The sequence below is a fragment of the Danio aesculapii genome, chromosome 6 (genome assembly GCF_903798145.1).
Source record: "Danio aesculapii chromosome 6, fDanAes4.1, whole genome shotgun sequence".
Lineage (NCBI taxonomy): Eukaryota > Metazoa > Chordata > Actinopteri > Cypriniformes > Danionidae > Danio > Danio aesculapii.
In genome coordinates, this window is record NC_079440.1 from 20,883,321 (window position 1) to 20,985,820 (window position 102,500).

At 35.8% G+C, this 102,500-nt stretch overlaps 5 protein-coding genes across 5 annotated transcripts in view; 3 read left to right on the forward strand and 2 right to left on the reverse strand.

Annotated features, from left to right (window-relative positions):
* LOC130230502 (plexin-B1-like) overlaps positions 1-11,695 on the reverse strand; it is a 110,320-nt gene extending 98,625 nt beyond the window's left edge. Inside the window, 1 exon segment of the mRNA XM_056459537.1 lies at positions 11,388-11,695. The gene's annotated coding sequence lies outside the window, so the exon portion shown is untranslated.
* Positions 11,696-16,062: 4,367 nt separating this feature from the next.
* Positions 16,063-40,227, forward strand: thumpd3 (THUMP domain containing 3). Its single transcript, XM_056459767.1, has 10 exons — positions 16,063-16,133; positions 16,354-16,533; positions 19,245-19,322; positions 19,744-20,196; positions 31,322-31,452; positions 33,810-33,879; positions 34,160-34,275; positions 35,565-35,669; positions 37,341-37,464; positions 39,878-40,227. The coding sequence occupies exons 2-10, from the start codon at positions 16,357-16,359 to the stop codon at positions 40,073-40,075; spliced, it is 1,452 nt and encodes a 483-aa protein (XP_056315742.1). The 5' UTR covers positions 16,063-16,133; positions 16,354-16,356; the 3' UTR covers positions 40,076-40,227.
* A 2,666-nt stretch (positions 40,228-42,893) lies between these two features.
* Positions 42,894-57,832, forward strand: si:dkey-156n14.3 (zinc finger protein ZXDC). The gene is made up of 9 exons (XM_056459768.1): positions 42,894-44,755; positions 44,839-44,991; positions 45,070-45,148; positions 46,341-46,471; positions 48,230-48,400; positions 50,250-51,127; positions 53,665-53,919; positions 53,999-54,100; positions 57,680-57,832. Exons 1-9 carry the CDS (start codon positions 42,925-42,927, stop codon positions 57,764-57,766), a joined length of 3,687 nt encoding a protein of 1,228 aa, XP_056315743.1. The 5' UTR covers positions 42,894-42,924; the 3' UTR covers positions 57,767-57,832.
* A 489-nt stretch (positions 57,833-58,321) lies between these two features.
* On the reverse strand, positions 58,322-79,524 carry cfap100 (cilia and flagella associated protein 100). The gene is made up of 14 exons (XM_056459026.1): positions 79,365-79,524; positions 78,462-78,550; positions 71,576-71,753; positions 71,413-71,480; positions 71,155-71,318; positions 70,306-70,386; positions 69,994-70,199; positions 69,741-69,837; positions 69,633-69,666; positions 66,909-67,063; positions 66,693-66,828; positions 62,883-63,085; positions 62,719-62,812; positions 58,322-58,678 (listed from the first exon to the last, which is right to left on the reverse strand). Exons 1-14 carry the CDS (start codon positions 79,390-79,392, stop codon positions 58,565-58,567), a joined length of 1,647 nt encoding a protein of 548 aa, XP_056315001.1. The 5' UTR covers positions 79,393-79,524; the 3' UTR covers positions 58,322-58,564.
* A 6,557-nt stretch (positions 79,525-86,081) lies between these two features.
* Positions 86,082-102,500, forward strand: part of aldh1l1 (aldehyde dehydrogenase 1 family, member L1) — a 34,258-nt gene continuing 17,839 nt past the window's right edge. Inside the window, exons 1-6 of the mRNA XM_056459769.1 lie at positions 86,082-86,190; positions 92,854-92,980; positions 95,320-95,554; positions 99,340-99,505; positions 99,633-99,734; positions 99,808-99,897. Of these exons, the coding sequence (XP_056315744.1) occupies positions 92,854-92,980; positions 95,320-95,554; positions 99,340-99,505; positions 99,633-99,734; positions 99,808-99,897 (720 nt within the window). The 5' untranslated portion in view covers positions 86,082-86,190. The remainder of the gene's footprint in view (positions 86,191-92,853; positions 92,981-95,319; positions 95,555-99,339; positions 99,506-99,632; positions 99,735-99,807; positions 99,898-102,500) is intronic.

Here is a 102,500-nt window from a genome sequence, read left to right on the forward strand (position 1 = left end):
TGGATACAGAAGCTTCCAGTGTACATAAAGTGACAAGTGACAACACAAAATAAATCTGAAAAAATAAAATAATAATAATAAAAAATGATGAACATTAAACAGATGCGGTTAGTGAAGAAACCTGGATGTTGAGTTGTATGTACAGATTGTTATAAATATACAGGTTATAAGGTGCTGTGTACAAGTGCGAATGTAGAGAGTATTGCATTGTATATTGATATAAGGTGCTGTGTACAAGTGCGTATGAGAAAGTATTGCACATATTTATTGCACAGCAGGGGAATATTTAACTGTTCATAAGGTAGACAGCCTGAGGAAAAAAAACTTTTCCTGTGTCTGGCTGTTTTTGTGCTTGGTGCTCTGAAGCGCCGACCAGACGGTAACAGTTCGAACAGGTAGTGTGCTGGGTGTGAGGCGTCCAGAGTGATTTTGCGAGCCCTTTTACTCACTCTGGAAGAGTACAGTTCTTGAAGAGTAGGAAGGGTTGTTCCAGTGATTCGTTCAGCAGTCCGGACTATTCGCTGTAGTCTACGGAGGTCGGTTTTGGCAGCTGAGCCGAACCAGACGGTGATTGAAGTGCAGAGGATGGATTGGATGACAGCTGAGTAGAACTGTACGAGTAGCTCCTGTGGCAGGTTGAACTTCCTCAGCTGACGAAGAAAGTACAGTCTCTGCTGGGCTTTCTTCACAATAGAGTCTATGTGAGTGTCCCACTTCAGATCCTGAGAGATGGTGGTGCCCAGGAACCTGAATGACTCTACTGCAGCCACAGTGCTGTTCATGATGGTGAGTGGGGGGAGTGCAGGGGGGTTTCTCCTGAAGTCCACTATCATCTCCACTGTTTTTAGCGTGTTCAGCTCCAGGTTGTTGTATCTGCACCATAATGCCAGCCGCTCCACCTCCTGTCTGTATGCAGACTCGTCACCGTTCTGGATGAGGCCGATAACAGTAGTGTCGTCTGCAAACTTAATGAGTTTGATGGAGGGGTCTTTTGCAGTGCAGTCGTTGGTGTACAGGGAGAAGAGCAGTGGAGAAAGAACACATCCCTGGGGGGCACCAGTGCTGATGGTGCGGCTGTCGGATGTGATTTTGCCCATTCTGACTAGCTGTTGTCTATCTGTCAGAAAGCTGGTGATCCATTGACAGACAGAGCTAGGGACAGAGAGCTGGGCCAGTTTGTACTCAAGCAGTGATGGGACGATGGTGTTAAAGGCAGAACTGAAGTCCACAAACAGAATCCTTGCGTAGTTCCCTGGTTTGTCCAGATGTTGTAGGGTATAATGCAGTCCCATGTTGACTGCATCATCCACAGACCGGTTTGCTCTATAGGCGAACTGCAGGGGGTCCAGCAGGGGTCCAGTGATGTCCTTCAGATATGCTAGCACCAGTCTTTCGAATGACTTCATGGCCACAGATGTTAAGGCCACAGGTCTGTAGTCATTGAGTCCTGTGATCTTTGGCTTCTTCGGGATTGGGATGATGGTGGAGCGCTTAAAGCAGGATGGAACTTTGCGCTGTTCCAGTGATCTACTGAAGATATGTGAGAAAATGGGAGCCAGCTGGTCAGCGCAGGTTCTCAGACAGGCTGGTGAGACACCATCTGGCCCTGGTGCTTTCCTTCTCTTCTGTTTACTGAAGATCTGACGCACATTATCCTCACTGATCTGAAGAGCAGGGGGGGAGAGGAAGATGGCTGGAGGTGTTGATGGCTGTGTAGGGCGATGGTCCGGCCTGTGTTGATGTGGTATTGATGGACGTGTAAGGAGATGGTCCGGGCTGTGTTGATGTGGTGTTGATGGCTGTGTAGGGAGATGGTCCGGGCTGTGTTGATGTGGTGTTGATGGCTGTGTAGGGAGATGGTCTGGGCTGTGTTGATGTGGTGTTGATGGCTGTGTAGGGAGATGGTCCGGGCGGGTGTGAGGTGTCTGGTCATAGGTGTCAAACCTACAGTAGAACATATTCAGCTCATTTGCAGTATGTTTATTGCTGTCGATACTGGGGGACGGTGTCTTGTAATTAGTGAAATCTTTTAAGCCTCTCCACACTGATGCAGGGTCGTTAGCTGAAAACTGGTTTTGCAGCTTTTTGGCATAGCTTTTCTTAGCCACACCAATCTCCTTTGTCAATGTGCTCCTGGCCTGATTGTACAGGATCCTGTCACCACTCCTGTAAGCATCCTCTTTGGCCTGACGAAGCTGTCTGAGTTTTGGTGTGAACCATGGTTTATCATTGTTAAATGACAAGTAGGTCCTGGTAGGGATGCATAACTCCTCACAGAAACTGATGTATGATGTTACAGTCTCTGTGAGCTCGTCCAGATCTGTGGCTGCAGCTTCAAAAACATTCCAGTCAGTGCATTCAAAACAGGCTTGTAAGACCTGCTCTGTGTCGGCTTAGTAAGTTTTTGCCTGTAAGTTGGTATAAGATGAACCAGGCAGTGATCGGAAAGTCCTAGAGCTGCTCTGGCGACGGTATGCTAGCATTGCAAGCTAGCATTTGACAAAGGACAGCTTCCAGAATCACTCCCAGTTCGATGCTGGATTCGGCTAAAAAAGGAGCAGCTCCAACCATGACAGCAGAAGCTGTGGATTGTGAGACACAACCTACAAGTATTTTTATTTGTTAAAATTAATCTATTACATGCATAGTTTCATAGTATGTTGCTGCAAGGACATGAAACAAGGACATAAACAATGGGAAATGCTGTTTAGCACTGTTAACAATTTAGCTACAAATTCATATTTATCCATCAAACCCATTTAAACACCCACAATCTTCACCAGCACTGCAGTGTCTCTCTAAGCGGCCGCTTTCCGTGGATTCTACATCTCAAATAACAAACTCGCAAAAGATATGTAAACGTTTCATATTACTTACAAATGCTTATTCTGAATATATGTGAAAGACTCTTGTCAGATGCTATTTTAGAGCAGGTGTGAGGTTCAGCTGTGTTCTCTGTGTCATTTTCTGTCTGATTCAGGCTAAAACTGCTAGGGCTAACAGCTACTCTGACTGACAGTGTTTACACAGCTGAGGCAAAGCGACTACTTGTAGGGGCGTGACACTTTTGGTGACGTGGAGCTGATCAGCGAATCACAGCACATTATGTTAGCTGACCAATCAGAGCCTCTTGAGGGCGGGTCTGTTGGAGGAACTAGGAAATCTGACAGTCGTTTTCATGTTAGCGGAGTAGCTTTATATAATTAAAGTAAAAAAAAGCGTTTATAAATGCATATTTAAAAAAAAAAATAGTGTGATTTTTTGCAAATTAAGCATGAGCACACATTACTTTGCATCTTATAAACACAACCAAGCCTTAAAATTACACTCTGGACCACCTCTTTAAAGCACCCCTTTTTTGAAATTTCAACAAATGTACAAAACGTGAGAATATTTCAAACTATCAATATTTGTGTCCCAAACATAATAGTTAACTTCCACAGACTGAAAACCAGCTAAACGACTGACAGACATAAGGCACATCACAAAACAAATAATCTGACAGTGGACTGTGGACACGTTTTATTTTACCTTTACCTTTATTTTAGAGCTTTGCCATTTACATTTACTTTACTCTTTCAAAAGAGTAGGATTATATCTGATTCAAGCAACTCTAACATTACTAGTAATTGAAAAAAAAACATCCTAGTAACCAGCAAGAACACCCTAATATTGCCTAGAAACCAGCAAGAACACCAAATGATAAAACACAGCAGCTATATTTCAGCAAAAATGACAAATAATATTTCAATAATAACCTCAACCAAAATCTTTCAAAGTTTTGCAAAAAAAAAAAATAACTTGCATTAAATTGGCTGGCAGTACTACTGAGGGTTCCTACAGTTTGGTTAACTTCAAATTCAACCACCTTTCACAAAATGTCCAATATCTACACTTTTGCATGAATTTCAATGAGAAGAGCTTAAGCTCATAAAACCAGAAGTATTAGGATATCTGAATGCTTTCTGATATATGATATGAAGTTTTTTTTACATTAATTTATAGGCCTGTCACAATATCTATTTTTTGTTGTACAATATATTAATAATATAATAATAATAATATATTTTATTTATAACGCGCTTTTCTAAAACCCAAAGCGCTTACAAGAAAGTGAAAACAACAAAGCACAGTAACAAGTCCTAAAAAGATGAGTTTTAAGTAGCTTCTTGCACCAAAATATATTGGAATAAACAATATTATTGTCATTTTATGTCACTCATTTTATATAATGCCAGAATGACAATATAATATCACAATGCAAGAGCACTCTTCCAAAGAACACATAATAATTTATTCTTAAGAACGTTTCATTTAATTATAGTCATTTTAACAATTTAATAGTTCAGAATGTGAAAACAAATAATAATAAATGTTAACAAAAATGTGCAAGGTAAAAAGTTAACAGAGGTTGTGACATCTGCTACCAGATCTATTTTGAGTTGTCAGATACCCACATGAAAATATACTATAGTAATTTATAGTAAATACTACAGTGTTTTTTAACCATACTGACACTAACACCTCCAATAGAGACTTTTTGCACAATCAGCTAAAATGTTGCTAGAATTGTTTTTTATGTATGGGCGATATATTTTGCATTACTAAAAATGATTGAGGTCATGTCCATGTGTTGTGTGAGAAGTCGATATATATTGATTATTGTGACAGTCCTATTGATTTATTTAGCTTACAGCAAGCAACATTTGGGCAAAAGATTATCACAATTTTTGTACACACGTGAACGTCATGTATGAATGTTTTCAAAGTTTATGTAGATTATGTAGCATGAATTTACTGTGCAGCTTTTCCACTATTGGGCCGAACAATACTGTTAGCTTGTGCTGATCCATTCCGTGCCAATCTGGTCCAGTCAGAATTGAAACAATTTCGGACAATACAAATGTCACCGGGGCCAACTACATTGCCATCATGGAAATTCTATAAAAAAAATTATACAATCTATAATACTCTTTTAGATTTTTAGGTTTGGAATTGTAGTATTATAAATGTGATTGTCTGGTGATGTAGTGTTATAATGTTGTCGATTCGGTGTGCATTTATGACTTCAGGAGGGGTGGCTTTGGACAGCAGTTTGCATGCAGGGAGGGATGTTCATTTCCAATGCGATCAGGCTAAAGCTAGCATTCTCCCAGATCTCCTACTGCACCTTTAAGAGTGTTTTTTTTTCTGAAATTTGGCCTGTGATGGAAGCATATAGCTGCAGAAACATGACTTGAAGGCTTGACTTCAGTGAGTGTACTGAGACTCCCGCAAGTTCATATCACATTTGCCTGTTAATGGAGACAGGATAGTATGACTGGCCAATTAGAAGTCCTAAAGGAGATTTTCATGTGCATATTTTCAGTACTGCCAGTTCTAGTAAATCCCATCACGTGCCTCAGATGGATAAGCATTTACTACACAGTCATAGTTCACTAATAATAGTCAGATTATAATTTATGTCAAGTTATGTATTTATTGTCCAACATCCCCTTTTATTTCTCTGAATTTAATTGAACATGTCTGTATTTATTTTATATTCAATTTGTTTGTCTGCATTAATGTATGTCTATATTAATCAGTGTTAATACAAAGAACTGCTTTCACTCTAAATTGGCAGAAGTGTAGGGAGCACCGCTACTGGGTGCTGCTCTTACAATGGAATGGTCTTTCGAGTTTCACTTATTTTCAGTGAAGCAGCTGAGTTAAATCTTCGGTTTATTCAGCAACTGCTGGGGATTTCCTAGGTTTCCTAGGAAAGCACCCTCTGGCCTGCAAAGGAAATTTACTATTGATCACAGATCATTGCTCCCTGACAAGATGTGCATGAAAATCATAACTTTGCTTAATCATGTTTGCGATATCATTCCGATTGATTACCCAGCCCTACAGGAATGGCCCATGAGTTTGAGGGCCCCAGGCCAGATCATGAGAACCAAAATTAAATGATATAACAACATCAAACATAACTATTCTGAAATAAAACAATTAATAATCTCACAGCAGGTTGTTTCCAAATAACCGTACATCCAAAACTATGTGTATGTATTAAGTGCAATGACAATTAATTAGGTATTTTTCTATTTGTAATAACCTTCCCCAGGGCTCTCAAGTCTCATGCATTCAATGCGAGACATACACATTTCAACCATTTCACACGCCAGTGTATTTCTCACTCTGAGAAACAATATATAAGTTGAGCTGCTGTACACACAAGACGTGCAGAAGGTAGAAACTGTAACTGATCTGATGTTAGAAATGTTGTTATTTCCAGTTAAACTGAAGGACCCAGCCACAAAACTGTTCATTACTAGGTACCGTAAATATCAACACAGTGTAACAAAACATGTTCAGTGCACCCACAACTATATAGAGATCTCCATGGCTCTGAGTGCACCATAGCGGATGCAGCAGACCGACACAAATAAAATCAATAAAACATAACCTACTAACCTAGTGGGAGCTATAAGTGTCAACTAATATAGCATAAAATAAAAATGAATAACCATGTGAATGTAGCCTTTGTCATGTTGAAATAAATCATCTTGAACAAATCCCTTTTTAACAATCATCGTGAGCCACTTTAGCTGAACTGTAATTTTATAAAAAGCTTTAAATATTATTATTATTATTATTATAAAAGTCTTGCATGCAATTGTTAATAAATCTTGTTAAATTGGATCTTTAGGGTAAATGACAGCTAGCAAGGATACTTGAAAAGTTTTTTTTCTCTTTAGCATTCTATAGTTATATAATTGGTTCATCTAAAAAGTGGTATGGGAAATAAAGAATTATAAAATAAATCAACGTGTGTTGTTTAATATAAATTTAAAATACATCATGTCAACTAAATAACTATAACGAAACACTTATTGGGAGAAAAAAAAATTATTAATGCTGCCATTTTAGCAATTCAAACATATTGTAAAAAAAGAAAGAAAAAAAAACGTAAAATGGATAACAAATACAATAAGAATTATTTGTGACTGATTTTATTCTTGATTGATTTTAGAACAACCTTGAGAAAGGTTTCAAATTGGTGGCTAATAAGACTGACAAATGATGTATTTGATTTACTGTGCCTGTTTACACTGCTACTGCCTTAATTGAAACCTGGTGATTGAAATTTGTGTCCGTTTGCTTTCCTGTTTGTCATTTAATGACTGAAAGCTTATGCTTGATGTTACTTTTGGGTGTCACTGTAACAGTGGTTTATGTGTTAAAAGATGACATCATTGCCAGTGTGCTGTGTGCAGATCACATTTTGTGAACAGAAATATGAATGTATATGCAGCAGTACAAACTACATTAAAATGATTACCCTGGCGTGGCAACAGACAACCTTTATATCATCCATAGGACAGCCAATCCAGCACTGTACTGACGGCTCATCTACAAAATAAAAAACTTCCCCAATTTTGATAATATATACCCTTCAATGTGGTGATGACATTGGCCCATGGACATTTCCTGCTTGTGGTAAAACTATTTCATGTCTGTAAAAAGAGGCGAATCAATCATAACTTGATGTTATAACAGATATCGTAACATTATTTATCAATATGGGGAACTTTTTGGACTCTCTATGGAAATTTAAAGTGTAAAACAGGAAATATGTCAGGATCATTGTTATTGTTTACATCCCTCAAAATGGTATTGAGAAGTGTGGATGGGCTCTTTTGGCTTGGGAAAGTGTGTTGAACCTCTAAGCGTGATCTATCAGGAAGCAAAGGGAAGAGACAGGACTAACTTTTGACTAGAGCCATATCTCACCATTATAATGTCAAATTAAAAGGCCTACATGAATTTTAAACAAGGTCTTCCCAAGCCAACATCAAAGTTTAACTGTAGCCAGTCATTAAACTGATTCAGGAACAGAACTCTGGTTATAAATGTTTAGCTGTAACAACACAATTATCAATTATCACAATACAACAATAAAAACAGAGATCTAAACTACCACACAGATCACAACAACCTTTAAAATCCATCTATTTTAATGTTACTGTGACGTAAACTTTTTTTGTTAGTGTTTGTATTGTCTTGATATCAATGGACTCATCAAAACACACTATAAATGTGTTCATGTCAGATTTCAGGTCTTCTGAAGACATTCTATTATGTTATTTAAACAGCATGTCCTGTCTACACTCAAAATATATTTGCTGTTTGTTCAAACTACTAATTTTAAATGAGCTGAAACATCACAATTCATGAGTTTTTCGTAGGACAAATTAATTGTTTTATGTTCAATCCACCTAAATTTGTAAAAGACTAATAAGTTAATTCCTTCATGTTGTCCCAACACAAATCTATTGTGTGGAACCCAGCATTTTTACAGTGTAGTTATGACAGTCAGTTCGGTTAAACGTTCTCCATGATGTTACAGTTGTGTTTCCATTATAATGAACAATCTGTTCATAAATGTTTGTTTAAAATGACTGCATTTTGCTGTTGTTTCATTCGTGCTTATGGTGTAAAACTCCCTATCCGGTGTCTGTTAGATGAGAGCACTGGATTGAATTTAAAACCCTGAAGGAAAAGACTGTGAACTGTAGAATGGATACGATGTGTTGTGTACACATAATCTCTTCTCATTGTGCTCTTAACTTTTCATTATGGAACGAGATTTACCTTTGACACACAAAAAGTGATAAACTGCATAAAACTATGCACTCAAAATACACTCAAAAGTACTTGAGAGGCTTTCTGATTAAAATATCAATGCGAAATGTATGTAAGCCTTCTGATAATGGGCCTTCAGTTAAGAAGGAGACTGGATTTTGAGTTGTGGGAATCAAAATGACTTTAAGCATGTAGGGCTGTTCAATATGATGATATATACGATATGGACAAAATAAAAAGTCTATCTTTCACAATGCTTTCACAAAATATATTGCTTATGAGCGCTACATTACGTGCCATTACAGGGATGCAGACCAAGACATGAATTACACCATCACAAGAAAGTAGCGATCTTGAAAGTACAACTTTACATTTTGCATTTTATTTAAAGATTTAAAAATTTTTAAAAAACATTAGTTTTTTTTAAGAGTTTTATATTTTATTAATAGTTATTTTATACTTCCACATTGTTATTCAAACATTTGACCTGAAGTTCTAATTTAAAGTGAGAAATATGATCACATATGAATAAGTACATTTCTGAATATACACTAAACTGTAAAAGAGAAATGCCCCTTTACATGTGGTTAAAACATATCAACTACTAATTGATTAAATTTAAAGAAATGGTACTACATTGTAATTTATATCGTTATCAGAATTTGTGATGACCAGCATCTTAAGAGTCTAAATTTTACTAAAAATCATGTACTGGCATTTCAATTAAACATTATGAGGGCAAAAGAACATTTTTAAAAAATTTGAACAACATTAAAATAACCCATGAGTAGGCCTACACAGATTCTGAGAGTGGAGAAATCCGCAGATTTTTAGCCTATTATTCTATTTATTTACTCATGTAAACGTGTGCAAATTTATATTTATTCAGTTTTTTTAACTAATTACAGCAATAATATTGACTTATATGAAAGTGTTCATTTGATTTGTTTACAATACAATTTGTAAAGTCATATTTTCTGTCTTTTAGTAGATATTTTAAATGAGAAACTTGCTTTGTTTACCAAATAAGTGGATCTAATTGGATTTGGATTGTAAATATCAAATAAAAAAGCTTAAAAGCTATTATTTTTTATTTCATATTTTAAGTTTAGTTATGATACACCCAAAATAATTCAGCATGAATCCGCAGATTTTTTACAAAATTCTCCGCAAAAATGGAAAAAAAATGTCTGCAGATTCTGTCTGGCCCTACCCATGAGTGAGTATATAATACCAGTGTGTCAAGTTGGGATGGGGACTATGCTTTCCTCTAGGAGAATTCACTTGATCAGAGAACTCCAGCTGAGAACATTTCTCACCCTTTATTTGGTATATTCCAATATTCCAATTCCAATATTTGGTATAAATAGTTAACCAATGCAAGAATGGAAGTTCTGTCATTATTTACTCATACTCCTATTGTTGTCCATTGAATATTATTCTTTCCTGTAAGTCTTGATAAGGACAAAATGAGGTTTTTAATTTTCTTATTTTTAATGCAAGAAAATGTATACGTTTACAATAGATCTCAGATAAGGCTCTCTTTAATAGGATTTGGCATGGAGCTATTCTTGAATACATGTCAGTAGATTATCTGACCTGTATTGTACATGATAAAAGTGGAGTTTTTAATAACTAAATTTTAAAATTAATTTAATAAATTTTGGGACCCTTTCCTGGCATGTGTTGATTTTGATATTGCTTCTATCCTGACAAAAGCATTTATTTAAGAATGTCATGGTTGGTTTTGTTGAATATTTTACACTAACTATTATTACTTCAATATTAAGTTGTTTCTGCCTAATTTTACAGACCTATTGAACTCCAATGTATGTATATGTGCACCTGTAAGCTCCATTTGTCTATCTGAGCTGAACTGTACCTTCATGTTTGTTTATTTTGTTTTTTGTTTAACTTTTATTGTCATTATATCATCATTTTGCAAGGATGTTTTTATAAAAGCAAAAACTTAATAAACATATATATACCAAAAATGAATATTATTCTTGTCCATATTGTTTGTTCCCTTTTTCATGGAAGTGAAAAGACAGCTCCGTCCAACAAGACAAATTAAAAGCCCAATAATAAATGTAGTTCATATGAATATGCCCTGCAGTTAACAGATTTGTATGAATTACATTTCAGTCAATATTCACTACTCACTGAATTTTCCCGTTATTGTCCAACCCTGCCTACCATTTCAGTCCAAATCTTTCAGTGAAAGATATAGTGCAATCTTGCTAACACCTGTAGAGCCATCCACAAATCTTAATGCGATATGTAAAAAGGGCACTGAAGAGCCCTGTGATTAGCAGAGGAGTAATGACATTGGACGGTGCAAAGCTCTCTAGCAGGACAACAACTATGCTTTTTCAATAAATAGATATAGATATGTTGAGATAGCAACCACAGAAAAGTCCAAACCGCATCGGTTTTGATAAACGGACCAAGACAAACACCAGAAAACAAATCACGCCCTCATTAAAAAAGTAGTAAAATAATATATTTCAATCTAAAATGTGCCGGATTTTAAAGTCCCCAAAGAGTCTCGTGGGTTTGGGGGTCCCGTGTAGTCCAAAGCTACTTTGTTTAAAGCTCGTTCACAACCGGAACGACTCATTCTAACGCAAATTACCTTCGCTTGAATATAAACAAAATGTTGAATTCTAAGCTTCTCTGCGTGTGAAACTGACAACATAAACACGTATGTGTGAATAAAACATTTATATAAGCATTATTACAACGCACGTTTAACTCACCTTCTGTCCACGGTACTCCGCTTCTGTGTTTTGATAAAAGTTTATCCAACTTCGAAACAACGCAAATTCGCACGCTGACCACTACAACGTCTACTGCGCGATCTACTCGGTTTACGGTAGAAAAAAATATATATTTATACAAATTAAAAGAATAAAATAGCAATATTGTTGATTTTTACATTACGCTTTTTATCACACGGGTCTGCTGCTTGGATTGTAGTTTAAAATGATATCCATTTAAAATGAATGCTTTGCTATTTACTGGCCGTTTTCACAGTCGGCATAAACGCGTTACAGCCGCTTTTCAAAGTGAAAAGGTTTCGTGTAGAAATGAATCACTAGAAGAGACACCAACGAAAGCCTTTGGTTCCAAGAGAGGCGACCCGGAAGTACTTTCTAATTGGTCAAATACGATGACGCCACTTTTTTACTAACTTTTTATTCTTTTTTGATAAACTTGGCCCAAGTGATCCTGTATACTTGCCTGCAAATTGTTTAGATTTTTCTAAAATACTTCTATCCCAAGCCAAAGTGCTTAAAATAATGTATTCTATAGTCTTTTCCGAAGATTCTACATCAGCCAAATGTTTGTTTGTTTGTTTGCTTGCTTGTTTGTTCTAATTTTCCAGTTAATGATTAACTACTTCATTACTATTTCTTGCTAAATGTTACATTCATAAATGTTGATTTTTTTAAAGTCAGAAGTAAATTGTTTTTACATTTATATAGAACATTAGTCAGGCTAATTATTCAGTTGCTTATGAATGCCTTTTGTGGGAAATCCTGTGTTTTAGTAACCCCTTTGTAGTTAAAGGGAAAAAACCCTTTTTTGTTCAAAGGTAGGAAGGCATCAAATCATCAGTCAGTGTTTGATCCAAGAAAAAATCATTTATTCATTCATTGTCCTTTCACTTAGTCTCTATTTCAGAGGTCGCCACAGCTGAATGAACCACCAACTATTCTGGCATATGTTTTATGCAGCTCACCCATACACACTCATTCAAACTACGGCCAATTTATTTATTCATTCATTCATTTTCTTTTTGGCTTAGTCCCTTTATTAATCTGGGTTCACCACAGAGGAATGAACCGTTGACTTATCTAGCATATGTTTTATACGCAACGAATGCCCTTCCAATCGCAACCCAGTACTGGGAAAAACCCACACACATTCATTCACACTACGGCCAATTTAGTTTATTCAATTCATCTATAGCGTATGTCTTTGGACTGTGGTGGAAACTGGAGCAACAGGATGAAACCCACGCAAACACAGGGTGCACAGGTAAGCCACAGTTCCGCCCTTCTAAGAAAAACTTAACATTTTCTTTTTAATTACTTTTATTTCTTGTTAATGAATATGATAAATACATTTACAAATAAAAATGGAAAATTTGGGAGCCTGAAAGTGCACGCTTTTAAAAACCATAACATTATCATCCCCATGTAAACAGTCCAAAGACATGTGCCATAGGTGAATTGTGTAAGCTAAGTTGTCTGTAGTGTATGTGTGTGAATGGGAGTGTATGGATGTTTCCCAGTGATGGGTTGCATCTGGAAGGGCATCCGCTGTGTATAATATATGCTGGATAAGTTGGTGGTTCATTCCGCAGTGGCGACCCAGATTAATAAAGGGACCAAGGTGAAAAGAAAATAAATGAATGATTGAATTTCCATGTAAAGTACAGTGATGTCATACATATTACATGTTCAGTTATATATGAACACAACTAAAACAAAGGCAGACTACAGAACTATGCATGAACATGCACATGATGTTTCTTCACAAAGTGATATCACCAGCTGATACAATAATAGTATTAGTCATTTCTGCTAATCTGTGTGAAGAGGGATCATTTTGACAACATTGTTGTTTACCCTTCAAAGGATTCAAATGCATTTTTAGTACGTTTGTATTGTGTAAAAATCCATTTAACATATATTATTATACATAGAACTAATACATAGAATTATTAGCCACCGTTTGAATATTTTTTCTTTTTTAAATAGTTCCCAAATGATGTTTAACAGAGCAAGAACATTTTCACAGTATGTCTAATAAAAATTTTTCTTCTGGAGAAAGTCTTATTTGTTTTATTTCGGCTAGAATAAAAGAAGTTTTTAATTTGTTAAAATCCATTTTAAGCTATATTTTTTCAATAGTCTACAGAACAAACCATCGTTATACAATAACTAGCCTTATTACCCTATCCTGCCTAGTTAACCTAATTAACCTATTTAAGCCTTTAAATGTCACTTTAAGCTGTATAGAAGTGTCTTGAAAAATATCTAGTCAAATATTATTTACCATACCATTTATCTTTGTCATCATGGCAAAGATAAAATAAATCAGTTATTTTAATCTCTGGACCATTGGATTGCTTTTGCTGCAGGAATGCCCACTACTGGTGGAGCTCACACAATGAGTCTTAAGGCCAGGGATACTCACTCATTTTCCTAAAGATTTTTACTTCAAAAAGTTTAGCTTCAACCACAAAAAACACACCTGGACCAGCCATTTTCAGAAACACTCGATCATACAGACATTTGGACTCAGTCTTAGAATCATTCGATCTCAGGTGCAGGACTGAGAAAACTTGTTCTATACTCTTGATAATTTTATTTTGATTATTCTTGATAATGTTTTTATAGTTATGAGCATTGTAAATCTAGCATTTTCAAGGTACTCGTTATTTTACTTGGCAGGAAATTCAACAACAACATCTTTGGCAATGAGTCATTTTCTTTTTCTTTTGGAAAGTCACAGAAGCCACTAAGTTTCATTCATTCATTCATTCATTCATTCATTCATTCATTCATTCATTCATTCAGTCCTTCATTTATTTGAATACTCTATTGAAATTAAGCCAACCATGTCACCTTTCACTCAAGACAAACATGTAAAGGCCCATCAGTAAAACGTTCTCTCAGCCATTTAATACATTTGAAAACATAATTATGCCCTTGATGGAAAATGCTTACAAAGTGTATAATTAATTACAGCCAAATTTGATGGCTAATTTGCTTTTGAACATTTGCGTTATATTATGTTATCTTCATAGGCTATTCAAATTATCTTTTTGTTTTAATTATCATTACATTTTAAGCATTTAATTGTTTTTGTAATCAAATCAAATAATATTGATTTCTTTATGTTCATTTTTCAGAATAAGCTGGATGTGTCATTTGAATGTCTTTTGGAAAAAACTCCCTTAGTTGGCTTCAAAGAGATCTGTGGATCTGAGGAACATTCAATTTGAAATATTTTTGCAAAACGGGTATTTTCTTTTGTTGGGGGCATTTGGTTTTTGTTGATGTGTAATTATAACATAACCAAAATTTCTGTTAAACTTTCAAATTTCCATCAGCAAGTACTTCTGGCCTGGACTTTAATTTACAATTTTACTCCTCACACATTTTTTATTTGGAATAACCAAAATAATTTATATAAAAATAAATCTTTGTTTTTCAGTGAATGGTTTAACAACGGTTTGCTTTTAGTCAGTTATTTAACAACAGAGTTTTTTTTAATGAACTTCTTTGAGTTTATTCTGCATATAACATACCAGTAAGTCCAAAAAATGTCGCCATTGTTATAGGAGATTTAACATCAGGAATTACTATGCTCTTTAAAAAATATATCAATCATCTCCCTCCTAAAAAAGCGTACCTTTCTGATCCGACAGAGACGTTTAGGTAAAATTTGTTTTTCTAATAAAAAAGATAGAAATTACAAAATTAGATCTCTTTTTATTAAAAACGTTGTTACATTGTCCCCTGTAATCTCTTATTGGAATAACATATTTAGAAATTTGAAATGAGAAAAAATATGGTCTTTGCAACAAAAAATATTTCCTCACCAACAAGGTCAAAGAAGTAGCTTTTAAATTAATCAACAAAATGTATCCTATTAAACCATTTTTGAAAAAGTTGCATTCTAATATTGATGTAAAATGTTCATTTTGTCGATTTCATACTGAAACAGGTTTTTCATTTATTTTGGGATTTAAATTATGCTGTACAATTTTGAAAACATTTTGGCTCCTAATTATTAATTAATAAATTATTAATGATAATATACAGCAAGATGTTTCTGTTACTTTTAAATAAATTATTTTTGGTTATTATGAATCTGCCTCTACTAAGAAAAATGCTTGGTTTGGTATTAATTTAATTTATTTTCTTTGTAAATTCCATATTCACAAATGTAAATTTACTAATACTAAACCATATTTTCCTATTTTATTAATTTTTTATTTTGCAAGAATTTAGTCATTATTTAGATTTAATTTTATTATCTAACAATAAGAAAGCAAACAGGACTATTTAATTTTGTAATGACTTTAATTTATGTACTGTAATTGATTCTTAAATGTCTTACCCTCAAGTTTATTTCATGTTCTTTATTTTTTTCTTCTCTTTCTTTCCTTCTTTCTTTCTTTCTTTCTTTCTTTCTTTCTTTCTTTCTTTTTTCATTGACATGTATGACATGTGACTTGTCAATTCTATTTCATTATTCTATTTATTGTCATGTTTTTTCATATTCTGTATTGTAAACAAATATTGCTACAAACTTGTCAAACTTGTCTTAAAAGAAAATAAATAAATAAATAAATAAATAAATAAATAAATAAATAAATAAATAAATAAAAATCCCTGAAGCCCGATAGCGTGTTAGCAGTAGGTGGCGGTAATGCAGTAATGTCAGTTGGTAAACCACTGTTAATGACACCAGAAGAAGATGAGGTAACTTCTGCTGCGTGTTTCTTTCTGGGGTTTTACATTTGATGTACTGTTACTGTAATTACTGTGTCAAGTCAACTAATAAGTCAACGGCTAAACTTATTTAAATGATCACATAAATTAGATAAGTAGCAAGTAGAGAAGTCTGAGTAAATCACATCATCACGAAGACTTAACCGATAGTAGTGCCAGTTGTAACTGTGATTAATGCGCTGTATTGCAGTGAATGCGGGTGTTGATAATGCAGGACACTGATCAGACTGTGACCATCGGAGCGACCGTCCCGACGGGGTTCGAGCTCACGGCAGCAGAAGAGGTTCAGGAGAAGCTCGGGGCCATTGCCAGAGTCAGCAAAAACAGAGGAAGAATCTATTTCGATATAACAACTGACAAGCTCATTGAGGTCAGTCGGCCTAAAGTTTCTTTCACATAATCTGTCAGTTTGCAACAACAACGAGGCTCTTAGGTTAGCATAAGTGTCTGTGCGCTATCATTCTGTGTCACATGTGTTGTTGGTACCACCATGTTCCCCTAAATTGTGGTATTTTGCATTGTAAGGGCATACATAAATGCTCATGTTTTTTTCAGCACCCTGCTAAAAAATCCAGCCTAGGCTGGTTGACTGGTTTTAGCTGGTTGACCAGCCTGGTTTTAGAGGGGTTTTGGCCATTTTCAGGTTGGTTTCCAGCCTGGTCTTAGTTGGTCAGGCTTGAAAATGACCAGCTAAATCCAGCTAAAATTAGCTTGACCAGCCTGGTTTAAGCTGGACATAGCTGGTTTTGGCTGGGCTCCCAGCCTGGCTAGGCTGGTCAAGCTGGTTTTAGCTGGTCATTTTCCAGCCTGACCAGCTAAGACCAGGCTGGAAATGGTCTTTGCTTCTTAGACTTTACTGCTCTTATAGTTGTGTAAATTGCTTCCTTGTCCTCATTTGTAAGTCGCTTTGGATAAAAGCGTCTGCTAAATGTAAATGTAAAACATAATGCTTTTTAAAAGAGGTTTCTAAAGAAGTTTTAAACCAAACAATAGAAATGAAAGGCCATTAAAAAAAAATATTTTACCCCAAATTAAAAATTCTGTCAGTAGTTGAGACCTTTGCTTATCTTTGGAGTTTATCATTATGGGGAGATTTTGTCCTGACTTGTCCAGATAGGTACTATAAATCCTCAAAACAGTCAACATGTGTTTTTAGTGGTTCATTGGGAATATTAAAATGCTACAAGAATACTTTAGTGAGCACATAAATGAAAGTCTTTGTTATTTTTTTCTGGACTTTGAATAAATATGGACCTTTTGCAGCACCCACATTTCAGCAATGTTGATTCTACAAATAAAATTTTGATGTTTTTTTATGTTGACATTTTATTTAGGATTTTTGAAAAATAGTTTACTTTACCCTTTGTATGCATTTCCCAAACAACGACATAACCCGCGGCTAAACTATCATAGTATGATGCATCGATTGGGAAAAGAACGATGTAGTGACGAGTGTTTCCCAAAACCCGTAGTTTCTCTGTCGCAGATCCATGGTTTGAACCACATTAGTTATAACGTAAAACGCCCATAATGACGCTCTAAACAGGGTGGTAACAACTTCTTTAGAGAAGAACCCTGTCATTTATTTGTGCAAGTTACATTGTTTTACACGCACACGCATAAAAAAAAATCCAATATTATTTTTGGTAAAAACATGCATTTGTGTTCCATATTAATTAAAATATATGTAAATGGAACATGTAGGGCCTATGTTTCCTTTACAAATATTATTGAGAACATTACATACTCTATTCTAAAACATAAAATCACTTACAAAAGCTAACACGTATTCTAATATCATATATAAATCAAATAAATAAATAAATAAATAATGGGGCTATTTATTAAGAAATACATTTAAATATAAATTTTTTTTAAATCCTACTTTAATAATAATAATAATTATTATTATTATTATTAAGTGGGATATTGTTTATTTATTTATTTTTAAGGTTACTTCAGAAGTGTTCTAACCAACAGGCCTATGGTATATACAGTACAGATACTTATTAAATAAGGTACTTTAAATTAAAAGTATTAACGTATGTTATGTTTTTGTTTTCACAAGCTTTGGAGACGTAACATAAATTCCGCTTTTAAATAATAGGTCTCCTATAGCTTTCGTCATGAGCCAAGGCGGTGTTCAAAATGACATCAATGTTTTCAAAGTGCACTGTGAAGGAAGCGCAATTGTAAACATGAAGAACTCTAAAACTGAACTTTAAAAATACTTTAAAAGCAAATTACACCTAAGAGAGATGACTTTAATGCTGTTTTAAAAATAATTCCAAGTTTAAATGTTAGAATGTTCTAAACGAATATGGCATAGGGGTGATAACTGGGAGTAGTACACAGCCAGGAACTATGTTTCTAACTACAGGTGTAGTTGCAAGCATACAAGTTTGCAACGCAGTTTGCGAATATTCGTTGGAACGATGGATTTGGGAAATGCCAAATCAACTGACTATATTTGTAATGACGCAACTTGCAACTTCAGTTGGCTAACAATGGTTTTCAGAAACGCACCCCTGAGCAGTTCAGTTCACTTGGCTACTTAAAAAAAAAAAAAAAAAAAACATTTGAGCACGCACACTAAAAGAGGAAGTCTGAAAAAAATTTTGCCCAACAATGGGCACCTATAATAATTGAATGGGAAATAATAAAATTCAAAGCATTTTTGTTATTTTTCCAACAGTTGTAATTAGGACAAGAATTTCAATCCCATAAAGCATTTTGAATTACACAGTCAAATAAAATTAACAGTAATTTACACCAGTGATTTAAGGTCAATCTTCATGTACTATTGGAATTAACATAAATACTACTTCATGTACAGCTTTGAGTAGTAAAGTCAAAATTGAGAAATCTTTCGTTTTTGAACTGCATTTTTTCAGAGCTTTCGTGTTTTTATAATACAATGATTTCTCATATAAAACTACTTTTATGCTGTTTTTGGCTTAAAGAAAATTCTCAAAAGCCCTAAACTCAAAATCTGTGTGTAATTACATGAAAGAAACCTCTACTGTCTAATTGCCTTTAATTTGTCCCATGGTTTTTATATTCATGTATTAATTTCTAAAGGTACATCACCTGAAGTCTCTAGACAATCTGTTTGTTGTGGTAAATGAATATGAAGATTACCAATTTAAAGCCACAAAGGTAAGTACCATGTTTTTGTAGTATTAGTGGTTTTTGTCGATAGCTAGTTTTTGAATTCTGAAATTTATATAATACCTATTTGCATGTTAATTTTTTTCAGTGTTTTAAAACTAGGGTACCACACTCATGTTATGTAGTTATTAAATCGCATTGTGATGTTAAGAACATGATACATTTCTCTGGCACTAATAGAAAACCAATAAATAAATGGATGTGAAAGACCAGATGAAATTCTTTGAGAAAAAAAAATAAACACTTTTTAATCTCTTCTTTAAAATCTTTAAAAAAATCACTAGTATGGATTTCGTTTTAATGTATGTACTAATCTGTGATTGTAATTCAGTGGACACTTGGAATAGTTTTCACTCTAATATTATCATTTTAGCACTGAAAGTCATTTATTCTGTAATATTTGTAATAGGAGGAAGTGCTACTGGATTGGCAAGAACTCGCCACCAAGCTACCTTGGACCAATGCCTTAGAAGTCTGGAAGTTGAACAATTCCATAAGAAAGAAGAAAGGACGTCGGAAAAGACCCAACCCCACAAAGTCAGATCAGTGCGACAATGTTATCGCTAAATGCCCTGATACTGTCCCGTCTGATCCAGAGGAGCTCTTGGAGGATTGTGAGACTCTAGAGGTGACGGAGAACCAAGCAGATGTTTCTCCTCATCTAGAAAACGACTCTGAGGAAGACAAATCCTCTGAACCCCAAGATCAGGAGTCAGAGCTGATGCCTCTTAAGTTTCGAGTGACCTGCAGCCGAGCCGGAGACAAACACTGCTTCACCTCAAACGATGCTGCGCGAGACTTTGGAGGAGCCGTGCAGGAGTTCTTTCAGTGGAAAGCTGATATGACTAAGTTTGATGTTGAGGTGAGATTCAGAAATTCTGCAAAGTTTTTTTTTTTACCAAAATAGTTAGGGGTGTAAAATGGATCACAACCCATGGTTCGTAACGCACTTGACTCGCGGATTAATACATTTTTTACTGGTAGATTGATCCTAAATTTGTAACGATTACAGAGAGATCGCCTCTCGCGTCATTCAAATTACATGTATGAAAGCATTTAGGCTTTCCTGTAAAATATAATGATGACGAAAGAAGTTGTGGTAGGTTTTTCGGGTTGTGGTGGGTTTCATTAAAGTGTTTTCTGTCACCACTTGTTTAGCCTGCATTAATGCATTCAGTGTAAGCTAAACGAATATTCGTTGGAACGATGGATTTGGGAAATGCCAAATCAACTAACTATGTTTGTAATAACGCAACTTGCAACTTCAGTTGTATAGCAGTTCTTTTTTAGAAACGCACCCCTGAGCAGTTCAGTTCACTTGGCTACTTTAAAAAAAAAAAAAAACATTTGAACACACACACACACACTAAAACAGCATTCAAATCTGAAAACGCAATTTTTCATTCAAATTATATTAATTTTTTAAAATTATTAAAGTATTAAATTATAATGTTAGATTTCTACATTTAGTGTTATCGGCAACAGTAGTAATAACATTGTATTTTTCATAGTACTGAATATTTAACAATTTATTTTTATTTATTTGATTATTTCCCCTGTGGGGACCCGGGGTAGAATATGTCCCTAACACCCCCTTGCTGATTGTAAAAGGCGACAAATAGGGCGACTTGTTTGCCGTGAGTTGCAACCTGTGTCTGGGGAGAAAGAGATCCTGGCATTTGAGGAACGTGGGTAACTGCAGTTTCCTCAACACCAACACAGTGCTTTGGCTCCAACTTTACATAGACGGGAGGTTGGATGGGCTCAATTCAATCAATCGGCTGGTTAAGACTTACTTTGTAAGACAGTGGCTTAAGGGTCAATCGAGGAACGTGAACTTTGTTCCGCTTACTCGAGTATATTACCTCTGTATCCTTGATGCATAACTGGAGGATATCCACAGCTCTATGCATCCCCTTTTTGGGCTCCGAGGTGGGTGAGGAGCAGAAGTAATGAAACAAATTTATACAAATATGGCAAACACAAAAAACCCCAAACGACTCAAATCAGATGACGACTCATAGAATGGATATATGACTCCTCAAAAAGGTGATACTTGGCAAAGATTCATAATTCTAGAATCAACCCAAACAGAAATGCCGCTGACAAAAAGGTTTTGCTATACAAAAAGGTATCTCTGGAATTGCAGGAACAGTTAAAGATATGAAAAAACTCAGATCTGGACAAATACTAGTTGAATGTTTGAAAAAAAACTCTTGATGCATGCAAATATGCTGGCCAATGTACCTATGAAGACTTTCTATCATCCCTCTCTTAACAGTAGTAAATGTGTAATACGTTCTAGAGAGCTGCAAGACATGGATGAGGCAGAGATCCAAATGGAATTAATGCAACAGGGTGTAAATCATGTAAAAAGAATTACAATCAGAAGAGAAGAGCAGATTATCAAAACTGGAACCTACATCATGATTTTCAATAAACCACATCTACCAGAAAAGATCCACTTGGGATACCAGAGTGTACCAGTCAACACATTAATCCCAAATCCATTAAGATGTTTCAATTGTCAAAAATTTGGACATGGTTCTGCAGGATGTAAAAATAAACCATTATGTACCAACTGTGGAGAAGAAGGACATGGACCAAGCTGTAATAAAACAGCAAAATGCAGCAACTGTAAAGCAGACCATCCATCTTCATCAAAAGAGTGCCCTGTATGGATAAAAGAAAAAGAAATTCAAAGAGTTAAATGTACGGAGAAAGTAAGCTATACAGAAGCAAGAAGAAAGATTGAAGAATCCCCAGTGTTTAAACTCAAACGATCATATGCATCTGTGGTAAAACCAATCTTGAACTATATAGAATGCCAAACAGATTTGACTTGGTTAAATAATGATAAACCTCTATGCCTAAACAAAAACCAAAACTTGAATAAAAAGAAAACCCAAAATGCTTCCAAACCAGACTCAAATGGATGAAGATCAACGCCAGATAATGGAACCAAACGTTTCATCAAGAGGAAGGAAAACACAAACAAACACTACAGCTCAGTCATCAAAGAATAGTTCAAGTAAAAAAAGCCACAAACCAGAAACTCCAAAAGATGTGGAAATGAAAGAGATCCTAACTTCCAGAAGCAGATGTTTATCCCCGAAATGTAACAACAAAGGAACTGTTCTTGTTTTACCTACCTAAATATGAAGGACTGCATAATCCAGAGGGTTGAAAGCAAATTTTGCTGAACTGCAACACCTATCAACAGTTTTTAACCCTATTGCGTTCTGCCCACAAGAGACTCACTTAGAACCAAATAACAAAATAACCTTTCAAAATGACAAAATATTTAATGCATTTGGTAGAAATGTATATAGACCTTCAGGAGGATCAGGTATAGTAGTTATTCAATTCAATTCACCTTTATTTGTATAGCGCTTATACAATGTAGATTGTGTCAAAGCAGCTTCACATAAAAGGTCATAGTAAATAGGAACAGTGTAGTTCAATTTGTAGTGTTTAAGTTCAGTTCAGTTTAGCTCAGTTCAGTTTGGTTTAATAATCACTACTGAGAGTCCAAATATTGAAGAGCAAATCCAGCGATGCGCAGCTCTATAGATCCTGAACCATGCAAGCCAGTGGCGACAGCGGAGAGGGAAAAAAAACTTCACTAATGGCGGAAGTGAAGAAAAAAAACCTTGAGAGAAACCAGGCTCAGTTGGGCACGATCATTTTAATTTCTCCGCTGGCCAAACGTCTTGTGCAGAGCTGCAGTCTCAGCGGCGGAGGCTGGAAGCTGGCCTCAGCGAATACTCGTCTGTCTCTGGAGCGTCACAGGAATCAGTCTCATGTTCTTCACTCTTCCATGACCATCACAGTAGCTGCTCAGGATACGGCCTGGTCCAGGATATGGAAACCTTGGGATCATCTCGTCGTTGGTCTTGGATCGAATCAGTGACTCTGCATAGTCTGAGGGCCTCGGGAAGAGTATCCCCAGGTGGAAATGGAGAATAAAGAAAATAATTAGCGTAGCTGCTGTTCATAATGTATATCAACAAGATGCAGAACCTGTGTGGAAGCCCGCTAAGTGGTGCACTGAGTGTTTGCTTTACTGAACAGATAGGTCTTTAATCTAGTTTTGAATTGGGAGAGTGTGTCTGAGCCTCGGACGTTATCAAGAAGGCTATTCCAGAGTTTAGGAGCTATAAATGAGAAGGCTCGACCTCCTTTACTCGACTTTGCTATTCTAGGTACTACCAGAAGCCCTAAGTTTTGAGACCTTAAAGAGCGAGTTGGATTGTAGCGAGACAGAAGATTGGTTAGATTAACAGGAGCTAGATTATTTAAAGCTTTATATGTAAGAAGCAATATTTTAAATTCAATACGAAACTTAACAGGCAGCCAGTGTAAGGAGGATAAAATTGGGGTGATGTGATCAAATTTTCTAGACCTGGTAAGAACTCTGGCAGCTGCATTTTGTACTAATTGAAGTTTGTTAATAGAGGATGCTGGGCAGCCAGCAAACAGTGCATTACAGTAGTCCAGCCTAGAAGTCATAAAAGCATGGACTAGCTTTTCTGCATCTGAGATGGATAGCATACTTCGTAACTTAGCGATATTTCTCAGATGAAAGAAAGCAGTTTTTGTGACATGGGATATATGATTTTTAAAAGTTAAATTGCTGTCTAATATGACACCCAGGTCTTTTGTAGTAGAGCTAACGCTAACTTTGTATCCCTCTAATTGTAGGTCGAGTTGTGAGATCTGCTGTGTACAGGATTTAGGCCCAACAAGTAATAATTCTGTTTTGTCTGAGTTTAAGAGAAGATAATTGTTGGTCATCCAGTCTTTAACATCTTTAATACACTCAGTTAGCTTGGACAATTTAGACGTCTCGTCAGGTTTAGTTGAAATATATAATTGAGTTTCATCTGCATAGCAGTGAAAGCTGATCCCATGTCTTCTAATAATGTCTCCCAGGGGTAGCATGTATATTGTAAACAGCAAAGGGCCTAAAACTGATCCTTGAGGCACCCCATATTTTACTGGGCTGATTTGTGAAGGCTGCCCATTAATATTCACAAACTGGTAACGGTCAGCTAAGTATGACTTAAACCATTGTAGGGCCTGTCCCTGGACACCTGTAGACTTTAAGCTATTAATAAGGATACCATGGTCAATGGTGTCAAATGCCGCACTATCGAGTAGAACTAATAGCGAGATGCACCCTTGGTCAGCAGCTAAGAGTAAATCGTTGGTTATTTTCACTAATGCAGTTTCTGTACTGTGATGAGCTCTGAAACCTGACTGAAACACTTCTATTTTATCACTGAAAAAATTCATGAAGTCATCACTACTAATTTGCGGTGGAACGTTTTGTTCCAAAGATGACCGATTATTTGTTAATTTAGCAATGGTGTTAAATAAGAATCTAGGATTGTTATGATTATTTTCTATCAGTTTGCGGAGGTGCTCAGCCCTGGCAGATTTTAAAGCCCTCCTATAGCTGGACATACTATCTTTGTATGCAATTCTAAAAGCTTCTAAATTAGTTTTTTTCCATTTATGTTCCAGGGCACGGGTTGCTGTTTTGAGAGCGCGGGTATGACTATTATACCATGGTGTAGTTTTATTCTCTCTAGCCTTTTTTAGTTTGATGGGTGCCACAGTATTTAGAGTGCTAGTAAAGATGGCATCCATACTGCTGGTTACTACATCAAGGTCATTTGTGTTTACGGGTGCGTTTCGAAGTAGAGAAAGATCAGCTAAGTTATTTATAAATTCCTCTTTAGTGGATGGAACAATAGTTCTACTAGGGCGATATATCGGAGCGGATCTGCTAATTTCAGGTAAACACAGCTTATATAGTAAGAGGTAGTGGTCTGTAATATCATCACTTTGTCGTATAATGTCTACATCAATGACCTCAATTCCATAAGACAGAATTAGATCTAGTGTATGCTTTAGGCGATGGGTTGGACCAATAACGTTTTGCTTTATCCCTAGTGAAAGTATTAAGTCCATAAACGCGAGCCCTAATGTGTCGTTAGCGTCATCTATGTGGATGTTAAAGTCCCCTACAATTAGTATTTTATCAGTTTTAACTAGTAAGTCAGAGATAAAATCAGAAAACTCTTTTAGAAAATTGACATAGGGTCCTGGGGGTCTATATATGGTGATTAGAGCGAGAGATAACATAGGTTTTTGCATAGTGTTTGGAAGGACAACATTAAGCGCTAGTACTTCAAAGGAGCTAAACATAAGTCCGTTTCTCTGATTAACATTAAGAATATCACTAAAGATTGACGCAACTCCACCACCACAACCAGTTTGACGAGCCTCATGTTTATATAGGAATCCTGGAGGAGTTGCTTCATTTAAACTAATATAGTCATTTTGTTTCAGCCAGGTTTCAGTGAGACAGAGTGCATTAAGATTGAAGTTAGAAGGGATATAATTCACAGTTATGTAACATTGAATACCAACTTGCAAGCTGTTGCATTATGCGTAACCCTCCACAAAGTTATTACCTTATGTTCCATTTATATCCACCCTGATGTTACTATAACCTTACAAGATATGGATAATCTACGACAGCAGATACCATCCCCAGCCATATTCATGGGAGACTTAAACAACCGTAATGCGATTATGGGGAGGAAGCTACAGGAACTCAAAGGGAAAAGTAATTGAAGACTTCATTTAAAAAAAATAACCTGTGCATATTAAATGATGGATCATATACATACCTGCACCCAGGACATGGAACCTACACTGCCATTGATCTAACACTCTGTCATCTTTTAATAGCTCCAGATTTTTCATGGAAAGTCTGGAATGACCTAAGTGGAAGTGATCATTTTCCATTAGTTATTACCTCATTAGGTACTCAAAGACAAAGAACCCCAAGATGGAACCTTACAAAAGCAAACTGGTGCAGTTTTGAAATACAGTGCAATGAGAAATACAGAGAAATGGATCAAGTAAACCATAATTTAATAGAAGTTTTTACAAATAAACTGATTGAAATTGCAGAAGAAGCCATTCCAAAAACATCAGGACACCCATATCGAAGAAATAATCCCTGGTTTGATGACAACTGCAAAAAGGCCATCAAAGAACGGAAAAAGGCAGAAAGAATATTTAACAAACATCCTACGAATGAAAACCTCATTAAATTGAAAATATTAAGATCAAAAGCAAGAAGGACTATTAATGAAACCAAGAAACAGAGCTGGAAACAATATATATCAAATTTAACATCACAGATGCCAACTAAGAAAATCTGGGATATGATCCGAAATTGATGAACAAAGAAGGTGGATCACAAATATGTCACATAAATAGTGGTAGCACCCAACTAACTACCGAACAAGAAATTGCCAACAACATTGCAAAAAGTTTTGAAAGAAACTCATCCATAGAAAATTGTCTTCCTCAATTCCAAAGAATACAAATGCAACAAGAACAAAACCACATTGACTTTTCCTCTGATAATGCCGAAATATACAACAAATCCTTTACAATGAAAGAACTACAAAAAGCTTTGAAAAATACAAGACACTGCAGTCGGTCGTGATAAAATCCATTATCAGTTTTTAAGCACTTAAACAGTTTTTAAGCACTTTTAAGCACTTACCCTATGATGTGTTGTATCTCCTTTTAAATATTTTTAACTATAGATGGACATCTGGAAAGGTACCATCTTGTTGGAAAGAATCTTTAATCATTCCTATACCTAAACCAGGTAAAGACCACTCAGATGCCAATAATAACCGCCCTATAGCCCTTACCAGCTGTCTGTGGAAAACAATGGAAAGAATGATAAATGATTGACTTGTATGGTCACTGGAGAAGGACCAAAATATTAGTAATTATCAGTGTGGATTCAGAAGAGGAAGAAGCACAATAGATCATCTTGTAAGACTAGAATCCTATGTGCAAAATGGTTTTATTAAAAGAGAAAACACTGTAGCAATATTCTTTGACTTGAAAAAAGCCTATGACACCACTTGGAGATATGGCATTTTAAAAGACTTGTATGAAATTGGTTTTAGAGGACATCTACCTGTTTTTATCTCTTTTTTTAACAAACAAGTGTTTTCGAGTTCAGATAAGAACAACTCTGTCAAATAAATATATTCAAGAACTTGGTGTGCCACAAGGAAGTATATTATCAGTTACATTATATAACATCAAAATCAATAATATTGTAAATGCTATTGGTTTAAATGTATTCTGTAGTCTTTATATGGATGATTTGTGCATCTGTTACAGAGGAAGAAACATGAATACTATTGAAAGACAATTGCAACTTTGTATTAACAAAATGGATTTAAGTTCTCTAGATCAAAAACTGTATGCATGCATTTTTGTCAATTACGTTCTCTTCACCCAGAACCAAGTCTCTTCTTGGAAGTAGAACCTATAAAAATTGTAAAGGAAACGAAATTTCTTGGACTCACCTTGGATAATAAGCTCTACTTTTATTCCACACATCAAACTACTAAAAACAAAAACCTTGAAAAAAATGGATATCCTTAAAATTCTGACCACAACAAAATGAGGGGCAAATTGTACTTCAATGCTGCGTCTTTATAGAACCATGATCAGATCCCAAATGGATTATTTAAGTATAGTGTATGGATCCGCTAGAAAATCCTACATTAAAATACTGGACACTGTACATCACACGGGACTACGAATCTCATTGGGAGCATTCAGAACATCGCCTGTTCAAAGTTTATATATTGAAGCAAAAGAACCATCCCTTAAAAGACGACGTTTAAAATTTGCAACTGCAATCAAAAAGAGGTAACCCAGCTTATCCTTCAGTTTTTCACCCTGAATATTTAGAATTGTATGGAGACAGACCCAATTATATCAGTCCTTTTGGAATACGTATGAAACCCCACCTGAAGAATATGGGTGTTAATATGGAAAAACTCTTATTACCTGATTTGAGCCATATTCCTCCTTGGTGCAACACGAAAATAAGAATCTTATGGAACTTAACCAAACAGAAGTCCTTGACTCACCCAAATGAATACAAACAAGAATTCAAACAAATAACAGACAGTCTCCCTCATCATGAACCCACATATACAGATAGATCAAAAACAGACAAAGGAGTAACAGCAGCAGAAGTGTTTAAAGATGATGCCTTTGGTACTTGGATTACAGGAGAAAGTTCAATTTACACAGCAGAAGCTTATGCAATAAATATGCCTTTAGATCGAATGGAAAGGACACAGCATCGTAACTTTTTAATCTGCACAGATTCCAAATCCTGTCTTCAAGCACTTGAAGCTTCTAAGTGTGATCACCCCATAATGTCCATGATTTTAAAGAAAATGACAACACTAGAAAATCAGAAGTTCAACATTATCTTCTGTTGGATTCCAGGTCATATGGGACTAGGTGGAAATGAACTGGCAGATGAAGCTGCAAAACAAGCTATCTCCTTGAATGTGACCGAATGTTTAATTCCTCCTGAGGACTTGAAACCCACCATCAATTTGTACATAAACGAAACATGGCAAAAAGAATGGGACAACTGCATCAACAACAAATTACATGAAATTAACCCGAAATAAATAAAAGACATTTAGCAAATTTTAATTTTGAGTCCAGGCATGATCATGTGGTCTATACCAGATGTTGAATAGGACATTCTAGGTTGACGCATTCATATTTATTAAATAACGAAGAATTACCTAAATGTAATTACTGCCAAACTGCTCTTACCATCAAACATATTTTGTTGGAATGTAGAAGTTTAAATTCTATTAGACAAACTTTTTATAAGGAGAGTACTTTGATGGACATTTTTAAAAAGGTACCACCAGGAAGAGTTTTACATTTTTTTAATCAAAAATAGAACTGAAAAATCATATTTAACTTTGAATAAATTTTTCTCTGAATTTTATCTATTTAAATTTTATATAATTGTCTAAGTAACTTTTTTAGTATAATACCAATTTGTTTTTATCATGTAATTTTTTAATGTATATCCATTTGGCCATGAAATAGCCATAAGTTGTTGATGTGGCAATAAATATGTAATAATAAATATTTGATTATTTCTTCATTTTATTTTTAATAAAATTACAGGTTCTAGGTACTGTTTGTTAAAACTAAAAGTGTCTTGCAGTGCTGTTTTTGTAATAAATAGAAAGCAAATTACATTTGTCTCCTCCCCTTTTTGACTGATTTGAAAAATGGTCCAATCTGTGACAAAAAAAAACATAATGTGATCCGACTGTGAGATTTGTGATCCATTACAGTACTAAAAATAGTTATTGTATCAAAAACATATGTTTTTCTCCTATTTACTGTGCTGTAAATAGTACACCTGAAATCAAAACTTACAGTATTGATTTTGTTAGCTCACGTTGCTAGTTTTGTGGTGAACAATTCATCTGTGCATGTCATTAAGACAAAAAAAGTTTAGCCTTCTAATCTTTAATTGAAATTTGAAAATGCACTTCTTGTTTATTTTCAATTAAATTCTTAGATTACGTCTGTCTGAGATATTGTTAACCATGCCCCTCCAACTGTCAGTTTTGACAACAAACAGAAATGGGGAAGAAGAGCAGTCTGTTAGGTTGTAATGATTTTCCCCAAACCCTTTTCTTGATCTTTCTGAATGAAATGCCTACTTTACTACATCCAATCAGCTTGCAGTAGAAAAACAAGCCATGCCCACTGTTTTCTCATTTAATATTCAGTTTCTTTAGTAACTGCATCACAATATGGGGAAAAAAATTGTCGCAGCTTCTGCCTCATGCAGACTTTAAATATCCATGATAATAAAGTTGTGATTAAAACATTGATATTAAAATTTGAACCACTGAATTTATGGAAGAAAATTTTTCAAAAACATTTGAATATTATACATTTTGGAAGTGCATTCTGGAAGGTGAATATGAAGTTTTGAATTTAAGCATGAAAATATTTGTGAAATATTTTTAGTTGAATTATTCACAACTTAAAAAAACAACTATGGTAAATTTCAGGACCTAAAAATACAAATGCCGGTAATAGTGATTTAAAATAGTGATTGCATCACTATAAGTCAAAATTATTAGCTCTCTTGTGATTTTTATTTTTTTCTTCCCAAATGATGTTTAATAATGCAAGGAATTTTTCTTATTTGTTTTATTTCAGCTAGCATAAAAGCAGTTTAATTTTTTTAAACCAATTTAAGGTCAATATTATTATTGCTCCTTAAGCAATATATATATTTTTTCGATTGTCTATAGAACAAACCACTGTTATACAATAGCTGTGTCTCATTTCAGAAAGGATGAAGACTTCAAAGGTGAGTCCTTCGAAGTCCACACAAGTCGAACAAAGTATTTTGAAATGAGACTATTTAGCCTACAGAGGACAGACCTCATCACCTAGCAAAAATACTAGCTGCCCTTAATTAGCAGTAATACAATTTGTAATGGCTTTTTTCTAAGTTTTTTAAAACATATTTTAAGCAATCTGAAGGCAAAGCAAGGTTTACAGAAGCTGGAAATATATTTCCTTTGATCCATTTTATGTACACATAAAAATGTAAACTGTCTATAAAATCACGTTTAGTAATTTCATAGACATTTCATACTCTTTTTCTTTTTTAACATGTGTTTAGATATCCAAGTAAACTAAACCTAATTCATCCGAAGTTTTCTTTTAAAAACGTCCTGCCGTTATCAGCGTGCAATTAATCTTGGGATGTTCGAGGCCACGAAGGATCCACTGGTTGTGTCCTTCATTATCTGGAAAACGGAGGACTCATTTTGTGGCTGCATTAGAAGAAGCCTTCAAATTTTTTGGAAATGAGACAGTCTTTCAATAACGCAGCGCCCTTCAAATGCATTCTTTGGGAAGGTGCAGCCTTTGAAATGAAACACAGCTAAAGACTTGCCTAATTACCATACCTTGCCTAGTTAGTTAACCTAATTAACCTAGTTATGCCTTTAAATTGTACTTTAAGATGAATACTAGTATCTTAAATAATATGTCAGTTTTTTCTCCTATAGGTGCTGTTAAATATCCACAATAATGAAGTTGTGGTTGGCATTGCTCTCACCGTGGAGAGTCTGCATAGGAGAAACATCACTCACTTTGGTCCCACAACTCTGCGCTCTACACTGGCTTATGGCATGCTTAGGTCAGTGATATTCCTGTAAAGCATCACACCACCAACAGCCAGCCAGAACATTTTATTGACACGTTTCATTCATTTACAATTGTTATATTGAGAGAATGTAAGAATATTAAGAGGGAACCATTACATTATTAAATTATTTGAACTCAACGGACAAAATTATTTATGAAAAATATGGGATTTATTTTATAATGTGAAATACATCATAGACAAACAAAAACACTCAGTAAAATTGATTGCCTGTTTTTGTATATGCTTAGCAGACAATCTCCTGCATATTTGGGAATAAGCAGATTTCTTTGTATTAGCACATATGCAATGTATGTATTAAAGTTTTACTCTCCAAGCACAACTGTGCAGTATGCTTTGAAAGTCTTTAACGACATGAACATAACATCTGTATGTTTGAAAATAAAAGTGTAAAGATACCAGTTTTCTTACTTTTAACCACTTCTGTTGGTATAATTTGCCTGTCTAAAGTCAATACTAAACACCATTTTATGAGCACAAGATATAGCAAAGCTCACTTACATCCCAAACTGGTATGTCCCTTTTGCATCTTGGCAATAATGAGAGGCACATTCATAGTTCACTCACAAGCAACAATTTCAGTTCATAACCAGTAACATTCCTTGCTATGCAAAAAAAGTTTATTGATAGAAATATTGCATAAACCTGAAGGTTTTTGAATTTGTGTTTTGTTTTACATTTACAATTAGTCATTTAGCAGATGCTTTTGTCCCAAACAACTTACAATTGAGGAGGCATTCAATTATTTAAAAGCTCTTAAAGGCTTAGTTTGCCCAAAAATGAAAATTCTTACTAACATCTCGGTTCAATCTTCCGAGACCTTCAAACAACTTTAGAACACAAATTAAAGGGCACCTAGGTTAGCCCTTTTTTCAGAAGTCTTTTGTGTCTCCAGAAAGTGTGTGTAAAGTTTCAGCTCAAAACACCCATCAGATTTTTTATTATACCTTTTATTAAATACCTATTTATACATTTTTTCACTGGGTGGCGGTTTTGGTGTACTGCTTCTTTAAGGCTAGTCCTCCCCGCCCACCGTTTCTACGTGCCTTTCTGCGTGCCTTAATCTCCTCTCTCGGCAGCGTCAGACAACAGGCAGACTTAAAGGAAGCAGATCTCACGTAGCGTTTGTGAGAAATACTACAGTAAGAACTCTACCAATTAGTATTTATTGTGCAGTTGCATGGCAGGGTCACACAAAGTTCACACGCGCACACACACACACACACACACACACACACACACACACACACACACACACACACACACACACACACACACACACAGACAGACAGACAGACAGACAGAGCGCCCATTTAGCTTTGCACTCTTTTTGCACGCAAATGTGACAGGATACAGGTTAATCTCCACTGCTGTATGGATATCTGTTATGTTAATGAACTAAATAAACCTGATTTAACGTCCACAAACCTGGGACTGAAGCGTCTTCCTTTATAATTGTTCTGACACGCGGCTGTGCTGATGAAGTGCAGCTGTCAATCAATTCGGTGGGTGTGGGGACCACACTCCTACGTAAAGTTGCGGTCGATCTGAAAACCGCTCCAATTGGTCCACCGTTTTTATGTTGCTAAATTGAAAAAAAAAAGGACTGGGTGTGTTTATATCACCCCAATATGACGGTCTATGCACCATACATGCACATATGTCTGTCCAAACAGCTTGAAAAGTAGATTTTTCACCATAGGTGCCCTTTAAGATGTTTTAGATCAAATCCGAGTGATCCTTCATCATCCATAGACAGGAACCGCCCCATAACATTTAAAGTTTAGAAAGGGAACCAAAAAAGTCAAAACATTCAATGTGACTTCTGTTGTGGCTCCAAGAACACTTTTGTGCGGCAAACAACAACAACAACAAAAAATAAAAATATGAGTTTGTTTGCCTCTATTTTTTTCTCCCACGACAGGTCCTGGGTGTGCATTTACGATTTATTGCCATTAGAGTCAGCAGCACAACACGCAAATGTCATATTTCCTATACTAAACCAGCACCCTGAAGTTATTTTGCTTTTTTTGCCACAAAGAATTGTTCTTGGAGCTTCACATGATTACAGTTGAACCACTGAAGACACATGGAATGTTTTGACAATGTTTTCGGTTCCTTTTAAGGACTTGGGACCATTGTTGTCTGGATAAGAGAACTCTTAATATCTTAATTTATGTTCTGAAGATGAATGAAGGTCTCAGGGGATTGGAACAAAATGAGGGTTCAAAATTCACAATTCAAAATTTTGGGAGAAGTAATCCTTTATGTAAAACTTTACAAACAATTATATCTATGACTATAATGATTGGTTTTTTTTTACTTTTCAGACTTTGCAAGCCACAGGTTTCAGATGTGATTGTAGATCCCATGTGTGGAACAGGAGCTATACCTTTGGAGGTTTGTAGAATTCTAACTAAACTGATCAACACCTTTGCAAACATACTTTTTATACATAAAAACATACTTTTTATCTTATGTATTATTATTTATGTATATTAGCTTATGTAATGCTGTTGACGTCTTTTTATCATTATAGTTTTTATTATAGAAAAGTGATATTTATAAAATGTTGTAAATTTGATTTGGTTTTTGCCATGAAATAGCCAGAGTGCTGATGTGCCAATAAACTCAAAACTCTCTCTCTTCTGTCTGAAATATTATTAAAAATCTCTTTTAGGGAGCTATGGAATGGCAGAATTCATTCTTTATAGCTGGAGACAACAATGGCACAGCAGTCAGCCGATCAGTCAATAATATCAAGCATATTCTGAAGAAAACACAGGATGGAGGAAGGTAAGGCTTTTGATCATGAACCTGTAAACTTTTTGGAACCATTCTGTAAGTGTTGCTTTAGTGTTATTATTCTTAACGCTAAATTTAAAGAATTTTTTATAATTTAATTTATAATTTGATTTCATTGAAATAGTTTGGAATTTTCATTAGCGTTTTTTGTATATGTCCTTAGCTTTTAGTAGATTTAGTAGATCTATGTCATTTTTGCCCCAGTTAAATGCAAAAAGCAACTATTTCTTAGCACTTATGCACTCTCACCGGTCACTTTATTAGGTACACATAACTAGTACTGGGTTGGACCCCCTTTTGCCTTTAGAACTGCCTTAATCGTTTGTGGCATAGATTTAACAAGGTACTGGAAATTTTGGAGATTTTCATCCATATTGACATGATAACATCACGCAGTTGCTGCAGATTTGTCGGCTGCACATCCATGATGCGAATCTCCCATTCCACCACATCCCAAAGGTGCTCTATTGGATTGAGCTCTGGTGACTGTGGAGGCCATTTGAGTACAGTGAACTCATTGTCATGTTCAAGAAACCAGTCTGAGGTGATTCACGCTTTATGAAATGGTGTGTTATGTTGCTGGAAGTAGCCATCAGAAGATGGGTACACTGTGGTCATTAAGGGATGGACATGGTCAGCAACAATACTCAGGTAGGCTGTGGCATTGACAAGATGCTCAATTGGTACTAATGGGCCCAAAGTGTGCAAAGAAAATACCCCCCACACCATTACACCACCCCTACCAGCCTTAACTGTTGATACAAGGCAGGATGGATCCATGCTTTTATGTTGTTGACGCCAAATTCTGACCCTACCATCCAAATGTAGCAGCAGAAATCGAGACTTATCAGACCAGGCAATGTTTTTCCAATCTTCTATTGTCCAATTTTGATGAGCCTATGTAAATTTTAGTCTCAGTTCTCCTCTGACCTCTGGCATCAACAAAGCATTTGCCAAATAAATGACATGAACATAACATTAGTACGATATACCTAGTGCACCTAATAAAGTGGCCGGTGGGTGTATATATTTCATTAGATACTTATATAAATGGGTAGGTATTCTGTAAAAATGAAAAAAATAGGGTTTCATAAAAAAAAATTAAAATAAATGTAAATACTGAAAGGACATCACCCTACTTTATTGCTTTTTCATTTAAAATCCTTTTATTTATTAACAATTAATCTGATGGACCCAACATGAAAATTTTATTGTGTCAGAACGCGATGAAAAAAAACTTTCAGTTGTAGTGCTTGCTATGTCTAATGTTCTATTTATAGCCCCTCGGGCTTGCCCTTAGACATTGTGCAGTGGGACTTGTGCAATCTGCCCATGAGAAGCAGTTCAGTGGACATCATCATCACTGACATGCCTTTTGGAAAGAGGTACTGACAGACTTCAGTAGCTGTAAAATCTTTACACTATAACTATTTTCATTCAATCATTTTCTTTTTGGCCTAGTCCCTTTATTAATCCATGGTCGCCACAGCGGAATGAACCGCCAACTCATCCAGCACATTTTTATGCGGCGCATGCCCTTCCAGCCGCAACCCATCACTGAGAAACACTATAATTATGTATAGTATAAAACATTGCATGTCATAGGGATGCTCATAATAACCGATTGACCATTAACTGAAAGGGTGCGTTTTCAACCATTTAATGGTATCAGTTAAGTAATTAATAAATATTATTTTAATTTTTTAAAATTGGCTGCATACAGTAAATGTGCAACACATTTGTTAACTCACAAGACGGTACCATGTGCAACCACACGTGCCTACAGACATATTTTGCCAAAGAAGCAAAATGAAAGAACAATATTGCTGGTCACAGTTTGACCCAGACGAGTTGATGCCAAACCAGCACTGATGCTGATTGCCTCTTTCCTGGTGTCATAAACACTTCTGTTTATTTGCACAATTGGAGAAAGAAGCAACAAAGCAAAACTTTCTGAAATGTGTTCTGCTTTGTAAACAAGCCGGCCACAAGTCAGAGAGTCTGGATTTTTTCTTCAGAGCACACTCTGGCATCGCTCATAAACACAACAAATAGGCTATAGCTGTGATGATTTAGTATACAACCAGCAAACCAACCTTTTTTCCATTTGGAAAATTACAGTTATTAAAAGTTCTTAAAAAACATCCATTTTTTAAAATAGCCTACATAATCTATGAATCAAACAAATCAAAAGATTTTCTTGATTTTTGTATAATGATAACCTGTCACCAAACCGAGGCTTTTATTTTATAGCTTATTAAACATGTATGCAAATTAATGCAATATCATGTAAACAACAAAATTGTTATATGCTATAATGGCCTATACTTTACAAAAAGTCAACATATGAGCCTTGTCATTGTCTTTCAGCACACGCAGCGTTCACACACGCAGTGAGTTAGGGAGGAAATAAAAGCACACAAGCTCTGAGGTAAAGTGATGCTCAAGACAATCTTTAAACTAAGGACTTGTATTAAAACTGTATTTTCTGTGGAACGATCGATTTGAGGTAGCCTGCTATTTTTATTTGACGGCAGAAAAAATAAGATGTGGATAAAAACAGCCTATGCTGGCTCTTAAAAAGGATTCATTCAGTGTTTTCGTTTTGTAATATAAATATGTAATTCTAGGGCAGGACTATTTATTTTATTCTTTTTATTTAGTTTATTCTTTTTTCAATGCTGTTGGAAACACTGCAGGTGTGTGAAGATGCTCTGTTGTTATGTTCTGATGTTAATATGTTCGCATGTTAAAATAATTCAGTATTTTAAAATGCAATATTTTATTTGTCAGACACAAAATAGACATGTCAATTTTTTTAAATTAAATTATCATTTAATATTAATCTGACTAGTTAACGGTTAATATTCGGTTAACGAGCGGTAGTTGTCGGTTGGCAAAATTAACCGAAATGAGCATCCCTATTATGTCATTGTAGTTTGCCTCAAGCATAAAAATGTAGAATTGTTTCGCTGCCATAAGTTATTCTATTTTTAAACATGCTATCCATAAACCGAGTTAACTGTCATGTGTGTTGTCTGTGTGCTTTAATTAAGAGTGGGGTCCAGGAAGAAGAACTGGGAGTTATACCCTTTATGTCTTCGAGAAATGGCTCGAGTTTGTAAACCAGGTACAGGAAAAGCTGCTTTGCTGACTCAAGATAAAAAGTGCTTCACAAAGGTATGGCTACTTTGACTCTTCAAAATGATCATTCTTGGATTGTAATGTAGTTATTTTATTTTGACATTTTTTAATGTTGTAATGAAAATGGGTCACAAAAACACAGAGATTAATTCCTGGTCTTTTCGTGAATTGCAGATTATTTTAGTCAGTTTCAATGAATTAGGAATCGTGTAACATAGAATTGCCTTATTTGCTAGAATTATTGTAATATATTAAACAATATACTGTAAACTAATAGTGAACATATATTTCTTTAAGTACCACTCCACTTTTTTGAGATTAGGCTCATATTATAATTCTCTTAAAGGTAAACTATTGAGTTTTACCATTTTTTAATCCGTTAAGCTTATCACTAGGTCTTGCTAGAGAACTTTTAGCTTAGCTTAGCATAGATCATTCAATCAACAAAGAATACAGTTTATTTAAAAACAATTATTGTTATTTAAATGATTGCTATTTATTTTTAGAGTATTTTTCTCTTTTATCAATTTCAATTTTGTTTGTTTTCACCAAAGATTTGTTCATTTTTTATTATTAAAATTAGTTGATTTGTTTGTACTAATATTTTCTTTAAGTCGACTTCTTAATCTTTAGCTTCAACAGCAGTGTTTATTTCTGCCTTGTAAATGTGTTTACATTCATTATATTTCTGAAAAAGATGTCTCATGAAATCAATAGAAGCGTTCAACATGAAGCATGGCTGCAACTAGAAATCAACGAGATTAGCCGAGCGCAGGCAGGGGCGGAGTTAAAAGTGAGGCGGTCATGCTTGGACGCTTCAGGGCTCATAGTTTGCTGCATGATGGTAGATCACATAGTATGATTTATTTATTTATTTATTGCAAAAGAGTTACAATTATTAATTACATTTAAGTACGCGATAACAAAAGTATAATCAGAAAAGTAAGGGGAGACCGGAAGAGGGTACATGAAAAGGAACTAGATGTCAATGAACAGGCCTATTAAACTAAGCAATAAGCAACAATTCTAGGAGTTTAAACCACTCTTTATGCTATTAAATGTTGTATGGTATGTTAATACTGTTCCAGTTTTTGTTTGAATATTCTACAAAGGGGTTTACATTTATGGATATAATATAAATAACAAGGTTTATACAGAAACTTGCATTATATAACATCATCTATAAATAATATAATTAATTAAAAATTATTTTGGATAATGAAAGCATTCACATTAATCCAAAAAGATTGAATAAAAAGCCATTTCCAAAAATAAGTGAGCTACACTTTTAGTAGAAATTTCACAGAAAGAGCAATATATATCAATGTATAAACGGCTTGAAAAGATAAAATTATTTTATAAATATATAAATTATTTTAGAAATTATTTTAAAATTTGGTTATTTACTAAAATAAATATAATTCAAATCATTTATGGAGCTGAATACAATAAATGGTCTGTATGGAAATTGTTAAAAAATAAATCTATGCAAAAAATCTAGCCTTTATAAACAAATTATTTAACAAAAAAAGACGATTGCTGCAGTAAAATATTTGTAGTCTTTTAATATACATGATGTATACAAATAAAAAGTATAAAAAGTAAATTGTTTCACTGGAAATGTGTCCAATAATAAACCTAAAACACACGTTGTTGTTGTCATGCGGTGAATCCAGCCAATTGCGTAATATCGGTGTCGTCATCGCAGTTCCTGCAGTCACTCTTCAGATGCTGCACCGTCTGAATAAGACGTCTAATCTCGGAGCACTGTCGCAGTACTTTGATTCCACATGTGACATGTGCAGCGTCAAACCGGACAAAATTTCTAGCCAGCATGCACCGCTTTAAGACACATTTCGTTCGGTCTGCGCAGCGCTGCATGAAGTCGAACGCACCTATTGCAAACACAGCTCACTACGAACATTTGTAATTGGCTTAAACCTTTTGTAGCTTTATTAATGCTTAGTTTAGGTTTAAAGGTGCTATCTAATAAAAAATTGGCTGTACCTAGTAGGAATAGCTGAATAATAAGAGTCCAGTACATGGAAAGACCATACTGTGAGTGTCAAACACCATTGTTTTCTTATTCTCATGTAAAGTGAAGATTGTCATCATCATTAAACCAGACAATGGTCAAATCTGATTTAATTCATTATGCTAGGCTAAGCTAAATGTGACCCCATCAGAACAAGGAATTGGCTGAATGGATTCAATCAAGTCAAATGTTTAACTTTAGGATACATTGATAATTTATCAATGTTTGTTGATGTTTAGTTCCAAGTGCACTACTGTTTACAGAATTTTGATTTTACAAAAGGACAATTGAAAGTAATAAACAATACTACAGTAACATCTCTATCTGTGAAGTCTTACTTAATGTTTTCTTCTATGTAATCAAGGCGAAGATCATAATAACCACATAATTACCTACTTGAACTGTCGTTTGTAGGCTCTGCTGCAGATGGGGGGACTGTGGAGGAAACTGCACACTGTTTGGGTGAATGTGGGAGGACTGCATGCTGGCGTTTTTGTGCTCAAAAGGACGGATGTCATTTTTGGCACACGTTCAGAAGATAAAGCGGAGCCTCATACAGCAACAGAAGCACAAAAGGAGAATCTGGGTGATGCGAGTCTGTCTGAAAACTGACAGGCAAATTCTCTTTTTTTTGGCAAGTTTTTCAAATTCCTGAGGTTTTGTTTTAGTTGTTGTTGTTGTTTTTTATGATTAACTTGACTTGAGATATATTTGGATGTCTAGAGTTTAAGATAATAAAAATGTTCTTCCAATGTTGGACTCTAGATTGTGCTTGTCATCTTTTTTTATTGTTCAGTAGTGAGGGGTTGTTGACAGGTGTTTTAGGATTATTAACACTATGACTGGTTCGTTTAGGACATCAGTTAGGGATGTTATTTTACATTAGAATTACGTATTTCCATATTATGTCAGTGTGTATTCAAAATAGCGATGCATAGTCTTATAACGAGAACACTGAAGAGCTGCTCTGATATGCAGGCTAATGAAATTCATTTTAAGTACGTAAAAGTAGTAAAGTGATGTCATTTGTTAATTATATGAGCATCAGCTTTACACACTGTTTAATGACAAATGATTTAGATGACTTTTAAACCTCCAAACATTTTAATTGAGAAAACAAAAACTGAATAATTAGAAGGGTTTTTATTTTATGTGGCCCACTGTTATTTTAAGAAGACAATTATTTTATAAATTATTTTGTAAAATGGAAATTCTTGGCTTCATCTTTCCCTAATTTTTGTCTTTGGCTAATCAAATGTCTGTAGTAATGGATGTGCACAGGCTTTGAGTAGATAGTTGAGGGTTTTACAGTATTGCCCTGGTTGCAGTCGTAAAAATACAACAGATGCACATGCATTTTAAAAAAAAAAGAGAAAAGAGTTCCATGAAGTTTAATGATGATTTATATCGATTCAACTACAGCCAATTACCATCTCATGAAACACATTATGACGAAAGGTAATATCTCGTAAACTTAACTTCAAAACAACAAATAGAGTTTAGGCCAATTCGCTTGCTCATAGTTCAGCTGAAATGGTGTTTTAATAATTAAAATGGATTGTAATTTTTACATCATTTCTTTTACATCATAAATTAAACTTTAAACTTATCACACATTGGGCTCTATTTTACGATCTAGGTGCAAAGTCGAAAGCGCATGGAGCAAAAGCATTAAGGGCATGTCCGAATCCACTTTAGCTATTTTAAGGACAGAAAATACGCTTTGCGCCCCGGCACATGGCCTAACATGGTTGTGCCTATTGTCTTAATGAGTTATGGGTGTGTTTTGAGCACAACGTGCATTAAACCAAACAGAGTCTCATCTCCCATTCCCTTGAAGAGTCAGTTGCATTGTGCCGTGGCGCATTTGCTATACAAGGTGAATTTTGTGAAAAACTGTAACGCTTCAGTAGCGAAAAAACAGTTTATCAAACCATCTGTAGCGCAAGGATAAAGAATGAGCCTCCTCCATTCGGCCTCTTTACTTTCTCTTAAATTACTTTTACTCTTTACTTTTCTCCTTTACTTTTGTGGATAAGGAAACAGCGTTGTATGCAATCTGCTGAAGACATCCATTAGCCTACATATTTAATTTAGTTTGTTAAACGCAAAAGTTTGTTTAAAAACTATTTCTAAATTAAGTTCTAATTTCCAGCAAACGAATAAATAATAACGCAGTGTGGACAAAAAGCTGAGTTAAATCCAAACACACGCCCTATTCTTATGCCCCATTTAGTCATGCATATGTCTTCAAAACCTGAGAGGTGGACAAATCTAAACTAGTTTTTTATTAAAACAAATATAAATATGCATTTAATAAATCACACTACTAATAATAATAACATTATATAAATGCAAATTGTCATGAATAAACTGAAAAAAGACCCTCAACATGAAGAAGGCATGGAGGTAGTGATTTTTGTAGAAAATAATTTTTGTTACGTTTTAATATTTTATTTAGTCAATGGCACGTAGTTTCCCAAAATAGCAATGTTCCTTAACACACCTTCTTTTTAGAATGGAACACCCATGAGTCCACAAATTGGCGCAAATGTATTTGCTATTTAAACAACGTGTAAACATGAAAATTACTGTTGCGCTGGACTGAAAATAGCAACAAATCGTGCCAAACACGTCTTGCACCTTATTGCACTGGGTGTATCATACACCCAGTGCAATAAGGCACAAGACGTGTTTGGCACGATTTGTTGCTATTTTTTTTTAGAATATTGCTTTTAGCATGAGATTCACAAAATAATGCACCTAAATAAACTTACGCCACTTGTAGAGAGTACGGTAACTTAAAAAGTATAATTCTGTTTTGCTCGTTTAATGTTTTCTCTCGAAATGTTTCACTGAAAGACTATGCGGAACATAACAATTATTGTATTGTTGTGACAGGTGATCCCTATGTGCAAAGTAGAGGAAACCTTATTCAATTGGAAACGAAAATGTCTTGCCAATGTTATGTCTTGCCAATGTTGAGTCCGATCTAAACATTTCCAAAAAAACTATAGAGAAAGGGAGTTTAGGAAACAAAACAAAATAAGATAAAATATTTGATAATATATAAATAATTTCGTAACTACACTTTTAATTAACAATGCAAAAAGACAAGTTAAATTAAAACGATATAGACTATATAGTATTAAAAATATTATACAAATTTAGCACAGGTGTTCCTCACATATACAATTAAATAAATTTTATTTATTGTTTACTGTACAGATCTAAATTACGTATAAATGTATTGCGTTAAAACAAAGAGGCAAATGTTTCTAGTTATGTAACTGGAAGATTCTGTTGGTGAGGTTTAGTACTGTCACATGCGCTTACTTCGATTTTGATTTTTTTGCTGAAAATGTGCTTAGTATGGCGTAATTCCAAGACCAGCCTATCAAAATCAAGCACTCATATGCGAAGGGCGGAGCTTTACGAGCAGCTGCTACAGGGACACCAAGATGGAAATCCAGGGGCTTGCTGATACCAAAAACACTCAGTACCAACATGGCGCCTCGTTCAACACGACATTCTCACAACAGACAACAGCTTCTGGTATTCTTGCGAGACCACGGCTGATTGGAAATGCTATCTCGGATCTCTCGGGATCGCTGGACAAAGAAAGTGACGACAACAACAACCGGGCCAGGTCGACACCGCTTCGAGTTGCAGAAAATGGCAGCGGCTGCCTTCTGTCTCTTCAAATCAGCCCTCATAAGGCGTATGAAGTTCAGTCCGGAGACGCAGAGCTCGGTGACGTGAACGTGTCCAAGCAAAAGGTGTTTAATGAATTGGAGCTACTGCCTTCAGAGTTTGAGAGGGCCGACGAACATGAGGACAACGATCTGCAAATGGTGCTTCCTCTCCTGGACGCAGAAAACTGCGAACAAAAGCAGGCAACAGAGAAGATTCTCGACGACACATCTGCATCTTCAAGCAGGAGCCCCGAGGAACTGTACGTGGTCTTTAATATAGTTCATAAAGACAAGGAAAGACAAACGAGCGTTCAGTACAAAGCGGAAGAGAACGGTTCGTTGTCAAAGACCATCAATTCATCAACAGACTCAGAAGGAAGCTTCAACAGAACGTCGTCAAAATCAGGACATTTGTCAAGCCATAACAATTTAAACTTGAGATCTGAGAGAACGGATCAAAATGCCAGGCAGGAGATCTGTCTAGTAGCAGAGAATAGAAACCCAGTATTATCAGAGGACTTCGCTGGGACCTGTCAAACGCCAAACACATCTACTGCGGAAATGCTCAGCAGTAGTTTAGCCGAACATTCAACAGAAGAATTGATGCATTGTGTGGTGAAACATAATAGGCTTTCCACTGATATGAATGAAATGAATATCATGGAATATGCAAATCAAGAGTCTAGTAGTAATGGGGATTGTGGCCCTGATGGGGGTGCAATACCTGTGCATGAAACGTTCTCTGGGACTATCATGATTAACAATCAGAACATCATAGTGACCATTGAAAACGGGATATTAACTCTAGCCACCCCACCAGACAGCTACACGTACAAGGATGATGGTGTGATGAGCTTAAAAGAACATTTGGGTATGAAGGACAATGAAGATCTCGTGCTGCTCAACTATGACGGTGGAAGTAAATCCATTGGGAAAATAAGCAATGTTACCTCAAGTCTACAGGATGAGCCTAAAGCTAGATTCGCCAACAGTGATTCAGAGTTGACTCTAGCTGATGACTGTTCGCTATCAGAAATGGGTGTAACTCTAGACTCCTGCCCACCAATAAAGCAAGAAGAAGGGAGTGTTTGTGCTGTAGAATATGATAGCAGTATTTGCCAAAATTCAAACTGCAAACCATTAACTTGTGAAGAACTACAGCCACTGAACCTTTTAACTGTGTCCGCCGGATTGACCAAGAAAGTTTCATTAGCGAAGTATAGGTGTCCCCAGCCAGGCTGTTCCAGTACCTTTGATACTCGTCAAAATCTCAAAATCCATCTGGTTGTACACACAGAGGACCAGCGTCCCTTTAAGTGCACAGTAGAGGGTTGTGATTGGTCTTTCACAACGTCATACAAATTGAAACGCCACCTTCAGTCTCATGACAAAGTGCGCCCTTATAAATGTGAATGGGAAAACTGTGGTCGCCGTTTCACCACTGTCTACAATCTAAAAGCTCATGTCCGAACTCATGACCAGGAAAATGCATTTGTCTGTGAAGTATGTAGTGAAAGGTTTCGCACCGCCACAAGACTCAGTAATCATCAAAGAACACACTTTGAACCCGAAAGACCACATAAGTGTGAGTTCCCAGGTAAGTTGACTCTTTGACCAATGTTTCACAGTAGGTGATGACCGTTTGGAGATACTAATGGTGGTGTTTCTGTGCTTCCTCAGGATGTGAGAAGACCTTCATCACTTTCAGTGCCCTGTTCTCACACAACAGAACCCACTTCAGAGAAATGGCTCAGTTCACCTGCACCTATCCCGGCTGTGATAAGCGATATGACAAGGCATGTCGGCTCAAAATACATCTCCGCAGCCACACAGGTGAACAAATGCACAGATGCTTCAGATTCCAACATTAATTCAGCTTTCTAACATGCCTCTCTTGCTTTTCATTCCCAGGTGAAAGACCTTTTGTTTGTGATTTTGATTCCTGCGGCTGGACTTTCACAAGCATGTCAAAATTACTGAGGCACAAACGGTGAGGAGCAGAGTCTCATTAGGCTTTCTCTCAGTATATAAATGATTAAATATGAAACTTTTTGTTACCTATATTGTATCGCTTTTGTTTCATTTTCACAGCTTTCTTGTAATTATGCTTAATTATTACATTTAACGACAAGAAGCACAGTGTTGGAAAAAAAAAACATTGTGGTATTTTGGACATTGTATATGAATGCAATTTCATCAGATTTCTTGAATAGCTTTATTTACAAAATTCAGAATTTTAGATCGATTGGCTTGATATTTTTAGTGCATCTGCATAAAATATTCATTTTCTTTTCGGCTAAGTCCCTTTATTAATCAGGGATTTCCACAGTGGAATTTGTGCAGCGGATGCCCTTCCAGCCGCAATCCAGCGCTAGGAAATGCATAAAGTATTACAAATCCTGATAAATACAAAATTCAACGGAGTAGCCAGTGTTTTGTGGTTTTCTAGGGTGTCTGACAGTATTCAGATGCTGAAATAGCAAAATCTAATGTAAAATAACGTTGTATAGTAAATGAGTAGTTGAGATAGTTTGCACAGAATAAAAATTTACTCGCCCTCAAGTGGTTCCAAACCTTTGAATTTCTTTTTTTCTGTTTTTTTTTTTAGAAAAAGGTTAGAAATCTGTAACAATTCACTACTGTAGTAGGAAAAATTATTCAAATTATTCAAAATCAATTTTTGTATTCAATAGAAGGAAAAAAGTTTATGACTTGACTCAAGTAAAAGATAACAGAATTTTCAGTTTTGTTTAATCTATCACTTTAAATACAACTAATTCCTTGTGCCCAAATGCTTACACTGTCACAGTGTTTTAAAAAAACATGCAAATGATAAACTTTCACACTGTTATGTTTCATCTTTCAAGTGAATCATGTGTTCTAAACTTTGTTGCCTGGTCAACTATAATTCCTGTTTGATATTGCACATATTCTGAAAACATATATTGTGCAGCTTTAATGACGAGATAATTTACAATGTTAAGTGAATTTGTATTAGTAAAGTTTCATTAGTGTCATTTAATAAAATGTAAATACTCTAAGAAATATTTCAAAATTGCTTTTTAGATTCTAAACGTAATGTACCTTGGCGCACCACTGTTAATACAGCAGTTTGGGTGTAATATTGTGCACTAAATAGATCTGTTAGCAGTTTGTAATTAGGTGTTGGTTTTCATCTTCAGGAAACACGATGATGACAGACGTTTTGCATGTCTAGAGGAAGGCTGTGGGAAATCCTTCACACGGGCCGAGCACTTGAAGGGCCATAGCATCACACACCTGGGTACAAAGCCTTTTGAATGCCCTGTTGAAGGTCAGCATCTTTGAAGTTCAGCAACCAATACATAATTGTGCAGGAAATAGATAAAAGTATATTGATGATCCTAAATGACAGAATAAAGGCTCTGTGTACAGTTTTGAAAGATGTTTTATCATAATCTGTATCATCAAAATGGACAGTTTTTGACACAAACCAAGATCACGCCGGAGCCTCTTAAGCAATGTAGTATGCTGTATATGAGTGATTAACAATAACAGCCAGTTCATTCCAAGAGTCATTTCATTTATAAATTTTTATAGCACATTAAAACAATGGAGTGTTGACAAAAGTGCTGTACGTTACTAAACATTAAAAAAAATTCCAAACAAACACAACGATATCAGGATACAAACAAAATTTGAAGGAAGAATTAGGACTGGGTGATACAGCAAAAAAAGTATTATCACGTTGTAATGTTTCATATCATTCGGTTATTATTGATTTTTAATTTTTTGTTTCAACTATCCATTTAAGAATATTAGGATTTTTTTATTTTACCACTTTAATTTACCAACATTACTTAGGCAAATAGTTTTAATTAAAAAAATGTAAAATATTAAGAAAAATGTATTGTCTTATAATAAAATAAACATAAGTGTTAAAGAAACTCCTTAAACTTGATAAAATGTTACAAAATTTGGGCAATGGTAAAGTGAAATTTCTGAACAATCAAAACAAACTTTGAGGTAGATCAACATCTGTAAGGTGTCAATAATAATAATACGGTAAGCCTCAAACTGGAAATAAAATTAATTAATAAATCTGAGTTTTCAAGTAAAGGACCCAGCCATAATTATTCAAGTACATATTGCAGCATTACAAATGGTGAAGTTGAATGACTACATTACCCCTATTCTAAAAAAAATGTGGCTGGGATGCACAAGAAAAGAAACCAAAAAGCCTTTCTGGTGACATCCCTTTTTATTTTATTCACTGCTTTTAGTCATGGCACTCATTTTCACATGTGTTATTCTGACCTGATGTGACAATGATGCAACCCAATATGCGAGTCCGTTCACATATTGCGGTAAAGCATGTGAAAAGTATAAGGTGTATCGTTTCCTTCATCATTTTCAGTGCGTTTTGCGCTTGTGCTCCCCTGGCTCCTTTGCGTGCACAAGTTGCGTGCCTCAGTTGGAAATAACCCCAAGCTTATTGACATTCCTTTCAAGGTGCATGCTCAGCAGCCAAATTTTAATAAAATTATAGTGCTTCATAATGAAACTTCATACCAAACTTTTTTTTATCGCTATTGACAATGGTGTTCGGTCAATAAATTCCAATACTGTTTTATCGCCCAGCCCTAGGAAGAATCAACAAATACCCCTAGATTCTTTACCACAGGTTTACAAGAGGGGGTCAGCTCAACTAAAGCAGACTGCCTAGGTCCTCCAAACAGTGTTGGGGGTAACGCATTACAAGTAATACAAGTTATGTAATAATATTACTTTTCTAAGTAATGAGTGAAGTTATGCATTACTTTAAAAAATAAAATAATAATATACAAGTTACTTTTGGAAAATGTAACGCAATCTTTAGATTATTTTTTTTTCCTGCTGAAGATACTGTTGTCCTAAAAAAAAACAACAAAAAATGTAAATTAAAAAAAATCTTACACTTACCTTGGAATGGTGTTACAGAAAATTTTGGTGGTTTTAAAACCTTGACTTTTCCAAACCGCGGTATACCTTGAAAGCCATAGTTTGTCAGATTGAGGTTTCTAATGTGTACTGTTTGTGTGTAAATGTATAGGTTGTAATGCCAAGTTTTCAGCTCGTAGTAGCCTCTACATCCATTCTAAGAAGCACAAGCAGGATGGAGTCAGTCTGAGAAGTCGCTGTCCGGTTGCAGGTTGCACCAAACACTTCTCATCACGAAGCAGCCTCAAGACACACATGCTAAAGCATCACAACCTCAGTCCAGGTACAGACACACACCATTCAGTGCATGCTAAAACCAAGACATCCCTACTAAAGCTGGACTGCATATCATATTATTGTTGGTATTTAGGTCTCATCAGGGTTCATTGTATGACTGCCCCTCACGATAAAAACTAGAGATGCAGTACATAACTGGACTCGCAGTCCAGATCATATTACAAATTTTGAGTCACAGGACCATTTATCAAATGAGCTAAAAGTCAAGGCATTGGGAGATAATTACTTTACTTTCTGTTTAGTGTTTGCCATTTAACACAAGTCAAAAACAACTTGCATAAATAATATAAACTTTTAGCACAATTCAATTGCACAATAGGTTTCTGTGATTTTTCTTGTTGTGACTTAATAGGGGAAATTTTTATCATGGTATACTGAATTATCCTGATATTGACCTACATTAAAAAAAATAGCTTTTCCAGGCATAACAACCAAAAAATACTTAGGCCCAATTCCAATTCTACCCCTTTGCCCTTCCCCTTACTCCTAGCCCTCGTTTTGCGCGTTCCCGTGAAGGGGTAGGGGTGTCCCAAATCTTTTAAACTTGAAGGCGTAGGGCTAAGGGGAGGGGTAAATGTCCCTTCAAATGAAGATTTTTCAGGACCACACTCAAAACCAAGGGGTAAGAAAAGTTCCCAGAATACTCCAGCTACAACGGTAGGATCGCTGCACCCGGAAGTAAGGAGGTCCACATAGTATTTTTTTGTCATTATTATGAATTTTGACAACAAACAAGCATATATTGTAATATATTTATAACCTGTTTGTGTTTTACTGACATACTTGAAAAAAAAAAAAAACGTTAAAATTAAAACCGTTAAATTTCGCGATCTATAACCCATAATCATAACTGCTGTATAGCAGTCCCACAACATTCTGACACTCGATGACACTGGAATACCTTGTCAGTAATGTCTAGTGGCTGGGAATGGGCTTTTTTCAAAAATAGAATTGGGATTGGGCCTTAGTGTATTGCTTGATTATATATACATGTTTAGAGTAAATGAATGCCAATTAAAGGGTTATAAAGTACAATAGTTAACACTAAAGTCTCATTAGTAAATTTTAATGCGTTACAATCAATAGTGAGCAATAGCCATGTTATAGAAATATATTGAAGTTAATTAAAAAAACTACAGAATTTTATTAGTTATTAATTCCATTTAATAAAATGATTGACTTTAATAAAATTGTTAGACTTTAAGAAATAAACATCTGCTAAGAGAAATAAATGCTTTTGTAGTTTTTCATTACAATGATTTTAGTTGAATAATCTGATGTGAACATGGAATCTTACTGTACAAGGTTAATCAACAAAAGGCCTATGAATAGTCACAGAATCTTCAATTTTGTGAATGTTAATCTTTGAAAATAAATAGCATATTTAGTCTTCAAGCATCTCAGAAAATTTGAATATTACTTATGGCCAATTTAAAAAATATATATTTTTTTAACATTAAAATGCTGGACTACTAAACAGTATAATCATGTAAAACACTCTATGCTGTGTTTTTGCATGAATTCAGCAATGTAACGTGATCAGTGTGTAGCACTGCTGAGGTGTTATGAAGTTCTGAAATGCGTCATTCAGCTCTTCTGTAGTGTTGTGTCTTGTGTGTCACCTCTTCCTCTTCACAATATCCCACAGATTCTCAATGTCTTTTAGATTGGGCAGGTTTGCTGGCCAATCGTGGGATTCCTGCAAAAACATAGCCCAGACCAAGCATTGAGGGCTTTACATGTTCATATTGTTCAGTATAGTACTGTCAGATATTTATCGGTGCGCTTGCTATTGTTCCTTTCAAGCTGATTATGTTGTAATGCTCCTCTTGCAGATGTGTTGAGTCAGTTGGATGACGCAGCCACTCTCACACCCAGCAGTGAGCTGACCAGCACTTCACAGGCCGTCAGTGCCCCCTCAGGACCTGCAGGAGCAGAACTCAGCAGTCTGGACCTGTCCTCCCTCTTCTCCAGCATCCCTGCATGTTCAGGCAGCGCTGCTGTTTCTGTCGGGAGTGACGGGAGCTCTGGGCCAGGATCCTTCTCCATGGACATACCTTTGGTTAACACCGGAATCCTCACAATAGATCCAGCATCAGTTGGATCGGCCCTAACTGGAACAAAAACTGTGGATCCTCTCATTTTAGCAGCTGGGCAAGATATGGGTGTGCATGTACTAGACACCGGATTGGGCACTGGAGGAGGTGGAGGGGTTTTGCCTCATGCCACATTGCATTTAGATGATGTGCAAACAGTCAACCCAGAAGAATTGGGAACGCTAACTGCTTTAAGCATTCAAAGAACTCCATCTTCAGAACAACTCCACACTATGAATTCCTGTAATCCCCTGACTGTTGAATCACCATCTACTCTTACCCCATCCCTCTCTTCATCGCTCACTCGGTCTCTTTCCTCACTGACATCGACTCTTCCTCCAGCACTCAGTTGCTCTCTTGTTCCATCTCTCGCCGCTCCTCTGACTTCCGCCATGACTCTGGCAGCAGCCCCTGTACAGGAGTTACTTTCTACGCAGGTCAAGGCTGACCTGGCAGGCAGTGAGACGTCGGTGGGACCCTTGCTAAGCAGGGTGGAGGTCATGCCTCAGTCAGATAGCAGTAAGGGGATGTGTCAGTTTGTGTTCCCCAGTCACAGTGGATCCTACAGTGGGCCGAAAATAACTGAAATACCCTCAGTCACCCCCTGCTCCGTGATGGTCAGTCAGAAAGAGCACATTTTTACTTTTTAAATGTCTTAAGTTGTTAGCCGTGAAGTATAATTTAAGATTATTTCAGTGGTGTCAAATCTACCGACCATAACACCTTTCAGTACTGTTCAATTTCAAAATATCAATTTCTCTCAGCGCCAATAGCCTAGTGGTCAGTTTGCTGATATATAGTCCAACTGTGCTGTGGCCATCCCAAGTTCAAGTCCCAGCTCTGGGACCTTTCCCGATTCCATTTCCCTCTTTCTCAATCCAACTTCACATATCTATTGTCCTGTCATAATGAAGGCAAAAATGTCTGAAATAAATCTCTAAAAAAATGTAAATTTCCTGCTGATATTTGAGAGCTGTTTAAGACATGTGTGTCTGTCTGCGGACTGCAAGGCGGGACGTAAGATGAAGGGGTGTAACTTGTAGTAAGTTAGTGCTGTAACTTGCAGTTATCGAGATCCTATTGAACCAACGAGATGTTGTTGGCAAGATAGTGGAAATACTTACCAGAGAACATTTTCACAAAGTTTTCATGAGTTTTCTCCAAATTTATCCACAACCAAGTCATTTGATATATTATTTTATTAATTCATTTTGCAACTCCACTCGTTGACTACTTAATCTGTTTTGTCATCACAGTTAGCCTACTCGGCATTGCCCCCTGATGTTGCAAATAACAATACAATGGCAAGCGTGTCAAGTATGAAAACCTCCGCAACTCGCGGCTGTACATTTATAACTATGATGGTTGAGTTTAGGTTTAGGGAAGGTGTAGACCAGGGATGTCAAACTATTTTTGGAGAGCCGTAGCCCTGCACAGTTTAGTTCCAGCCCTGCTTCAACACAATAATCTGTATAGGTTTCAAACAAGACTGAAAGACTTAATTAGTTTGATCAGCTGTTTAATTAGGGTTGGAACTAAACTGTGCAGGGCTGCGGCCCTCCAGGAATTGAGATTGACATTCCTGGTGTAGACGTTAATAACTGTGATGGTTGGGTTTAGGGAAGGTGTAGACTATAATAACTATGATGATTGGGTTTAGGGAATGTGTAGACGTTAATAATTGATGATTGGGTAGATGTTAATAACTGATGGACAGCGCCATCTTGCCGACAACATAGTTTTAACGTAGCTCCGTAACTTCAAGTTACACCTCTAACGTACTACAAGTTACGCCTCTAAGGCACCTTCATGTTACGCCCAACTTGCAGTCCGCAGACAGACCCTACTCATTTAAGAGGGTTCTTAAACACTGCTGATTGGCTTTTGTGTGACAGTACACATTTTTTTGCTGCTGCATGTTTCACCATTTTTAATCAAACAAAAAGATGAGGACAAAATAACTGTAATAAGAAACAAGTCAAGTTTATTTTTACAGTGAAGATTATTAGTGTTTCATTAGTATATTTTTATTCTATTAAAATGGTGAATGGTGAAAAATAAAATGTCAATTTCCGGATAATATTTGAGCACTGTTTAAAAGGTTTCTTAAACACTGGTGATTGGCTTCAATGATCATCGCTTGATGCTCTTCATCCTGACACTGTAGCAATTGAAAGCTGTGTCTATCAGAGGATCTATCCGTGTGCAGATATATGAGCAATTTGCTGATTTACCTAGCTTTCAAATGCTCACATGTTCGTTTAACTGTGTAAAGCCTGGAAAACACCAAGTAGGAGGCAAAGAACTAGTGCAGATAAAAACCAACTGTGTTGTCACTTTGTGTCAGCCGAGTCTGGTCTTTTCCCCAAAATTTCCCCGTGAATGCACTAAATGGATGAAAGCTGACAGAAGTGAACATGCACATTCTGAACCTGTGTGAGAGGATGTCTTTACACAACCACAGGGGCAGTATTCTGTTTTTTTTTTTTTTTTGTTTTTTTTTCCACAAAGAAAACCGAAACAGAAATACGCACAGACAGACTTTAAACAAAGCATTGTTTAGTACCATTTTCACAGTTCTTATCACTCACCACATTGGGATTCTCTCGTGCAATTATGTCTGGTAATCTAATAGTCCATTTCGTTTGCAAATATTTGAGAAATGCAGCAAAATAACAGCTGACTTCTGTGTGTTCCGCTCTACTTGAATTATTTTTCACATTAGTATTTGTATTCATGCTTTGATTCCCTGATGAATAACCAGTTGTTAACCCAACGAGAGTTGACGTGTGGAACACACCAAACAAACTAGCCTGAGTGACACTCACAGACGGTCTGACAATGGCCGACCATGATCTTGGTGTGTCTCGGACTTAAGTGCTTAGTGAAGAGATGATCATTGGAGTCGATCACAATCATACCTGTTGAGCATGTGATCACAATGGCCAATCTTGTGTTTAAGAACCCTCTCTAAAGCACGCAAAGAAGAAGCAGGCGGGAAATGCTGGCATTGTCACATAGGTTTTTTTTTTCAGTACTGATTGGTGTCAAATTGGGTCCTGCGCTAGATTGTATTCAGTTGAATAGTCCTTTCTTCAACAACTTCATGGAGAGGCAAACCAAAATCTTAAATGTATCGTTGTTCTGTCTTTAGGAAAGCAGTGGATCAGCGCGCACCGATTACAGGGCCATTCAGCTTGCCAAAAGGAGGAAACAGAAAGGCTCGAACACTTCTACATGTGCCTCAGAGACGCCCCAAAGAAAGACTAAAGTATCAAAGAGCACCAGCTCTGCTCTGCCGACTAATTCAAGTGCTCATTTTGGAGAAGGAGCTGCTGCAGGAAATGGTGAGCTGCCCATCCGGGATCCAGTGACAGGCACACAGTTTGTACAGATTCAGCTGCTGCAGGTGAGATGATGGGACAGTATTGGGAAACGTTCTCTGTCTTCTTTTTTTTGTTTAGCATTGATTTGAGTGTTTGTTGTAGGATGACCCTGCTGCTGATGGAGACTTGGCTTTCCAGTTGAGTTCACAGACCTCATGTTCACACTCTCAGCTTACTGTGGATCTGCCTGTACACATCCTACAGGTTTGTAAAACTACCAGGGGTGTAACGGCTTACCAGTATCTCCAGGATTTTGTTATCACTGAATTTATCGCAAACTCCATCAAATTTTGCAGATCTCCCATTTTTCTGAAATGCTGCAGATTTTGCGGCAAATTTAGAGAATAGATGTTTTCTATGATGTCATCACGACACTGATTCACCAAAAACAAAGGTCATGTGGACACAAACAACCCTCGCTAAGCCATGATTTTACAACCATAATAATTGTAGGTGGCAGTAGATACCTTTACACTGGAGTGTAACTCGGCATTTAACCAGACGAAGAAGACGCGCATAGTAAATATGAGTAAACATACAAAGTCGCATTTAGGACTTGTTGCGGGCCCAGCACATAACACAGGCATGGTGTCACGGTTATTTCAGAAAGCAGTGTGTGTGTAGCGCATGAGCAGAATCAGCCAGTAGGCTTTCACATCATCGGCATCTACAGTGTACAAGCTTAAAGTGACATTCAAAGGCTTAACTAGATTAATTAGGCAAGTCATTGTATAAAAATGGTTATACAAGAATGGGCTATAAAAAATGTATATTGCTTGAGGGGGGCTAATAATATTGACCTTAAAATGGTTAAAACTAAACTGCTTTTATTCCAGCCGAAATGAAACATAAGTTTCATATAAGCTTTCTCCAAAGGAAAACATATTATAGGAAATACTGCGAAAATAATTTTTTTAAAACATACAGTATTTTTGATCATTTAAGTGTGATTTTTATAAGTTACAGAACCCAATGTCTGAGTCTAGGAAAATATATATATAATTTTTGTCTGTGGTATATTTTTTTTACAGCAAATCAACACAAAATAATGCTACAAAAATTGCCGTAAGTAAAGATAATTGCAGGCTGCAAAATTCAGAAAAAAGTCCTGTGAAATCCTGGAGGGACTGGTTTACACTGCTTCAGTATGACACAGTTTCATGATTTTTCATATTGCAAAAAGAGAAATTGCCTTGACTTTTACACATTTTTATTTATTCAAGTATAAGTATAAAACAGGATCTTTTCTTTACTTTGAACAATTATACTTGACTATATACTCAAGCTATACTTGACTCATCTCCTAAGGGGTCAGCTTAGTGTTAAAAAATAAATGTATTACAGTAGTTCTAAACAAATGTAAAGAGAATAACTTTTTTTTTTATGAAATTCTGTGAGATTTTACAGCGAGATTTTATGAGTCCAGCACAGATCTCTGCTCAATGTGACAATAGCTTTGTTTCCATCCAAAGGTGCGAATGTGCTATATGCACAGCCAGTGTTTTTCAGCCAATGACTATCTTCCAGTAAAAGGTTTATGTGACTATTTTTAATTTCACAAGGTTCCTTTTACAGCATCGACATTTTAATGTAATTCAAATAAAATCTGTTAAATGGACTTCAGCATCCATTTGGTTATTAAAGCGGAAAAAAGAGATGAAAGACCATTTAAATACAGGCGCCGTCATTAGCAGCAGGCTAGGCTAATACTGGGGTAAAATTAATTTCCATATTTTAAAGCAGGGGTAGGGAACCTACGCTCTTTGACCAAAAATATCTGGCTCCCCAGCTGTCTCTCTTCAATAATATTTAAAATTTTTAAAAACTATAACTGTCACTATCAGTGCCAAACTGCTAAAATCAGTTTCCTGTTAAATGCAATTATAAATCTCTTTTTAATGTATTTTTACAGCAAAATTAATAAGAACTAAGTTTACAATAAAAGCGGTGCTGTGGATTAACTTAAATCGTGACACCAATAAAGAGCAAGCAACTTAAATTTTTACGATCACCTTGTGATCATAAATTCAAACAACATTTATGAGTGGTGATGGCAAAAAAGAAAATTTCTATAAATTGTCCTTCATTTATGGACTTGCTCAACGTGATGCTTCATATTTGTTTATTTTTTTAGTTGTGCAGGGACATAAATGAAGAAAAGACATAATATACACCCCAATGGCTCTTTAAAAAAATAATTTGCCAAAAAAATCAGAAATGGCTCTTTGCTGAAAAAAGGTTCCTGACCCCTGTTTTAAAGACATGATGCGGAAAAATATAATTTAATGCAGTGCTTGTTTGGTCTGATACACACTTTATATCGTATCTCAGCCAGGCTGTTTTTTTTTTTTTTTTTTTTTTTTTTTTTTTTTTTTTTTTTTTTAAATAAATCAGATCTTAAACATGGCGAATATTATTTTTTTTTTTTTTTTTTTTCTCTCTCTGTGTCTGTGTCCATATACCCTATTAAATAAATGCATAAATATATATGTCAAACAAAATGTTCAGTGTGGGATTTAAAAAAGGCCTGGGCCAGAGCTCTAAACTTTGGTTATCAGAGCAACAAACGTGTTAGCATCAAAGGCCCCGTTCACACTATCTGTAACTTTCAAGGTTGGTTATGTGGTACACTGCTGGTTGACTAGAATAGTTTGTAAGTGATGTGGATGTCAATCCATGTAGTTGACAAGTTCATGTCATTTTAAGACAAAAAGTGAGAACAGAAAACAATGTATTGAGCAGTAGAATTTGTTTCTACACGGATACCTTTTTTGTATAACAATCAGGACTGGTAAGAGAACAGGACTGGTAAGGTAGTTTTGTTCTATTAGAAACGTAATTTATTATTTCAAAAGTTAAAACCTCATCTGAATGCATCTTTAAAATATTTACCATTTTGGTTCATATGCTTAGAGTAGGCATCTTTTATGGTGAAACTGGCCTTTTATGGTTTGACTAGCTCAAACCTTTTAGACCCCATTTGCACCTCTATTTGGAGTCTAGGAGTATCCCTAATTCTACATGTTTTGTATGTCTTAAAAGTGCTGTAGGTGAGCTGCCAAAATGCCAACCGGTTGGCATAATATATTTGAAACACAGTCCCACCCCTGCTGTCCAAAACCACGCCTCCTGAAATCATGAGCACGCACAATAAAGATGACAGAGACCCACTAGATCATATATAACTTTCACCAGTTATAAAACTTCATAGTACTTTATAATATTACAATTCCCAACGAAAAACTGTATTAAATCTAGCACGTTTTCAGTTGTGTAGCAAGCAAAAGTTGTTATGTGCAATATTTCATGCATGCAAGGATGGCTGGTCTCTTTCTCACGCGCTTTGTCCTAAAGTGACTACTGTATGCTTAGTGGTTGGCCAGCGGCGTGCAGGAATTACACTTCATGTATTGCTAAACCATACTTGCGTGCTACAGACACTTTGGGCTACTTATCAGAGTTATGGAAAATGTCGGCCCGACAAATTTTAATTGGATGCACATTTTTTATTCCTGTGCCTTACCCAGAATATAAAAATACATATAAACACATTTAGATAATTTACTTTAATCATTACTTATAGAATGTGAAGAGACTTTCAACCAGCACAACAAAAACTGTTTCTGAAGACAATCACCTACTGCACCTTTAAGGACTGGAGTTATTATAGAGTTATGAGTTAATTTATGTAAAATATTCAGTTTTGTTTTGCTGGGGGCTTTTGTTTGTTGTTTTGTTGTGCAGTAACTTGTGAACTTTAAATATATATATTCTCACTTGTAGGAACCCACAGTTTTGGCTGAAGATGAAAGTGGATCTGACAACTCTCAATTTACTGGTAGCACCATTAACCTTCAAGACTTGGAGTGATGGGAGAAACATGAGGTGCTACATGAGGACTTTTTATGATGGGCTGTTTCTGTCATTCTTTCTTTATATATATATATATATATATATATATATATATATATATATATATATATATATATATATATATATATATATATGATCTTGTACATTTTCTCAGTGCCTCCACTGGTTTTCTATATCTCTAGTTTAAGGGGTGTCATTATAGTACTGTGTTCAATAAAAAAAGCTAATTTGACCAAATACAAAGCACATTTAGTTTTTGTTTAATTCTAATCACGTGACGTGCTTTATTTGTCCAGAATCAATGTTTAGTTTCTAGATGTGGGAGCACACAAAAGACAGTGAACATCATTGATTTGTGTCTTAACTAGAATAAATATTTGTCTATGAATTCTGCTCATGTCATTAATCTAGACAGGCCATTTGTCCGTCATTCATATGCCTGATTGAGCGCTATGGAAAAGAAATGATGCCTATTTTTGTATGGCTTTGTAAAGTGCAGATGTTTCCTGTTTGTGAAAAACAAAAACAAGTCTACATTTTATAAAGTGATGTATTTATTAGGTTTGGTTTACTTCAACACGTTAATAAAAATTTTACATTTGAATCAAAATCTAATTGTTGTCACACGTTTTTCTTTATTTGCATGATCATGGTTTTTACAATCTTATCAAAGTTTCAAAAAATTAAACAACAAATCCAATGAATAACATTTTTGCTTAATGTTTCCTACTATACACTTGGGTATAAATGAAATGAGGATAGTCATTTGAGTATCAACATACTTGAAAACGTAATTTAACTGAAGAAATATAGGAACTCTTCATTCTCCCGGTCTGTAGCTTCATTGTTTTTGTTTGAGTGTCGTTTGCGGACAGGAGGTTGAGAGCGTGGCATCAACTTCTTGACAGACTAAAATACAGAAGACATATTGTCAGTTTCATTTGTTGGAATAGCCGTGTGAGTCATTTAAAAGGCGAACAATGTCTGTTCTGTTTAGGATTCTTAGTCCCAGTTATGTACCAAAGAAAGAAGTCTGCACTCCATGATTTATTAAATGAATCACTTTCTCCTGTGATCCATTTACAATTTTTTCAGTCGCTAACAAGCGTTTGTCCAACCATTCGTCACATTTTCAAAACTCTAAACACAATTAGCAGAGCATCAGTCTTTTGCGGCCATACCATTCACACATTTTATGTCGTTTTCACCATATATGCAGTCAGTGAACACATTTCCACAATGCTTACATTTTCCTAACAGACAAGCTATACCTCCTAACAAAATTATGGATTGTATTTGTAGTATTTACGAATGTTAACACACGACATCACACAATAGCCAAAACAACATTTCAAACCTTAGATACAGTATAAAAACCTCTGCTTCTGCAATGATATCAGTTCAAAAACAATATCAATATTAAAAAATATATCTCCGCTGATAATAAACAAACAACTGAATAATTGACAAAGCTGATTTTTGTTGGGTAAATTGGGCCAAGCATAGCAGATTCCAGTCTGGTTTAGACACAGTGGCAGGGGTTATTTTTAATAGGGTTAAAGCAAAACTATGTAGAGCTGCGCCTGCCAGAATTGAGTTTGAGACCTATGCAGTAAAAGGAGGATTTTGAGGAGTGATGTTGATGAAAACATGTGGCCTAACCCCATGGCTTCATTTGTCCCGGAACACACCGGATCCGGCACCTGGTTTTACTGATCCCCCTCCTCAACCGCCCCCCGCCCCGTCCGCTGTTCACTTTCACTTTCTTTCGCGACTCCCAAACCCCCTTGACTTTCGTACGTGACAGCCCCCCCTCTTCACTTTCGTGCTGTCTGCAACACCCCCCTATCCCGCTATCCACTTTTGTGCACGACACCTCTCCATCCTTGGGTAACATGGATGTGTTTCATGAATATTTAGTTAATTGTAAGCAATACTGTAAAACTTTTTCTGTTCTATCATACCGTGTTTCTACTGTACCTCCTGTAGCAAACAGTAAAGGAAAAAACTTATTTGCTTTTTACTGGAATGCTATTGAATGTGAACATTACAGTACATGTACAGGTGGACACACAGTTCCCAACCAATAAATTTAGTGTCAAAACAACGGATTGCATTTTTTGCATGCAAATACCTGCAAAAATGAAAAAAAAAAAAAAAAAAAAAAAAAAAATATATATATATATATATATATATATATATATATATATATATATATATATATATATATATAGATTTCCAGTGTTTTGGTAAAGTTAGTGTGTGCAGAGAAAGAGGTGCTCTATTTTGAAATGAAGAGTTAGTATATATTTAACAAAATATATTTTTGAGAAGAAAATTATCTATTTGGACAATTGTGTTTTGTAGGTGAGTGTGTTAATAATTTAGAAAAAGTATCAGAAGTATGGGTAAGCACTTGTTAGCGATTTAAAAAAAAAAAACTAATAAATTGTTGACTTTGGTACATTTGAAGAAGTTTGGTCACAGCACCAAATTTATCTGGTAAAGCTTGATTTAGAACCCAGTTAAGAAATTCATTGAAGTGGCTATAACAAATTCCATGGGCTTTGTCAGTTATATCTATTAATTGATCATTATTCTGCCTCACGTTATCCCAGTGAGGTAATGAGGGGAAAGCAAGATGGATTCTATTATTCCTGAATCTTTTAGAAGGTTTAATGAATACATTTTAAGGGTGGAGAAATTACAAATTTGGACCTGAATGTAAGCCTGCAGCTTCAGTAATTCAAAAAAGGGGATTTTCTCATAGCACTGAGGTCAATACTCACTTAATTGAGGAGCCGTAATTAATAGAAGATTCAAATCATTGATGTGCAGCCAAGCAGCAATGAGAATGTACTGTAATGTATTTTCAAATAAAATACCAAATACCTCAGTTTTACATGTATCAAAATAAACTACAAAATTCAGTAGCCACAAATGTATCAAAATTAAATACTGTGTTTTGTATATTGAAAATACTACAAAATACTTTTAGCATGAAATTTCTTCACAGACCTTCCATCAGTTTACCATTCCCTTGACCATTAAACTGACTTAAGTAAACAGTGTTTGACAGCAACAGCGTTTCTCTAAGTTTAAGTCCGCTTCTCTGCCACCTCATCCACCTCTCCTCCAGTACATGAGGATGTATCAATACACCTTTGTTTCTCTTGATTTTAGTATAAATTTTGTACAAATTTCCTATTCCTGAGTTGTATCATAGAACTACAGTATATCTTTTAATTGTGTTTCCATCACGTGGCCAGTAAAATTGACACCATCTCTTAACAGTCTTACATGTTTTAAAAGGGGGGATATATGAAGAGGTTATTTAAAATTTTTGCTAACATATTTTTAAAAATAAAGTTTTACTGTTTTTTGCAGTTGAAATCTTTAAAAACATGATTTCTAAAATCTTCCATAAATCATGTTTTTTGCTATTGTACTCTTCACTGCACAACATAAAACATGATGTCTAAACATAATGTTATAAGTTTTTGCAAACAAATTCTTCATGCATCTTGCTGCTGCCATGTAACGGGACTCTGGACTTTTTGACCAGTCTGTATAGCATACCTGCCAACACTCCTGTTTTTCCCAGGGTTTTTCTTCTGGAAAACTCCCGTAATTTCACCCCTCCCCCCCTTTTTGGTACAGTCTGTAAACACCCCCGGGTGGCCAACTTTGGTACTTAGCAATCCATCCAAAACTACTATAATTTGTGCAGTATACTCATTCTCTCAAGATTTTTTTAGTTCTTCTTTAACTGGAAGTGTCTTAATTTACCCCCTTAGTGAACACCAGTATGCCATCTTTAAGTATTTTTTATTTCTAAACGTCCTCTGCATTTCCACCTGCAGCACTGAGACTGAGAATGATTATGTGCTGTAGGCTCCATATTCCTGTTTTTGGACTGATATTTTATTTCAACTAATTTCTTAAGCAAATATGCTGATGCCAAAATGTACACTATACTGTCATTAAATAGCATTATGCCACATTTTTATGATGTCATAATGAAGACTTTGTACAAAGTATTTTAGAGTATTTAAAAAATACTAAATACAAGACACGAAAGTATTTTGATACAAATCATTAACCCATTTTCATAAACCCTATCAAATACAAATCACAAAGTACTATTTTGTATTTGAAATAGGCATTTGAAATACTTATGTCATGAATACTGCCCATCCCTGCAGCCAAGTCAGCACAATTGTGATATACTAACATGTCAATGTGAAGCTAAAACCTCAGTAATGATTCCTGCACCTTGGTGAATCTATGCAAAGTCCCATTAACGCAAGTCATTTTACTTGGTGGTTACATTTTACTTAAAACGTATCTCAGGGACTGTGTCTAAGCATTCTGTTTGAATGGGGAAACATCAAATTCTCTGAAATTGCTGTCCAAACTTACGATTAAATTTCATATTACGAATCCCTAATAAAATGAAACATCTGTCTCTTTAATTTTGAATCTGCAGAAACTCACTTGCCTGGAGAATCGTCAGTGTATACTGGGGCTGGGCCGATAAACGATATCATATCGAATCGCGATATAACAATGATAAGATCAGGACTTTTTTACTCAATATTGGTCTACGAGCCAATCACACAGCTAAAATGTGCAACAATGGGAATCTAAAAGTGTTTTAATATTAGAGATGTACAGAATTTTCAGTCACCGAAAATTTATCGGCCTAAAATATGTTATGGCATTTAATGGACCCTCTAATTTTTGTAACTTCGATCATTTTTGGGGAACTCTTTTTAAATCTGGAAGCATTAACTTATATATAAATATATATTGTTATCGTTCAATGTGGAATATAATTATCAAGATTGCATTTTTGCCATATCGCCAAATTCGCTGAAATCACATTTTTGCCTAAATTTTGCCAAATTTAGACTTTTTTCAACAGTAAAACTGTGTCTTTTACTTACTGGTTTCTTGACATCAAGTCGAGATCTTTCCAAGGCTTTTTTCTGTCTTTCCTCCTGCTGCTTCATCTGCAAATATACCTTCTCGTCACGCAGTCTAAACAGAAGAAGGACGTTTAGAAACAAACCAGACACAAATGTATTAATGCAGGTGTAGATGTGCTCACCTCATTCTCCTTTCCTTCTCTTTGGCGCGTTCAGCTGTACTCATTTGATCTTTTGGAATCTTTTCAGCATTTTCCAGAAGCTCTCCTAATTTTTCTTCAATGGCCATCAGCATCTGTAGAGCGCTCAGGTTTGCTTCCGTCTCCCCAACACAGCAACGATACACTGCCTCCACCTTGCGGCTCAGTGTGTCAAACGTTTTGTCCTGAGAACAAGGTCAAAGAATTCTTATTCTTTGGTCATAAAAATAAGTTACCATCACATGACTAGCAATGGGTAGTACTGTGACAAAGACTTAGGTGTACTTGGGTTGGGATCAAATTTCAGTTAAATTGGACAAACAGGCTGTGGTCTGATAACAGCAATAAAAGCAGGGCTAAACTTGATTTTAAAAAAAATTCACTAGGTGGATATTAGACAAAGCAAACAAACATGCCTGGAAGCAGAGATGAGTAGAGGAGTAAACAAAACAGAAAAAAACATATCAAGACAGAGAACACAGAGTGAAGAGAAGATTGTGCTTAAATAGACCAGGGGTCTGTACAATGAAGCCACATCAGCATAACTACAGTTGCAATCAGAATTTAAAAAAACCATTTAAGGTCAAAATTATTATCACCTTTTAAGCTATATATTTTTTGATAGTCTACATAACAAATCATCGTTAAACAATTACTTTTCTAGTTACCCTATCCTACCAAGTTACCCTAATTATTCTAGTTAAGCCTTTAAATGTCACTTTAAGCTGTATAAAAGGGTCATAAAAATATCTAGTAAAATATGTTCTGTCATCATGGCAAAGATAAAATAAATCAGTTATTAGAAATGAGTTATTAAAACTATTATGTTTAGAAATGTGTTGAAAAAAATCTCTCTGTTAAATAGAAATTTGGAGAAAAAATAAACAGGGGGGCTAATAATTCAGGGGGTTTCATAATTCTGATTGCAACTGTATATAGTTCTAACTTGTAATTTTATCTTGTTCTGTATTAAATACAGGTAAAATTTTAAGAGCCCATATTTTCAAGAAGCAATTTCATTGTCTTAAAATATGCATTTATTTTTACCTAATTATACCGACTGTCATATGATTTGATTTGTTCAGTGATTAATTTGATCCCAAATCCCTCCTTTGCATGAGGCTAATCTGCTGTGATTTATCCGATCACCCAGTCTGTTGTGATTGGACGACTGGGTTCCGCGTGAGAGCGAGAAACGCCCGCCACGGTTATGAAGTAGCACACTGAGTATGTGAGAGGCCAATGCAGGAATGCAATAAAGCAATGCAGTTAAACAGCAGCATATTACTCTACTCTTAAACCTAACCCCAAGTAATAACAATGACACATGTGTACAGCTGATGGTGGCCATAGCAAAGGCAAATGGCAGAGAATAGCGAGTTCAGATACGCATTTAAATCAGTAAAGGAAGAAGCATGTGTCACATTTTCAGCATGGTTTAGTACTCATTCTGTGAACAGCCCAATAAAGAATTAACCTGAGAGATGCAGTACAAGCACTGATCTATAATAGATAAGTGATTATAAGCCACGCGAAACGATTTCAAGTTACAACACATAATTAAATACATATTTTGCAAACTACACAAAACGAGGCAACAATTTTGATTACACTTACATGTTGTGATCTAGAGGAAGAAGAAACTGGTCCATGTGAACTGTAACAGTTACTGACAAAGTCCCATGCATAATAGTTTCTGCTGCTACTTCCTTTAATAGCAAACGGCCAACAAATCCCACGTTGCAGCGTAGGTTATTGAATAAAAATTTTTAAAAATGACAGTAACAAAAAACATCACTAGGTTGTACCATGCTCCGCTAGTATCTGAAGGGAAAGGCGCGTTCACGTTTTACCGGATCTGGCACTTCATATTTGGTGATGTATCGTATCAACATCGATGCATTCAAGCAAATGATCTGAATCCAACACGATTTATTTATTTGACTCTGAACCGACTATTTTGTTAAAGAATCAATAATTTTAAACATGGTGAACTTTAAGATTTAAGCCTCAGCTGGATGTTTTTATTCACTTCGAGTGGTGTTACACAATGCATGGAAGCTCATTTTCTAAAAACCATAATAGGGGCTCTTTAAAGGATTTTCAGTTTTATTTTACACAATTTTTTTTGCTAGTTTTCATTTCGGATATGTGTTTTCAGTCATGTGTTTTCAGTCTTCTAAAACATGGTGGAAAGGACAGTATGGTCGAGGTCTCTTAACTTTTTAAAACACTGCACTGTGTTAAAAGAAAAAAGCACTAGCGTAAATGAAGACTGCGAGGCAAAGGCCAGATCTGCTAGTGAAGGAGAGAGACAGTGATAGAGCCAATTCAATGAAAGACGATGATTAGGAGACCATGATGGGTATGGGTTGATAAGGGGCTTTTAAACAGGACACCAGGGTTACACCGCCACTTTTATGAAAAAAAACGCTCCTCCATTGTCTCTGCCACTATATTGTGGCATTAGGATCCACATAATGGAGCTGCATTATATTGTGGCATAGGATCTACATAATCAGTGGAGTTGCTCTTCAGCTTTTCGGCTTTCAGCAGTGACATTTGCATTACACTGAACTGATCTTTTTAACAGATTTAATTTACTAAAACGTCAGCTTTGATACAATCTACATCATAAAAAGCATCATAGAAATAATGATGAACTGACATAGGCTTCAAGATAAGAACCCCATGCAGGGTTTCACTAAGACCAGTCAACTGAATCTTAGTTTTCTATAACACTGACTACCCTTACAAAAAATTACTGCAGTTTTTTAAAGGAATACTGCAGTTTTAGTTAACTTTTAGAAAGTGCAGTTTTTTTAGACAAGAAAAAAACTTATTTAAATAGTACAGCAACTGGAATACTACAATACAACCAACTGCAGTACATCTAGTGCAATACAACTGAAGTACTACTGCAGTACAAGTACTGCAATAATACTGAAGTGATACTACAACTATAATGCAGTACAACTACTGCAATACAACTGAATTACTACTACAGTACAACTACTGCAATAGTACTGAAGTGATACTTCTACTTTAATGCAGTACAACTGCAATAGTACTGAAGTATTACAACAACTATAATGCAGTACTGCTACTTCGGTTGTACTGCAGATTTTACTGCTGTTGAGCTTTATTGCATTATAGTTGCTGTTGTACTGTTCTGTTCACTGCAGTTATTTTTTATTATTCTTTATTAAATAAACTCTTAAAATTCTAATTAGAAAATTACTTGAATCCAAAAAACATCCCTAAAAAAAGTACAAAATATTCTTGAAAGATGTTGAAGAACAAACTCCTTGGAAGACAAGTGCAGTACAGATCTCACCACACCAATGGCATATTAGACTACAGCAGCACAAGTGCAGTAAAATTTTACTGCAGTTTACTGCAACTTATACTACTGCTGAACTTTATTGTACTGTATTTGAACTGTGTTTATACTTCATTGTATTGCAATTTTGCAATTGTATTTTATTTTACTGCAGTTACACTTCTATATACTGCTGTTGTACTGAAGTTATATTGCAGTTTTACTTCAGTTTACTGCAGTTATTTTTGTAAGGGTACTGCCAAGCTCAACCCTGTTTAGTTTTAGTGGGAAACCAATGTTAGGCTACAGAGTGATATGACCATGGCAAGTCGAAAGGAAAATAACAATTAATCAAAGTTCAACAAGGATGAAATAATATAAAGAAAACAGCATTAGCAAGTTGCAAAACAACAATCATTAGAAACCAAACCAAAAAGAAAGAAACCAGAAAAAGTTTCTTATTTAGATACCTGGTCCTCAGGTTTGCATTGTCCAAAGCTGAAGTGTTTGGCTTTCAGTTCCAGCTCTGCTGTTCTCTCCCTCTCTCTTTGAATGGTCTCAGTCATGATATCAATCTGCGCTTTTAGCTGCTTTGACTCAGACTCCCTGCATGAACACAGAAATGAGCATTGATCTACTGGAATAAAGAAATGTAAAAAAGTGAACTAAGACATGCAGGTACAAACATGTTCTTGTGAATCACTTCAGCATTCTGTCTGAACTCCTCCAGTGCCTCTTCTGTCTCTCTGGTGTTCTGGATGAGGGAAAGGTTCTGCTCTTCCAGCTCAGTCATCAGGTTTAATAGTTCTTGGGGGTCTTTGAAAAATATCTGTGGGTCTTCCTAAGAATACATTACAGTGATTATTTCAAGTCATTAGCTAAAAAAGCTCATTCATTCTCATTCATTTCAAAGACAGTCGCTTTACTTGCCAATATTAACTTGGCAGTTGTAGCCTAATGGTTTTGAAGTTGGACTTGTAATTGAAATGATGCAAGTTTGATTCTCAGTAATTTAATATGGTGAGAGTGAATGAATAGCTTTTTTGCATCTGTGATACCCACAACTGAGGTGCCATTGAACAAGGCAACTCCTATTGCTGCCTGGCCACTGGAAGCAAATGGCAGTCCATTGCTCTATGTGTGCTCACAGTGTATCACTTTCAAGTAATTTGAATTTATAAAAAAATACACACGTGGAACCAAACAAAAGTGACATATCTTTACACACATAAGAGACGTGTCTCTCCTCTGTACATGTGCAATAATCAAGAAATCACAAGCTGAGAGGTGTGAACCTTTGCTTATTACCCAGCAAGCATTTTTTGTTTTTAAAAAATGTCTTATAGATGTCTAATAGACACCTAAACAAAGTCATAATGGTTAAAACAAGGCTAAATTTGGGCTGTCAGTGAAAATCTAAAAGATGTGTAGGAATAGGTCAAATCTAGACTACTCATCAAATAAATAGAAATGAAATACTACACATATAAAGTCTGTCTAATCTGTCTAATCTAATCTAAACTAGTCTAGCTTTGGGCTATTTTTAGATGTCTATTACATTTTCACTGACAGCCCAAGTTTAGCTTTGTTTTAGCGAAGCTGTCTTTTTAGATGTCTTTTATACATCTATTAAACACAAAATTGATTGCTGGGTAGTGTTGCCAGATCATTCATTCATTCATTTTCCTTTAGTCTCTTTATTCATCAGGGGTCGCCACAGTGGAATGAACGACCAACTTATCCAGCATATATTTTTACACAGCGGATGCACTTGAGACTCGAACCAGCAACCTTCTTGCTGTGAGGTGCTAACTACTGAGCCACCGTGTCGCACTGTTGCCAGATCTTGGTAACAAAACCAATAAACAAGTTCAAAATAATGACAAAGATTTTATACAGGTAATAATACCAAAATCTGCATCTGACCAGACTGATACCTCATAAATGTGACTGATTTATAAGCCAAGCCTAAACAACAAGTTCACAGACAGATACTTTTGAAAAGTGGACATGACACCACTGCTAGTGCACACAAACCTGTTGTCCTTGGTGTAGTTTAAACTGGACAACATCAATACTATCATATAAGTTTGTGACTAAATGGAAATGTTTATCCTCATTACGGTGGCTGCCTGTTAAGTTCCATATTGATTATAAAATAATGCTTCTTACCTATAAAGCTTTAGATAAATTAGCTCCTGTTTATTTAACCAATTTCCTGTCTCGCTATAATCCAACCCGCTCTTTAAGATCTCAAAACCTTTAGAGTACCTAGGATAGCAAAGTCTATTAAAGGAGGTCAAGCCTTCTCATTTATGGCTCCTAAACTCTGGAACAGCTTTCCTGATAATGTCCGAGGCTCAGACACACTCTCTCACTAGAATCTCAAACTAAATTAAAGACCTATCTTTTTAGTAAAGCATAAACACAATGCATCAGTATGATGCTCCATGCAGGTGGGTGGCCTTGACAAACCACCTGTAGAACACACTCCTCCTGTCTTAATGCACCAGACATTTTGTTAGAAATACTCATATGCTTTACATGTTTGTTTCTATGTTCGTTTGTATAAACAGCAGCTATGCTAATTATTTTCTTTATTCTCTATTTTCACCGGGCGATACTCATCCCGAGGCCCCCAGAGTTTATGCAGCGCCATTGATGCGATCCAAGACCTGTGAAGAAATGATGCCAAGGTATCCATAATCCTGGACCAGGCCATATCCTGAACTGATGCTGTGGCAGTCATGGAGGAATGGATGGACAAAACTTTGCATTGATCCCGTGGGCCAGCCTGATTACCCGCCGGTGACCCACTCACACCTGCAGTTCTCCCCGATGGATGTCCAGTGTTCTCCAGCCTTTGGCGTCTTGACTGCAGCTCTGCACAAGAAGTTTGGCCAGAGGAGAAATGGTTGTGCCCTACTGAGCCTGGTTTCTCTCGAGGTTTCGAAGTTTGTTCTTTGCCACTGGCTTGCTTGGTTTGGGACTTGTAGAGTGCACATCGATGGATTTGCTCTTCAGTGTTTGAACTTTCAGCAGTGAAATTTAAACCACACTGAACTGAACTTCGACTCTGAAAACTAGACTGACACAGTTTCAATTTACTAGAACTTCTATGTTAAGCTGTTTGACACAATCTACATTGTAACAGGTGAGTGGTCTTGACAAACCACCTGTAGAAACACTCTAACTCTAGCACCTAATTAGTACTCTGAGCACTAACAGTTCCTTTGTATAATTAGCACTTCCCATGTGTCCTGCCTCTTGTTGTTGAATTGCTGAATGGTTCCTCAATTGTAAGTCACTTTGGTCAATGTTGTGAGTTTCAGCATAGCATTAAAAAAGAAAAAAATTAAATCCATTGGCAACTTATTTCAATAGAACAGAGGACATGAATAGATATTAACCTCACAATCTGAGCTGTCAGTCCCAGGTGCAAATCTAAAGTGAAAACAAAGCATGATTACGCATTAAAATGCCAAAGCTATATATTTAATGTGAAGGTTTGCACATACATTTTGTTGCTCTGACGGCTGGACTTCACACTTTGTCTAGATGAAGTCCTGGCCTCCTGAGAGGATGAAAAACAACGAGCTACTTGTCTTTCTCCACCTGTATATATTTCAGTACATTCATACAGATGGAAATAAGTCAGTCTTCTGTGCAAATCTATGACAGGATGTAATTTGAACAACTTTTTATGAATTGTTTACATTTTGCTATTTGCCCTACAAACATTTTGAAAGGCTTGTCATTTTGGCAACATACGCTTGCTGTCTGGAGGAGCCGTCTTTTTCTCTCTGCTCTTCTTGATTTTCTCTGTCTGTTTTCCATCACTCTCTTTATTTGTGGAGAGAGTTGAGTGTTTGCTCTTGGATCTCTGTTCCTCCTGCCAATCTTGGGGTGACAGCATTAGCAGAAACTCTTTATAATTTTTATACTCCTTCAGGATGTCCTCATATTTAGAGATGTCACTAATACAAAAGGCAGAAAAAAGTTTAATTAACAAAAAATTAAATGTACAAATAATTTCAACTTAAATTTTATATAACTTAAAGTATAGAAGCTTAACTTTGTTACCTCTTGATTGCTACCATTTTGGAAGTAATTTTCTTGATCTCAGTTACTTTCTCCAGCTTTACTTTGGTCTCCTGTTCAGCACTAAACATGTATTTGATTATTAATGTCCAGAAATAATTTGTGAATAAATCTATATACAGTGCATCCAGAAAGTATTCATAGCACTTTACTTTTTCCAAATTTTTTTTATGTTACAGCCTTATTCCAAAATAGATTAAATTAATTTAATTAATTAAATTAATTTAATCCATTTTGGTAAAAGGCTGTAACAAAAAAAATGTGAAAAAAGTGAAGCACTGTGAATACTTTCCGGATGCCCTGTATGTCACTGTAAAAAAACATTTTAAACACTGTCTATTGCTTCAAACATTATGCTTCAATTAAGCAAGAAAATTTCATTACTTCTTATTCTTTTTAAAGTCGCCATGAAACTGAAATTAAGATTGTCTTTTTTTCAGCTATCGTGAAATACATCCACTTGAAACGGTCCTGAAATTAGATAGAAAATGAAGGGCGGTGCATGATTTAAAAATGCATGAAAGTGAAAGTGCATGAAAATGAAAGAAGATTGAAAAATGGATGAATTTAGAGCAGAAACGAGATGCCCACTGATAGCCACGCCTTAAAGAAATTCCATGTGACCAGGAAGTGAAGTCATTTTGAGGGAAAAGGAAAGTTATGCTTTTTGATTCTAGTTTATGAGGGCAAATGAATCTTTACAAAAAAATATTAAGTGCACAAATCGTTTATAACTAAAGAACTACTATATACATATAAAAACAAGAAGAGTATGTTATGATTTCATGGCAACTTTAAGGCTTTACAAGTGCAAGCAATTAGGACTACTACACTTTGATAGCATCCACTGAATTCTTGTCATTTTCCTTCAGAAATTCTTCAAACAAGATAGTGTCGTCCTCCAAGAACTTCTCGGCTCTTGACAATTTTTCCTCTTCTTCTGCAGCCATTTGCTCTAGTAGTTGAATCTCTCCCCTCTTTACTTCCAGAGAGTACTAAAAAGCAAGAGAGTATAAACAAGCACAACACTGAGCAAACATCCACACCTGGCCAGCAACTGAGAGTTAGAAAAACAAAATGGCATCTTACCTCCAGTAAGAACAGTTCACGTTTTTTAGCGATATATTCATGCATACTTCCTCTATCAGTATTTGGGTCTATGAAAATGACAATAATAGCAACGTTTAAGCCAAAAATCTAATGCTACTAGCTCTGAGTTTATATGTTTGATGCGTGGGATGGTGTGGCTTACCTTTTATAGATGCCCTCCATGCAGGTGTAATCTGAAGCTTTTGGTGAGTGTGTATGACTGGCATTTTACTTTCCCCTTCTTTCAGTTCACTCTTCAGTTTAGTTTGTCTTCCCCTTGTTCTGCCTGCAAATGTCATCTTCTCATTGACAGGTAAAGCCAGCTTATTTTGGTGCTCCTGCTACAACAGAATTCACAATCTCAACTTCTAGTACCCCTACAGACTTCAAGCAAGTGCATTGGATACGATGATATAGAGCTGCACAATATTTATTGGAAAAATTGGACATTGCAATATTTTGCTGTTGATATACAGTTGAAGTCAGAATTATTAATCCCCCTTTCTTTTTTTTTTTGCTTTTTTTTATATTTCCCAAATTATGTGTACCAGAGCAAGGACATTTTCACAGTATGTCTGATAATACTTTTTCTTCTGGAAAAAGAACTTTTTCTTCTTTCTTAATTCGGCTAGAATAAAAGCAGATCTTAATTTTTTTTAAAGTCATTTTAAGGTCAAAATTATTAGCCCCTTTAAGCTAAATTTTTTTCGATAGTCTACAGAACAAACCATCATTATACAATAACTTGCCTAACCTGCCTAGTTAACCTAGTTAAGCCTTTAAATGTCACTTTAAGCTGTATAGAAGTATCTTGAAAAATATCTGATCAAATATTATTTACTGTCATCATGGCAAAGATAGAAATGAGTTATGAGTTAAACTATTATGTTTAGAAATGTGTTGAAAAAATATTCTCTCCTGTAAACAGAAATTGGGGGGAAAATAAACAGGCGGCTAATAATTCTGATTTCAACTGTATATTGCGATAGAAATAGAATTTCAGCTGATGACTTAAAGGTCAGCTATGATGCAAAATCAACTTTTGGAAGTTGTTTGAACAGAACAGTGTGTAGGTATAGTGTGTCCACAGTCAATCTGTAGTGATATAAAACCAACAAGTCTCTTTTTAAAAAATTGAAGTTAAAATAGGATGCAATTCTTTTGAGGCCCACTGCAACATGACGTAGCAGTGCAGTTTTCCATGCCCCCTGAGTTGATTGACAGGCGTGTATGAACATGTCTTCATAGTCACGCATATAAACATGTCCACAGAACTAAATTTCGCAACATGTAACAGTGTATGTGACAAATAAAGGTTTTTCATCATCACCATCATTTGCAAAGAAATCTGTTAAAAGATCTGTTCCAACTTTCTGTGATCAGCTGCATCTCAAGAATGGTTTTACAAATTTTAAAAACAGAGCATGTTTGTAATAAAGACAGTAAAATCACTATGTAAATCATAACCACTGCAATCACCACAGCTGAATAGTGTCAGTAAACACTCGTTTGTGTTGTGAAAATATAAATGTATATAATCTAGTTTCAAATTAACAGTGATATTTATTAGGGCTGTGCACTTGATCAAAAATTCAGTTTCGATTTCGATTTTGGTTTCTAACGATTATAAAAAAACATAAATCGCGATAAAACAATTATTGCACCATATACCGCCCCCTTTATAGTTGTACATATTTGTTGCTCTGCAAAGCTCAGTTTCATGTGAAAATTACTAAAAAAGCATGTACTATAATGTAACTTTTGCAGCACGGGATGCGCATCATTCATAGAAGTACATTCCAATCATTCATGTTTTTAAAAGCGCGAAAGAGATCGCATGCTGTTTTGTGTATGTGCTCAGCCTCAAAGACAAGCAGTGCACACACATCTAAAGTCATCTTAATGGGAGCGCTTTTTTTTGGTCAAATACATGCAAATTTGTGTCAAAAGGTGGTGTTTAGTGATTATTCATATTAACCCTCATTTATGTTATAAACAAACGAGTTGAGAATCAAAAGACATGTGAAAGTAAATATAGAACGGTAATGTGCAATATTCCTGCTGCTGACTGTTTTTATCATTAATCAAACAACAAAAGGACAAAATCACTCACACTGCTCTTGACTGAAGGACATTTTTAGCTATAAATATTTTTTTTCTTACAGTGAAGATGCTTAAAGCAGTTTGTTTCACATTTTTATTGTTATTATATATATATATATATATATATATATATATATATATATATATATATATATATATATATATATATATATATACAGTTGAAGTCAGAATTATTAGCCCTCCTAAATTATTAGCGACCCTTTCCCCCCCCAATTTCTGTTTAATATTTAAACTTTTTTTTATTCTAGCCAAAATAAAAAAGACTTTTTCCAGAAGAAAAAATATTATAGGAAATACTGTGAAAAAATTCTTTGCTCTGTTAAACAGCATTTGAGAAATATTTATTAAAAAATTTACAGAAGGGCGAATAATTTTTACTTTAACGGTATATTGTTTTGAATAATTGTGATTACAATTATGACCAAAATAATCGTGATTGTGATTTTTCCCATAATTGAGCAGCCCTAATATTTATATAACTGAGACGTTATATTCTTTGGTTTTTAATAATCTAATTTCATTCAAAACTTTAGCTAGGGTGTGAGAAACATTAAAAACCTCTTGCTTCTTGACCACGGGCTGTGCCAAAGTGATGCAAATGCTACAGGCAGGGTCTTAACGACTGTGCCTTTGTCTATGGGTGATACTTTTAGGCCAAAGAAACCCTTTTGTTGATAAACTTGTGTAGTCAGTGGCTTGGCAGGTTTATTCACCTACCTACCTACCTACTTCATTTGCATGCTTTGTTTAGCCATCTCCACCTAGCCACCCCCCTCCACGTAAAAACATATTATAGACTCATCTTAGACTTGCTTACAGACTTGTGATAAAACTGTAAGAGACTCCTGTAGGTTCTTGCAGACTCGTGGACTTCTTGAAAACGCTATATGACTGCAGACTAACCAACACGTCTCAATAAAGGAATTCTGCTTGTTTGAGACTCCTTGACTGGGTTTACTCATTCCTTTATTTTTTTTCAACAGTGTGTACTGCAAATGTTGCAACACTATTTGTGTGTGACTCCTCAGAAATGCTTGAATAAACTCTACCAAGTACAAAAAATATACTTACTTGGTAGTTTTCACTAATGAGCTGGATTTCTGCTTCATCTGTGTTTATTGTTAACTCACTCTGTTACTGACTGCTGTTTATCTGATGTAACACAGGGGAAGCAGGCATGCAGTGGGCAGGGGGAACCAGCTCATTTGCATTTAAAGGCACAGGCTACAAAAACAGCTAATGAGCTAACACTTTGCTCTGAGCATTTTCTGCATTGCATAATAAATAATCTGATGAATATTTTGAGCTGAAACAGACACATTCTGGAGACACCAAAGCTTATCTTACACCTTGTAAAAGGCATCAAATATGAGCCTTCTTGTTCATTATAATTCATCAATTTAGACTGGGACGATTTTGTAGGAGAGTGAATAATGCATAAAAATAATAAACAAATTTTAAATACAATCACACAAAGATGAAAGTGAAATAAACGTTGCTTTATGGCTTTCTGGGGAGTCAAACAGTATTTGGATGCACAAACTGAATAATCGTAAATAAAAGTAAAATAACACTGTGTAGTCTTTATAGTTTAAACAATTCAATATAAATAATCATTATTAATTTCTTGACGGGATCCTTTAAACTCTCTTGAAATGCTCACACACTCACAGGCCTTAAAGAGGACCTATTATGCCCATTTTAACAAGATATAAAATAAGTCTCTAATCTCCCTAGAGTGTGTATGTGAAGTTAAACTCAGAATACCACACAAATAATGTTTTATAACTCTTTGAAATTGCCCTTTTTAGCATTTGGTCTATATTATGCCGTTTTGGTTACGGTTGCTTTAAATTCAAATGAGATTATGCTCTTTTCAGTAGGGGCGGAGCTAGAAAAACTTATGCATCAACATATCACCAGATTCAAAATAGGACAAACATTATCTCCAACAAAAATGTCTAAAGAAATGTCTTAGATGACGGCAGTCTATAGAGACTACAGTGTTTATTTGTGCATCCCAAGGGGCCGATCACACCGAAGGCACTTTTTGCGTTGAGAGGCGCCTTTTTTAATGGTTGACTAACGGCCGCAAACATTTTGCGCACTGCTTATGTGCCCTGCACCCCCCAAAAGCATTTTGAAAAAAGAGTTAACCCTAAGCGGAAAAATCGTGTTAAGTCAGTCTTTTTTATTCTCCAATCAAATGAAAGCAGAGGCGGGGTTTCCGTTGAGGTGCCTGCAGTGTTTGTGTTGTCAAGACAACTATGATGTATATCCAGCTGCTGACCCGCAGAACCACACACGTTTCAGACAGACACAATCTAGCACACACGATCTAGGCAAACCATGTATGGTAACTAACTAACTCCTTAGGAGCATTATCGCCACCTATTGAATTTCACAAATATGGTTTCCCATTTCAGTTATTATATCATTATTATATTGTGATGCTCATTTTAACATCTATGCAGTTTCTGAACTCAAATTATGTAAATAAAAATAATTGGTTAAACACATGACTTTATTAAATTTTTTATTAATTATTAATAGTTCATTTGTTTGAGCGACGCAGTGCCGCAGTGCCGCAGTAGGTTGTGCTGTCGCCTCACAGCAAGAAGGTCGCTGGTTCGAGCCTCGGCAGGGTCAGTTGGCGTTTCTGTGTGGAGTTTGCATGTTCTCCCTGCGTTCGTGTGGGGTTCCTCCGGGTGCTCCGGTTTCCCCCACAGTTCAAAGACATGTGGGACAGGTGAATTGGGTAGGCTAAATTGTCCGTAGTGTATGAGTGTGAATGAGTGTGTATGGATGTTTCCCAGAGATGGGTTGCGGCTGGAAGGGCATCTGCTGAGTAAAACATGTGCTGCAAGTTGGCGGTTCAGTCCACCATGTCGACCCCGGATTAATAAAGGGACTAAGCCAAAAAGAAAATGAATGAATGAGTTAATTTGTTTGTAATGCTAAATTTGTTGCAACTATAATTACAACAAATTACCAGTACTTTATGGTTTAAAAACTAAGTATTACTATAAATTACTATAGTATTTAATAAGGGAAATCATTAATAAAAAAAGTTTAGAAAATTAAGCAAATAAATACTATTAAATCGTTTGAGTAAAATATTAATATGGTGTTATACATTTATTACATATAAAAAGATTTTTATTACATATAAAGATGTAATCTTGCCTATATTAACATGCTATTATTTACTTCATGATAAATGAATCCATTATAAAAAATTAAACCTGTCCAATTTAGATCGTTCAGCAAGGCCAGCAAACGAGTATCTGCTATATTGACTCTGTCAGATAATAATGACTGATCATCTATGATGACTGATAGAAAACTGTTCAGTCTATTATATTTAATGGTGATCGGAAACAACACTCCCCATTCGCCCGTATCCGGTGCTTTATGACTCACAAATCTTGAATTTCACAATATTATTAAATATTACAGTCATATTAATATCAACAGCAACACTCGAGCACAATATGCAGATGATTCAGTTGTTGTTCTTTTTTTCTTGTCAACAAAATAGGCAGTGTGGTGTGCCTCCCGTTTTTGGAACATAAAAGCGCATTCTGTGTGATCGGCCCCTAAAACTCCACATTAATAATCCTCCTAGACACTGGCTACGTTTACATGGACATCAGTAATCAGTAATCTAATTATTTGCCTTAATCTAATTAAGGCAATTATATGATTAAGGGATTAAGGTGTTTACATGAGTTGCTTTTTCATGTTCCCGTTTTACATGTTATAGCACATAATTCGATTAATGTCATCACGTCACCACGCTATTCACATTTCCTCCGGAGTTTCATGTAATTTCGGGTGTTTCATTTTTAATTTGTCGACTTTAACTGCAGTTTGGTACTTTCACTTTCATTCAGAATCATTTCATGCATGTCCCCTGTGACAAACATACCGCATGCTGAATGGAAGAAAAAACTTTCGCATTTCACGATGCAAGTGTCTGTGGTCTGCACTGACTCGGTAGGTGCAGAGAGTGTCAAACAGCCGTTGTGTGTGGGTGTGTGTGGGTGTGTGTGGACTATCCTGTCACAAAACGCGGCAAAAAGTCCTATAATGACGGTAATAGTTAGATTAAGGTGTTTACATGTCTGTACTGCACTTTAATATTGCGACTAAAATTGCTTATTACATGGTAGACTCTTAATCAGAGTATTTTCATAATTGCATTAAAATCGAATAATTGATGTACATGTAAACATACTCACTGGCATTATCTTCAGCAGGTCAAAACTCTAATGGTGGACGGCTGCTTCTCACTCAGGGTGAATATCAATCTAAGTGCTTCTGCAGACTGTTTCTATAAAGTGTGATTATAAAATATTGATTTAATACATTTTTATTATTAGATGCTGCCTATTGTGACGTTTTAGGCTCACTCTCAATAACTATTTCAATCTATAAAGAGACGCACTGGAATCGCAGGAGTTAACAAGAAAACACTATATTCACACACTGTTGCCACACAAATGTGTTTAAACCCCTGTGATTTATGCATAATAGGCCCCTTTAAAAACACACACAAATGATAAACATTTGCCTTTTCTATGGTCTCATGTTTTCTAAACTGTGTCTGACCAGCTATAATCAAGACTCAACATTGCACATCCTGTGACGTTACAATTGCCGATTCGCCCATAGCAATATCAATGCTGAAATTACATGGTGCAGATCTGGCCGCATTTTCAAGATTGTGGTGGTCAAATATCACAGAATATTATAAGCCTATTGCTTTACATATCTAAATATTTGACAAATCCCTTACACTGATGTCACTCAGACCTCACATCTACAATATGATTTTGTCAATTCAATTATAATTACATTTTTTAAGATTAAATGTTTTTAATCGGTATCGTCAAACATTAAGTGCAGGAAATGATACATACCAGCTTCCTTCGATTCTTTTCTTTGTTCCTCACCTGGAAAAGATTGTCGAGCTCAGGAATTTTGAAAGGATTCACATCATCACAGCTTTCTAAATCAAACAAAACATACATATATTCTCTCTTATTATTACAGGGACTTTCCTATGACAATGTCTTATCTGCACATATTTTTAAGTGTTTCTGCAAGTTTTATTAATGAAAACTCAGAAGTCAAGAATATGCAATTAATTATTTTTAAAAGGAATGTAATCTAAATGTACATTTAAAAAGGGCATACAATGAGTTCTTTTTAACTGGATTAGTGAGTCTACTTAACTGGATTAGACTTAATTTAAGTAAAGTACTTATAAAACTATTATAAACTATAAACTATTGTACAACAACTATAGCTTTTATAGGAACTTTTACACTCTGATTTAAGACCTTTGTAAGGCTTTCAGTTGTTGATGTATTACTTGTCAGAGTAGGCCTAGGTTGACATGAATGGCCAAACTGTTTATTGACCTCTTCTGCTGCTTTTGCAAATAATTATGTTCCCAGAAACAAATAAATGAATATCAAATAATTTTTTAAATACAAAAACCTATCTGTCTTGGCCAGTGTTTTGGGCTATTTTTAAAAAGTTAATATCTAACTTCGTAATAAGTGAAGATATTTGGCCCTATATATTATTAAAATAATAAAAAAATTAATAATAAATGGATAAAGTTGTATATCTCTAAGAGTGCACACACACACACAATCAATGTTCATCACATATACATAAATTTTACATAAAAAAATTACATAAATTATGTGAAAGTACAGCAATAGTATAAACCCTGAATCTACTTTATATCAAACTGCTTTGCTGTTAAATTAATAACGTTATATGATAATATACAAAGAATCAAAATATCTTACTGTATGCTGCTAATTCAGTTGAGGACATGCTGCTCCACGTTAAAACTCTAAATAGATTAACCACAATCTGCGTTCCCTAAACTGCACTTACGAACGTTTTGTAACTATCTTGCTTATTTGATTTGTTTTTGGTCTATGGTCCCAAACATTCAGAAGCGAGGTCCTTTCCCTTTGAAGAGACGTTTGCCTTGTTGGGTTTTGGTTGTCTTGACAACTTTTATTGGGAACATCCTTTCTGCGAAAAGTAGATGGCGGTATTGTGCAGGATCTTAGTTTTTGCTGCATTTTTCTTTTTTCTTTTTTTTTTGAATACTGAACCCTTACATGAAGTGTTAGTGAAGACATTTATAAAGTCCAAAATCAAACAAAAAGTGCTCAGGGGTAGGTTAAATAATGTGTCTCTGCTCTTTGGGTAAGAGATTCATCCAAATAAAAAGCAAAAATCAGTCCAAGCCACTCGAAAAATGTGGGAAAAATAATAAAAAGCCTTTATTCACATGACTAATCTTTGTTTTTTAAGGCTTAGCCATGTGAATAAAGGCTTTTTAATATTTTTTCCACAAAGTCTCTCACAAACAGACATACAAATTTGATAAATAAATGCTTTATATTCATCATAGATTTTGATTTGATGTGAAATTGGTTTCCACAAAAAGTTACTGAATATTTGAAGAGTTCAGATGCAGAAACCTCGAAGTTCCACTGAACATGAGCATTATTCTCAGCCTCCTTTATTATTTCCCTTTGAAAACAAACCTTTTAGAAGAAAATTTCTGATGGAATTTAGAGGTTTTTGCATCTGAACTTTTCATTTATTTCTGACCAGCATTATGCAACAAATTAGAACATTTGATCACAAAAAAATAAAACAAATTAAAATAAATAAATAAATATATATATAGTGGGCGGCACGGTGGCTCAGTGGCTAGCACTGTCACCTCACAGCAAGAAGGTCACTGGTTCGAATTCCTGTCTGGGTCAGTTGGCAAGTCTGTGTAGAGTATGCATGTTCTTCTCATGTTGGTGTGGGTTTCCTTCAGGTGCTCCAGTTTGCCCCACAGTCCAAAGACATGCGCTATAGGTGAATTTACCATAGTGCATGTGTGTGAATGTGAGAGTGTAGGTGTTTCCCAATACTGGGTTGCAGCTGGAAGGGCGTCCTCTGTGCTGGATAAGTTGGTGGTTCATTCCGCTGTGGCGACCCCTAATGAACAAAGTGACTAAGCCGAAGGAAAATGATTGAATGAACACACACACACACATATATATATATATATATATATATATATATATATATATATATATATATATATATATATATATATATATATATATATATATATATATATATATATATATATATATATAAACACACTGACTTAATGTAAGCAATGCAATGACCCCATTTATATGTGATGGGTTGCGTATGCACAAGTATTATTGAAATAGTAAATATCAATTGAACAACATATGGCGACACAGTGGTGCAGTAGGTAGTGTTGTCACCTCAAAGCAAGAAGGTCGCTGGTTCGAGCCTCGGCTGGGTCAGTTGGCATTTCTGTGTGGACAGGGGCGTAGAAACCGGGGGGGACTCACTTTTAGAAACAACCCATTTAAAAAACAGGTGATTAATAATTATATGAACGTATGATCTCATACAGCCGTCCCTCCCACTTTTAAAATGACCGCTACGCCCCTGTGTGTGGAGTTTGCATGTTCTCCCTGTGTTCGCGTGGGTTTCCACCGGGTGCTCCAGTTTCCCCCACAGTCCAAAGACATGTGGTAGAGGTAAATTGGGTAAGCTAAATTGTACGTAGTGTATGTGTGTGAATGATGTGTGTATGGATGTTTGCAGCTGGAAGGGCATCAGCTGTGTAAGTTGGTGGTTCATTCCGCTGTGGGGACCCCGGATTAATAATGGGACTAAGCCGAAAAGAAAATGAATGAATGAACAACATATTTATTTATCAATAGTTTAGCAGAGTTGTAGAGATTTTTTTAACCAGTTTTACTTGATGGGTTGCAAAATTATTGTATTTCAATAATATTTTTCAACAAGAAGTTTTGATTTTTTTAAACAATATTTTTATTGCATACACTTTTAAACAGGTTTGTATTTTTAATTTTTAACTGCATACACTACATACATACAATAATACATAATAGGAAAAATCTGAGATTGTGAAATTCATATAAACAGATAGTGGGCGGCACGGTGGCGCAGTGGGAGCGCTGTCACCTCACAACAAGAAGGTCACTGGTTCGGGCCTCAGCTGGGTCAGTTGGCATTTCTGAGTGGAGTGAAGGGTTTCCTCTCAGTGCTCCGGTTTCCCCCACAAGTCCAAAGACATGTGCTATTGGGTCAGCTAAATTTTCCGTAGTGTATGTGTGTGAATGAGAGTGTATATGGGTGTTTTACCAGTACTGGGTTGCATCTGAAAGGGCATTTACTGCATAAAACGTGGGTAAGTTGGCAGTTCATTCTGCTGTGGCGACCCCTGATTAATAAAGGGACTAAGCCGAAAAGAAAACAATGAATGAATGCATAAATGAACTGATACGTCACCCATAATGTGTGCAAAAAAGTGTGCAAAAACCAAGGTTATTATAGTGAACGAAAAAACGAAAACTAACATGTAAAATAATTGTCGTTAACTGAAATAAAAATAAAAACGAGAACTAACTGAAATAAAAATAAAAACTAGAACTAACTGAAACTGTATTGTGTACATACAAAACTAACTGAAACTAACTAAATTATAGCAAAAACCTCCTTGGTTTTCGTATTTGTCAATGTATTTAATACATAATCTAACTGTAAGCCCTGTAGAACTAAATATAATTCGCGCTGCAGGTGTTTGACCATAGACTGTAAAATATAGTGTTTGACCCTTTCGCACCTCGGAGTCTATAGTCCTGCTGCCATTGGCCAGATCGAGTCGGTTCTCCTCCAGTCATCCTAGCTGTTGCTCCCGCGACAAAAATCAACGGGTGGACAAGACAGCAGGACGTGACCTCATTAAATACAGACACTTTAAACTATTACTTTAACACATTTGTGCCCAATAATGGGTTTTATTTCTGAATCGCGATCGCGAACAAATCTTTTTAACCGGATCTTCTAAATGAACCGGTTGAACTAGTTCACCAAATCGAACTGAATCATTTGAAACGATTCGCGTCTCCAGTAAGCACTTATCCACAAACTACTTACTTTTTAACAAGCCTAATACCGCCTCTGACTCTAAATAACCCAATATATACTCTCATTCAGTTATTAGAACAGTGACGTTATTTTGAGAAGTGGTGAACCGATAATACTGCGGATGCGTGATTCAGTGAACCAAACAAACAGTACAGCCTGCTGTGTGATTGAACTAAACTTGAACAACTGCAGCGCGGTTGAACCGAGAAGGTCTGGTGAAAAACGTAAGTTTATTTCATAACAGACAATCGTAATGGAATTTAAATAAGTGAATCGTGCTTCAGTTGGGTTGCAAAACATTTTTCAGATCGTGGTGATGTTTTAACTGACTGAAATTACTATTGCTGAGTACATGAGGATAATGTACTAACATCCTTGTTAAAATCTGAACTTCCTATCACTACTGTGTGTCTAACCTCAGAAGCAGCCTTGCACACATATTGTACTTAGGGCTGCTATCTTGTGGGCTGTTGTATTTGAATTTGAGGATGGGTAGATGGTTGTGGTCGATGAGTGTTCATGTGTTCTCTGAATACATGTTTCAAAAAATGTATGACTGAGTTTATTATAATACAATATTTATCCTGTTGATTTTGAATCTTGCACCTGAACAAATATCCTAATTTAGAAAAAAAAAACTAAAACTAAGTCATTTCTAAATATAGAAATTAATAAAAACTAGTAAATCTGCCCTTTAAAACGAATTAAAACTAACTGAATTTTGAAAACAAAAAGTCAAAACGAAATAGAAACTAAAACTAATGAAAACTCTAAAACTATTATAACCTTGGCTAAAACAGATAACCACTATTTTTAGAGTTTTATATAAATCATGTTTTTGTAGTTGTACTGTTCAATACTCTTTTATATCCCTTGGGGTATGTATACTTTTGGGCTTGACTGTATAGATTTAGTCATTTCAAAACATGTGTTTTGCAATTGTACTCTCACTCAGATGCTGCTGCAGTCAGAAACTGTATAAACGTGTAAAGCTGTTGCTTTGTGACATATTTAGAGTTTGGAACATTGAGTTTTTTCAGTTATGCTATGTTTAAGAATTTGAAAAAAGATAAGAAACATCCATATTTTTGAAACATTGACCACAGATTTGACAAAGGTATGTTACCATTTTTTTATTACTAACATAACATTGTCAAATCTGTAGTCATATTTCCTCAATGAAAATGGTTGTCAGCAACGGAATTTTTTTTACTGTACCAGTACTATGCCAAGAATCACAGCTCACCTGCCTTGTTTTGTAAAAGGACTTTTACGTGTTTTTTGTCACTTCCTGTGATTTATTCTTTTCTTGTCTATCTTGTTAGTTTTTGGTTAGCTCTATCTCCACATCACTATGTATTACTGTAAACCCTTGTGTTTGCCTTTTGCAATGCCTGGGTGTACTTTCTATTTGTTTAATAAATATTAAACTGCATTTGGATATTCTTTGCCTTCATTGAACACGTTACAAAATGTTGCTTGAATTTTTGCTGATTCATCCTCTTCTCTGAAATAAGAGTCAATAAACACCTCCGATGTCAATTATTAACTCTGATATGATAACTGATTGAGGCCTGACTTACTGAGAGCCAGTGGGAACTGGATTAAACCATTTTGTTTTTCATTTTCAAAATCTTACTTTGAAATGTGAAATTTTAGTCTCTGAATAGGGCTGTTGTGCTTGTCATTTAAAAAAAGTAAAAGTAAAGTAAATTTGCTATTAGTAGTATCATGTCATAGAATTCTTTGAACTATTGTTTAGTATGTGGTTATTTAATACCGAAAATTCAACGTAACTACCGTCATTGCTTCCTATAAGTGTGATACAGAAAGTGGAATATATGTGTGCTGGAATAAGTGGAATGAGAGTTATGGAAGGTCAAGGATGCTTGAGGTGATGGATAAGCATTTTTTCATTAGCATTTCAAAAAAAAGAAAAGAGCAAAAAAAAAAATTTGTTTATTGCTGAACGAAATTGTGAACTTTTTTAACTAAACAAGTCTTACATCATACTGGAAAAAACGGCTTTGTTTTTTTATGCAGACACACCTCTAAACAAGCTTTCTGGTGTCAGAATGGTTACCTATTAAACTGATTTCTTCCCCGGGAATGGACTCATACTTACCATAAATGTATAATCATTTATAACGTATTATACAACACTAAAGTAATCTAAATTGTAATTGTGCATTGTGTCACTGCATAATCTCTTTATCAATGATTTAAAAAGGACTGCATGTGTACTTAACTTTCACTAATGCACCAAAGGTAAATACATGGAAAATGTTTTTAGACATACTTTGGGTGTTTCATTCAAAATATGTATAAACAGAAATCAAAGCATTTATTAGAGTAAAATAACTTAATTTAGCATACACATAGTATCTATAAAAATGACAAAAGATGAATAAAGCAATGCATCAGTCACAATTCACATGTTTATCATGGCACTACAGCACTACCATTGATCAGGAAACAAGCTTTTTAAATTAAGTCCAACTTTATCAAAATGTCTTTGTTAATTGATCAGAGACCATTTAAACAAATTTTCTCAAGTTTCATATTCTGAGGTACAAGTTAGTGTAAGCTCTTCAGCTAACTAATCAGGTTTGTTATGGGGTTTTGGCTCGAGAACGAGAGTGGCCATGGCATAACCTTGATTGTGTGGTCAGTGAACCGTTTTTGTGTTGATCCTGATGTGTGCTTTGGATCACTGTCCCTTTGAAAAATGCATCCATGGTCTTGTTGAAGAATGTGTTGATTTAATTTCTGCTAGTAATTAGGGTTAATTAGAATTGATGATGCCATATTTTCTGACAAGTTGTTCAGTGCCTTTGGAAGAAAACTAACACCAACACCACACTACTCCTCTGTAGGCTATTTTACACCACATTCCCTGTTGTGTATTCAAATAACTATATTTTGGCCTCATTTCAACATAGAACCCAGAAACAATTGCATTTCAGTAGACCTTCAGTTTGTTGTTTGATGACAGTCAAGCTGTGCTTGTTAAAAAGGTCCAGATGATCTGGACACATGGTTTGGTGGAAATTTAAATTTCTTCTATATTTATCATTGCATAAAATAATGACAAGCTTTGTTTATTTCCCCAAATTGGAGAAACTTCTATGAATTTTGCACTTTCAGTGAATTTCACATGATCACATATTATGCAATAGACGAAAATAGTACAAAATCAATCCATTCCTTATCAAAAGCGTTGTTGAATTGCCATGGCTGAATCGCTTCCCAGACAGACTCACAGGTCAATAACCTTAATACAAGACAGTCAGGTTTAGGTCTAATATAATTTGGCCCTTAAATTCTTGGTAGCAGTTTTATATTGATATGATATAAACGTCAAGCTTATTCTCACAAGTCTTGGTGGTTGCAGCAAAGCGTCACACAAAAGCCAACAGTCCTCGGCATGTTTTGCACTATTTCATCATGCGTCTAAAACTTTGCAAGCGGAACTTTTCAGTTCCACCCCCTAGCGTTTGTCATAACGCTATTGGTAGTCCATGGCTGGCCCGCAATACAGTTCTGCTGAAATAAATAGCAACAGTGTCTGTTGAATCCTTCTTTCGTGCAGAGGAACGGGTCTTATAGGGACGTGCAAAGGTATGATACGTTTAATATCTACACAGTACATGTTGAGTGATTTCAAATTCAAGTAGGAGTCACACATGCTGTTTGCACAGACAAGTTCCATTGAAGGACAATTCAATCTACAAATACTTTGTGCATGCTCCGTAAATGTGGGGGTGTTTGTATAAGCGCCTTAAATATGATATGGCTATTATTTTTCAGCTAACCTCTAACTACATTTCATTATAGCTTTAATTTAATGCTTGCGATCAAAGTGCTGCTACTTAAAAGTGTGGTCGTAACTTATCTCGAACTTTGCTTGACCCCTTTCTGCACTTGTACTTCCAATTAATGTATGCACATTTCGTTCTTTTGTTTTTGCCCCGATTCATTTGAAAAACGTTGTGTTCTGCTTAAGTTTTCCTTGTGATGTAGCGATTAGATGTTTAGCTAGTGAATGGTTAATTTCGTTAAACCAACTGACATTTGGTCAACAAAACAACTCGAAAAACTATGCTATAGCGATGTCTGCTCCTGCAAATCGGATTTGCGAACATGCGGCTGTCAAATAAGCCGTATTAGTCACTGTGAAGATGATATGATTCTTCGAAATGTCTCACAATAATCCCCCACAAACCTAATCTTTCCTCAAGTGTTCTCTGGGCGGGCGGATGGTGCATATCATTGTTGACGTCACGTCGCACGACTGCTGGCGTCAGGGGCGGTGACGTGTTGTGAAATGTGTCATGAGCAACATGCATCTTAAAAATTAACAACAAATTACTTTGTATTAAACGTATTAAAAAGTAATTGAAGTCTAACAATTTATTGTTTGCACAAATTATGACAATGCATAAAAAGATTTAATGCCTTAGTTGCTATTCTGAACAGAAAATATTTCTTTAAAAATCACAAAGGCTGAATTTATTAATAAAAATGCAGTAGAATGTGAAATTGTGAAATGTTATTGCAATATATAATTTTTTTATTGAATGTAGTTTGAAATGTAATTCATTCATATGGTTTAAAGCTGAATTTCATTGTCACGTAATCCTTCAAACATTCTAGTATCATGGTCTGCTCCAGGAGAGTCATTATTATTTTTGTTGTTGTCTTATTTTGGTTATTTGATACCATACCCTGCAGACACAGGACATCAACATGATGTCATATTGACGTTGTAACCTAACGTACCCCAACGTTGTGGGGATGTTGGATTTTGTTAGGAAATGAAAGTCGGATTGAAGTCAGAACCCAACGTCCAACCTAAAATCAACCAAATATCAACGTCTAATCATGTTATACCTTGACGCTTTGTGGACGTTATCACTATGACATCTATCAGACGTTGGGATTATGGTCACTTTCCAACACCTAAAATCAACGTAATTTGATGTCGTTTTTGGACATCAAAATACCACTGTCCTTAGACACTGGCTAGGCATTGAATTTTGGTCACCTGACGACATGACTTAAATCTAACCTTATATTAATGTCTTATGATGTTATGTGCCTGCTAGGTACATTTCAAATGTACCATTAAAAACTTATTTATTTTATTCATTACAAAAAATTGTTTGAGTGAAAGTGAATCTATTTATAATGTAGAAACTTGCAAATAAAATCTATTATTTTAAACTTTATTTTTTTATCAAAGAATCAGTATTTATTAATTTTATTTTCAGCATAGTGCCTTTATTCATCAGGGGTCGGCTCGCCACAGCAGAATGAACCGCCAACTTATCCAGCATATGTTTTACACAACGGATGCCTTTCCAGCCGCAACCCAATGCTGGGAAACACCCAAACACTTGCATTCAGACACGTACACTATGGCCAATTTCATTCATTCATTCACTTACTTTTCAATTCAATTCTTTTCAATTCACCTTTATTTGTATAGCTCTTATACAATGTAGATTGTGTCAAAGCAGCTTCACATAAAAGGTCATAGTAAATTGGAACAGTGTAGTTCAGTTTTTTAGTGTTTTAAGTTCAGTTCAGTTTAGGAAACCTTTTTGGTCCAGTATATGGAAACCTTGGGATCATCTCGTCGTTGGTCTTGGATCGAATCAGTGACTCTGCATAGTCTAAGGGCCTCGGGAAGAGTACCCCCAGGTGGAAATGGAGAATAGAGAGAATAATTAGCGTAGCTGCTGTTCATAGTGTATATAAACAAGATGCAGAAACCTGTGTGGAAACCTGCTAAGTGGTGCACTGAGTGTATGCTTTACTAAACAGATAGGTCTTTAATCTAGTTTTGAATTGGGAGAGTGTGTCTGAGCCTCGGACATTATCAGGAAGGGAGTTTAGGAGCTATAAATGAGAAGGCTCGACCTCCTTTACTCGACTTTGCTATTCTAGGTACTACCAGAAGCCCTGAGTTTTGAGATCTTAAAAAGCGAATTGAATTGTAGCGAGACAGAAGGTTGGTTAGATAAATAGGAGCTAGAATATTTAAGGCTTTATATGTAAGAAGCAATATTTTAAATTCAATACGAAACTTAACAGGCAGCCAGCAAAATGAGGATAAAATTGGGGTGATGTGATCAAATTTTCTAGACCTGGTAAGAACTCTGGAAGCTTCATTTTGTACTAATTGAAGTTTGTTAATAGAGGATGCTGGGCAGCCAGCAAACAGTGCATTACAGTAGTCCAGCCTAGAAGTCATAAAAGCATGGACTAGCTTTTCTGCATCTGAGATGGAGAGCATATTTCATAACTTTGCGATATTTCTCAGATGAAAGAAAGCAGTTTTTGTGACATAGGATAAATGATTTTTAAAAGTTAAATTGCTGTCTAATATGACACCCAGGTCTTTTATAGTAGAGCTAACGCTAACTTTGTATCCCTGTAATTGTAGGTCGAGTTGTGAGATCTGCTGTGTACAGGATTTAGGCCCAATAAGTAATAATTCTGTTTTGTCTGAGTTTAAGAGAAGAAAATTGTTGGTCATCCAGTCTTTAACATCTTTAATACACTCAGTTAGCTTGGACAGTTTAGACATCTCATCAGGTTTAGTTGAAATATATAATTGAGTATCATCTGCATAGCAGTGAAAGTTGATCGCATGTCTTCTAAAAATGTCTCCTAGGGGAAGCATGTATATTGTAAACAGCAAAGGGCCTAAAACGGATCCTTGAGGCACCCCGTACTTTACTGGGCTTACTTGTGAAAGCTGTCCATTAATTTTCTCAAACTGGTAACGGTTAGCTAAGTATGACTTAAACTATTGTAGAGCTTGTCCCTGGACACCTGTAGACTGTAGCGATTTATGAGGATACCGTGGTCAATGGTATTAAATGCCGCTCTAAGATCGAGTAAAACTAATAGCGATATGCACCCTTGGTCAGCAGCTAAGAGTAAATCGTTGGTTATTTTCACTAATGCAGTTTCTGTACTGTGATGAGCTCTGAAACCTGACTGAAACACTTCAAAAACATTGTTCGTCTGCATAAAGGAGCATAATTAAGCAGAAACAACTTTTTCTAGTATTTTAGACATAAATGGAAGATTTGATTTTCGGCTTAGTCCATTTATTAATCAGGGGTCGCCACAGCAGAATGAACCACCAACTTATCCAGCATATGTTTTGCACAGCAGATGCATTTCCAGCCACAACCCAACACTGGGAAACACCCAAACACTCATGAATTCACACACATACACTACGGGCAATTAAGCTTATTCAAATCACCTATAGACCATGTCTTTTGACTGTGGGGGAAATCGGAGCACCCAGAGGAAACCCACGGCAACATGGGGAGAACGTGCAAACTCCACACAGAAATGCTAAATGACCCAGAAGTGGCTCGAACCAGCGACCTTCTTGCTGTGAGGCAATTGTGCTACCCACTGCGCCACTGTGCCGATATCAAAGAATCTTAAATGTAAATGTATCAGAGTTTCCATGATACTATCAAGCAAGACAAAACCTTTCAGCACTGATAATTGTAAGAATTATTATTTTGTACAAATTATAACTGATCATAAAAGAACAGAGTAAAGCTTTGAATAAATTTTATTTAACTACATTCAGTATTTAAAAAGATATCTAAAATTGTAACGATATTTTACAATGTTTTCAGTATTTTTATCAAATTTTATCAAGATTTGGCTTCTTTCAAAACATTAAAAATCTTACTGATTCCAAACTTTTGACTGGTAGTGTAGGTGAATAGAGCAACGCTATGATATTATTGTAGGACAAAAAAAACAGCATTTTTTAAATATACGATGGGCTTCTCATCTGAGCTTGATCAAGTTAATTAAAAGGCAGCAGTAATAGTCTTTATAAAAAAATCAAGAAAATCATGATATTGTTCAGATAATAATACACTAGAATCATTCTTTTACCTTTTGTTGTTCATTGATGTGCTTGCTTTAATAACAAAGAATTTTATGATCAAGCAAGTTGTCATTATGTTTGTTTGCCTTGTTATCAATATAGACAGGAACAAAAAAATCATTAAAACATGATTTTTTCCACATTTCTGATGTGTGAGATTTTGAAAACAAATTCTTGATCTTTCACAGTCCCACCTACGTGTCTGAATTAAACGGACAGTTATAGCATCCTATTACTCACAACCCAAATTTGCTCTACTGCATGTAATAAATGACAAATAATGTGTAACTTTATTTTGGTTATACAATTTATTCCAGAGATGTAATTAATACCTATCCAAAATAGGAAGAGTAAGGAAAGGGAAAAAAACTCAAGTGCAAAGCTGGTGTTCCCATTGTCTCCCCAGAACCACATCTTACCTTTGTTTTTCTGATTTTAGGAAATTAGCACATTGTATAAGGAGTTACAGAAAAACTGTGTGATGTCTTACAACATAACTAAGTATGATGAATAATTGTATATCATGTTAATAATAACATATCGTTACTATATCAACATTACAAATACTAGTAAATTTGTACAGTTTTGTGTGTACCTAATCAATATATGTTGTTAAACTGTCATGGGAGATCCACACTGGCCACTGAACCCAGTATATATATTTTGGGAAATGGCAAACTTAAGTGTCCAACTCGCAGGTATGGTCTTCAAAAACATCACTCTGACTTTTCTTATAGTTACAAACACAAACGCTGATTGATTATGCCACTGTTTTGAAAGGTTCTGCTTTGCGCAGAGTCAGGGATAGGCCATACTACCTTTACCTGATATTTTCTTGAACATGACCTTGTGTAACAAGTATAGGCTTGTAAATGTAATAATTCCAAAGTGACTTGACAAGCAATTTATCATAAGAACCAACAGTACTTACAGACAGTACAGAATTACATGTTTAATATTAATATTAAAAGAAGTCTGAAAGCTAGAGGTGTGAAATGCACAAAGTGTTGTATAGGAAATGCAATTGTTTATGGTTAAATTATCAGCTTGTAAAACAGATTTGACATTTTTCCATTCATACACTCACCGGCCACTTTATTAGGTACACCTGTCCAACTGTTCGTTAATGCAAATTTCAAATCAGCCAATCACATGGCAGCAACTTAATGCATTTAGGCATGTAGACATGGTCAAGACGATCTGCTGCAGTTCAAACCAAGCATCAGAATAGGGAAGAAAGGTGATTTAAGTGACTTTGAATGTGGCATGGTTGTTGGTGCCAGACAGGCTGGTCTGAGTATTTCAGAAACTGCTGATCTACTGGGATTTTCACGCACAACCATCTCTAGGGTTTACAGAGAATGGTCTGAAAAAGAGAAAATATCCAGTGAGTGGCAGTTATGTGGGCGCAAATGCCTTTTTGAGGTCAGAGGAGAATGGCCAGACTGGTTACAGCTGATAGGAAGACAACAGTAACTCATAACCACAAATAACCAAATAACCACTCATTAACACCGAGGTATGCAGAAGAGCATTTCTGAAACACAACACGTCCAACCTTAAGGCGGATGGGCTACAGCAGCAGAAGACCACACCAAGTGCCACTCCTGTCATCTAAGAACAGGCAACTGATGCAACATTTCACACAGGCTCACCAGAATTGTACAATAGAAGATTGGAAAAACATTGCCTGGTCTCATGAGTCTGGATGGTAGGGTCAGAATTCGGCGTCAACAACATGAAAGCATAGATCCATCCTGCCTCGTATCAACGGTTCAGGCTGGTGGTGGTGGTGTAATGGTGTTGCTGTTATTTTCTTGGCACACTTTGGCCCCATTAGTACCAATTGAGCATCGTCCCAAAGCCACAGCCTACCTGAGCATTATTGCTTACATGTCCATCCGTTAATGACCACAGTGTACTCATCTTCTGATGGTTACTTCCAGCAGGATAACGCCCCATGTCATAAAGTGCGAATCATCTCAGACTGGTTTCTTGAACTTGACAATGAGTTCACTGTACTCAAATGGCCTCCACAGTCACCTAAACCTCAATCCAATAGAGCACCTTTGGGATGTGGTGGAACTGGAGATTCGTATCATGGATGTGCAGCGACAAATCTGCAGCAACAGCGTGATGTTATCATGTCAATATGGACCAAAATCTCTCAGGAATATTTCCAGTACCTTGTTGAATCTATGCCATGAAGGATTAAGGCAGTTCTGAAGGCAAAAGGGGTCCAACCCGGTACTAGTAAGGTGTACCTAATAAAGTTTCTGGTGAGTGTTCATGCTGAGTGTGTGTGTTGTACTACAAGTAATTAAAAATAGTGGTTCTATTAATTTCAGATGAAAATTGCAGTGATTGGCCAAAGTCTCTTTGGACAGGAGGTATACAAAGAATTGAAGAATGAAGGCCACATGATTGTTGGTGTATTCACAATTCCTGACAAAGATGGAAAAGTAGACCCACTTGGTAAGGCCTCATTCTTATTTTCTAAACTTCACTCTGGTTGTAAGGTGCAATTGATTTGTTTTTACCATTAAATTTGACATTGATCTAGTGTCTTAAAAATGGTTCCTAGAGGGTTAAAGGTTTATGCAAAAACTAAAATAGCATCATTCCATCATTTATTCATCATCAGGTCGATCGAAACTCATAAGAGATGAGTTCATTCATTGTTCTTCAACAATATATTTTGAATCAAACATGGGAAGAGCTCATATAAAATTTGGAACATCAAGCATGCTTGTTTAATGCACAAGAACGCTGACTGATTTGGATAGAGTTTTTAGATAGAGACTTTGGCTTAGTTTTTGCACAGGTTGATTAGTGGATTGTGATGATACTGTGGGCTTATGACTTCTTTTTCGGTATACGGTATTATGACAATATTGACCTAAAATGCAAAAAAGGTTAATTTAACAGGTATAATAAAAAGAAATAAATTGTGTATTGCCTTATTGTATATACATTAGGGCTGCACGATATTGGAAAAATATAACATTGCAACATTTTTTATTCTGCGATATATATTGCGACATGAATATAATTTCATGTAGAGCAGTTGAATAACTATTTGAAAATAATGTATCATTTTAGATTGATTGGGATGATTCTATAGGGGAGTGCATAAAATATAATAAACCATCTACAAGCATATATAAATTTAATAAAGAAAAAAATACAAATTTAAACATTTGTTTTTTTAATAAAGCGTTTTATTGTTTTCTGAGGAGTATACAGTAACTGAATAATCAAATGTTAACTAATACTGCTAGTCTTCTTTTTATAAACAATTTAGTAAAATCAATCGTTAATTTGTCAAAGGTACAAACGGTACAGTTTCATAAGCCTAAATGCTTTTAAAACCCTCACACAGTCACAGGCCTCAAAAAACACTTATACTTAACATTACATATACTTGCGATGTGAATATTGCGAATGATCACATTGCAAAATCGATGCTGAAACGATATATTGTGCAGCCCTAATATACATGTTCAGATTAAACAAATGTTTCAGCCTAATTCAATTGCAAAAGGATTATAAAACACAATGGGCCACACTTTACAATCAAGTCTTATTTGCAAATGTTAGGATTAAAAAGTAAGAAAAGGACTAGTACAGTTACTATGTTCATATTAATAAAAAACTGAATTTTATTAGTTAATACTCCATTTAATAAAATAAAATTACGATTTGTAATCAGATTACGAAAACAATTTAAATGCACTATTAGGCATTAAGAAATGAAGCTAAGATTTATTAAAACTTCATTATAAGTTTAGTTTCATTAATTAACTTTATCTGTTGAAGCCTTATTGTAGTGTGTTAATGAACAACAGGCTTATAAATAGTCACCAAATATTTCAGATTTTGAAAAGTCCATTAGTACAAGCAGTACATTAGAACAAGAGTAAATAATGACAGATTGCTCATTTTGGGCTTAACTAAAGGGGTTTAAGTAGATACTCCACCGCCAAATTTAAATTTTATCATCATTTTCTCTTGTCTGCTGGACACAAATCAAAAATAAATATCCCTGAGTATTATTTAGTTTACACAAGCCTATTCTTTCACTTCAGAAAATATTGGTATAACAACTGGGTTCAAATGGATTAATGTCATTTTCACTTTTTGAAGTGTCAACTTTAAAGAGTATACACTTAAATTAGGATGGCTAACAGATGCATAGATTAGGTTTGTAACATCATAACATGTCAGGATAATAACAATAATAAATAACTTTGAAACTTCGAAGAGACAAGGTTAATTGTCATGATATTTACATTTACACTCCGTCATTTAGCAGGTGTTTTTGTCTAAATCGACTTACAATTGAGGAGGCATTTAGCGATTCAACAAGAAGAGGCAATACACACAAGAAGTGCTAATTATACAAAGGAACTGTTAGTGCACAGAGCATTAAGCGCTGGAGTTAGGTGTTTGTCAAGCCCACTCACCTGCATTGAAGCACACTTCATAAATGCTGTGTGTTGAGTGATTGTAAGAAAGTGTCTGGTGCAAATATGCGGCACTGGTGTAAAATAGTGTGTTTTCTATAGGTGGTTTGTCAATCCCACTCACCTGTGTGAGGCATACTCAGATTTGTGTAATGTTTTGGGGGATTGTCGTGTTGTGTTGTGGGGGAGAGAAGAGGGGTCCTGTTTTTAATTATATTTATGAAGTAAAGCTACACTTTGAAACTTTGGCCTGTAGATGAAATATTGTGCATTATTGCAGACATAAAAGTACTATAGTACTATTGTTTTTTATATAATTCTAATGATAAATCTTTAAACTTTCTTAAGCGATTGAGGCAGAGAAGGATGGTGTGCCAGTGTTCAAGTTTCCCCGCTGGAGGCTGAAGGGAAAGGCCATTACAGACGTGGTGGACCAGTACAAAGCAGTTGGTGCGGAACTGAATGTTCTGCCTTTCTGCTCTCAGTTTATCCCAATGGAAGTGATAGATCACCCAAAACATGGTTCCATCATTTACCATCCATCCTTGCTACCCAGACACAGAGGTGCCTCTGCCATTAACTGGTCAGTGTGTGTGTTCTCTTTATGCTGTCATTTGTGTGTATATGTGCATATTTGGAAACTCAACAATTAGGTGTATATTTTTCGCACCACCACCTTGTGCTTTCATTAAACTAGTCTTGATAGATTCCTTGGACCATGCTGAAAATTTTTTATGCTAAACTTTAATCGACTAAAATCTTGAATTAGGTTGAATGCATATTTTATCCAAACTATTCCTAGATCGTTGGTCTAATTTCCATTAAACCCTGCTCGGACCATCTTCAGCGCATACTGACAAAAGTTAAAGAATTCGTTTCAATAGGTGAAAAGGTTGTTTTTTTTTGTTGTTTTTTTTGCTTACTTTTGCTTACTTTACCTACAAATGGGCTGGTACATATCCAAACTGCATCTGAGGCTATAACTCTGCAACATATTGACACCAAACCTGAGGTGTGTTATTATTGCCTCACACTGACCACAACGCATACATTTTGTAACAGCGCCACCTATTGGTCAAATGTAATAGGCAGTTAATCCATTATAAATAATTAAATATATATTGGTATCAGCCATTTTGCTTTAAATCTTTGTTTTGCCAGTTGCTCTGGTGCTTGCTGTCATGATTATTGATTCTGTGAGATAATGATCATCACAACAATATTATTTTTTTCTCTTTTTACTTACAATGTATGTAGGACTCTTATTTTGAAACCACCAGAAAAGGCATAAGTGCTGTTTAACTATACCATTTGTTATGGTATAATTAAATACCATAACAAATGGTGCCTCACAGCAAGAAGGTTGCTGGTTAGAGCCTTGGCTGGGTCAGTTAGCATTTCTGTGTGGAGTTTGCATGTTCTCCCTGTGTTCGTGTAGGTTTCCTCCAGGTGCTCCGCTTTCCCCCACAAGTACAAAGACATGCTGTATAGGTGAATTGGGTAAGCTAAAATTGTCCGTAGTGAATGGGAGTGTATGGGTGTTTCCCTGTGATGGGTTGCAGCTGGAAGGGCATTCGCTGTATAAAACATATGCTGGATAATTTGGCGCCTCATTCCGCTGTGGCGACCCTGGATTAATAAAGGGACTAAGCCGAAAAGAAACTGAATGAATGAATGTTCTAATGAGGCAACTGTCACAACACTGCTGAATTAGGGTTTGATGGTCAGGTCATTAGGTCATGTCACTCAGCACTTACAAAATACAGCTCAAAATATATCTAGTTGTCAGGTAGTGCTATAATTGAACCCATATTTACCATATTATATTAGCTATATTAACTCAGGAGCAGTTATGAAGACAGCTCATTTGCTCCTGTTCTCCATTTCAGTTGAATTAATTGTCATTTGTCATCTACTCAGTTTTTTTGACAAATGAAGTATGAGTATTTTGCACTCATGTATTTCAGAGTACAGTTAGCTGTGTGTTTGTTTTGTAAAAGAGCTCAAACAGGATCTTTTCATTCTAGGGGTTATGTGGTTATAAATGAGAATATATTAAGATAATATACGTTTTTCACTTTTCTAAGCCACATACCTACTATGTAGATACACTACTCACAATAAGTTAGGGATATTGTGAGAGACTCAGTGGATGTCATACATACAGTGTTTGTTTCACTTCAAACGTTTTTGGGATAGGGAGGCAATTGTATTGGGGTGATAGACAACACCACATTTTGTGTTTTCCAGGTAATGGTCTCATTGTGTACAGTTATGCCTTATATTGGACCAATACCAAAAGACAACCCTTTTCAATGAGGCATCAATTTCAACATTTAATTCATCTTCATTTCTATAGCGCTTTTACAATGTAGATTGTGTAAAAGCAGCTTCACATAGAAGAGGGGTGTCAAACTCAATTCCTGAAGGGCCACAGTTTAGTTCCAACCCTGCTTCAACACATGCCTGTAGGTTTTAAACAAGCCTGAAGGACTCGATTAGTAAGATCAGGTGTGTTTAATTAGAGTTGGAACTAAACTGTGCAGAGCTGTGGCCCTGCAGGAACTGAGTTTGACACCCCTGACATAGAAGGTTATAGTAAATTGAAACAGTGTCAGTTCATTTTTCAATGTTGAGGTTCAGTTTAGTTTAGTTCAGTGTGGTTTAATATTCACTGCTGAGAGTTCAAACACTGAAGAGCAAATCCATCGATGCGCAGCTCCACAGGTCCCAAACCATGCAAGCCAGTAGCGACAGCAGCAAGGAAAAAACTTCACCAATTGGCGAAAGTAATGAATTAAAAAACCTCAAGAGAAACCAGGCTGAGTTGGGCACGACCACTTCTCCCATGGCCAAACGTCTTGTGCAGAGCTGCAGTCTAGGTGCCAGAGGCTAAAGAACACTGAGGCTGGAGAAAGCTGAACATTCTGTGGATATGAAAAGCTGGTATTGTCAGTTGGTCATTCCAAGTTCATCATTCAAACAGCCATGAACACAAGACGTCACTTAACCGATGAGCAGCGTCACCTGGCCAGGGTGCGCCTTCGGGTCGGTAGCAGGCAACTCAGATGTTGCTTGTGAGCTTGGTGTGTCTCAAAGTATCATCAGCAGACTTGCATCAAGATGCAGAACTACTGGCAAAGTTCATGACAGACCCAGGAGTGGAGCCTCAGGAGTGACAGACCGCAACGATGACCAGTACCTAAGGACCAATACATTCAGACATTTTTATGCAACTGCCACACAGCTGCAGGCCTGTTTACGAGATGTAAGGGGTACTGGGGTTTCCAGACAAACCATTCGCAACTTACTCCACCACTTTGGCTTGATGCCAAACATGACTGCCATGAATACCATGGGCACAAGACCATGTGATCTGGACAATGCAGCAGTGGTCTACTGTGCAGTTCACAGAAATGATGGTCGTTAGCGTTGCTGGAGAAGGCGAGGTAATTGATACCCTAAGTCAATATGGTCCCCAGGGTTTGCTTTGGTGGAGGAAGTGCAACAGTCTGGGCAGGCATCACCAGTCAGTGCAAAACAGATTTGGTTATTGCAGATGGCTCAGTCACTGCACTTTCTTACCTCAAGAGACATCATAGAACCCATCATCATCCTCCAATTCTGCCAGCGCACCCCCAACTTTCTGTTCATAAATGATAATGCTCCACTGCATCATGGCAAAATTGTCACAACTCTACCTTAGGAAGTTGGAGTGCCTCATATTATATAGCCATCAAGATCCCCTGGCCTGAACCCCACAGAGGACGTCTGGGACCAGTTGAAGCAGAGACTGGATGATCGTACCCCACCCCCACGTGACCTGGCAGAACTGTGTGTAGCACTTGTGGAAGAGTGAAACGCATTGCCTCAGAACAACATCATCCGGCTAGTGAAGAGCATGAGATGTTGCTGTCAAGCTGTCATTGTGGCAAATGGTTGAAACACCCGCTACTGACATTGTCAATTTTTGTTATTTGTGGCTATCCTTGTTATTGTCTACATTTTTGGGGTAATAAATATTAAACTAATGAAAATAGTGTTTCTTCTCATACATTATAAGTAAGACCAAAGGGAACTTTTAAATTAAAATTCAGAGCAAATAGGAAAAGCACTCATACTCAAATAACAACATCCCTAACTTATTGTGAGTAGTAGATATGGAAATATTTTAACACATTGAATCAATGCACTCTATGACACCTTAAAAAAAGAAAAACAGAAGTCATTTCATGTTTAAAGCCCCCCGAATAAACATCACTGAACGTTTTTGTTTTTTGTTATTATGAAAATTGTTCAGAATTGTCCTACAATCATGTCAAATAGTTCCATCGACATAACATGTTTTGTTCTATTGGCTCACTACAGGACCCTTATTCATGGTGATAAGAAGGGAGGGTTTACTGTTTTCTGGGCAGATGATGGACTGGACACAGGACCAATTCTTTTGCAAAAAGAATGTGATGTTGAGCCAAATGACAACGTAAACAGCATCTACAAACGCTTCCTGTTTCCAGAGGGAGTCAAGGGCATGGTGTGGATTATTGCAGGATTCAGAACTACATAGCATATTTGCATATGATCATTCAAAGTCCAGGAAGTAGTCTGATTTGGTTGTTAAAAATAAGTTCACCCATGGATTTTATTTTGTGTGCATGTAGGTAGAGGCAGTCAGTTTGATTGCAGCAGGGAAAGCTCCAAGAATCAAGCAACCAGAAGAAGGAGCCACATATGAGTGTATTCAGAAGAAAGAAAATTCAAAGGTAAAATACAGGTATATAGCTTGTTTGATTCTAATTGTTGTTTTACGATAACCATCTGTGGTTGTTTGCTTAGATTGACTGGAATCAACCAGCAGAAGCCATTCATAACTGGATCAGAGGGAATGACAGAGTACCTGGAGCCTGGGCAGAGTTAGATGGCAAAGTGAGTGTTTTACTTCTTAACAACAACAATACACACCTAAGATGCTCTTCTAAAGGGCACCTATGATGAAAATAATCTTTTGGAAGCTGTTTGGACAGAACTGTGTGTAGGTATGGTGGGTCCACAGTCATACTGGGGTGATATAAAGACAATAAGTCTTTTTTTTTAATTCCCTGATGTTAAAATAGAATACAAATCCCTCCTATTTTGAGGCCCACCACAACATGACATAGTAGAGCGGTTTTCCCTGCCCACCGAATTGATTGACAGCTGTGTATTAACATGTCTCCGTAGTAACGCATATAATAATATCAACAAGACAGGACGTGCACAAAGCAACTGAGATTAGATCTTTTGAGCTTCCTGTGATCAGCAGCCATGTTTTTAAAACAGTGAATGTTTGTAATAACGTAAAGACCATAAAATTGCTGTAATTCATCACCACAACCACATATTGTCAGTACAATTATACAACAAGACGTTTCAATCCCAGTTGGTGGACGTTAAATCAGGTTTATTTTGTACATTAACATAACGGATGGCCATACAGCAATGGATAATAACGTGTAATAACCTGTCACATTTGCCATGCAAAAACAGTGCAAAGTTAAACTCGCGTGTGTGTGTGTATGCATGCATGAACTTTGTAACAACATTGTGTGTGACTCATCGTTGCAGAAAGGCTTGAAATAACTCCACAACAAATGCATTAAATATTCATTAGGAAAGTTCTTACTGTAGTATTTCTGACAAACGTTACGTGAGATCTGCTTCCTTCATGTCTGTCGCTGTGCTGTTTATCTGATGCAGCAGAAGATGGTGACACAATCTGACAGGCACGTGGGAACGGTGGGCGGGGAGAACTAAATCATTTGCATTAAAGACACAGGCAACAAAACAGCTACAATGTGCTCAGAGCTGAAAAATCCAATTTTCTGAAAGGTATAATATATAATCTGATGGGTGTTTTGAGCTGAAACGTTAGACACATTCTGGAGACACAAAAGACTTTTATCTTAAATCTTGAAAAAGTAAAATAGGTGCATTTAAAGTCAGATGTACATATGTTTTTTATTTTCAAATGGGACTGAATAGTAAAAACATTTAAAAGATTAGTCTATGCTCAGCATCAAATTAAAAGGAACCAGTCATTTTTTTCATTTATACGACAAAACATTTTTTTTGCTTGCATACTTGCACATGAACTCATGTGTATTATGTACTTGCATTTATGTAATGTAACAGACAGGCATTCCAGTGGAGTTGTAGATTCAAGTAAAGCTTTATTGAACAAGAGCATGGTCAAGAAATACAGAGAGCTATTGCACAATAGCAAGATAAGGGTTTAAACTTGGATTTTCAAGTTATCCTGGTTGTAATTATACCTGACAGATGAGATGCTCAGATGGAGATTTATTCTCAATGTTCTATTTCTGGTGATGTATTTGTTAGTTTCAATATCGCTGCTACTAGAAATGAATAGTTTACATTAACTCCATGTTCTTGTCCGTTTGCATATTTTCCAAACATTAGAATTATCAATATGTATGTTAAAATTTATTAGCAATAATTTTATATATATTCATATGTGACAATTTTAGATTTACAACTAGGGCAGAGATAAAAGATAAAATAAATAAGCGATGTGGGGAAATTTGTTTTTGCATGTTTGTCAAACTTTAATGTTTTTTTAGATCATCAAACAATCTTAATTATTAGTCAGATAACATAAGTAAATTCATTATGAAGTTTTTTTAAATGAAGGTTGTTAAGTAAAAACAAATTCTAAAACTACATAGCCCTGTGTGAAAAAGTGTTTGCCACAGCTCAGCGGCAACTCATGCAAGATGACACAAAACACTTCATAACAACATCAAAAGAACTGTAGGGCTCAGTTAAGGTGAGTGTTCATGACTCCACCATAAGAGACAATGCAAAAGTGGTTTGCATGGCGAAACATTGAAGTTCCAAGATGAAAACCACTGCTGAAATACTCTGTGGACTGATGAGACAAAAGTAGAATTTTTCAAAAGGTATGTTTCCCATTATGTGTGGCGTAAAAGTAACAGCATTTCAGAAAAAAAGCATCATGCAATAGAAAAATATAGTGGTGGTGGTGTGATGGTCTGGGCTGTTTTGCTGCTTCAGGAACTGGAAGACTTGCTGTGATAAATGGAACCATGAGTTCTGTAGAGCTGCGCATTGTTGGATTTGCTCTTAAGTGTTTGGACTCTCAGTAGTGATTTTAAACCACACTGAACTGAGCTAAACTGAACTGAACTTAAACACTCCAATTTACTATGACCTTTTATGTGAAGCTGCTTTGACACAATCTACATTGTAAAAGCGCTATACAAATAAAGGTGAATTGAATTTAATTGAGTTCTGCTGCATACCAAAATATCCTGTACGGGAATGTTCAACCATCTGTTAGTGACCTCAAGCTGAAGCGAACTTGGGTTCTGTAGCAGGACAATGATCCCAAGCACAACAGCAAGTCCACTTATGAATGGTTGAAGAAAAACAAAATGAAGATTTGGAGTGGCCGAGTCACAGTCCTGATATGAATCCAATTGAGATGCTGTGGCATAACCTTAAAAAGG

Excerpts from the sequence above, each read along its gene's own strand:
- si:dkey-156n14.3 (XM_056459768.1), top strand. The coding sequence starts at position 42,925 with ATGGAAATCCAGGGGCTTGCTGATACCAAAAACACTCAGTACCAACAT. Across the intron at positions 44,992-45,069 it reads ACATCTCCGCAGCCACACAG|GTGAAAGACCTTTTGTTTGT; the intron begins GTGAACAAATGC and ends TTTCATTCCCAG. Across the intron at positions 45,149-46,340 it reads AAATTACTGAGGCACAAACG|GAAACACGATGATGACAGAC; the intron begins GTGAGGAGCAGA and ends TTTCATCTTCAG.
- cfap100 (XM_056459026.1), bottom strand. The coding sequence starts at position 79,392 with ATGTCCTCAACTGAATTAGCAGCATACA. Across the intron at positions 71,481-71,575 it reads ATGGAGGGCATCTATAAAAG|ACCCAAATACTGATAGAGGA; the intron begins GTAAGCCACACC and ends TCATTTTCATAG. Across the intron at positions 58,679-62,718 it reads GACTTGATGTCAAGAAACCA|TCTGTCAAGAAGTTGATGCC; the intron begins GTAAGTAAAAGA and ends TCTGTATTTTAG.
- thumpd3 (XM_056459767.1), top strand. The coding sequence starts at position 16,357 with ATGCGGGTGTTGATAATGCAGGACACTGATCAGACTGTGACCATCGGA. Across the intron at positions 19,323-19,743 it reads ACCAATTTAAAGCCACAAAG|GAGGAAGTGCTACTGGATTG; the intron begins GTAAGTACCATG and ends TATTTGTAATAG. Across the intron at positions 37,465-39,877 it reads ATAAAAAGTGCTTCACAAAG|GCTCTGCTGCAGATGGGGGG; the intron begins GTATGGCTACTT and ends TGTCGTTTGTAG.